This window comes from Melanotaenia boesemani, chromosome 3 (assembly GCF_017639745.1).
Source record: "Melanotaenia boesemani isolate fMelBoe1 chromosome 3, fMelBoe1.pri, whole genome shotgun sequence".
Lineage (NCBI taxonomy): Eukaryota > Metazoa > Chordata > Actinopteri > Atheriniformes > Melanotaeniidae > Melanotaenia > Melanotaenia boesemani.
In genome coordinates, this window is record NC_055684.1 from 24,640,062 (window position 1) to 24,754,894 (window position 114,833).

The 114,833-nt window shown below is 37.5% G+C and overlaps 2 protein-coding genes across 4 annotated transcripts; both read left to right on the forward strand.

Moving 5' to 3' along the window:
* The first annotated feature begins 5,760 nt into the window (after positions 1–5,760).
* On the forward strand, positions 5,761–40,929 carry slc6a11b (solute carrier family 6 member 11b). 3 transcript variants are annotated; one of them, XM_041979816.1, is made up of 15 exons: positions 5,765–6,039; positions 6,609–6,833; positions 7,324–7,458; positions 7,694–7,834; positions 7,996–8,077; positions 11,796–11,928; positions 14,630–14,764; positions 27,681–27,784; positions 28,085–28,209; positions 31,053–31,165; positions 32,114–32,251; positions 34,700–34,802; positions 35,293–35,393; positions 38,111–38,281; positions 40,081–40,929. In XM_041979816.1, exons 2-15 carry the CDS (start codon positions 6,623–6,625, stop codon positions 40,222–40,224), a joined length of 1,836 nt encoding a protein of 611 aa, XP_041835750.1. In that variant the 5' UTR covers positions 5,765–6,039; positions 6,609–6,622; the 3' UTR covers positions 40,225–40,929. The 3 variants fall into 3 exon arrangements, with proteins under 3 accessions (XP_041835751.1, XP_041835750.1, XP_041835749.1); XM_041979815.1 differs by having other exon boundaries at positions 5,766–6,039; positions 6,606–6,833; XM_041979817.1 differs by lacking the exons at positions 11,796–11,928; positions 14,630–14,764; positions 27,681–27,784; ... (5 more) ...; positions 38,111–38,281; positions 40,081–40,929 and having other exon boundaries at positions 5,761–6,039; positions 6,606–6,833; positions 7,996–8,081.
* A 58,428-nt stretch (positions 40,930–99,357) lies between these two features.
* Positions 99,358–113,958, forward strand: slc6a1b (solute carrier family 6 member 1b). Its single transcript, XM_041979818.1, has 15 exons — positions 99,358–99,746; positions 101,085–101,509; positions 101,806–101,937; positions 102,176–102,276; positions 102,776–102,885; positions 103,368–103,500; positions 104,259–104,393; positions 104,805–104,908; positions 105,350–105,474; positions 105,773–105,885; positions 106,148–106,279; positions 108,342–108,444; positions 108,655–108,755; positions 109,179–109,346; positions 111,355–113,958. Exons 2-15 carry the CDS (start codon positions 101,263–101,265, stop codon positions 111,466–111,468), a joined length of 1,818 nt encoding a protein of 605 aa, XP_041835752.1. The 5' UTR covers positions 99,358–99,746; positions 101,085–101,262; the 3' UTR covers positions 111,469–113,958.
* The last annotated feature ends 875 nt before the right edge of the window (positions 113,959–114,833 follow it).

A 114,833-nucleotide genomic window follows, 5' to 3' on the forward strand; every position in this document is an offset into this window, starting at 1 on the left:
GTCAGAGCAGGAGACATTCACCTCTGATCCATAACAAGACTGAAAATGAAAAAAGTACTGTAACATGTTGTAGACTCTTAATTAGAGATCAACTGGAGCTGCTAGTTAAAGTACTTGAAATTACACTAACTTTAGGTCTATTCAAACATGTAACAAAACAAAGTCACCATAAACACAATAACACCTAACACACACACACACACACACACACACACGGGCACACAACAATAAAATGTACTGGATTTAACCTGGACAACAAATAGATACAAGCCTCCTATTGGATAATTACTGCATGGGCGATTATCTTTTAGCTGGCAACAAATTATTTACCCCAACTGATGCAAAGAGTAGCTTCTCATTTCTTTACCAACCATGTCAAAAGACACATCCCTTGATTGTGTCTGTTTAAGAAGGGTCCAATCATTGACTAGCAACAATCAGAGAAAACGTCTAAGGAGACTGCAGAAACTACTAAAATTAGGTTAAGAACTGCACAATGCATTATTTAAAACTGGAAAGCTAGTGAGGAACCCTCTACGAATAAGGGTGATCAGCGATCACTTAAACATTTGGTAAGATAAAATCAAAGAAAAACAACAGTAGAGCTCAGGACTATGTTTAATAGTGAAAGTAAGAACATTTCCACGTGTACAATGTGAAGGAAACTCAAGGGTTTGGGACTGAACAGCCGTGTAGCCATAAGAAAACCACTAATTACTGAGGCTAACTGGAGAAAAAAGGCTTCAGCATAAAAATTGGACTGAAGGTCATATAGTATGGTTTTACCCTGTTCTAGAGTGATGGGTGCATCAGGGTAAGAAGAGAGGCAGATGAAGTGATGCACCCATCATGCCTAGTGCCTACTGTACAAGAGTGTGGATGCAGTGCTGTGATCTGGGATTGCTGCAGTTGGTCTGGTCCTTGTTGAGCAACATTATGTGCCCAAAGAATGAGGTCAGCTGATTCCCTGAAATTACAGAATGAGCAGGTTAATCTATCAATGGATTTTTTCTTCTCTGATAGCATGGTCATATTCCATGATGACAATGCTAGGATTCATCAGGCTCAAATTGTGAAGAGTAGTTCAGGGAGCATGAGACATCATTTTCACACATGGATTGGCCACCACAGAGTCCAGACTTTAACCTCATTGAGAATCTTTGGGATGTGCTACAGAAGGCTTGTGCAGTGTAGAAAACAATGCATCTGAGAAATCCTATAGCAATGACAAAGAAATTTTATAACAGTCAGGCTTGACTCCACTTAGACATAGGACATACCACAAATGCTTAACCCTGGTTTTTGTCTCTATACACTCTGCATAGAAGTGACCGTTAAATGCACCATTTGAACCCTCTTACACACATGCACTGGAAACTTTGATAAAAAAAGAGGCCATTTAAATGTAATAACGAAAAAATTTGGATCAAATATTTCTTTTTTGCTTCATTCAGCGTGATTCTGATACTACATCGAGGTTGAACGTGACAAGAAGAATGGTATGAAAGGAGTCTAGGTGCTGGTAGTGGGCTTGGAGGAAACAGACTTCTATTTAAGATCCACCTTGGGCAACTGCAAAAGTCAGAGTTTGTGAGGAGATTGGATGTGTAATGCATGGTCTGAATGGAGAAGTGTGATTAAAAAAGAACGGAAAATAGAATGATTGGCTGAGTGAGAGAGGAAGCAAGAAGACTATTGGACCAGAGCAGTGACATAATAATTAATGAGGAAGGTTTAACAGTGTGGAAAAGGAAAGAATGAAGTAGAAGAGGGAAGCACAAGTAGCGAAAAAGAAAACAAATTAGATGGTTTAGATTATCCTTACTTAACTTTCACCAAAGGGTCATTGTTATCTTTCCTGCATTGCTAAGGAAATGTAAAAATATAAAGACAAAAATGCAACACAAACAGTTTGCTCTTCTGTAACTGGACAGCTTTGTTCAGTAGTATCACTAACATAAGGCTTGGTAGGATTTCATATACTGTTGCTGAGAATCTGCAGTAGTCTTTGAAATGTTAATTTGGTTCAGGTTTTCCTTTCTGACAGACTATGGGTTGAACAGATAACACTTAATAAACATTTTCTGTTGTTTTAAACATTGGATGTTGAAATGCCAACATTTCATTAGGTTTGTTTCAATGCTTTGCACTGACTTTTAAGATCATGACTTCATCAATCTTGATTCATAATACTTATTATGAAAATCTGACAATTTTGTGATATTAATAAAATATTAGGTTTCATGTACATTTATTTTTTCCAGTATTCCAGTATTATTTTTTTAAAATATTTTCGAATTTGTTAGTATTTAATAATGTCATTCAGTTCTTATATCTTAAATTTTTGCCACTAACACTAATGTAGTTGCACTTAGATATTTCTTTTTTTTCACTAATGATGCGACACCTTCTAGCTAGTTCAGGCAAATAACTCGAGGTATTGTGCTGCATCTCATGTGATCTGCCTCAAATATTTAAACTGTATATGAAACATAATTTTAGGTGATTTTTGAAGTCGACTAGTCAGGTCTTTTAACTAACACTCATGATGTCATCAATAATAACATAACAAAACTTTATCTCCAAATGGAAACTGTAAAACGTGTATAAGATGTTATTTGTATATTGTGTGTTTCATAAACAGGTGTTTCTTACATTATTTTTTTTAACATTGTGTGGGTTCTAGTGTCCTTTATTGTTCTACAGGTAGATAAGAAAGCAGGTCAGGGAAACGGGGTTGCTTTAAGGACCGTCTGCTATGCTATGTGAGCTAAACACTGCAACCACAGGAACCTTCAGCAACAACAAAACCACTTATTTTCCATGTCTTTCTGTCTGGTCTTTTTGCTCCTACAGCAACATTTCTGAGGGTTTTGTAACCGAGCTGGTCCTGTCTGTTGCCGCCACTATCGGTGAAAACCCTGACAGAAGCAGCTGCTAAACTGAGCTGACACATAACTCCTCCAAACAAAACATCAACTTTTTAAAAATGCCGTCGACTTTGTGAGCCATTTCAACTAATTGATTAGTCATTAGTCGTGCAAGTAAATGGGTAAAACATACCCATTTAATCTGTGTGTTCTGTGTGGTAAAGCTGGGCACATACATAAAGATTATCAGGTTGTTTTTGTCCCAATTTTCCCTCTTCCTCAACAAAGGATGGCAAACGGCCGATTATTTTAAGTCTTATAAGATTTTCCTATAAGATTATCATTTGGTCTGAGGTGTGTTAAGAGCAAATTCTTTCTGACAATCGGGTCCAAAAAAAAAAAAAAGTATTAAAAATGTTCAATATTTACGACGAAAAATCTTTACCTGTGTGGGAAAGCAGGTGACTTGTGGATTGTGACGTGGAACGGAAAGTAGTCAATCCAGAGAGCGATGTGAATGGGGAGCAAGGAAGGATATAAAGTCCGTGTTCATGCTGTCTGCAGTCTGTTCCTTAGTTCGGGATTTTTCTGTTAACAATAGTCACAAGACCACCATCATTACTTTATTATGTATGTCCTCTGCCATGCTGGGTGTTGTTTTAAATTTATTGCCATGGTTGTCCTCTGTTTTCAGTGTTTATTCTTAATTTTTGTTAGATCATCTTTGATCAAGCAACATTTCTGGCTCAGAGGACTAGATTTTAGATTGGCTGCGGCTGCATCGTCATGTGTGCATTGTTCTGTGCTGAGATTATGGGAGCACACCACACACAGTACAATCACAACCGTTAAATGCCTGATTTTTTATCTTCATGTGTGGGGTCTCTAGCAGATTAAAAATCCCTTCAGATTTAGAAGATCCTCATGTGTGTACCAGCCTTAAGCTGCACGCTTCTTCCCTTGCTGTTTGCTTCATGTTTGCTGCCACTGTGGCTGCTACAACTGCCATGCTCATCATATTGTTTTGAGCCCCTCCACCACCCCATCATCCACCTGTAGGTTAAAGAGAACATATTGTTTAGCATTCACTCCAATATTTAATTGATTAAAATACTTGCATGTGCAAAGAGTGATGGGATCGGAGACTAACTGCTAAACAGTTGTCTAGGTAATTTTTATTAATTAGAGGTACTTCTGGATTGCTGTGTTTGAACTTTTCCCTTTTTCCCCCTATCTGTGCTCCAATGTCTGTTGATTCAGTGAAACAGGAGAACAGTGATTTTATCAACTTGTTTGCACTTTGACTCCCCACATTGGTGGGATTTTTTTCTTTTTTTTTTTTTTTTGACAAATGTTAACATTTTTACAAACCGGACAGCAAAGCGACTCTGTTGCTCCTGACACAAACAACCAATGAAACAACAATGTTATCCCACAGGAGTAAAGCAGCCAATCACTTTGCAGCATCTTGCTTGTTTTTGAGTCAGCAGGCCTGAAGGACAATGGTTGAGAAGACCTGTAACCATCTTGTCAACTGGACTGAAGTGAAAGGTTTTCTGTTTCAAACCCTCCTACCATTATGCTAGATGGTTAGAAGTTAATCTGTGGACTTTACTGTGAGTACAAACACTACACTGCAGTTGCATGCAGGTCTTAATCTGACACTTGAACATTAGTGTGTGAAGCAGCCTTGTACCTGCACACATTTTTTTCAGTTTCATTCATTCATTCTCAAGAATTCACCTTCTGATAATGTTGTGAGGAACGACAAGAAGAAAAGACTTGACTCTGACAGAAAAGCACAGTGAGTTCTTGCCAGCCACTTTGGGTGGCCATACTTTTTATGCAGGGCACTTCCTTAAAGCTTCTAATGATGAGTGACCCTTGCGTGAAGGGACTCTTAGAGACTAGGTCAGGCTTTTAGAGTCGGGGGAGTTCCTAGTGCTTGCGTCTATCACGCCTAGAAACCAGGCAATCAGCTTGTGTATGAACAAACCCCACAACCTCACCATTTAAGCCCACAGTGAAATAATTGTTTTTAAAGCAGCATGGGTTATTAAGACTTTATGACAGGCTGACCATTCATCATTAGCTGCTGACAACAGCGCGCCAATGTTTTTCACTGAGGAAATCTGTTTGGATGGTGTGTTCGGGTGCAAAGTGACTTTTTGCAGACAAAAAAAAAAAGCACAAGTTGGTATGCTGAGAGCCAAACGTCAGGAGCAACAGCACACACAAAGGATACCAGACTGTTGACATCTATCCATAAATCAAATGGGTCACTGCTTCTGGACTAGAGGAGGACTTCCCACAGGACTTGCACCAACACCTCAGGTAAAACACACAAATGTAAACACTCAGAGATATAATATATATTTTTTATATGTGTTCACATTCATATTTAATATGAGTGGCATACCACTAAGGGCAACAACACTATGTATATTTTTAATTAACTAACCAATAATGGTTCACTTAATGAAAACTGATAACCATAAACATATTTGAATTTATTGGACTGTGATGCAGAGTTGTAGCCTATGAGACATTCAGTCTGTTTTCGTTCTGTGAATTGAGGTGCAAATAAACCAAGGACTCTCCAATTCAAGACAAAAGTCTAATAACTTAATAAATACCAGTCACACAAGTGAAAGCTTCTGATTAGTTTCTGGACCGATGAAAATGAACAGCAACCTTTGCATGGATTTTACAGTAAGAAATGTTGGTTTACAATATTCTCTTTTTTTTTCTAACGACATGCCATCAACTGCTTTTACATGTTTTGCCTGTCTCCCCTCGCCACCCTGCTCCCCCTGTGCCGTGGTAACGCTGGTGTGAGAGCTACACTGGTTACCACATGGCTTTTATCCAAGTAGAGGCGCTTGAGAGTAGCCCGCTCGCAGAGTGGGAGCGCAGTCGCAGGTTCTCCACCGGCTGGTGCAGACTGTGTACCGTCACTCTGCCACGTCTGGGATCATCCATTATATAGACGCGAGACTTAACAAAACCATCTCATTCAGCCGCGGGTCCAGATTGTTTTCTTTTACTTCTTTTGTGCTCTCTTCACCCCCCCGATCAGGCTTAACCCTGCGTTTTTTGTAAAGGTGATTGTTGGCGCGCATCATCGCGGGAGCCAAAAAGAGGTTTGCCACTTTCCTATAGGAGACTGGTGAGTGTTGCGAGTTTGATTTCACTTTGCAGGTTCAGTTCTGTTTGACATTGAGGTGCACTTTCCTGACTCTTTTAGGCTGGCAACGTAAACCAAGTAAGACGGGGCAGAGTGGGAGATTTAGTTCCAATGTACATAAAAAAAAAAAGTTACGTCAGCTGCGCAAGCATATTAAAAGGAAGAGAGGGGCTATTTTTGAACAGTTGCAGTATAAAATGAGTTCGTAATGTTATTCTCTTCTATCTTAAATAACTGAATCATTTTAATGAGCTCTAATACAACTTTTGAGGTATTACACCTGGTTTTGTAATGATATTTCTTATTGAAATGAACAGATGTTTATCGGGCATTGCAGCTGTGTAATGAAAATTAAGTAGACTGCTTTCTCTTAATTCTAACCTTCACATGCATAGTTCTGCTTTATATATTAGATAGTTGTGCTTTTACATTCTTTGAACAGGCATTCAGATTCAGATGTCCCTGAAAGATGCATATTTTAGTAGAAGTTTGCTGCATCCTGTTAAAGGTTTGATGTAAATTTTGTCCATGTATTTCTAACCTCTCAGCAGGGTGCCCAAGCGTCATGACAGCTGAGAAGAGTGGGCCTGTTATAAACGGTAAACCAGAGGATGGCAGAGACCCGGAGGGATCTAGCTCCAGCCTAGACAATGGAGACTACAATGAGAGGGGCCACTGGAACAACAAGATTGAGTTTGTCCTCTCTGTGGCTGGAGAGATCATTGGGCTCGGCAACGTCTGGAGGTTTCCTTACCTCTGCTACAAGAATGGAGGAGGCAAGGTTTCCTTTATCACTGTAACTAGGATGAAAGAGAGAAGAAGATGGGGATGTTTTATTTCTCTTGGAAAAATGATCAGGATAAAGCCTGTCACCTGGCAGGTAGTGATTAGACAGGTACAATGAGAAACTGACAAGACAAGATGGGAAAAGAAGCAAATATAACCTATCACCTTTGAGAGGATGTATAAGTAAGACATAGTCATTATACACAATGATGTTAATAAAAGAGGCAGGTTACCTTATTAGACCCCATTAAGCTGCGCAGTGTGGCTCTGCCTCAATATCTGAAAGGTCATTCTGCTGTGTGAATGTGGCATCAACAGCATGCAATAAGTTCTTTCATTATAATTTTCTTCATTGGTTATTTATATTAAACTTCTCACATAGATCCATGTAAATAAAGGCATAGCCTGCAGTCATGTCTGACATGTATGTACTGGTCACACATTAATCTGCTGCATGTATTTTTGTTTGTGTGCATAAAGGTGCCTTCTTTGTTCCGTACGTCATCTTCTTCATCTGTTGCGGTATCCCCGTTTTTTTCCTGGAAACGGCCCTGGGTCAGTTTACCAGTGAGGGAGGCATCACCTGCTGGAGAAAAGTCTGCCCGCTATTTGAGGGTGAGAAAATGCTAACTTTATCCTTTTTTTTTTTTTTTTTTTGTAGGTTGCACTCTGGATTTTAATTAATAAAAGTGAAAGTAGGAACCTACAGAGATTAGGAAGACTGTTCTGACAAACAGTCACATGAAATACTGTGATATCTTCTTGTTGTTATGTTATGACTGCTAAGAACTTCTGCTATTAAAATTACAAGGAAAACTGTCATGTGTCTCATTCTTCTTTTCTTTTTCAGGTATTGGCTATGCAACTCAGGTGATTGAAGCACATCTCAACGTGTACTATATAGTGATCCTAGCCTGGGCCATTTTCTACCTCTTTAATTGCTTCACCACTGAGCTGCCATGGGCTGGCTGTGGACACTACTGGAATACAGGTAAGAGGTGGCAACAGGGTTAATTCATCTTATCACAACACATAAGTGTGTGCATACAGCCAAGAAAACAGAAAGTATCTGCTATGTAATGTTGTTAAAAGCTACACATTCACAAGATTCTGTTAAATGAATGGATCCTAATTATAACTGTGTGTTTACAGAAAACTGCATTGACTATTATGGAGAGAATGCTACCAACATTACAAACCCAAACGCAACTTCTCCTGTCATTGAGTTTTGGGAGTAAGTACTATTTTTTCCCACATCTTCTTCACATTCCTCATTTGTGTATACAACAGTACATTACAGAAAAAAATTAACATTTCATCTCATTGTTGGGTTTAAAATGTTAATGAAACTACAATTTGTCTTCTAATGCTGTGCTTTGTCAGATCTGAACACCTTCAATGAAACACATCCTAGTGACATATTACTGGAAGGCTTTGTTTTTGACAGCGGCCCCTTTTCTAACCGCACCCCCAATAATTAGTCAGCCCCTTTCATATTTGTGTGTCAGCAGGCCATGGTAGGCCGGCTGGCTCCCAGCTAGAGCCATGTGTGTGGCAGTGGATCAGGCCTTGTCAGTGTGTAATGCTGACCACACTTCCTGTCTCGCTGCCAGTAGCTGTGTTTACTCTGCTGGGTCAAATCTAATTTGCAACCCATTTATGGACTTTTTAAAGGCTAATTATTGAATTCAAAACACTTACATTTAGATTGTTATCTGTTTCAATGCTTATAAATAAAAACCTGAATAGTAAAACTGTAAAGAAAACTTAAATCAGAACCAGCAATGTGAACCTAACCTCAGAGAGGTTAGCCAAAGAGCCAAGCACCATGTTGTTAGTAAAAAATAGAAACTGACCAAGCTTAGTTAAGTCTATGCCAAAACAGACTGGATCATAGGCTGCTGTATATACAGCATAAGCAACTTTGGATCTGTATGGAATTCTGCATCTTTATTTATGTTTGTGCAAATTATTACATGCAAATATTGAATTTTTACACTTTCAAATACAAATCTGGTGTAATTGATAGTGTTACATGGCGACATTCCCAGATAATCACATATTTTCTACATTTGGAAATAATTAACACACATAGAGATTAAAGTGAAGAGTACATCGCTAATGGGATGGGACAAGAACTGTCCATGAAATGTGCAGTTTGATTGCATGTTTTAACCTAATTTTGAGTATCCTATTTTCTTACAGCACATTTAGACAAAGATGAACAGTATCTTATTTGTTTGCTTAGCTCTTCTTTCGGTCATGCTAAGCCTTTACAAACCATGTTATCATTTAACTTAGAAGCTTGCTAACAGAATAACTGAAAGCCAAATGCATACATGTTACTTCAGATTTTTTTGTAATATCTGAAAACCCACACAAGCATATTTATGCACACATCTTGGCCTTTTGGCTGAGCAGGGAGTGACAGGAGGGCTGTGTTGGACCAAACTTGTGGCCCTTCACCAAGAACATGTCATGATGATCAATGGCTGGTCAGAAGCCCTGGGGCTGAACTTGGTGGCAAAGATTTGGCAGTGCCAGGTGGCTCTGTGGCTCCGAGGGTTGCTTCTCATCCTCCATCAATACTGTTGCCTGGTTATACTTTAACAAACAGGAAGTGCAGTCCTCCATTCAACATCACTGACAAGATTTGATGTCATTATTGCTGATAACACTCCCTAATATCTTCCATCTATATCTTCAAGCAAGTGACAATAAGACATGTATTACAGGAACTGTGGAGAAGTGAGTCTGGACTGAACAAGTCTTCCCTACTGACTAGTTGGGTTTAGCCTGCATTTAGGTGTAGTGCCTTAATGTAAAAGACAGTCAACATGGTAATCATATTGCTTGTAATGTTAAAACAAGAGGGTTAGCAGCATTTGTATTTAGATGATGAGGCTGAGGAATCGATTTGGTTCTGTGTTTTGTTGTTGACACGTCTGATGGCTGTTTATTCCCAACATTATTCTGAAATTTTGGTTTTATTTATATTTATGTTGGTTTTATGCTGACACCAATGTTTTCCAAGATTCTCCCTGATTTACTCTAACTGGCTCTTTATTGTCAGAGGTAGCCAGTGCTGTTGTCCCACCACAACAAAGCAATGATGCTCAGTTGTAGCTTGAGGTTTTGGATAGTCTTCAGTTTGTTGATTTGTTGTCTGTCCTCCCGACCCACAGCCTATTAGTATATTACATCAGGATGGTTTCTTTACTTTTGTAGTTAATCTCACATGACTGAGCAACATAATGATCTGGTTGATTTCATTTTACCAACATTATGGAAAGTTTTATTAACATATAGTCATGAGAAAAAAGAGGCATAGTTTCTCTCAGTTCTAAAGTTTTACCCATCGGGATATGAAAAAAAGACTGGGTCTAACTGGGTCTTGGAATTAGGAAAATATAACCTCTTATGAACAACAACACAATATATATTATGATGTCATGTAAGGATAAACAAACTTACAATACAGAAGTGCTGTTTGAAAAAACGCTGCATTTTTCCGTAGCTGGTGGAACCACTTTAAACAGCGAGAACTTGAGCTTTTCTGGATGACATTAGTCTCACATCTCTGGAGAGAAATGTTGGCTCGAACACAGTTGCTTCCTTTTGTAGTGGTTTGCAGGCATTTATTTAAACACAGTTTAATCCCAGCATAGCATTTCAATCTGGTTTAGGTCTAGACTTTGATTGAGTCAATGCAGCACCTTCTGTTGTTCATTTGCTGTTGCGTTTGGGATCATTGTCTTGTTGACCCAGTTTTAGCAAAGTTTCTGTTGTCACATTTGACTAGATAAGACTTCGGTATACATAGGTGGTGTCATGTTTGACTCAATGACTGCAAGGTGTCCAGGTCCTGTGGCTGCAGGACAAGCTCAATTTATCATCCCTCCACCAGTTTGTATGACCTTTGCAAATTTAATCCGTGCTGCCAAGTTCATTTTAGAAAAAACAGGCTTTCTCCTGGCAACTTTTTTAGTGTTGTCCTAGTTGTAAATTGTCAAACTTTAGAATTTAACATTTTCATTGAGATCTTCCCAGTCTAAAATATAGCATTTGATTGTTTTTTTCCCTTCCTTCCATTTTCTATTATCAGATGAAACAGGAGAGAAATTATCAGGTAAAATTGTTCCAGGATACAGAAGTGATTTGGCAGTTTTGTTAGAGCATTTTTAGAGTACGATGCAGGAAAGTGCACAGGATTTCCAGTGGGCTGCTTTGTAGTGGAGGACCAGTAAAAGGCCTTTATAGCTAGTGCAGGGTGGCCAACGTCGGTCCTCAAGAGCCACAATCCTGCAGGTTTTCCATGCATCCCTGCACCAACACACCGGACTCAAATTAAATGGATCCTATAAGGATCTGCACAATGACTCATTAGTTTAAGTTAGGTGTGTCGGTGCAGGGATGCATGGAAAACCTGCAGGATTGTGGATCTCGAGGACCGACGTTGTCCACCCCTGAGCTAGTGTGAAACAGGAAGTTGTTTGCTTTCATAATATAATAGAAAGCTATTTCCAAGAAAAAAAGAGCTTATAAGCCAGTTGTGCTACTTATATTTTCAGTATATGACCAATGCTTTAGTAAATGTGAAATAGATAGATAGAGGTACAGTAGATAGCTATAATGAGACGTTATAGTGTGGTGTATTCTTAGAGATTCACCATCACATATTTCCAGGGAAAGTGGCGGACCAGCAGAAGAAATGACATTACTATTTATACTGCCAACTGCATGCATATATTTATTTTTCATCATTCTTCCCCCTCAGTGTAGTAACTTATTTAGCACAGCTAAATGCCTGGAGACTGCCTCCAGAAAGTCTGTGGAAGCTGCACTTTATGGGTTCAGTTCTGCTCCACACTTGGTTTTAAAGGTTTAGTGTTTAAAAGTAGTATTACTTAAATCAAATTGTGAATTAATAATTACCTGTGTTCTCAAATCAGACGCAGAGTGCTAAAGATTTCAGATGGTATTGAGCACATGGGGGGGATGCGCTGGGAGCTGGCCATGTGTCTGGCTCTGGCCTGGTTCATCTGCTACTTCTGCATCTGGAAGGGACCCAAATCAACTGGCAAGGTAAGGCCGGGTTTTGCATGTTTCATATCCTTAATGTCAAAATTCTGTGTGGGATAATGGAGGAATGTGTGATTTTGCAGTAGTGAGTGCTGGGGCAGTTTTAATTTTTGTCCTGGATTGGAGCAGTTAAAAGATAAAACACCTCCATTTTAGTCCTCAAAACAGCCCTCTCACAAGAAGCCTCATGAATTCTCTCCTGCAAACACAGAACAAAAGGGTGTCTGTACCACCTACTTTCTTCTTTCCTCCACTGTCCATTTTAATTCTTTCCTTGAACCTCCTCTGGCAGCCTTGAGGACAGTAAGGACTTTGCACCGTTCTTTGGCTCTTACGCTGCCTTAAAACCTCCTCACAGATTCAGTGAGCCAGAATGAGTAGAAAGATAGAGATAGAGTTAGGGGAAACAGAGAAAGGAGTAGAGGTGTGTGAGGAAAAATTAATGGGTTTGCATTCTACATGATGGGGAAAAAAACAACTAGGCGGCAATGCCTATATCTCCATGAAGTGCCTTTTGTTTGGTTGTGAAGTAAGAGGGAAGAATGCTTCTCCATGGCTGGGCTTTAGCAGCCAGTCCAAGATTGATTCCTGTATTCACTAGAGGAAAGGAGAGTGTTCATGAGGAGCATGCAGAGTATATCCTCGGCCTCCACCTCTGCTGCCTCTCTCCAGCTCTCTCCTGCTATGAGAAATTAACCACAGCTCGCTTGTTGCAAGAGAGAGATGCTTTCTTTTCTACAGCTTATTCAGCTCAGACTCCGCTAAGCTGTTTGCTTTTGTTGGCCCGGTTTCTCACATTCAAGCCCTCCTGTTAGATTTACGGTGAGGCAGGGGCAAGTTTGACCAGGAAATTTGTAGGGGCTTAAATGTTACCCGTGGTGAGTGGGAAGGAGCATGTGGAGCATCAAAAGTTCATGGAGAGATTGAATATTGTTCTTTTCATCTGCAGAGAGATAAAGCAAATACGGTTTAAGACGTGTAATCATTTTATTTGATAAATTAAAAGAGGTATCTGCTGGGCAGAAGAAAAGTTTTCCCACACTCTCCCTGTAGGCCTTGCTAGGATTAATAGGGCTTATAGTGGATAACCACATGCATGGTTACTGTTCAAACAAGGCTTTGATTAGGATTTTGTTCACCTTAAAACTTTTAAATCAGGCTTTTTAGGGTTAAAGATGTTCAGGATATTCATTCAAACAAAATGTCTTTTGTTTCTGAATGACTGAGTAAATCACAGCCCCATGCTGGTTAAGAGAATAGAACTTCTGTGGAGTTGGATTAAGAAGTTCACCGCATCAATACACACCCAGAAACATAAAAGGAGTAGCCATTCATGAAAATACTGCACTCAGTAGTACAGTGATGTGACAGTGGTGTGTACGGTAACTGTTTGTGCACTCTAATTTTTAAGTTGTGAATGGATCTGTGTGTGTGTGTGTGTCCATTTGTGTGTGCACACTCATGCAGATCTGTGCGTGCTTCAAAGAGAAGCACATTTTCCCACACTGCCAGCATCACTCCTCTAGGCTTCTCCTGTTAAAGAGATGGGGTCCAGAGGAGCTCTTTTCTTTTCAGGCTCCTGGCTAGGCTCTGTTCTGTCCTGTTCTGTCCTCAATTGGACTTTGACTGAGTGCCAGAAAGCCAGGGGATGTATGCTGCCCGCCTCTGCCTTCCAAGAGGCCAGAGTCTTTGTTCGAAGAGTCTTGAGATGTCGAGCACAGTTCTGTAAAACCTGAATGGTTTGATAAAAACAGAAGTGTTGGTTTGATGGTTAGGAAGTATTTGCCACTATATGCATGGGGCTCCTAGGTTTACATTTCACAGGAATTTATATCATTGTCATAAGCAGATAATGTGGAGCTTGTCACACTGGAGTCTTGTAAACCATGCAACAGATGTTGTGAAATATATACTTAGGTGCTATTGCTAAACAAAGAGTTTTACAGGTGAATGGATAGGGGGAGAGTAGTGGTTCTGATGACAGCAGATCATTTTCTTTTGATGCCGCACATTAGAAATTAGACGTTACTCCAAAATCTAGAAATAAATCAGTTTGCCTCCATTTGTGTTTGACTAATTTCAAGGATTGTCTTCATCACTTAAAAAAAAGTATCTGTACTAATATGTTAAAATGTGCACTCTGTAACTGAAGCTGATGTTGGCTTTACAATAAATATTACAAATGTTAACACTCATCTTGAATTTACTGCTGATTAAGAATCATCAGTTTTGACATATTTTACTGACACCTGACTAAGATATCAGTTTACTAGTCAGCTGCATCACAGTCCCAGTCTTTTATCCTCTACATATGTGTCGCCAGAACTCAGGAGTTGGGCCCAGTCAGCACCTATACTGCCATTACTGCATTAGTCTTTAGGCCTGGCACCATCATCTGTGATGGCTCCCATATCCTGAAAGAAAGGCTTTGGTGCTTCACAGATCATGGATGGTTTGATTACTGTCATGAACCCTCACATTTTTGTATCATATTTTGTAATTTTACAGATGGTTTTTATTAGTTTATTTATTTTATTTAAAGTGTTTGTTGGCAGGCCTTTTGCATTGCACATCAGTTTGAAAACATTTCAAGGCTTGAAATCAGGTTCTGTTGTGAAAATACAAAGATACGCACAAACAATGGCTCTGAACTACCTTCATTTTATCTGATCTGATTAAAACATGTGTATGTTTATGTTTGCAGGTTGTGTATGTGACGGCTACTTTTCCTTATGTCATGCTGTTGATCCTGCTGATCAGAGGAGTCACACTGCCTGGAGCTTTTGACGGCATCAGGTTCTACCTCTACCCTGATATTTCACGTCTCTCTGACCCTCAGGTAGGCTTTGAGTCATTGTACTTGTTTTCTGCTGGTAACTTAGTGAGCATGCAAAGTAAGCATGGGATGTGCCAAAATACAGAGAGATAATGCCACAGGAAGGGAAAGTAATAACTTCTCAAAGTGTTGGTTTTGACATTTAGTGCCATGTGGCGGTAACTGTTGCAGTGCTGCTGATTTTGCCTGCTGTGTGTTTAAATGAGTGTGAACGTTTTCCATTCTTAATAGCATTGAGCAGGAATATCTACATATACTGTGATGGTACGGAGTAAAAAAAAAAAAAGAATTAAATTAATTCAGGTGCTTTTATTCTCACTGGGGTTGGCTCTGTTGATACTGAGATTTCTTTTGGGAACATTTATACCAAGTACACTGTAGTAATATCATATGCGACATATGCATAATAGTTATTTAAATCCTGCGCTCAAATACAGACTATTCCATGTATTCTGTTTATTACACAGGTAATATAATAGATATAATGATATATAACTATATACCATAATGACACATATTTGAAGAACCCTTTTTCAATAATACACCCACATGAGTTAATGTCATATGGATGACATGAATTGACTTAAGTCAAATTAATCAATCAAATTAGGATGATTTTTTTGTTGCTTTATATACGTAAGATAGAAGGTAACAAAGTAAAGCAGGTGGCGCGACAAGCAAGAGATTACTGTAGACATACGTGGATGAACATATACCTCACCTCACACCCACCTGTTTGGGTCTGAATAGCTGCCAGGGTGACAGGTGGTGTTGTTGCTAGGGTAAATTGGAAAAAAATAAATAAATAAATAAACAAAAAAAAAAAAAAAAAAAAAAAAAAACATGAAATGAGACCCCTTTTTTTCTCTGTTTTCTTGATGCACCTATTACTTTTACTAGTGGTATAAATTGTGCAGAAAAAAAGCAGTTTGCCTTGTATTAAAAATATATTTCTTAGTTATTTTCATATAATAGGAAACATTTGGCTGGACGGATTCTTACATCTATTGGTAATGATGCTGTGGTGGATCAATATGAACTGACACTTTCTGCTGGTGACGAGCAGAACCTGCTGGGTCAAAAGATGATGATTTGGAGCTAATGGGGGGGTACATTAATGTATAATTTATACAGACAAAGGCAGACACATACACACACAAACTGAGACTTCTTGACCTCATCCAGAAACAGGCATGCAGCTTGGGTTGCTAAGCAACAGCGCACTAGGACATGTCAGTGGATGTGGTGTCATGACAACATGAATTGGGAAACATAAAGAGTTTGAGTAAAAAATACAGAAGGGATCAAAGCAGGTACAGGAACAGGTTGAGGAAAATGCATTTACTATAATGAAGTTTAACTTTAGTATTGTTCATAGATTCAAATTCACTACTGTTGCATCCATAATAGGGTTATCCTGGCTGGACAGTAGCTTTTGACATAAATTACAGTAAGAAGCAGCTGTTAAACTTGCTACAGTCTTTTTTAAACTATATTTTCTTTTTGAGAATGGAAATCTTGGAAGGTCTAGTAACAATAAATATAAGAGTAAGGGTTTAGTGAATGGTCGAATGAACACAGGTCAGCAGAGTTGACCCTTATACAGCAAACCAGCTTAAAAAAAACATAAACCACCAGCTGCATAGAAAATAGCACTTGAAGATCCCACAAAATTGACATCCAACAACCAGCTAAAGGTATGATTTCTGTGCACAAGAGAATTTAAAATTCCATTGCAGAAGGAAGCAGCAGACGTCAATACATTTTTTAATAAATATATATATGGAAGAAGATATAATAGATTAAATAAAAATAAAGAACAAACACTACTGAATGGAAATTAAATATCTGAATACAACTAGAGTAGTTCTGACCGACTTAAGTGTGTATAGTGAGTTTTGACTGCTTTAAAAACAGTTCCCAGCTTTGTTATATATCATTTTATTTTCTTTATGTCATTAAAAAAAGTGATATCAAATTAACAAACTGGGCTGATTCATTATAGGCAAGCCAGTTTTATTTGTATTGTTTTATCTGTACAATTCAACAATTATAGAGACATTGAAACATTAGAAAGTAACAAGCATAATTTAAAAAACAAAAGAAAAAGAAAAAAGAAAGAACATTAGATAAAACAGTTTTAAAAACATGAACAAGTTTAAAAATGCAAGCTTAAAAGAAACAGATGCAGATTTGGACTTCTAAATAAAAACTATTTAAATACAGCAGAGAACAAGTGGGTTTTTAACCTGGATTTAAATAAACTGAGTGTTATAGCTGATGTGAGGCTTTCTGGGAGTTTGTTCTAGACATGTGGAGCATAGAAGCTGAATGCAGCTTCTCCATGTCTGGTTCTGACTCTGGGAACTGATAAGAAACTGGATCCAGATGACCTGAGGGTTCTGGTAGGTTCATACTGGGTCAAGAGGTCACTGATGTATCTTGTTACTATACCATTTAGAGCTTTATAGACCAGCAACAGAACTTTAAAGTCTATTATCTGACGAACTGGCAGCCAGTGTAAAGACCTCAGAGCTGGACTGATGTGGTCTTAGTGAGGACTCGAGCAGCAGAGTTCTGAATAAACTGCAGGTGTCTAATTGATTTTTTTAGGTAGACCTGCAAAAACACTATTACAATAATCAAGCCAACTAAAGCATGGACTAGTTTTTCCAGGTCCTGCTGAGACATCAGATCTTTTACCCTTGATATATTCTTGGGTACAATAATTTTATTGAATTTTCAAATAACAAAACAAACAACAACAAAGCATAAAAAAACAAAACAAACAAACAAACAAACAAACAAAAAGACCAGGTCTAGACATCAATTATTTATGATAAAATATGATCTCCCTCTACATAGCAGCTCGGCACGTTCGTAAGGTAAATAATCAAACAGGGGCTGCCATAACTTGGAGAAAACATCACAATTACCTTTTATAATAGCGCTAAGGCGTTCCATTGGGAATACTTTGAATATTTCTCTATACCACTGCGTAACAGTGGGAGGCTGTTCCTGGATCCATTGAAATAGTACAAATCTCCTCACCATATGTAGAAGTTTACACATTAAAAGCATTTGAGCAGAAGACAAAGAAAGTCCCTCCACAGATGAACCCAGAACGAACAACATAGGGTTCAATAGGACTGACTGATGAAAGATCGAGCGGAGTTCTATAGCAACATTTTCACAGAATCTAACAATTAGAGGCCATTGCCAAATACAATGATAATAAGTCCCCACTTCCATATTACACTTTACACAGAGAGGAGAAATCTGGGGGTAAATTCTATTTTAAAATTCTGGAGTATGCTGCAGTGTATGTAATATTCTGTAATGACTTACAAGAAAACAACTTCTTAGCAGATGTAAAAGTTTTTGACCAGATTTCCGCACTAAGCTCAACTTCAAGATCAGCTTCCCACCAAACCCTGGCCTTATCTGTGGTTACAGAGTTCAATGACAGTAATTTCCCATAAAAAAAAGAAATAAATTTTTTCCCCGTAACCGTCCCTTCATTAAATTGAAGAAGACGTTCAATAGGACTCATGATGGGTTGTCCCATTGGGAATTTATGGGAGTTTACAAAATTTCTTATTTGTAAAATAAAAAATTATTACTTGGTAAGTTATTCTTAATTTGGATCTGATTTTAAGACATGAGGCTACCCTTTTCAAACAGATCACAAATAAATCCTATTCTTTTGGAATACTAGCCTTCAAAAATACTAATACCAATACCAGGGGGGAAAGCGCCATTCCAAATTAAGCGCCATTCCAAATTAAGGGCTGCAGAGTGCTAGGGAAGCCTCTTCTTCCTATATGGGCAGCAATATTGTGCCAAGTGTTAAGTGTGGACATCAAAATAAAATGATTTCTAACACCCAAAGGAAGATCGGCTAACTCAATCGATAAAAAACTAAGAAGTAATGAAAGACTGCAGCACCAAGAGTCTATCGGTGGCTCGCCTTGATGTAAGAAAGAATGTAACCATTCTAAAATTATCCATATATGGCAAGCCTAATAATAATAAAGAAGATTGGGAAGCGCCTGGCCTCCTTTGTCTACCGGTGACTGTAAGGTCCGTATCTTAAGCCTAGGTTTCTTCCCACGCCATATGAATTTAGAAAGGTATCCCTCAATCTCTAAAAAAGTCTTTTTTGTGATCCTGAGTGGCAACAACAACATAGGATATAATATTCTTGGTAATACATTCATTTTAATTAAACTTATTCTGCCCATCCAAGACATAGGGAGTTCACACCACTTATCATCATCATTCCTAACTGAGACTATAGTCATTTTAAAATTCAACTTGTATAGCTTTGTTGTATCCTCAGACACTCTGATACCCAGGTAAGTGAAACCTGTAGCTGACCACTTGAATGGGAAATTATCTTGAGCATCCCATCTCCCTCCATCGCCAAGCGGCAAAGCTTCAGATCTATCAAAATTTATTTTATATCCCGACAACAAGCCAAATTGATTAATAATGGATATCAGTTTGAGAATAGATATATCTGGGTCCGTGATAAATAGTAAAACGTTGTCTGCGTAAAGAGAGATTTTATGTTCAGTATCCAATAAGGTTACCCCAGAAATCCCTGGGTCAATTTTTATAGCTTCTGCCAATGGTTCTAAGGCCAGTGCAAACAATAGGGGAGAGAGGGGGCACCCCTGGCACGTCCCCCTACCCAGAAGAAAAACCTCTGACGCCGAACCATTTACCAGTATCCTAGCAGCTGGAGCCCTATACAGTAGTTTGATCCAATTAATAAATTCAGATCCCATACTACCCAGAACTTCAAACAGATGTCCCCATTTTACCCAGTCGAACACTTTTTCAGCATCCAGTGAGATTATAAGAGCCCTACAATTAGTATTTTGAGAAAACTGAATAACATTTATAAGTCGATGAATAGTAGAGTGGGAGTGTCTGCCCTTAACAAAGCCCGTCTGATCCGGTTTCAGCAAGACAGGAAGAACCTCCTCCAACAGCCAAGCCAAAATTTTTGAAAGAATCTTACAATCCACCCCCAGCAAAGTTATGGGTCTATAGGATGTGCATAAATCTTCTAGTTTATCTTTCTTCAATATCAAAGATATATGAGCAAGGATCAGGGTGGGCGGTAATATTCCCTTCTCAAAAGATTCCACATACATGTTCAGTAAGGGGCTTGCAACCTGTTTAGCCATCTTCTTTTAAAACTCCGGTCCAAACCCATCGGTTCCTGGAGCCTTTCCACTCTGTAGTGATTTAATTGCATCCATGACTTCCTGTATGCTGACCGGTCTGCACATATTGAATCGAGCCTCCTCCGACAATGTGGGAAGATTAATATTGTCAAAAAATAATTTCCTCACGTCCGCAGAACTTTGACACTCAGAGGAATATAGTTCAAAGAAGAACTCCTTCAATCTTTTCCTAATGAATGTAGACTCAAAACGTGAATTAGTAGTTGATCTGATGTGAATCTGGCTGCATCATTTTTTAAGCACAGAAACAGATGAAGAGCATTTAAGCTCACCCTCCAGTTCTGCAATACCTCGTTCAAGTTCTAACTGTGTAGCCAAATTACTCTTCTTTTTTGCTGTTGTGAAGGAGATAATAGAGCCCCTAAGAAACGCCTTCCACGTTTCCCATAAAATAGAAGCACTTGTCCCAGGTAAATCATTAGTGGAAAGAAAAAACTTCCACTGGTCTTCCAAATACCTCAAAAATACCAGATCACGGAGAAGAGTTGGATTTAACCTCCAGTGTCTAGATAAAGGATCATAGTAAGGTGGTAAAAATTCCAGTGATACCGATGAGTGATCCAAAAGGGCACACATATTAATCAAAAAACCTCGAATTCTGTCAAGGACAGATCTGGAAACAAATTTATAATCAATTCTAGAGAAAGGAAAATGGGGATGAGAAAAAAAAGTAAAATCTTTCACACCTGGATTACATATCCTCCAGGCATCAAAAAGGCCCAGGGTGGAGCATAACTCCTAAGTAGCCCCAACCAGCTTCGAAGGTGACTGAGATTTTGGTGGATTATAATCATTCTCTAGGGCCAGACCACAGTTAAAGTCGCCACTGACTAATACATGATTCGGGCACACGAAGGCAATCCTTGCCGTTAACCTAGAATAGAATGCACTATCAAAAGTATTTGGTGCATAAACACTTCCTAAAAGTATTCTTTCACCATATAATAAGCCAGTAACCAAAATAAATCGCCCATCTAGGTCCTTTATCACATTGTCCAGAGTGAATGGTAAATTTTTATGAATCAGTATCGCCACACCTTTGCTTTTAGAATTAAAAGAAGAAAAATAAATTTGTCCCACCTGATCTTGTTTAGGTTTTAAATGTTCAGAGTCTGTTAAGTGAGTTTCTTCCAGTAGTCTAATCTGCACCTTATCTTATTTTACGCCCCTTAATGACATGATTAATCCCCTTGACATTAAGTGTTAAATTTTTGTACTTAGACTTCCTGTTGATCATTGTGCTAAAGATGGTAACACCGGATAAACAGTAGAAGATAAACAAAATAATAAACTTACTTTACCATTTTTCAGCCTATCGTCTAAACCATCTGTGCTAACAAAAGTAAAACCATCCCTAACTGGTAACAACAAAACCCTTTCACACATTACCCTTGATATATTTTAAGGTAATAGTAGGCTGACTTTGTGATTCCCTTAATGTGTTTTTTAAAGTTTAGGTCTGCGTCCATCACTACACCCAGATTTCTGGCCTGGTTGGTGTTTTTTTTTTTTTGGAATATACTGAACAGCCAATCAAATCCCAATGTTCCCAATGGTCCATGCCAGCTAGAAGAGTTTAGGCTTTTACATACCATCCTTGGAGACAACCAAACTGTCAGACTGTTTTTTGCACTGACAAAGTGATTTATTTTGAGTAGCTATATTCTTTTGAAGCATGCAGTATAGCTTAGATTCAACTTGCATTCAAAAACATAATCAATATATTCTTACTCTTAACTTTTCATATGCAGACCCAAAGCCCTTAGTTTTTCATTAAAAGGATACCCCCTTTTTTAACCCACATCACTGGGATTAGGATTCTAACAGATACAAATCTGAATTAGAGCACAACGTTTTTTTCTTTACATGTTGAAAAGAGAAGGTGAGACTCCTTATTGTGTTGATGTATCTGTACATATTATAATATATGTAATATATTATATAACATTACACTTGTAATACAACAAATTACAAGTGAAATGCAGCATACAGATCAGCAGAAATGAATAAATATATTAGATAAATATAAATAAATAAATTTACTAGAACATGCTCTTGTGCACAGTGACAATAAATGCTCTGGAATATTTGCTGACATGTTTCACCTGCTGATGATCTGGAGATTGTACTTGGGTTCTGGGTGGAAAATCTCCCCCTATAAGTCTGGAGCCAATGTTTCGGACATTATTTTGTGTTCTTACATGAAAATTTCTTGAATTTTTTTTTTAACTCGAGTCCATGTCTTACACCTGACACCCTCGAGTCCTGACCTGGCCACCGTACAGTATGTGGCAAGCTTGAGGTGAAAAAGTAATTAAATTAATAAATTAATTGTAAACAAAATAAGGTGTAAATTAATTTATAAAACAAAAAAAAAAAGAAAGAAAGAAAGAAAGAAAGAAAGCATTATCATACCAATTTGAAAATATCAGCATTAAAAAAAAAAAAAAAAAAAAAAAAAAAACCTCAAGCTTCAGATTTTGTAATTTCCTCTATTTACGCTGTGTAGCTTTGACACCTGATTTACACTCTTCATGGTGACAGCCGGTTCACATGTTGGAATGGTATAACAGTGAAAACATGGAAACTTTGCTAACTCACAATTAAAATTCAGTCTCAGATAGTGTAGAGTGAGGTTAAGCCAGTCTGTTTCACACAGCTTGGTGGCAAGAAGACATGTTAGTCCCCACTGACAAGTAAACCACCACAAATGTCCAATTAATCAAGAGACATAATTAAAATGTATTACTTTAATATGAGACTACATTGTATTTACTTTTTAGCCTTATAAATATACTTCTTTGATATATTTTTAAACAGTTTACCATAGTGTATAGGTATCACATCATATTTTTTATATTTTATTTAATTTGAGTGTCATGTTTAAATTTGATAAAGAAATACAGTGATGAAGATAGATGGTGATTGAGAAAAAAGAAACCAAAGAAATACACAGTGGCACAGGGAGAAGGGAAAAAAAGAGTAACAAAGAAGGGCATCTGTTTTTTAGAGGACATTACATCTGACATCAATGTTAAATTAGCTTCCTCTGGGACAATCAGGGCTCTGTTCTGTTCAATAGATGGTGTAAAGTGTGTTTGGTTGGGTGTTGCCCTCTCTTTTTTATACCCCTGAACTTCATCATGCCTTTCTTCCTTTTCTTCTTTCTCCTGTGTCTCTTTTTCTGGCAATCTCCCTCCTCCTCACCCTCTACCCTACCCTTTGCAATACCCCTCCTCTTTACACTTCTCACACTCTTGTACACACTTGCTTTCTTTCCAGACACTAAAACAGGAAATGTGTGTTTGCTTATTTACTCCAGCTTTTCCTTAAATCAAAGTTATATTCTCACTTTTCTAGTTGGGCTTTGGTTCAACTTTAGAGCCCCTTACCTCACCATCTTCTCTGCGGCTATTACATTAGAGACAGTAATTTAACATAATATTATTCGTCAACTAAAAGCAAACAAAAAACAGAAGAAGGCATCAAACAGTTATTTTAAGAGTTGAGTTATTAGAGCATTCAGCCAGTTTGTGATTTACCTGATGCTTGTAATACATGACAGACGATACCCAACTTGGTAGAAGACCATAACCTTGAGAAAGTAACGTTGGTGCTCCACTAACTTATAAGAATTAGTATGTACCCTTTCTATAAATACTAGTTCAACATCTGGTCTTAGGCAAAGTGCCTTTATTCTAATCTAGTTTGTAGCTGTAGCATAAGTAAGATGTTGCTTATTTATATTGTCTTGAACATCTATGCAGTGACTAAGAAAAAGGTGTTGTTATTTTGCTTGAACAAGGCTTTATTTCCATTTCTGAGGCAATGCCTCATTCAGATTACAGTTTGCCTGGAAAATGCTCTCTAAATGTGTCCCTTCATCTAGCATCAACCATAATAAACTCAATTCACCTCCCTTAAATATTCTGTATATCATATGAAGGGTTCCAACAACCTTCTGACGGTTAAGAGCTGAGCGTGGATCCATGGATGCCCTGGCATGGTTCTGTATCTCACATACTGTCATTTTATTCCTCTGCCACATGGTAACAGTTTTAAAAATATTGCAACAACCTAAAATGTATAAATGCATTTCTGCCTGTGCAGCCTTTTAAAAGCCTTTGGTGTTGAGGTCTATGCAGAAAGATTTGTTTTGTGCAATGCATTTTTTTTTCGTGCCCATGAATCAACTATTTGGCTGAAAATTAAATGAAAAATGTGACTCATTTGTCATTTATTATACTGAAAATAACTGAAAATACACACTAACCACTTAATGACTTAGTGTTGACTGTGTTATCATGAGACACCGAAACACATTAAAACACACTGTACAAGAAGGAGCTTAGCCTTCAGTTATATGTTGTGTTGAAGTTTGTTAGAATAGCAAATTCTTCATTAACAATAAATCTGACTGAGTAAAAAGAAAACACTATCCTGCATGCATGTTCTTTATGTTATGTTCTTAAAAGGTCTGCCCACTCCACGGATCCCTGTTTTGCTTTCCTGTCCATCACCTTTTAATACCTCCCACTCTCTGTACTATAGCAGGTACATACAGTTCTCTATTACAAATGGTAAGTCTAAGTGACATTGATAGCAGGAAAGAAATTAGCTGACAGCTGCTGATAAGTGATAAATCATTAAGACATTTTAACTGGTGTTTATCAATACATAGATTTTGTTTAAATAGTGAACAATAAAACTGAAAAAAAAATTGTTGCACGCTTGCAGCAATGTGTGTGTTTAAGTAAATGAGGCTAACATTGACTGCACTACTTATGTGTTTAAATAATTCCCGCAGTAATTATTGAGTAAGGATGAACTTACAGTCAGTGATGTGTTGCAATGAGTGATAATTTACCTAAGCCAATTGCTTAGTCTCACGATTGTAAATCCAAAACCTATGGATCTCATTCATAAAACAGAGGGACGTGAGGGGCAAGGAGAGTGGTACATTTTGCTTTCACACAGTAAAAAAGTTTCCTGGAGCCACAGTCTCAACATAACCAAACACAAACCGGCCAAATTAGGCACAACATCAACAAGTGATTTTCTCTGAGCCTGGGCCTTTAAGTTTCCCCTGTGCTGTGCGGCCATCAGCCGAGGTTGAACTAAAGGGAACATTAATGAACATTAGGAGAGAAAGGTCTGTTCTTCCACAGAAACAGTCCTGTGTTTGTGAGGTCACAGAAGTTACCGTGGTTACTCCCAGGAGGGAGCAAAGACCTTGCGTTTGTTAATTGTTTTTCTGTGGGGAAATGAGATTAGTGGCTGAATGGTGATGTGAAAGAGTTTTCAAAGAGCCATGCTGCATTAAGTTTGAATTCGCTAGCACCCCATGCTATCCTGTGGGCCCTGGGTTATGGTGTTGCTCTGCAAACTACCATCACAATCCTGATTTTAACACTCAGGAAAGTATGTTACATGTTTTCATCTTTGCGTGGTACATTGACCAAATATTATGTCATAGACCTGAACAAAATCACCTGCAGGGATGCAGGAAGAGACACAAGCACTGCATTTTAACTTTTAATATGTATTTGTCTTCTTTGAAGATTTCTTTATTGTAGAAGATTGATTCTAGTGGAAGTTTTTTGGTGTGGTAAAAGATATTTTAAAATGCTATTCATCTTTGCTGCTTTTTAAAATAACACAAACAAAAAGCATTTAGGATATTCATGAGCTTTTGTTGGTTTTCTCGTGAAATCAATTGATCAACTTTATTTATAAAGCACATTTCAAACAAATGAAATATAATTAAAGTGTCTTAAAGGAAATGAAGGAAAGTTGAATATTGTGTTTGGTTTGAGTTTAAGGGGCCATAGGGACCTTATACACCGAGTGGACAATTACCTAATGGGCACAACTGGACTGTCAGTTGACATTTGTCTTGTAACACTGGTGTTGGCGTTGCTGTTGCTAGGCTCTATTGTTGTTTTTCAGCTCATTCAAGGTGTATGATCAACAACACATTTGTTGCTGTGAGACTGTGCTCTGATTGGCTTTCAGTATAGCAAATCATCAGTTTCACTCCACTCCGATTGCCTGGGTGACTGTGTGCAGCACACTGAAAGATGGTGTGCACCCAAAACTTTGAAAGTATGTACACCTAGAAACATTCAGATGTATGTATATATGTGTGTACTTGTGTGCATCTTTCCTTGGTACATGCCAGCTGACTTGGAATTGAGCACATTCTTCACAGCCCACCTGCCTGCCTTGTCTCCTCCCAATAATCAGTATGTAAATGAGTTTAAATCCTTAGCATGCTTTCACCAGAAACATAAAAAATAGAAAAACTTCAAGGATAAAGGATAAAATAGCTTGTTGAGGTATAGGTGGGTGGAGCTTTCCATGCCTTGTGTTTGTTTATTAATTATTGTGTTTAAAGGTGTTATAATTTACTTATATGCAATATTTTGTAGAAGCACAGTGCAGTAATCTGTGTTTGGTACGATTCCTGCGTTTTTATGTTTAGTGATATTGCACTGTTATTGTTGACAATGTGTAGTTAATGTGACTTTAGTATTGAGTAAAGGGTATAAATGCAAACTTGTGATGATTAAGTGAAAACAATTCTGCTTGCCTGCATTAGCTGCTTTGTTTCTTTAATGTTATCTTAAATAAAGCTTGCCAGAATTATTATTTAATGGTATTTCAGAAGAAGAAAAAGAAGAAATGCTGCACATTAGAAGAGAGTGGAGGTAACTGGTGGAAGCCCAGAGATACTGGAGCCTTACATGAGGAGTGCTTGGCCTCCATAATCTGGGAAACTTCACTTTCTGACATTGTACCAACACATTTCAGAAAATGTGCTGGTAAGGGACACCAGTCTAACCACATACTGACCAGTGCTGTGCTGTAGACATTTTCATATGGCTTTCTTCAGATTTGTGCTTTTACGCAGTGTTGTTTTGGTTTTCACTATGCATTTTGGTCAGAGTTGCATCACTTTACAATCAACATACAAATGGACGTGAGCTAAGACATAGAAATTTCTAAACACCTACTGATAGAGATAAGAAACGACACTGAGGCATGGTTTGTTGGTTGATATTTGTGTGTGAAACACACATAAAAAGCTATTAAATGGAATATCTTAAGGTATGTAGAGCAGGGGTGCCAAACTCCGGTCCTCAAGCATCTGATTAAAATCAAATGGATTCAACACCTTCCTGTCAGCTTCTTCACAATGACCCATTAATTTCAGTCAGACCTGTTGGAGGAGGGAAACAACAAAAACCTGCCGGATAGTGATCCTCGAGGATTTAAGTATGCAACGATCCTTGTGTTGGAAATTACTACATGACCTTTATTTCTCCATGTATTTTTTGTAGGAATGAACCATTAAATGTCACTAGTTCCTCCATGAAAGGTCAAATTGTAAAAATATCTTTGAATGAAAACTCCATTGAGAAATGTGTATGAGTTTTATTGACTCGATAGGTGCTTACTCGGCTGTAACACATGAAAGGTTTCTTTGAAAGGCTGTGTAGTGGAGGACAGTCACCCTGTATAACTAAAGCCATGTCAGTAGTTTACTGAAACACACATGCAGTGTTTAGAAATTTCTACGTCTTAGCTCGCGTCCATTTGTATGTTAATTTAGCCTTCCTCTTTACATTTGCTTTATCTTTATATCTGTTAAACACTAGGTATGGGTGGATGCAGGAACCCAAATCTTCTTCTCCTATGCCATCTGCCTGGGTTGTCTCACTGCTCTTGGAAGTTACAATGCCTATGACAACAACTGCTACAGGTAAGAATGGGCATGCAACAGTAGTAGATGACATGGGAAATCAATAGAAATGACAAGGCCATTTGTTTTTTGCTTGAATTTATTATCAATCTTTTTAAATATAAAAGCCAAATGTAAGTAAAATTCTACTGGTGAAGGTTGATTAAAAGGGTCATCTTTGTTTCATTACATTGTACAACATTTCTATGTATGAGATTGAATGAGGCAGAAGGTTTTTGTGTTTCTTATAATTTGAAGTCCAGTGACCACTCTGACAATAGGTGAGATGTTCTTCCTTTTTCTTTTTGTGTTGCTCCACAGGGACTGCATCATGCTGTGTTGTTTAAACAGTGGTACCAGTTTTGTGGCAGGTTTTGCCATCTTCTCTGTACTGGGCTTCATGGCCTATGAACAAAATGTCCCCATCGAGGCTGTGGCAGAATCTGGTAAATAAAGTGCTTTTACTTCATAGTTTCCATCAACTTTCAGAGTTCTGATTTGACTGTGCTATCTTGCAGGCTGCAGATGCAATAGACTAGAAAACTAGTTTTTTGTGTCTCATCCTTCATATTGTGCTAAAATGGATGGAGTTGGCCAGTTATATAACTCCACACTCCTCACCTAGGCTCTTAGACCTCTACATTATGATTTATTCAAATCTATATGAATGATTTAGTGAATGTGACAGAGCAAGAGATTTGAGATATTTGTCTTATGGTGCAGTGAGGATGGAGCCTGAAACTTCAGATAATGTGTTTTTATAAGAGGACAATCCCCAAAATTAGTTTTCATATTCACATTTACATTGCCTTTTCTTTTGACCCAGTCAGCCTGTTTGCACAGTTCATTTTGTGAAAAATCTTCTTTTAAACTTCTTTAACCTTTTGGCATTCCTGTGGGTCGCAGGCAGGATGCTTTGAGTATTCATGCAAGATTACAGGACTACCCGGAGGTTAACATGCATTTTACCCCTCCAATATACACACAATTATCCATGTTGTTAAAATACTTTACAGGTTTAGTAAATACTAGTAATACCTGTGCTGTATATATGGGCATGTATGTAGGCTTCACATGCCCATAGCATACTGTCTTAGAGCTGATCTGGCCTCTTTATCTTTTAAGTTGTTACAGATTGTGGCAAAGCATCTGTATATTCTCACTGCTGGACAGAAACCTTGCACCTTTCATTATTTTTAATTTAATTTTTTGTTAAATTAGTTCCCTTGGTTACCCTTTCAGCTAATGTCGTTCCACAGATAACCCAATGAAAAGTATTATCAACAGTTAACCTAATTTAGTTAAGTAAAGGCCAGTTATGTAAATAGTTACCATAACTAGCATTTTTATTGAAAGCATTTTTTACATTTTCTTTAATTTAAAACAAAAACCACATTTACATTTCTGCTTACTCTTGTCAGTGGGGAGCAGTATGCAGGTATAATTTTTGGTTGAGATTTATGGGACAAGCAAATATGCACTCATCTTCATTTAGCTGTGCCATTTGAGGCCTTGAAACAAGAGTTCTGCACAAATAATTGCCCTTACGTCTTTGTGGATGTGAATGCCTTTATATTAAAGCTGAGACTGTGCTCAAGGCTTTGCCTTGTTAGAGATAAAACAATGCTGTAATGAAAGCATGTCAGCCAGAGCTGATGAGAGCATCCTCTACCAATTCCACTGTTCTGTTTGCTCTTTCTTTGCCAGTTTTTAACATCTCCACCAAGCTCAACTGGCCCTTATAAGGGTTGAAAAAAGCTCATATTGTAAAAAAGAAGAGATAAAACAGAACAGTGGGGTTCATTTTAACACCCTCTCAAAGTTTAGTACCTAAAGTTCACAAAAGATGACAAAAAGTGTATTTTAGTGCAAACATTAATTATTTTGTTGTTGAAGGTGTTCGATAATTAGGACGGAAACAGGTAAAAACATTTCGCCTCTGTTTTATTGCAATTTACTCATAGGCATAGTAACAAACACAACATTTTTGTCCCTGAGAATACATTCTCTGAGGTCCCTACATGTCCCTGGGCACAAAAAATCTTCATTATTGTGGAACAATTCTTATTATAATTATTTACTTTGGATATGTCTTTTGAGGATTTTATTTTTATGGAATATTTTATGGAAACACTAAACTCATACGCGCTCTAAAGTTTGACCTAAGCCTAGGAGCTATTGTGGTTGACATTGTAAAAATGCATTAGTGTTGCAATAATGGCTTAAAAATTCAGAGAAGCCAACTTTATTTTGGTGATTATCAACTAGCAAGAACTTGAGTCCAGGTAACTTTATTTTTGGTTATGTCTAGCTTCAAATATCATCTTTTAAAGAGTTATTTTGCAATTGATCTATTTAAGTATAGAACCACCAGCAAAATGTTGACTTTATTTACTGTTAGGTGTTGGGCAAGCTGAATTCAGAGACATTTCATGATATAGTTTAAAATAAGAGCTATTAGAAGCTTTGAATATGAATGAAAACAGTAAAGCTGAGGGATGGCAAATAAAATAGCTTCTGGAAATATGAAGAGATATTTAGCGTTTAGTGGGCACTAAAGAATAAGATGATGATTCATAATATTTTTTATTGCCATCGGTCATCATTTTTACAATGTGCATGAACAGTTGTTAATACAGTATAAGAAATAAAAGACATCACACATAAGTAGCCAAAATAAAAAAGCATTTGAAAGACAGCAGCAGTGTCTTTCCCTTCATTCTTTGCTATCTGTTACAGAGTGTTGTGCTGTAGTAGAAAGTTGTGGATATTGCTCATTACTTTGCTATTGTGTTCTGCAAGAAGTCTAGTAATAGTAAAAGGCAGGTCTGCAGTCTTTCTCATTCAAAGCTCCATATGATTGGAATCATCTGCCTGCATCTTTGTAGTCAATAACATCCTATGGCCACTTTAAAACCTTACTTAATACTTACCTTAAACAGTCTGTCGGTGTTTGTAACGCTGTTTTCCTTTCCGTATGTGTTAAGTTGCATTTGTGTAAATTGTAAGTGACCTAAACTTCTGTTTTTTGTGACATGAAAATAGGGGCTTGAGAAGAGGGTTGTGTAAGTGTGACTATTCAATGACTGTCCTGATAAAGTGTTAGACGTATTGTGTGTTGTCTTTGTATTATGTATGGTGTTGTATTGCATGCCTGTTGTATTATATGTGTAATATTGTTATGTCTGTGTTTTTTGTTTTAATGATCCTCCCTTGCAAACGAGATGCTCCATCTCAAGGGGCTTTTACATTAATAAAAACTGAAATTGAAATCTTTTTTGTCTCACAGGTCCTGGTCTTGCATTCATTGCATATCCCAAAGCTGTAACTATGATGCCTCTGTCTCCACTTTGGGCTTGTCTCTTCTTTATGATGCTGATCTTCCTCGGCTTGGACAGTCAGGTTAGTTACAGAGCTGGGAGGATGCTCCACACAGAGTTTCTATCAACTTTCACAGATTTTCAGACCGATAACTGAAATGATGTCAATAGGTATCACTACCTTCAAAATCCTGCCAACTAAACCACCAATCTTGCAACTGGATGATGAGCATTCTCATCAAACAATAACTGAAGAAATTAACAACAGCTTAACAAAGATCAATGAACAGGTCTCGTGCTTGCAAACATGGCTTGATGTGTGCACATCGCCAAATCATCACTGATAGTTAAAGGATTGTAACAAGCTTCCTTAATAAATGCACATTTTCCTAATTTATAAATTCTTGTTTCATTAGTTGAGTCATAAAATGTTATTTCTTAGTTCAGAGTTTTGATATAGACTTGAGGAGAATGTCAGCTGCCATTATTTCGGAATGACAGTAATGGGATTTAGTGAACCTTTACTATCACTATACAGCAAAATTTAAAGTTCCCCCTGATGACGGAATTTTTTATATACATCTTGGTCCAAATTGACAATGTGATCAAGTAATTGTTTTTCAAGTTACACATAACTGTGAATGCAACTGATTGTTTTTACAAGGAAAATAATGTATGGAAATTAATTCTTAGTCATATATTTGTGAAAAAAAAAAAAAAAAAAAAAAAAAATCAGGGTTTTATACTTTTTAGAAAGTCTGTGTGTACTGCAGATACATAATTTGTGTCATTAAATTTCCCTGATAAAGATCCCCTCAGATTTGAAGTACTTCTAAAAAATTATTTTATCATTTTAAAAAGAAAACAAGGCTCTACATTTGGGAAAAAAATTAGAATTTCTTAAAGTTGCATATATTTAGCATATTTTTTAATACTTGACACACCATACAGTGTTTGTGATGATTTATAATTTGATAAAAATACTTTTAAATGTATTCATTTGTTTATTTATGAATGTATTTTTGGTCAGTTTGTGTGTGTGGAGAGTTTAGTGACAGCTGTGGTGGACATGTACCCAGAGACCTTCAGAAGAGGCTACCGCAGGGAGCTGCTGATTCTTGGCATGTCTGTGGTCTCCTTCTTCATAGGACTCATCATGTGTATGGAGGTAAAAGTTATCACTACAAGTTTAGTTGTGTGCATTTCAAAAGATATAGTGTCTTTCTCCAGCCTGCATGTAAACTATCTAAATAAACATGATGAACAGTTTCTAGTTATAAAAATTATATTTGATACATTTTACTGCTACAACCCTCATATTTTATACCACTCTTGAATTTAAGCCTCATTACCATTTTTTGTGTTTTACATCAGAATTAATAATGAATAAATCTATATTTTTATCTAGGTACTATGCCAGTGTCATTATTGCCATCATCATCACCACGGTCTTTGTCGTCACCATGACGTTAATCATCCACTTCTTCTTCATTTTCATTGTTTTCATCATTACCACATCACTCTGAGATGAATCCAGACAGGTACATTGTATTAATCAGGCTTTGTAACTGACAACTGACTGACTAAAAATAAGTGGATGTTGTGATTTTGTGATGGATATTTTCACAACTCCAAGATGTCAGCTATTTGACATTTTGTTTCCAGTACTTAAAGTCTGTAGTCAAGGGCAACAGCAGCATCCCTGCTGGGCTTTTAGGACCTTTTACCCTTATTTTTCATTAGTAGAGGAGAACCAAGTTACTTACACTGTCAAGATTGTCTTCCATCAACTAAAAGCTTTTCATGCCACTATATGTGCTTCACTCCATCCACTCCCACTGTAAATGTACTGTATAGTTCTCTAGTGTCCATAATGGCTAGAATTTAACACAGTGCTGTAGTACTGTACACTCTCTGTGTTTTCTCTGTTATAAAGCTGCACTTGCCAGTGGCTGGATCTTTATTTTTATCAACCACTGCCTCTACTCTAGACATTTTACTCCCTTTAGCTGCCACACAGTCATCATGACTTAACAGTAACAAGCAACCTGGAAAATATTTTAACATAAGTCAACAGATTTCAGGGAGGGAAGATCAATACTTTGCTTGATTATAGATACAGAAGATATTTTGATGATGTTCAAAGTAGTTGCAATCTTTGATGTAGCCCTACTGTCGGATTCATGCAAGGTCTTATCTATCATGCTAGAGAAGCGAGACCCCATGTAAACGTATGGAAGAACCATTTAACATTATATTGGAACTCCAAAAGCTAACTTGAATTTGATGGCAGCAGCAGTTTTAAAAATGTTGGGACAGCACCCTGTTTACTACTGTGTAGCATCCTTAGTTCTTTCAACCGTAGTTTATAAACATCTGGGAACTGACTTTTTGGAATAGGAACATTGTCCAAATCTTGCCTGATATAGAATTTTGACTACTGAACAGTTCTGGGTTTTCTTTGTTGTGTTTTGCATTTCCATGATTTGCTAAATGTTTTCAGCTGGTGCCTGAAAGGCACAGTGAGCTGTGTTCACAGACAATTTCTGGAAGAGTCCCTGAGCCCATGCAGGGATCTTTTTCTATGACAGAATGATAGATTCTCTTATTCTGTTGATGATATTATATATTGGAGAGTATGAAATATTAAATTTCTTTGTAATTTAACATTGAATATACATTTTAGATGTAAGTTATTTGCAGACTGCTGGATTTGAGTCTTTCTTTATATCTGAGTGACTCTGCCTCCCTGAGGTGCCCTTTTTACACCTATTGCATTATTTTATAGACCTGTTGCCATTTAACTTCAGTCGGCGAAACATACTCCTACAGCTATTTATTGTTACATCTTACCTTTTTCAGCCTTTTTTTTTGGTTCCTTCCCAACCTTTTTAGATGTTCTGCTGCCATAAAAGTCTAAATCAGCTTATATTTTTCATGACATTTGATATCTATGCTCTATTGTGAATATCTCTTAGTGATACTGACAAATCAATGCTTTGTTTTTTCATTACATTTTACATGGCCTAACACATTATTTGAGAAGCCTTAGCGACAAGTAAATGTTTGCAGCAGCTGTTGGTTGTAGCTTCAATTAAAGTATTTCCCAAATAGTTAACCTATATCTTTAATGTTTCTACCTGGAAAACCTTTGATCAGCACTAATACAAGCAAGTGATGATAATATCACATTTTTGAACGATAGATCTAACAGACCTTAGATACTGCTGATGCTGGAAGTTAATCATGTAATGGATTATTTTAAAACAGGGGAAGTTAAAGTCCTGTTTAATTTTATGAATAAAAGGAAAGGAATAAAAAATAAAAATCACAGCAGAATGAATAGATACTCTATTAAAATTACTGTCAGTAGTGATAACTTAAATATCCTGTGGCAAAAGCTGTTTTTTTTTTTTATTGAAAAATAAAAAATAAAATACTCAATGTAAATCAATAATATGTTTTTTTTTCAGTGTTTTTGTTCACTATATTAGTCTTTGACATGAAACCCTTGGTATGCATTAGAAAGCTCACCTGATAAACTTCATATTTTCCTTCCAAATGATTCTCATACATTTGCTGTAACAGGGAACTGACACCTGTCTTATCCCATTAGGGAGGAATGTACGTCTTTCAACTGTTTGATGCGTATGCTGCCAGCGGGATGTGTTTGCTCTTTGTGGCCATATTTGAGTCCATATGTATCGGTTGGGTGTACGGTAAGATGCTAGTTTTACCTTGAAAATGTTAAAAATGAAACAGAACTCAGACTTGTCATTCTGTCAGTGTCTTTCGTCAGCTGATCGGCTGTCTACATTCAAACTCAGCAAACAGACAACTGTATTAGTTTTATGGAACTTGTGTATTGTTTTATCCTGCTTGCATCCTCTTTGCTGGAATAATATTTCTTTTCTGCCCTCTGCTGGAGAATGGCCACAAACACATGAGCCATTCATTTATCAATGTGCAAGGCATATGAAGGATACATGAATGTTGTTGTTGGCCTAATTAGCAGTTATGTCAACATATACAATTAGCTGGACTATTCTAGCATGAAACATTACAAAATGCCTTTTCACCCTTGATACTTGATTCTGTTCACATCCAGTCAGTAGCATTACTTAAACTGGCATAAATTGTCAACATACATCAATCATATCATTATTTTGATGATAGGTGCAACAACTTTTGACTCTCTTTCCCTTTCAGGTAGTGACAGATTCTACCTAAATATTGAGGATATGATTGGCTACAAACCCATCTTCTTCATCAAATGGTGTTGGATGATCCTAACCCCAGGCATCTGTGCTGTGAGTCCACAGTCAATACAGAAATATCAACAAACAACATTTAGAGTAACACAGCAGTAAGAGACAGATCCAGGCAGAAGATCTAGATTTGTTTACTGGACGGATTATTCAATATGGGTTTTGGGCTCAAACTGAGGGAAAATATTAGTTATGGCTCATTCTAAAGATAATATATTGTGTACGCTATATTGCAACTTGAATTATGTGCGGCGCAGCAACTCTATAATACCTATTAGTCTCTGAAGCAAAGTTTCTGTGATGTCGCCATGCTAGAAAACATAATGTCTGCATGTCCTTTAGCGAAAATCCAAGTCTTTGATTCACCAGATATGTGACTTCACTGACTGTGTCTTCAGTCACAGTTGCTGAAGTCACATGTCTTCAGTGACATGAAAAAAACAAAACAAACAAAAAAAAACTGATGCATTTTACATTTTCTTTTAGCTGATTGTGTTAACTTTAGGCAAGGCAGTTTATTTGTATAGCACATTTCATGTACAGGACAATTCAAAGTGCTTTACATAAAACAAAAGCATTACAGATATTTAGAAATAGTAAAAGGCATAAACACATAATCACAATAAAATAATAAATTACATTAAAATGAATAAAAGCAAGATAAGTTAAAAAAAGTTAACATGCAGATTTCATGCATAGGCGCATGAGAAAAGAAATGTTTTGAACCTGGATTTAAAAATGTCTACATTTGGTGAAAGTTTAATCTCCACTGGCAGTTTGTTCCACTTGTTTGCAGCATAACAGCTGAATGCTGCTTCTCCATGTTTAGTCTGGACTCTGGTCTGGACTAGTTGACCAGAGACTTTGGATCTAAGAGCGCTGCTAGGTTTATATTCTCTGAACATATCACAGATGTATTCTGGGCCTAAACCATTTTGGGATTTGTAAACAATCAGAAGGGTTTTAAAATCTATTCTGTGACTGACTGGAAGCCAGTGTAAAGATTTCAAAACTGGTGTGATGTGTTCAGATCTCTTAGTTCTGGTTAAAACTCTAGCAGCAGCGTTCTGGATGAGCTGCAGATGTTTAATGCTCTTTTTAGGAAGTCCTGTTAAAAGACCATTACAGTAATCCAGTCTACTGGAGATGAATGCATGGATGAGTTTCTCTTGGTCTTTCTGGGAGACTAAACTTTTAGTCTGTTTGTAAGAACATTATAGTGCTTTACACAAACAACTATGACTTTAATGGCTCATTGGAGTTAACATAAAGCAACAAACCCTTTAGATTTCATCAATAGTGTTGCTTAAAGGGATTATAAACAATCTTGGACAGTATAGTGCATTTATTCAGCAGCAGCAAATGAAAAAAAAAAAAAAAAAGAAGGTACTGCTTTCTAATTGACTAACGAGTTTCTCTATCACAGATAAAACAGGACAAAGTGGGCACAGACTGTGTCCCTCTCCGTCAGTTATAAGCATAGTAGGTACTTTATTAAGTAGAGGAAATGTTAGAAATCTACTTACTCGGAAAGAAAGGCTAGTGCGTTTTCATGCACACCCGTGCATGTTTGTTTTTATTTACACTTGGCTAGATCGATTCTGGACAACAGAAGGATTATGAGTAGGAAATACGAGCCACATAAGGGAGACAAGCTGTTTGCTGTTTGTAAGAACATTATACTGCTATACAGTCACACAATAAGCAGGTTTTTGCTGCTTTATGAATGTTCGAGATAACGTGAATTAGAACTGCTACAGTGCAAAGACAATGGACACCGATCAGCCACTGTCACATACTTTAATGCAATGTCATTAACTTCCCTCACAAAATATTAGTTAATACATTTTTACCCACAAATTGTTAAAGTGTAATTGGCAGCATTTACTCTTTTTAATCGGTGTGATCGTGGTAATCTTTTTAAAAAATATTTAATAATTAAATAAATATAAGAGCTTAACTAGAAGAACAATTTTTTCCCAGTAAAATGTAAAATTTAATTTTCCTGGTTCACCTTCTTTTCCGAATATGATCACTTCTGGCATCAAACAAACAAACAAATAAATAAATAAACAGTTAAATTACTGTATTTAGAGTTAAAAAAAAAAAAAAAAAGATTGTTTGTGATCCAATAAACAATTAGTGATTGATGCCACAATTCAAGATATAGTTCTGTTGTCAGTCCCAGTTATCAGTCCACCATGTCAAATGTTTTATCCTTTTCAACTTGAAACATATCTGGAAAATTAAACTCAGTCATCGCACTCGTTGCAGAAACTGCATTAAACTGATTAACAAAGCAAATTTATGTTTATGAATTAATACTTTAAAACTATGCATATTTACAGGGTAGCAGCTTGTTTTTTAAAATTTTGCTTGACCCTAAAACAAACCTGCTTTTCTGTCTGTTTTAGTTGAAACTTGAACCATATTTAACTAAATGAACTTTATTATATGACTTGACACTAATAACAAAAAATATTTGCGGTAACAGATAAGAGAAGAAGACGTGGATGTCTTTACAATGAAATTTATTTAGTGAGTTAACGGTAAACTTTTGAAGCTGCTTCCTGCTGGTTGTTACATAAAATACAGGTTTAAGGCACTTCTGTGTGTGTGGGTTTCATTTGTCAAACTGGGAGACTACATCCATAATTTTAAACTGAATTATTGAGAAAACATATGATGTCAGTTATATTCATCAAAAACTAATCACATAAAAATGATATGTGCAAAATAAATTTGTCTCTTTGTTTCAGGGAATTTTCCTGTTCTTCTTGATTAAATACAAACCTCTGAAATACAACAACGTGTACACCTACCCTGACTGGGGCTATGGTATCGGCTGGTTCATGGCCATGTCCTCGATGGTGTGTATCCCACTGGGGATTATCTGGATGATCTGGAAGACTCCAGGCACCTTTTCTGAGGTAAAACCACACAAGACAAATACTGTCATAATTAGATTTTCAGAATTATCCATAAACATTGACAAAACAAAGGAATTATTACTTACTCTGTGTTAGGACGCTTTTCCACAAGTGGCCTTAGACACTGTATTTGTATTGAAGTAATGATAATACCTGTAATAATAATAATGATTTCACATGTTTTGGTACTCTAACGGTTAAATTGTTAGTGCCTAATAAACAATCTTTTTGGCTTCCTGCATTTCCCTTCCCCTTTTCCCAAACCTTAGTCAGTCTTTTGTGAAGTAACAATTGTTGCCTGCCTCATGGCTTCTTCCCTGTTTGCGACCAGTTTGCACTCTACCTCAGTATTTACCAAATTTAGGTTTGAAGTCTTGATAGCAAAGAAATAGCTTTTCTGTGAACGTGATCCATTCGTGCTCCTCTTTTCTTGTTTAAAACATAATTGGAAAGTGCCAGACATGGTATTAACTGCTGTGCAAGGGGCAGCTCTTTTGGTGGTGGACAAATCCCTTGGAGATTTTCCTGTGATACTTTGCATTGAATAAGTCTGAAGATAAAGCAGTTGCAAAGTCTCCATGTGAAATTTTCAGAGAATTTGTGATGCAGATGTTTGATCTCCTGCTATTGCTTGAAGGACGATCAAATAATCAAAATTACTTTTCCTATATGAGATGATCAGTAGAGGTCTCAGAGGTTCATCAGACCTAAAGTACAATGATAAAAAGAGGGATTAAATCAGCTAAGCGAGGTCATGTCTGCAATTAATTCAACACTGCTGGTTGTATTCCATTGTAGTTTCATTGATATAATTTTTAGAACAATGTGTTGTAAATGTTTTATATAGTTTTGTGGATACAGTACATTAAATTAATATTATGGTTAGTGTGAAATTTATCTCCCAATAGTGTCTCTGAATGCCTAAACAACCTTCTCAATGCTACTCTGATTACTCAGACATACTTGAAGTAACTCCACTTACGGTGACATTATTTGCTCCTTTTTAACAAGCTAACAGAGTTTAAATTAGGTCTTGATTAAATGTCTGTGACATGTTTGGGTCAAAATAACACACACACTGCAGAAGCTTCTTTTCCATTAAGTTGCAAGTCCATTCAAGCATACTATTTTAGGGGCATGGAGTGACCCATTCGACTTCATTCGACCCCTCTCTTCCTCAAAACCTGCCTATTTTGAAATCTGTACTAAATATATTTTGAAACATGTTACAGCTACCTACCTACCTACCTACCTACCTACCTACCTACCTACCTACCTACCTACCTATCTATCTATCTATCTATCTATCTATCTATCTATCTATCTATCTATCTACCTACCTACCTACCTACCTACCTACCTACCTACCTACCTACCTATCTATCTATCTATCTATCTATCTATCTATCTATCTATCTATCTATCTATCTATCTATCTATCTATCTATCTATCCATTCTCTACTGCATATTCAAGATCAGGTTGTGGAGGCAGTAGCCTAAACAGGGACTTCCCTTTCTTAAAACTTTGTTACATGTCATGGTAAGTCAAATTGTCCAAATCCTTAACCAAAAAAAGCCACCACAGACCAAATGGATAGCAGCAGAGCTATTCTAAAGGATCACAAAAGAAATAAAGGACCTAACGATCAGACAGGTTACTGATGCATCATCATTTAAAATCAAAGTTAGGTAAAGACACAAATGGAAACTGCATCAGTTAGTAAAGTAGCTGAATCCATAAATATTAGCCATCAGAGAAGGAGCAGTTACACAATCTTCTTCTCTTTGCTGTCTGCAGAGAATAAAGAAGTTGACCACTCCCAGCCGGGACCTGAAAATGAGAGGGAAAAATGCTGCACTGAGTCCATATGCTGCCAATGACGCAAAACTTAAAGTCGATGGCAAAATATCCACCATTTCAGAGAAGGAGACGCATTTCTAACTGACGGCCTGACTGAATGACCAAGCTGCTTGTTGTCTTGAAAGAATCCAACAAATGGAAACCACAACAACATTATCAGCCACTACACTGAAGAGGAAAAAATTCCCTTCATGCTATTTTTGTTTTGTAAAAAGAAAAAAAAGGGGGGGAAGGGGGAAATCACATGATTGACTAGTTTGCTTTTGTTTTGCACAAACTTTAAATAACACATTTGTTGTTTTCAATTAACATTGTAACTAAGCAGCTTATTTCATCTTTTATAACCATTAATATTTGAAGATGTGTTTGATGACATGCAGTAAATGGTAAAACTTGTCCTGGTGATGGTCACACTGTCTGTGCCTATAAAACAAGGTACTTTAAAAACAATACCAGCGTGTTGTGTTGTGCAAGGCTTACACTGTACATTTATTGGCAAAATGCTGTGCCTCTGTTTTAGGTAAGACAATATATTTTGGCTTACCTTTGGCTACCCCACTCACCCCCATCCCACCAAAAAGACGTGCAGCTTGGGGGCCATTCTACATAGTTCTGTTTGCTAAGGAAGGATGCTGCAGAATGTCTTATACCGAGGTGATAGGATGGCTCTGAATACCCCTGCTAGTAAAATCTTAGAGAATTTTACCACTGAAATCTCAGATACTATCTGAACCAGCTGTGACTGAGTGCTGTTGAACTTTTATACATCTCTTTAGGTCAGCATGACGAAAAGATATGCTTACTAGATTTAAATTAGCTCCGGTAGGATATAGATCGTCATATTCTTTAAAAAATTTGGGTCATTTTGGGGGTTTTGAGATTAATGTGGCCCCACCAATTCTTTACAGCTAAATTGAAAATTTAATAATAGAAAGTTGGAGATTTAAACAATGTAAAAGTTAACCCCCCACACACTTAAAGAAATATTTCATTTTGCAGTTTGTAGCTACACATCTTCCCACAGCTACAAATAGATGTGTGTTGCTCACAGGCTGAGACTAAAACACACCTCTTTCTCCTCTAGCCGCTCTCCTTTAAGTCATGGATATGTCATTTCACAGTAATTATGCTGAGCCTAACGCAGGCTGACAGACGTGCCTCCAACCCTGCATTTTTTATTTCCTGCTCCGCCTGTAGAGGAGAAGATGGACGCACATCAGATGAGCATTTCAAACCTCATCTGTCTTCTTATCCTCATTCTTTTCATTCTTTTCCTTCATCTGTTACTCCTTTTTTCTCACTGTCCTTCCCTATCAGCCCTAACCTCTGCCTCCTTCAGTGTTTTCTTCTTTTATCCATTCTTTTCATTGTATGATTGGCTTGATTTTTAAAGTTTTCATATAAAACCTTAATACTTTTCATTTTATCACACATTTATGCCTCAGCAATAGTCCTGCTATTGACTTCCATTTCTGTGACCTCTCATTTGACAGCGAAAAAAATCCCAGGATTCATTTTGCTGTCTGAGCCACTGCAGGGCTTAAAGCACCGTTTCTGTCATCGACATAACATGGTTGAAGACAATGAGCTGGATTCATTGTCCAGATTGTTCCCCCCTTACCATCAGCACTCAAATTACTCCCCACTCTCCCTTGCTCTGTCCAACTCTTTCACTTCCCTTCTTTTCTTTCCCATGTTTCCTGATGAAAATGTAATCAGAGGAGAGCATCTGAGGGAATTAGACATTTTATTACAGTCTTTCAGGAGGAGGCAAAGAAAGCAGGTGAAGAAAGGAGCAGGTGAGTGGAAGAAGTGTGTGACTGAGTAGGAAATGAGAGAATTTGCGGAAGTATTTAGAGATTGAAGCTCCTCCTGTATGAGCTGAAGAGGATGAGCTAAACATCCTCTTTAACAAGTTACTGGTCCCTCTGGTGTGGGTGTATTTTGACATTATCACCTCCTCACTGATGTTTGTGCAAGTTTATAGCTGTGTGCACTTAAAGTTATAGCCTGCTGTTTAACACCGATCACGTTGATGTATATTTTTACATCTCTTTGTAGAAATCTGTGGTCTATTTCTTGAAAGAAAGCTGTTTTAAAAAATTGCTGTAATAAAAAAGAATACGTTATTTGTTTTTACTTTTGATATCTTCAAAAGATGCTGTTATAGAAATATAATTAAGTGTTTTACTGTTCTGTACTGTTCTACACACATTTTGGTATTCACAGGACACATGAACTGTCTGCTTACTCATTTTTAAGAATAAATATTGTGAAAGAAAATGGAGTTTAGACTGGTCTTTTTATTCAAGTTAATCTAATTCTAAGAATCTCTTCCACTGCCTCTCTTTGTTTTAGTATGTTAGTATTACATATTTATAGCTTTTTTCTATCCATCCATTGTCTTTATCCACTTATTCCAGTGCAGGGTCTTGAGGGGCTGGAGCCTGTCCTAAAAATCTTTAGAATGTACATGTTGGTATAAGTTAAATTATGTTGGGTGTTAAGAAAATGTCCCTGTGTTTATAGTATCTGCGCCATGTTGTAGGTTTGGTTAAAACACTGCAGATGTCTTTTATATAAGAAATGTCTTAGAGGAAAGAAAACTACGAACAGAGAACTCAGGGAAAGCAGTCCTCCACAAAACCATCAAAACCCTCTCTTGCGATTAAAAATCAGCCTCCTGCTAGCTGTGTTACACACAGTGGTTGTGTCCGTAGTTGTCATTAACTACCCCTCTCTTCCACTGGATCGGCATCCCCAAAAACCACATCTAAGGCTTTCAAGAGTGTAACACCAGAGCTCACTACATCTTGATACATCAGGTTTTTGTCTTGTTTAGCGTGTGCCTACAGTCAGAGTGATGTCATGTGATCTGCTGACATAATCTGCAAGCTCGAAGATGATCTCCACACTGCCAGGTTTTCCTGACCTCAGCATTAACTCATAAAACCAGAAAAAAAAACCTTTAATGAGGCCATCCCTTATGAGAACATCTTCAGACTTGACACTACACTCACTTAGATTCCCACCAACTCTGAGAGTGAAATAGATTTGAGAAGGATTTGAAGAGATAAGGGAAGAACAGACAGATAGACAGACTGAGATTCCTTGAGGTGATAAATTGTGTGCTTGAGGGCTTTTATATCAGCATAGTACAGATTTGGTAAAATTCCTTATCAAAGCAACATGTCTGTGAACTTTCTTATGTGCATGGTGAGTATGCTGTGTGTGAGGCTGCAGTTACGCACACATAGTTTGTTTGTGCACACATAGCATAGTTCCTTTTAAATGTAGGTGGCACCAACGTGGCACATGACATAGAGTAAATCTTTTGACTCTTGTGTCCCATTGTGTCCCCGGCTGCTTGAAAACTTCACTGTTTATTGAGCTAACTAAAGTTTCTTGACCCTACAGCAAAGCCATTCAGACAGCTGTGTGAATTTTAAACGGTCTCTCTAAACTGAAAATCATGCTCTCTCAAGTGATGTAAAATTACATTTTGCTTTGGCTTTTTTTCTCCTTGGAGATAAGCTTTTATCAAATCCAAAACTAAAAGGCACATACTGTACACAAAAGTATAATTCTGTTTGGGGGAAAAATGCTTTTCCTCTGATGGTAAGGAAATATGTTATGCTAACCCTTCCAAAATTTTCTGGAAGCTACAGCAAGAAAACAGCCCAACAGAAAGATAAGGAGATTAGGGAAATATGTAGCCTGCTGCAAAACTGATTCTAGGACTTGGAATTAAAGTGTTGATTTAGTCTTTGTCACTGGATTGAGTGATTAAGGTGTGAAAGAAACCAGTGATTTGAAATCAGAAGCAGCACTGTTTGCTTACTATAACCATAGACATATAATTTCCATTAAAGTATCCAAGCTGATAAAAGTGTTATGGCTCATACATAGCAAGTAATCAACTTAAACAGGCATCAGGCTCAAATAAATTGGTGTCATGTTGTTAGTTAGTTGTCAGTTAAGTGAAAACAGGTCAGTACAGAGCACCTTAGAGAGGCAGAGTCTCTCAGATGTAAAGCTATTCAAAGGTTCGGGAATCTGCAAAAGAAAAACTGTGTCTACAGATTGTAGAACAATTTAAGAATAATGTTCCTCAATGTGAGGCTTATTCCACCATCTACAGTAAATAATGCCATCAAAGGCTTAATAGAATCTGGAAGCATCTCTCTGTGCAAATGACTTTCAAAAATCTGTGTTGTACGCCTGTGCGCTTCAGACAATCAGATGAGATTGTGTTAAACATAAATGAATCTTGGAAAACACTGCGTGGACTCAAAAAACTTCAAGAAACTACTGTCTGTGAACACAAGTAACGGTACACAAATGCAGATTAAACCTCTATAGTGCACACAAAAAGAGATACGTCATCATGATCCAGAAACACTGCTGTCTTCTTTGGGCCAAAGCTCATTTGAAATGGACTGAGGCAAAGTAAAAAATGTCTGCCGTGAGATGAAGTTAAATGTGAAATTTTGCTTTGGAAATTTTATTTATTTACCTTACAGTAATAAAATAAGATACAAGAGAATAAAATACATAACATAAGGCAATGAAGGCTGACAACAGGTTCTGGCCTGGGAGGGCAAAATTTGTGCTTTCAGAGCAGCATATGCTCCTATCTAGAAACCCCCCTTTCTTTTCTTCAGGGAAAGCCTTACATATTTCAGCAAGACACTGCTCAGCTACATACTGCATCTAATAAAACAGCATGGCTTCACAGTAGAAGATTCCAGGTACTGGACTGGCCTGTCTGGATGTTTGATTTTCCAGACTGTGAAATCAAACATCCACTCTGTACACAGAAAAGTACAACAAAGACCCAGGGCTGTTGACTAGCATGACTAAGACAAGCATGGGAAAACATTCCTCTACCAAAAGTCTAACAACTGATCTGTAACGATAAAGGAACATGGCAAACATTACAGTGACATATTAAGAATAAAAGAGATTAAAAAGAAAAAAATGAAAACAAACTAAAAAGAAAAAGAAGACATAAACAGAGCAAGTTAAATTAGAGAGAAGCATGTAAACAAACAGACAAAAAATACATACATAAGGTAAACAGACATCAACAGGAAATAGGTCATCATCATTATCTGCATCATCATCACCATCAGCACCAACATATCACCATATGCAAAAACAGTGTAAGACGAAAAAAACAAAACTCTACCTTAATTAAAAGCAGCATCAAATAAAAAAAAGTTTTAAGGCCCTTATTAAAAAAAGCAAACAAAAAACAAAGGTTTGGAGCATGTTAACTATGATACAGTAATAACAAAGATGCAAACAGAGATACAGAAGTGATAGAGGCTGAACGGGAAAAACGAAACACACAACAGTGGACTGAAGAATCTGGGAGAAAGATTTTAACAAAGATGTGGCATTATTGCTTTCATTATTATTAGAGTGGGCAGATTAGTTGAGTCAGGCAGTGTTCTGGAGCTGTGCTTCGGGACAAAACCAACACAGAAACACAATGTGCCATAGCCAAAAGACAGCCTCGCCTTAAGATCATATCAGCCTAGATTCTTACTCTGATCTTTGGATGAGAAGCAAAAATAAATGTACACGGAATTCACATTACTCTAAAAACATAGATGGCACATTTAACATTAAACCACATCACTTTATTACCTGCTAGTATATTTCTTATTTCCATATGTCTTGTATGTTCTTGACACTCAGCTGCTACTGTGTAGCAATCTCACATAAGTCTCTGTATTGTTTGTGGCTTTAATCTCATGTAAATGATATCATGTTCTGCTGATAATTACCCAGAGGCAGAAGACAAAAGTAAGCAAATAATTATCAGATAGAAGAAAGATGAAGAGAACTAGAGGACTAAAAGGAGGGAAAGAATGGCTAAAAAGCAAATTGAGGAGACAGAGAGGAACAGATAAAATCACAAACATTTCTATCTACAGCTCTTATATGGTGAAGATATTTGAGTAGGGAGTTCTGTAGAACATAATGTAGGTAAAAGAAAGTGAGTGTTAATCAATGCAGCTAATATCAACCACGTTTGAGGCCTGTCCATGCATCTGACTCATTTATATTCAATTTAAATAAAAATCAGTACAATAGTGAGATCACAGACTTAATATTATCTTCTCACAAAATGAGATTCCACTAAGAATGGTCTTTAAAATGATAAAAAGAAGTTAATAAAACATGTTTTTATCAGATTTCTTTTACTTTTAGAGCTCACAGCTTAAATATCAGCCAGCAGTCAGAGTATTGCTTCTCTTCTCTAAAAAAGTATTAATCTGCACAAAACATTATAGGACATGAGGCTTAAGTTATTCCATAAATTTCAGCAGGGGGCAGCAAATTCCAAACTACCTCGACTCAAGAACTTTCACCAGCTGAAAGTATCTGCATTTTATTCTCTGCTCAATATTACATACTTGTGTGTTCAAGCCGTACATGTGTGGGTGTTTCTGTATCATCATTACTAAATTAATGGTTTGCATTCACACAGTAATTGATATAACCTTTTTGGTTCATTTGCTGATTGAGGACAACCTTTATTCTCCTTGAATGAATATGGGCACATTAATGGTAAATAATGAAATTGCCAATATATGCTGTGTTCTGAATGGGTTTATGCATGCAGGGCATTTTGATAACGCATACAGCCCAGTGAGAGCTGGAATCATGACCTCTCAGGGTTCCATGGGATAATCTTGCCAAAAAAAAATGAGCGATAAAGTGAGCTGGATGGAATGTGGATAACCATTAGTATATAAGAAAAAAAGAAAAAGAAAAGATGAGAAGGATTGGGAGAGGAAATGGAGAGGAAGGGGGTATGAGTAAAAGTAATCTTGTGTGTAATGAAAGTAAGCAACACATAAAAACAGGCTCTTGTATCTAGTGTTGAGGGTTGAAACCAGAGAGCTGGACAGGAAACTCTGAGGTTGAAATGGGTAACTGTGTTCATTTTTCTCTGTGTGAAAATGTCCAACACGTGCAAAAACTAGCTGATTGGAATAAATGCCTTTTGTTGTTGTATTTATTGACTATACCAAAAGAATTTAGACTTTAAATCAGTGAGTACACCTAGCTTTTATTTTACAGACATGTGATGAATTTGGATTCTGTACATATAAACTTTATTATTTCTCCTTTTTTATATATAGTAAAATTTTCATTTGCATTTGTGGATGAAGCAGCAGATTTTGTTCAGATTTTAAGGAAGCATTGTAATTGTTTCCACAAAAGAATTATAGTGCTCCCTGCATTAAAAATATTTATTTTCGATGGTTGACAGTTGTCTAAAGTAGTTTTTCCACATTCTTTTAATCATTAAGCAATATTATGTAAAGTAAATGAACAAATCCCCTAATTCTTTGAAGTTTTACATTTGGAAACTTTATCTGTGAAGTCCATTGTATAAGATATTGTGGCGTCTAGCAGTACAAACAACACCTCACCGTTTCCATTCAAGCCTGCAGAAACACTAGTAGTCCCTGCTGTGCTGCTGTAATAACCAGGTGATGCAACACCGTAGAAGTGAGGTAAAAGGTTAATATGCTGCACATTTTTTTTTAATATAAATTGCACATTTCACTTTAATAAAATAACAATCAATATCAATAATGTTTTTACATTTGAAATGCAGAGTAGCATAGTTCTCTGATATAAGTACTGACCTTATGAGGACTAAAGTCTGTACCTAATGAGGCAAAGCATCATTTCTGAGCTCCTGCTTAAGATTAACATTAAACGTAGCAATGAAATCATGTTAAAGGTTAGGGTTCAGCTTAAGCTTATATTATAGCAATGTCCTAAAATAGATATGTCTCAAAACTTATATGTGTATATGCGTTTAAACTACATAATCTACATTTGCATTCAGAGCTCCAGATACACTACACTACAGTATTTCATTGTTTGCTCCAGTGTGTTTTGGGGAAAGCTGCAAATGATGGACACTGACTAACATGAGTAAGGATGTCAAATAGGAACATACAGTAGGACCTTCTTTGAGTTTTCAGTTCATGGGTCAAAAGAGAAAACACCTAATGATACCCAAGGCATCTTTGTCCCACCGTCCCTCTTCTCTGGCCACTTAATGAGTGGAAAATTCTCACAGGCTATATGCATTACTCACAGTTTATTATCATCACTTTAATTGAAAAGGAAGGTGTACATTAATTAACCAAAGGGTCATCAACAGGTTTGGTGTTCCTGACTGCCTGTTTTTCATGATAACTTTCAAACCAAAAAGTGTCAAGAAATTAATATTTTGAATCAACAATTTATTTTTATATTTGTTTTTTTTTTTTTACATCTTAAAATCAACGCCTTTGCAGGTTGATCAATAACAAAAGCAGGGTCAAGAATTCACACTGGCCAAAAGACTTGTGTAAAAAGCTCAAACTCTGTGCTATGTGTGAATGTTGGAAGGAGGGAATGGATGCTGGTCAGAGGAAGCATGACTCTGGGCACAGAATCTGCTTTTTTCATGCCAGGTTTAGACTTGCTTATAGTAAATTTAATATTATTTGCAACTGCAAAGCTTTCAGGCACCATCAACAAATTTGTCTTGGATGTTTCACTGCAGTCAGTTGGGGGAAGGGGGTCTATTTGCTAGTTTATGTGTGTGTTTATATTGAATTACACCGAGGTGTTTAAAGAGCACAAACAATGACATTCACACAAATACAATGTGACATGAGTGGGCGATTATAATTTATTTGCTTTACATTGCTGTGTGTCTGTGATCTTATGGCCATGTGTGTTTTAAAGAATATACACACACAAAGATGAGTCTATGTGCCTAATTCGTGTGTATTTGCTTAGCTGACTCAATGAGTGGTCTTTGCCCATTGGGTAGGCCCTGTGCTGTGTGATTCGGCAGTAATAGGTTTTGGCAGCTGTGTAATTTCTGTTTATTTCTCCCTGACCTTGGAAAAGTCTTCTGTAATGCAGGTGTCATTGGTAACACGCAAACACACACACACACACACACACACACACACACACACACACACACACACACACACACACACACACACACACACACACAAACCAAAGAGAAAGTAGAAACAACAATGCTGTGTACACAGTTTCTTACACACCAAACATAGTGTTGAAAGCATGCAACCACCAGGTCACACGTATAAATTAACCAGCTAACATTCACAAATCACCCCATATGATCCTCCATGATCACACACACACACACACACACACACACACACACACACACACACACACACACACACACACACACACACACATAGAGTTAGTAGGTCAAGTCACCATTCAGGGACCAGCCAATGACAGTGTTCCCAATTTCACTGTTGAGTAATGTGGTGCAACGGGTCACTGATTAGTTGGGACACCAGCTCTGTAGTACTTAAAAACATAATTTGTTACCGTTAGCCTGGTGTCTTAAATGTTGTACACAAAAACATGAAATTTCACCTCTAGCTGCACTAAACTGAAACCCTGTTTTATAATAGAACGTATTGCAGTGAAGCACAAACTAGTATTTGTTTTCTTTTTTTTGTGCACTCTTTAAAAGATATGAAAGTTTTTTTTAATTTAAACTTGTTTTTTTAAGCTGATGATGAATTTAATTTTAAATGAATGAGAGTCACTAAAGAAATAAAGTAAGAATGGAAGGGAGAGGTGAGTTTTAAAGTGTAGTCTGTTCTAAAATATGTTGATAATTTGACTTTAATATTTAAAATAATGAGGGTGTACATTTCTTTTATAACATCTTACCAGCATAGAAAGATGTTGCAGTGTCACTTTAAATGCTATGAAGTTTTGATGATTTGACATGTTGCATAACTTTTATACCAAATCCTTTACTGCTAAATTGTACTTTCCTTCTTTCTTTCCACCAAAACATTCAATACTGTCTCACCACAATCATAACACCTCTCACTGCTGATGTCAGTGTATGTCAAAAAAAAATCTGATCAATACCAACAAGAGAAGACAACAACCAAAAAAAACAAAACAAAACAAAACAAAAAAAGAATAAAGACTGCAATGTGCCCCGTTCATAAAACTTCTACCCAATTTTTATTTATGCTGTAATATTCATTTCAATTACCAGCTTAATAATGTAAGAAACCTGAAACATTTTCATTGTTCATACATGTGCACAGCATTTAATGACATGGATGGGACACCAAAATACAGACATGGATTTATTTAGCATGTTTCAGATCTAGCCAAAGGTTGATGAAGTTCAAAATTGTAGATCTGGACCTCTATTGCTCTGGTGCTCAAGGCTTGCTCCAGTGCTGCCATGATTAGTGTCTCTGTGCTGTCCCCCCTCAAGTCCAGCCTCTCTAGCCATTGGTAGGACTTGTTCATATCCGCCACTTCAGCTATCTGTCGGTGATGCATCCCATGCAGGGATTTTTCCTCCCATGATGATTCCTCCAACTCTTTCTCCAGTTTCCATTGCCTGAAACATTCACTAAGTGCTTCATCCCCTGGGGCCATCTTTGTAATGTATTTGTGGAGATTGGGTGCTTCTTGGACAGTGGCTTTGATGCCCCACCCTCTCTGTACTTAGCGTATAACCTCTGGACACTGGATTTGGGGTGAAACCCTCAATGCATGGTGAGCAGCGACCGCGTTTTAATGTCTGTGGTCTGAACTTCCTCCTTAGGCCAGCTTATTATCCCAGCAGGGTATCTGATCACTGGCAGCATAGCTGTTAATTGCCCTGATCGTGTTCTTGTCATTGAGCTGACTTCTCAGAACTTCCTTTACTCTTTGCAGATATTTTGCTGTTGCTGCTTTTCTTCGTGGTTGCCATTGACCTGTGGTTTTCCAAAGTACTTGTAGCTCTTCTCAACATCTGCCTTCTGGAATCGCAATGCTTTCAAATAGCAACGTCACTTTCAAACATTGTCATACATCACCGTCCTCATTCTTCCATGCATTTTTTGCGTTGCCATAGTTGTTAAGTCAATTCCTTGACTAGTAAGCAGTGCTAGGTTCAGAGTTCACAATTTCTATAGTTGTTGTCCTCATCTTCATTCTTCTTCTGCCTTTTTGTTCGCAGAACCTCTTCTTCTCTAGTTTGTTTTTTCACTGGTCGTATGTCAGCTATTCTGCTCAGCACTGCTCCTGCAATTTCCAGTGGTATCGCTCCATCCTCTGCGTCAAGCAATGGATAGCTAATCTCCCTGAAAATAGACCAAATTATGCATGTAACCAATGCAGAAGATGGATGAAACTTTCCATCTGTTACGGACGCCGATTATTGCTGACACCTGAGGCTCGTCGCTCATGCAAATGCCCACCCCTGATTCCCTGTTTAGAGTGGCTAGAGCAGTCACACCTTCGTCTCCTCCCCTTTGTTTGGCTCATCACTCGTCCATTGACAACTCCAGCCACCGTCCACCAGGAAATAAAGGACTGCTGCTGTGATCATTCGGGAGGGTGAAGCTATTTGACCTCAGCTTGGCAGACTTGTGGTGGCTAACGATTGTGTGTTGAGCCAGTCCTTGTATTTGTTCTGTATAATAAACACCCATTTACTTATTTTACCATCTGTCCACCATTTATTTTGTTACACCCTTTCATACCCCCATCCTGGGTCGTAACACCATCTGTCTGCATATCTGTCTTCTGCATCAAACATAATATATAGGTATACAGGGTAAATCCTGGACAGGTCACCAGTCCATTTCAGGGCCTACTACATAGAGAGACAAACAATCACTCACCCTCACATTCACTCCTCGGGAGAATTTAGTGACCAGTTATCTTACCTAACATTTTATATGTATATATATATATATATATATATATATATATTTATTTATATGTGTGTGTGAGTGTGTGTGTGTGTGTGTGTTTTACAACCCTTTCAAAACAACCCCACCTCCTCTGCCAACATCCACACTGACCACGTGCCTGGAGGAGATAAGATAGAGGCATGGACAAAGAAAAACTTCCTTCAGCTGAACACTCCAAAAACAGAAGCCATTCTGTTTGGCACTGCACACCAGCTCCGCTCCTCCACCATCACCAACATCACCTATTCAGGCAAAAACATCTCCCTTTCAATATCTGCCTACAACTTGGATGTTAAAATGGACCCTCACCTTACTTCTGACACCCACATCAAACACCTCTGTAAAACCCAATTCTTTCACCTTAAGAACATTGCCAAACTCCATCCAACACTCACCCTGGTAGATGCAGAGAAGCTCATTGATGCCTTTGTCTCCTCCAGGCTAGATTACTGTAATGCACTCCTCATCGGGATCCCTGGCAAGAGTATTCAGAGACTGCAATACATCCAGAACAGCGCTGCCAGGATCCTGATGAGGGTGTGCAAGGAAAACCATTGATCCCCCATTCTGAAAACGCTTCACTGGCTCCTTGTCCCTCTCAGGATACAGTACAAGGTCTCCTTCCTCACCCACCAGTGTATTCATGGATATGCCCCTCCTTCTAGAACTCCTCACCACTCACACCTCCACACGCACGCTCCATTCTACAACCCCAAACATCATCCAAGTTCACAGAACCAAGGTCCGCAGCATAGGCGATTGGGCCTGTTCAGTTGCTGCCCCAAGACTGTGGAGCACCCTACCAAACCACCTGAGAGGCCCACAGCCTTTAGATGTTTTTAAGCGAAACTTGAAAGCCTTCCTTTTTTTAAAAAAAAGCCTTCTGCTAAATAACATTTCATAGCCTCTTTTTTTCCCCTGTTATCTGTAGCACTTTGAGATTTCCTGTACTATAAAGCACAATAGAAATAAAATTTATATATATATATATATATATATATATATATATATATACACTACCGTTCAAAAGTTTGGGGTCACTTCCCTATTGAATCCCATGGCAAAGTGACCCCAAACTTTTGAAAGGTAGTGTATATATATATATATATATATATATATGGATTTGACCAATATATACAAGAGTTTTGAGTATGGTTGAATTTATGTTTCAGAAAAACATGTGCTAATCTAACCTCATATTTTTACAAGTGGATTCTGCTTGCATTTTTACAACCTATTGATAAGTAACTTTAAGCATGACAAATTTTCCACTCACCATTCTTTACTGCTTTAATGCTTTTTTTATAGTTATGTTTAATTTGCTAACCCCATAAGGAACATAAACGAGCTCAAACTGTGAACTGAAAGCTTTCAGCCCCTAGAGTTAATGATTCTTTCAACAAGCACACATTGAGTGGAATCTTTATCACCTAAAAACTCAGTTTTGTTCAACAGTCCTCTGTGTCGTTTATGTGCATATGTTTTCTGATTTCTGAATTGTCTGGAATAAATAAAAGAAGCTGCAAAATTTCTAATGAGATCATCAGGTAAATGTATTTTTGACTGGTCAGCATCCACAAGCAAAACAGTAAAATTTTCCAAATCTTTTAAATAACAAAAGATTATTTAACTCATAACTATATCAACATATTATTATGTCTTATCCACAAGACAATATAAATATGTTTCTCAGGTTTAGCATAAAAATAGAAAAGACTCCGACGGACCATGGGACTACAGGTTGTAGCTCTGAAATGGATAATGTTATCCTGTGAGTATAACATTATCCATTTCAGAGCTGTATTGTTTCAGTGCTTTTGCATCTAATGAAAGAACTATTTTTCACTGTGAGTTACATCTGAACAGCAACCTTAAGAAATGCAGCAAAAAGTGAAGCTATGATCACAATGTTGACAATTTGAAAAATTCAAGACAAATACAAACAGGATAGATGAATGTAAAATGTCCAAACATTTTTGGGGATTCCAACAAAGTGGAAAATGTCACGATTTTGGACTGGACGTTCTGGAGATCCCTGTCTGGATCAGAGTGACCAACCGCTGTTAACTCTGTAGTTCTCATTACTTTTCATCAGTTGCTGACAGTTCTCTGGAGGAGATACCTGATCAGGATCCCATCACTGCTGCTGGTACGTTATTTCATTGCCGAGTAATGCTACTACGACCGTTAGGTTTCTCAGTTCTGTTATCTACATCCACAGAAGAGCCAACTGCCAAAGACCAGACAAAACTATCCAGAGACTTCCCTGAGCACAATAAATTCTTATTCATCCAATCCTAATTTCTCTGATCTTTTGTGGGTACTATTACAGAGATTCTAGGAGAATTATCAAATTTTATTTATAGAGCACTTTTCATGCAAAAAGCAACACAAAGTGCTTTTCATAATAAAAACAAATTATGCATATTGAAAACATAAAAGCCTTCACACACCAGAGTATTAAAACAGAAAATTGAAACACACCTCATAGTAGTCCCTCTCACACACAATTTAACACATAGAAACAAATCGCATATACACTCCACCCACCCCATACCCATACCCCATTCTGAACAAACATGAACTCTGATCGCTAGTTACTCTCTTAACTGAATGTAAATATAAAAATAGCAACAGAATGAAAACATCTGGCTGGATACTGCTGTGAGGAAACGGTATCTTGGGGATCCAGTCACACTAGAAGCCAGCCCACCCATGACCACAGGATTCCACGACAGGAACCACCCAGGTCAGGGAAGGCTGAGGTCCACATCACAGCCACAGGGCTGCAGTGCAGGACCCCCAGCCACCCAGACAAGGGCAGTCACCATGGCAACAACAGAGTTAAAAAGTAAAAACAAGATTAAATAAATTTATAAAGAATAAGAACTGATAAGAGTGAGAAGAATAAAAAATACAGATGTTAAGGAAATTCATAAAATAAAATAAAGTAGTTTATAAGAACTGTGTCACATAGAATAGGTGGTATTTAAAATAAAGATAAAAATATATTAGTAAAAAAGTGAAAATCCAAACAAAACACATAAAATTCAGCTATAAGCTAAGCTAAAAAGAAAGGTCTTGAGTCTGTTTTTAAAAACAGCAGCAGTCTCTGCAGCCCTGAGGTTCTCTGGCACGCTGTTCCACAGTCGAGGCCCGTAGTGGTAGAACGAGGCTTCACCATAAGTTTTGGTTCTAACTTTGAGAACAACTAAGAGGCCGGTACCACAGGATTATGCCTGCTGAAGCTTAGCAGTTGATGTGTTCTTCAGCTGCTATCATTACCACCCATAAGAGTGGTATTTCAGGAACAGAGAAACTGCAGCTGTCAGCCACAACCTCCAACTCAGAAGCAGAGTTGTGCTAGTTATTGAAAAAAAGTAACTAGTTACAGTTACTAGTTACTTTATTCAAAAAGTAACTCAGTTACTTTGTTGATTACTTTCACCAAAAAGTAATGCGTTACTGTTAAAAAGTTAGGCCAGCAGATTATTTGAAAAAATAAATAAATAGAAATTAAACATAATATAACAGCTGCTCAAAAAATAAATCCATGCTGCATGTTGAGCCCTTCAATGCATTTCTCTCCTACTCTTTATTATATATATATTTTATTTACATATTTCCTTAGTTATTCATTCATTCATTCCTAGTCTCATTCATTCATAGGCATTGTCACTGTCTCTCTGTCAAGTGAAGTTGTACATTTGTGTGAGTGTGTGTGTGTATGTGTGGGGAGACCAAGCAGCAGTAAACTGTGAAGCCTATGCAGAAGTGCAAAAAATTGCAGTTCACCCCTCATCTGCTAGGGGCTGGCTCCAAAACAGAGCAAATCCCCATAGACTCCCATGTTAAAAAGCCCAACTTCACAGAAATAAACATGTTTAAAGCCTGGAACAAAAAAACATTTTAGGATTATTAGGTCAAGTTTACCTTCATGACAACTGTGAGGGGGGTGAAGTTTTATCTAACTCATCCATTTGGATGTTATTTAATCTTGAAATTCGGCATAACTAGGGGTGTGTCCTTTTGATTGACAGATATCCAATATCCGCGGCAAGAAGGGAGAGTGCAGCACGACCGAGGTTTTTAGCCGGCTAACAGCGCGCCTTAGCTTTAGCCCACCTCCCTCCGTTAGCTGGTTAGCTACCATTGGCTCTGGGTTAGCTCAGTTAGCTCTTAGCTACAGGCAGCATGGAGTTTGATGGGTGTCAATCACTTCACAGTCCTCCTCTCAGCTCCACCTCTTTGCCAATTTTTGGATTTTCCGGGAATAACGACAGGCATGATGCTGCCAAGATGGCGACGGTGGGAACCGCCCAACGAGCTTCACTTTTGCTCTTCAAAAACCTATGGGCTCTGTCCATCTCATGGAGACTGTTGCATTCATGTTTCCTGTTCCACATCAAGGGGTTATCAAGTCAAAGTCAGCTTCATTGTCAATTCTGCAGTTGTACAGGACTAACAGAGAATTGAAATTAGGGTTTTCTCAAACCCTAGACGGCATGAAATACAGGAATGAAATCCAATAAATAAATTTAATTTAGGAAGTGCTATCACTACGTAAATAAAACAAAAATATATAGACAAGGCAAATTACAGTCAGTGCAATACGTTTGTGGTCATGTGCAAAAAAAAAGAACACTTAGTTAGCTTATAGTTTGGTTAAAGTGATTAAAGTGGCCGTGTGCTTGTTCCTGAGGGTCTCAACCTGAGGGTTTAAAAAGTGTTGATGTTCAGTGTCAGATGAAGTGTCAGAGTTCAGTGTGTTTGTGTGTGTGTGTGTGAAAGGGGGCAGAGCAGGGAGAGAGTTCAGCATTCTGACAGCCTGATGGACAAAGATATCCCTCAGTCTGCTGGTCCTGGTTCACAGGCTCTTTCCTGATGGCAGCAGGCTGAAGAAGCTGTGTGACGGGTGGGTGTGGGAGAGAGGCATCGACAATCTTCTCTGCTGCTCTCACGATATATTGGAGGGTCTTCCGGCAGGACGTGGACCAGGCACCGTACCACACGGTGATACCGCTGGTCAGGACTCTTTCGATGGTGCCTCTGTAGAAGGTGCACATGATGAGGGCTGGGGCTCACGCTTTCCTCAGTTTACGGAGGAAATAGAGACACCGGTTGGCTTTCTTGGTCAGTGATGTGGTGTTAATGGTCTAGGAGAGGTCGTCTATGACATGCTCACCCAGGAACTTGGTGCTTTTCAATCTCTCCACTGTAGCCCCATTGATGGCCAGAGGTGCGTGCTGAGTCTAGAACCTGCTTCGTCTTCTCCGTGTTCAGAGAAAGATTGTTTAGTTCACACCACGAGGCCAGGCAGTTCACCTCGCTTTCTTATTTCTTTATGGACAGCTATGAAAGAATTGAGAGGGCTTCGCAAAGGGAGCAAATAAAGACCAGGTGAGCAACTACACTTAAGAAATCAAGGGTAAAAAAAAAAAAAAAAACGCAACCCAGCTGACAATATTTACTAGCGACTTTACTGAAAAATAAGCCCAACAAGCGGACTTTGCAAAACTGTCCATGTCGTGCTGCATCACTGCTGTAAACAGAAAGAAGCCAAAATGTATTAATTTAGCAAGTAACAATGTAAGTCGCTTTGGAGAAGTGTCTGCTAAATGACTGTAGAATAGAATGTAGAATAGAACGAAGAAACACACACAGTAATTCTACTTCTACACAGTCGAACATACATTATACATACTTAGGTATCCAGGTTAAGTTGATACATCTGTCTTTATCTCAAATGAAATACCAAATTCTGTGTGGTCTAAGGTGTACTTGCACTATTAGTTTTGTTGATTGAGGGGGCCGTGTTTCAGTTGGTGCAGGTTAGGATTACTGTATATACAATGCATATAAACATATTAATAAGTTTTGTGTGAGTGTGTATGACAAGGGTGAATAACAAACAAGTAAAATGCTTTGCAGAACTTAGACAAGGTTGAAAAAGTGCTAGAAATTTGGACCGTTTATCACTTACCATCACATACTTAGGAAAAGACAGACAGAAAACCAAACCAAAACACAATATCAAGTTTAATTGAATTTATTAAATTTATTTAAAAAATAGTAAAGATTTGTTTTTCATTCACATTTTTGCCATTATTATTTTGACTTTATTGAAGCATTTTCTAACCATCCTCAAAAATTGAAGTTGCACATAAAAGTTTTTTTTAACATGATACCAACATTTGTGTTAACCCCGAAGTTTCTTTTGTCTGATTATAAAAGTAAAAATTGAAAGATTTTAGACTCAAAATGTGACAGTGCTCAAGTCATTATAAAACTGCTGTAGATATATATTACCTGTTTTTCAAAAGGCAGAGCTGAATTTTCAGGCTTTAGCTCACATTAGAGCCCCTGTTCACTTGGACATGTCAGGTCCTGCACTTGTAGTGTATTCTTGTGGGTATTCTGTTTAATTAATTTAAATCGAATGACTGAGCAAGGTTGAAGGGAACACACACGCGCACACACAAAGCCCACTTTGGTGTGACTGCAAAAGGACAAGTTTAGTCTTGGACTTTGTCATTTGTTGTTTCTAAGAATCACTTGACCTCTGAGCCTTTTCACTGCAGTGTTTCACCTGTCGGGCTTGTGGGGGTCAAGTGATGAAGGGTAGTGCAAAAAGAAGCAATGTGGTGGGGAAAAAGAGATGTTATCTGTCCAAAAGCACTTCTGGCTATTCTAAAATGAAACTCCTCATCTTGGTTGTGACCTCCTGCTTCTTTTGTAAAGCACACTTAATTGAGGTTAACAGTCTAATTTGACCGCTGAATTTCGCTGCCTCCTTTTGAATGTTCTTATCTACAACTCCAGTAAGATTTGTCATGTGAATTAAATCCATTCCATAGTGAGTGAACATCAACAGGAGGAAAGGCGAATGGTGCAGAAAAATAAAAATGAACCATGAACTTCATTAGAGTTATTAAAAGGAAGTGCTAAGCTTATGCCCTCTTATATCTTCACATAACAACTCAGCATTTAAGGTTATTTTTCCACAGTAAACATCCATATCATTAACTATTTGTGAGCTTAACCCCATTCACACAAGCCTCTGACCCTTCCTTTCATTGCCTTCCCTCCAAAGAGGTCATATTAAACCACACGTAGAGGACAGTCAAATAGCAGCCTGAATCACTATGACTGGAATAGCAACACATCTGGAGTAACACAACACAGGAACACTAGTGTGCCCACACGCTTCGCCTAAAAGGTCACCATATAAACTCAGTAGAGAGAGAGGAAGAAAAAAAAGATCTGTTCCTTTGATGACATCCATCTGTAGATTTGGCTTGAACTGTGCGTGAGTGTGTAATGATGGGCTTTTTGTGACCAGCAGTTAAACTAATTTATCATGCTGTAACTGAGACTTCGGAACAAAGAACTGGAACACTGAATTAAAAGTATACATACTAAGTCACAATCATAACAATTATTTATTATATAAGCTTTTTAGGTAATTTCATGTCATGGAGGTTGTAAGTACATCTTTACAGGTATCAAATGTTTTAGTTTGTACTCATAAGTTTCCAAAAATGAGGGATATATTTTCTTAAAAGATTTCATTCTCACAAATTTTATTGACAATATTTACACTGCGTCAGGGAATAAAATTTAGCAGTTTTGATGACCTTCTGTTTTTTTTTTTTCGCCTATCCTTACAAGCATAGCAAGTTTTATACTGAGCCTGTTCAAATTTGCCAACAGCTGCTTGCTGGATACCTTTTCCTCAGGCAATATTGATTCCCAGGCAGTTTCTCCTGCTGGTTTTAGTGATAACCTGATTTTCCCTCATATGCCTTCAGGAGGTTGACCTAATTTATTCCAAGTAATGCATTATAACAGCTATACAGCTGCAATTGAGTTGTCATGAGCATCTAAGTGCTAGCGATTCAATAGATTGGACCATCAGTTTTTATTTAAATACCTATAAAAAAAAATATATATATTCACATACTTTTTGAATGTTAATCAGCATTTACGTCTTATTGCTAAAATGCTTTATAAGGATGTAACTTCCCACTTAAACATGATATGAAACAGGATGTGATTTTAATTTAATCTGATCTGATGCAAATGGAATTTGGAATCAAAGCATTTGTTATTCCTTGTGTTATTTGTGATTACTAAATCAACCCAATTTTATCCGTTAAACACACCAGCGGCAAAGCTGATAATGTGCTGCTCTGGATACATGAATGAGTTCTCAGACTGAGGGAAGTTCTTTATTTTCTATAATGCAATTCCAGTCTTTGTACTACAGTTCTGCTGTCAGTCAGTATCATTTATTCGCCTCTCTTAGCCTTTCTGTTTATTGTCCTGTTCCTACCCTCTCCTGTTCCCTGCTTAAGCTGTCTCTGGATTATGTTATATGTACTTTCAATAATGTGTATTATCTATACGCAGACATATACAACTCCGTTTCACCTTAGAGAAAAATAAGTTTTCTGAACTAACTAGACTGTATTGACTCAATAAAACGCTGAATGGCTGACAACTTCCTTCAGCTAAAAGCAAAACCGAAGTCTCAACCATAGCGTCAGATAACACAGTAGATGAGATCAAGCTGAATCTTGGGCCTTAGTCATCCATGGTTTGCTCAAACCTGAGAAACTTATGGGTGCCTTGACAAATCGCTGTCTTTTACATCTCATATTAAATCACTGGCAAAATCCTGCTCCCGCAATATCAGCAAACAGAGGGGCATGGCTTCCTTTGCTGATATAGAAATGGTTATCCACGCCTTCTTCTCATGCTGTATTGTACTGTAACGCCTTATTTTTATCACTTAACAAATCTGTTCTTCACCATTTACAGTGGATGCTGCTGCTAGGCTACTCAATAGGACAAACAAAATTTCCCACATCACCCTTCTGCTCTGCTCCCTACACAGGCTTCCTTTGACTCACAGGATCAGTTCAAAATACTCATCATCACATATAGTAGAGATGTGAGGTTCATTAATGAATCGATTCTTTTTAACGGCTCTTTTAAATGAACAGAAGAATAATTCACACCAACTAAGAATATATTGGTGGGGTGTATTCTGATCCAAATCTTAGCTTTTAATAGTCACCATTGAAAAAACAACAACAACAACAAAAAAGTCAGTCTTTTGAATGGCTCTGAAAGGAACGGCTCTTCAAGATCCAGCTCCACTTAAAGAGCCAAAAATCCCATCTCTAACATGTAGAGCCTACATGGACAAGCACCCACTTATTTCACTGATCTCATTTGCATATACCACCACATGTTCACTTAGGTACGGTAACCTAAACCCGCAGTCCTGTTTGAAGACTGGTGGGGACAGAGCTTTTGCCCTTAAACTGGAACATCCCCCGGAACAAAGAAAAAGGGAACGAAGCGTTTGGCAATCTGATAAGACTTTTCTAGTTATAGAAAAAAAATATTTGTATTACAGCTGGCTAAAGTTATCTTCTACAGACCTAAATGACAGAAACAAAAGAGCTTTAATTTGTCAAACACATGGTCCGAAGCACATTTAGCACTTGTTTAAAGGATGAGCTTCATTGGGTTCCATTTTTGGATTTGCATGCTGGGACATGTCTGGTAAATGAACTTATGTTAATTATGTTAAGCAAATTAAAGACTCGTACTTGTATGGGAAACTTTAAAGATTATTTTGAAGAGCTGTTAAGCCTGTCTTTTGGGGGATTAAACATTAAAAAGAAACTGGGCAGTTTGTGATTGAAACTTTCTGTCCAACCAGCATCTGTGAAGACTTAAAATAGGATGTGAAGAAAGGAAAGCAAAATGGTGCAATCTGTTTAGAAGACAGAGTAAAATTGGATAGCCTGAAAATGGACAGCCTCCCATGGCTAAGTCCAGCAGCCATATAACTGTAATCCAAACATTACTACCACAGTGATTTATCACTGTATTTATTTGTGAAGTTCTCTAAGGTGACAACTGATTTTTGTTGGACAAATTCCTGCCACATTCTTTCAGCCAGCAACGACGCTTGTAGATGTGAATTATTTTGTTATTCAGTATTTAAAAAGCTAATTTTATGGTTGCTGTGTCCAAATGAACCAGTATGTTACTTGATACACAACAAATAAAACCATCTTAACCTTCGTTCCTTCACCAGGGATGGAACTTATCCTGAGATTCAGATTTAAATTCGAAATGTCTCAAATCTCAGCAAAAAAAAATGTGTCTGATCTGTCTTTGTGCTTCGAAGGAAGCAGACTAATTTTACACTTTATTCTTGTCCCTTCCTTTAGCTGCCTCTCTCTGATTTGATGTCTTGTTTTCTTCTACTTTCCTTTCCCTCTGCTGGCTCTTCATCCTTCCTTCTTTTCACCAACTCTCAACTACTTTGCTGTTTTTTCTCTTTGTTTCTCTAAGCTGCTTTTTGTCGGATGCTGTGGTGACTCACTTGGTTGGTTCATTAGTTGTCTCCTGTCATGTCACAACTCACCTATCATCATTAAATTGAAATGATGAAGGATATTAGTCATTTTAACAATGCCCCAGCAGCATACTTTAATAAAATAAGCATGACATCTCACGTTCACCTCTTCACTTCCCATTATCTCATTGGCTTTCACATACTATAAACCATATGAAATGGGAATGAGGTCTGGGAATCCACAAACGATCTTATAGCACATTACCCAAATCCCATATACCTCATGGTGTGTCACCACGGATAGGCTATTAACATATAATGATGTGCTTTGCAATAACAAGTAGAGTATTTGGTTTACTGTGCCATGAGTGGCTACACAGAAATAACATAAGGGGGTGAGGAGGGGAGGCTAATTCAGTGCTATAATTCGATGCCCAAGGCGATCTCATCCGTTTTGTTCTTGTACTGTATGTATGAAGAGCCTCTCCTCTTTTGTGAGTGCAATATGGTGGAAAGCTATTTTAGACTGTGGACTCAGTGCATCACATTCTTTTAGATTTACTCTGTGCTCATCGTCGAATAGACAGGATATTCTTTCTGCTTAACTTTGCAGCACACTATCAGCTGTCACTTCTTGTTTGTGTTGTTATGGGATGTTATACATTCATGGGGTGATATATGTTAGGTTTACTTGTTCATTTTTCATTCAGTTAAAATTAGCATCTGCAACTGCTGATTCATCCCTATTCGCCTACACGTGATGTCTGATTTGCTGACTCTTTATTCTTTAGTCACGTAACCCTTTTGTGACTCTTCAGGAACTGATCAGAAAACTGTATCCTGACCAAGTGTTAAACCTAAACTTTTAAAAATAAAGCATCTGTCTTTAACCCTTTCATGTCATATGTATCATATTTGATAGTTTGAGACCTTTTGGTCTCAAAAGTAGTAGACAATCTGATACTTGTCTTCTGCTCCCTGGTGGATGCTTTTTGCACTACAACAATTTTGACATCACACGGAATAAAAGGCTCCATTTAAAGGGCAAGCTTTTCGTTAAAGGGACAAATAAAGAGTTCAGATTTCAACAGTTATACTTTTCTCCCCATTTTTTCTTGGGTCGGGCTTTTAAGGGTTAAGCCAGGCATGCACACTTCGCCAGGTAAACAAATCACTACAAAATTCTCAATTGGATCCTCTTGTTTGTCTTTGTTACTACACCACTTAAAATGAGTTAAGGCCTTATTTCAGTGGTCTTTGTAACATTTTAATGAAGGATACTTTCTGACTAAAGCTCAAAAGAGACTTTGGTTTTCGATGCAGCAAAATTAAAACCCTGACTGTTATGATGGCTGTAGTTGATTACTTGACTCATGTATGCAAATTGTATTGTGAACGTGCCAAGATGTGATTGGGGTAAAGCCAGACCAAAAATTTGGGAGCATTCTTTTTGTCATTGTTGTTTGCATTTATAAATGATTGCTGTAGCAAGCAAGCAATCATACATAAATGTGTGATTGCTTATGCTGTAATCATTAAATCAGGTGGGTCCATTCCATCTTGAGAAAGCATTAAAAACAAGGAGAGTTTCACAAGCTGTGGACGTATCCTGATGATTTTCAGGTGTATTTCAAGCAAAGCTGTTTCTTGGTATATGTGGACTTTGCAAATGCACCAATAGCGATTCAGAAGGAAGTAGATCCAAAGGTAGTATATACTTGAGAAGCACTTTTATAAACTGGAATATAACTTTTGGACATAAAACAACAAAGGTAAGATGTATTTTATGATTTTTGTGGTTTAAATTGTGCTTCCTTTGGGTAGCAATGTCAGGCTGAAGGTTTAAGTTGGGTTTCTTCTGGTATTATTTTGTATACTACATGTTAAGATTGGTGCTTCTTAGAATTTATACAGATTCAGCTCCAGTTCTCCAGATGCAATCCAAGTGCCACCTCAGTGTGTTTAGCTAACCTGGTAGAGCAGGTGCTATACCCAGCACAGGCTTCAGTTCTGCAGAATAGTCCTAGTTCTTCGCTGTATGTCACCCCCCTGTCAATAAAGCCCACTATACCCACAAAATAATTTTTAAAAAGTACCAAAATTACTTGTATTTCACGATAAAGTATGGGTGAAATGAACCTGAATAGAAAAAAACATAGCAGAGAACCATCACACATAGCATTCACTAACTTAGTGTAATAGTGTGTAGTAGCATCTCAGCTGTTTATTGGATATTTTGTGATGCTGTTTGAAAATAATTAAAGTTTGATTTTCTTATTGTTAACTGTTACATATGCAATTTCTGTTCTCACAGTTTTCGTTTCACCACAGGGTTTTTTATGATATAGCAGAATAATCAATACTAGGGCCTGATATAGAATGCTTCCTTTATTGTCATTATGTGCAGTCCTTATGTGGTGTTTTTCAAAGGGACATGAGTGGTCATGTTGCATTTCATCAACTTTTTTATTATTGAACTGAGTTAAATGTCACATTTTCTGGCAGAGGAGGTTTGATATAAACAATGGGAAAAACAGTATCATGTCATACTTTTGTCAGCACTGATTGCACAATGACTTAAAAATTGTTTCACACATACTGAGACATGTAGCATCCATATTTATTTCTTTAAAGACATTGTGGGGGATGGTAGGGGAACTGGATAATTGATAGGGGTACACTGGCTCAAAAAAGGTTGAGAATCACTTTTTTAACTGACTTTTGAGTTGCTTTCGAGTTGCAAAAGATATAATTGAAACACTGAAATAGAGGGGTTTCAGGGGAACCACTGTCTATAGTGTCTATAGTAAGGGGATGTGATGCGAAAATTAGGCAGTGAAAAAGAATCCCTGATAGCCTTTGTGTTGATATCCATACTGCATGTATTTGTACATACTAGTAACACCAAGGGGTGAGTGAAAAAAGCAGAGGATAATGAAGGAACAGTTCTTACCAGCACAAACATTTTCACATACAGGCAATAAATGGTCGGAAAGTTTGCTGCTACAAACGCACATTGTTTCACTAACTGATGCTATAAAGATTTCATTGGGAGTGGGGAGGGGCTTGATTCAGTATCTCCACAAGGAATCCAAAGTGAATAATGCTAACATTTATGTTCATACATGCCACCTCAGATAATGGCTCTATTGTGATAACATGTTTATCTTTGAGCATGCAGGAATATCATAGGGAAAAAAAGACTGGGTATGCAAAGGCCATAAATTGTTATTTAGTAAGTGGATTTTTTTTTCTTGTGCATTTGTCAACATAACTGAATATAATAAAGAGGATCTTCTTGCAATAAAATACAGACTGTATGTCCTTCTGATGAACAGTCTCTGTCCAGAGCTGTTAATGCTAAAGGGTGAATTCAACACACTTTTTAATGTCAAACTTCAAGTATAGACTTGTGTGGTATTCAGCTAGGACAGCTGCCATCTTCTTCCTCTTATGGCCCCTTGATGAGAACCATTACTCCAGGACTAATGATTCAAGATGACACAATCATCTTTGGCCAACTACAGTCTTTACGTTACCATCTCTTACTATTTTTGACATTGCCTGCTCTTTCTCCCTCAGTCCGTTTATTGGATTTTTACTATTTCTCATCTCTTCAGTCTGCCCTCTTTCTTTAATTTCTATTTCCTCTGCCTTCCTCCTTGTGCTATGAGTAAAGCCTGCCCGTTAGAGCCTGGTAGGCAGATCTGTCAGTAGTGTTCATGGTGACCTTTCAGTGAAGGCATGCAATAGTTAAGCCAGCAGCAGTGCCTAGTTGTTGATTATTTTAACTTGAACTTCCCTCTCCAACCATTCCCCTTGCTCTATATATTTCTGTTTATTGTTCTCCTGGTATTCTTGTCCATAGCCAATTTCTTTTTGTCCTTTGGGTCTTTTCTTTTCATTCATCATTTCTGCTAAAAATCTATTTCTCTCAAGTAGCTTTCCATTTTGTTTTTTATAGAAACTCTGCTTTACTCTGTGCCACTATTTTACCTCTGTCATCTGTTTTTCTTTTCTTCAGCTGGAAATCGTTCCTGTCAATACGCTCCCTTTCAACACTTGATTCATTCTGATGTTCTTACTTTTCCAAACCATCTATTACACCTGAGAGCCACAGAGAGTGAATGTGTGAAGATAATTCACACTGAGACAGAAATTACTTCCTTTATTCGGCGACCCTTTTAAAGATGCACATTTTCAAAGATCAGATAAAAAAGAAAAACTATTTTTGAAAATGTGCTGCCAAGCATTATGTCATTAGATCCTCTTTATCCTGAAGGGTCGAACCAGAGACTGTTCAGTGTCATACATAATGGACAGACACTGAACTAGTGAAGTGGAACATGGCACATGGTGATTGTTTTCCTCATTTATTTTTACAAAAGCTGGTTTTATAGCTCATAAATTTTCAAGCAGGTAGAAAATAGACACACAAGCATTGCAATCCACATTTACTTTACAAATTAGTTCTATTTAGATATATTTCATTAAAATAAATACAGTGGAAGTATTCTCAGCTGACGTATTTCTACTGTTGAATCATTAAAGGGGTACAGTCTCTTTCTTGTCTGGACTATGATGCTTTATGTGGTTTGACACAATTCAGTGCCTTCGACATCATTTCTGGTTGCTTCAAAATGCTTCTGTTACATTAATTACCTGGAAAAAGAGGTTTGATCACATCACCCCAGTGCTTGCCTTCCATCATTGGCTTCCTGATAGATTTTCTGTATCGATTCTAAAATGTTACTGCTCACCTTTAAAGCCTTTAATGGTCCTGCTGCTAAATACATCTGACTTATTGACCTTTTGTGCCTTTCCAACCACTAAGATGTGTAGATGAAGCACTGCTAATTATTAGGTTATAGTTTGTGACAAAATAAAATCTGGCTTTTGCAGTTTGAGACCCCAACTCTACACTGATAATGAGTGTGGCAACATTGTGGGGTCTCAAATCAGAGACCACCTTTTTGAACTATTGCTAAGTTGGGCTGGCACTAGAGCCATTTTAGAGCTGCTTGAACATTATAATGTTCTGAGAATTACCTACTTTCCCACAGCTTAAGAGCTTTCACAGTGCTATGTCATAACATCACTTTAATGTTTTGTAGATCAGCACAGAGAAACAGTTTATCTTCAGAGATTATTTCCCCTGCAAATCAATATTTGAATATCACCATTCCAGTTTAAAATGTATATTTTAAACAAAACAGCTGGTGTTTGTGAATGCTCTTTACAATACTTATTACTGTGTCTTGATGCTAAGAAATGTCCATGAATGTTACTGCAAACAATGCACATACTTTTATGATCAAAATCTATAAATGCTAGCTAGCAATTTTAAAACAGCAGTCACAGTTTATAAATGGGGCCACTAACACTGTTTATAATGCTTTTTTTTTAGCTTAAAATGGGGATTGTAAATGCATGTTTATGTGTTTCCACTTGTTGACACTGAAATAATAAAGATGAAAATGAGAGGAAGGCTAAGTTCATGTGCCTAAACTGCAACTTTGACTTGAAAAAAAAAAAAAAAGAAGAAGAAAAAGAGTTATTGTTCTTACTTAAAGGTCCCATATTATACACTTTATTCCCAATCTGAGACCATTCATTAATATCTAAATGAAATATTTCCGCCATGGTATGGACAAATCGACCCTCAGTTTGAGTGCAGCGGCTTCTCTTCACCTCCCTCTTTTTAGCAGCTTCAGAAATGTGCCGTTTATGGTGGGCGGAACCCTGGTGGAGCAGCTCAGCTGTTGGCTCCGCCCATCGCATCGCCCGTCATGAGGTGATTGACAGGTTAATATATTTTCAAGCTATCAGACTAATAAGGCCGAAACGATAAAATAACTGCCAGCTCTTACCTCTCCAGCTGTGTCACGGACAGTTGGTATTGAACCTGGCTTCAGCTTCAAACGATTGGCGAAGCCTGCTTTCCATGCCCCCATGTTGTGGAAACAGTCCTCTTTGAAATGCTGGCCACAGACATGCAAAACCTTTGGAAGTTTTCCGGGTACATTTCCTCCAAAAATAAAATTAATCCACTCAGTCCTCGTGGGTTCAGTGGATGGAAGTAAAAAAACGTTTTCGTGTTCATTTATGCAGCCACAAACAGAACAGTGCTTCTGTCGCTTAGCCATGTCCGCTAACGAGGGTTGCCGAAGAGGGAAAAACACTGGGCGCTAGGTGATTTTTAGAGGGCGGGCTTTGAGAGCCGGTAGACGGGTCCATCGCTCTGTGGGGAGTGGTTATTGTCCCTTATGACGTCATAACGTACACGCTTTCAAACAAGCTCATTTCAGCGCTTACTTCCCTAGAGGTGGAGCAGGGGGGAGAGAGAGCGCCTGAAAGAGTTTCACACTTACGGGTCTCCTACACATGCGGGGGGACCAGTATGACTGTTCCAAAACCATTAAAAAGTGAATTTTGCATAATATGGGACCTTTAAATCAAGCAGAGATACTGGACTAGATTTTAAAACAGCTTTAAAAATATTTTAGTTGATCTCCTTTTTGATGGATAACTTTCCCTTCATAAATTCTCATCACAAGGGAGCAGGGTTTAACTAGCAGGTGTGTGTGTTTCTATTAATTTTTAAGCTGAATTATTCATTCAAAAGTCTTTTTTAAACCATTCTGAATGACAACACAGAGAAAAAGGCTGTTCTTCGTGGGTTCTGCTGCCTGTTAATTTACTGTTCAACCCTTTCATTTTAACTTATCAAAGTGTTCATACTTAGCAGCCCTTTTCCCAAATGGCTCCAGCCCTATAGCCATAAAAAAGAGGTACTCATTAACTCTGCTGTCATTTCCCTTTTGGCAATACATCCATACCAAGCAGAGGCAGCTCCACACCATATATAAACACACTACAAGTCAGCATCGTGTTATCAGCTGAGAAGAGTTGCACTATGGTAACAATATAAGCTGCATCAGGCAAACCAGACAATACAGTGGCTCACATGCAGCCAACTACTGCAGAGTGGCATTACAGGGAAATCTAGTTTTCTCAGTTAAATATCCATTGGATTGTCCATGTGTTTGTGTTTAAGGTTGTAGGTATTACTTTTTCAACTGCCACTGACTGTAGCATTTGATTTTTTATGGTTTGAATATTTTTTAACAAATGGTAACTTTAATCATGTGAGTCCCAAGTGTATTTTTTTTCATCACAGACAACAAAAAATTTAATCTACTACAGCCAGGGGTTAAATTGGGCTGCAACTGTCTGAGGCTGAGACCCGTCACATGAGCTGGTCACATAAACTGGTCACATAAACTGGTGTTTCATTATATGGGTCTTGAAAATGTTACCTTATTTTGTTACAACTGCTTGTTAAGTTCCAGGGTTCAGTGCTGTAATCTATCAGAATATATTACACTTTATCTGTCTGTGCCCCCTTTACAAGCCTTTTGATTCTTCAGGCAAGGTTAAGTCTGTCCCATATAAGATCTCCTTCAGCGGGTGGCTCAGCCAAAAAAAATAGCCGCTGGAACATTTTCACTTGTCATTGTCAGTCTACATCAGAAGCTAACCAAACAGGAAACTATACTAAGAGCCATGTCACAACACATCTGCTCCTTATACTTAATGTCTACTTAGAAGCTTCAGTATGATGAAATGACTGCCTTTTCTCTAGGACAGCTTAAAGACACCACAGCAAAGGGAAATGGATCACTGACATTAACAGATGTCTTGTAATTGTCTTTTGGAACTGAAGTGGATAAGAAAAGCATCTTTTTGCCAGAGGGCTACAATGAGCCTTCATACAAAATGACGTCATTCAGGATTCTTCTGTTGTTCCAGATGAACAGTCAGAAAATATATGTATTCCTTTAAGTGTGTTAAGATTGTGTCACTGGTCAGTTACTTTTTGAAAAGTATGATTATTCTGTTTTGTTTTCTTTTTAATTAAGTTCTAATTTCATCAATTTGGTTCATGCAACTGCACAACTGCAACCCATCATGACTTAAGACCATTTGAATAAGTTTTGCTAAAACCTAAACAGTGTTTGAAAACAATCTGGAATTCCTTTTGAAAAACTTGATAACATTCCCAAAACCTTATATGTCTCAGCATCTAATGGAGATAAAAATGTACAATTTAACAGCTTAAACCACTGTTTTTTTTTAGATAAGTAATTATTTGAAACATAAAGACATTTTAAAATGCCATCATTACTAAACTTGTTTGAACTTTTGGCAGATTTTTACACTTAATAAAAGCTGATTTAGCATCTGTCTTGTTTCTGGTCTCTTCTCTGAGCTCTTTCCAATCAGTAAAAGTCAGTCCGATGCTCCGGGAAAGAAACTGTTGTTTCTCAGCCTTAGGATGCTGTGGGGCAACAGCAGCTCCAGGAATGTACATAATAAATGTCAGTGCACCATCAAAAAGAGTCAGAAGTAAAGAGTTTTAAGGTCCAAAAGTTATATTGTTTAACTTTGAAGAAGCTCTACTAAACTTCGGTAGATTTTCTCAGCAAAGCGCTCCCCAATGACATCCAATTTGGCATCCATCTTGCATCCTGCCTGTACTCTAAGCTCTCCGGTTAAAGTCAGTCAAATGTTGGTGCTGTTAGGATTAGTCCTATGTTGGAAAAGGTAAAGATATTGTTAAATTGAATGATGTGTCAAAGTAATGAGCTAGAAACATCCAAGTCTATACTGCTGGCTCCTCATTTTTCAACATGTGAGGAGAAGGTGTAAATATTGTAAATGTAATGGTTGGGACATAAAATAATCCATCTTTTCTAATGTGATACTTCCACACAAATTTGCTACATTTTGCCTTCATAGGTTAATCAAGAAAACAACAACAACAACAAACCAACTAAACTCCATGTAACCGACTGCAGTCCAAAGTCAGCTTGAACATTAAAAACTGTATTTAAAAATAAAAACAAAGAAAACAAAACAACATTTTTTTAAGTCACGGATTTCTTGAAATGTGTAAAGCATTTTTTTTTAAATGTCTCTTGAGCAATTTATGCTCTGAGTTTTTAAATTTCTCTTATTATTTTTTATGAATTTCTAAATTCCAAAGACCAAAACCTTGAAATAAAACAGGAAGAACAACTTCAAAGAAACAAGTCACACCAATAATACCTTCATCTGCCTGTGATCTCTCTTTGCCATCTATCACGTGTAATAGCCAACAGGCATCAGTTCAATAACTGATTATCTAAAATCCAATTTCTAGCTTCTGTTAGATCACTCCCCTTTCTCTTTTTCTTTCCACTTACCTTGACAGTAAGAGCACTTTTCACATTTGTTAGCCATGCCAACATTGTATCTAAATTATATTTTCCATCTTGTTGCATCACTGCATGTTTTTTATTTGTTTTTTTGTCTTTAGTGTTGTTCTTTTTTTCAAAGTTTGATCTGCTGATGGATGGTTGAGATTGCATGTTTCATCTTAATAGATACCCTTACATGGTCATCATGAGACTGTCTTAAGTCTGTCCTCTAATTGTCACATGTGTTGACAGTTCCAATTGTCTCAAGAAGAACAGTGATTTTCTCTTGTGAAGCTACAATTCCACGTCCAAGATGCAAAGATTGTAATCTTTCCTGAGATAACCAATACCCACATGCATATCCTTTTTAGACATAATGGCTTAAAAGGCACAAGTGGTTGGTTTCAAAGTTTAAGGCATGACCTGAGAGTCGATATTTTAACCAAGGGGTCTTGTTGTCTTATTGAAGGCAGTGTTAAGGTGAGTGCAATTACCCATCTCAAACTGGTGGAGCTGTTACAAGATGAGGTTGAAAAGAGAATTTGAATGTGAACGTGCTCCTTTATCTTTATAACAATGATAAACGATCAGAGCACTTACCTAAAACTTCCTGCCTCCCTCAGCTTCCCTGAGCCCAGCTCTGATCTCAGCAGCAGTTTTCTATAAATGCTAACTTTATAAAACAACTTCATCAGAATGTGATTCTTTTTTTCATTAAAATGTTATTAAGCTGATTTTGATATCACCAGGGACATTTTACGTACTTGGTGTTTTACTGGACCAAATTACTAGATGTCTCTGTTTTCCCTCTGCTGTTCAACTTACCTGGATGCTAAATAAAGACTAAAATGTAAACACACATTATATATATTGACAAGGAAAAACAAAACTACTTCACATTTTATCATAGATCTGCAGCACATCTCTGTTTTACAGTGAAAGCATGAAAGCACAGAATACCAAGATGCCACCCAAAAAGAGTGTTTATTGGCTTAAGTCCATAAATACCTAAATGTGGTGTCAGTAACCCGATAAACATGAAAAAACCAAGGAAACCAAACAATTTAATGGAAGTTATTATAAAAATAAAACATTGTTATAGAGTTATTTAATAATTTTTTCATTATTTGGTTATTTTGTCATTAAAAGGAAAAGGATTGTATGTGAAGTATGTGACCAGTCAGTAATCTGGAAAATTAGTGGATTTGAATATTCGTAAAAAAAAAAAAATAAATAAATAAACTGGGGAAAAACTAAGGACAGAAGTTTAAAATCCCTCAATGATCTGCTTCATAAAAGGCTTTGCTATCTGTTAATTTACTATTATTTTCCTGAGTGGGTGTCCATTATGAGACCAATAACTGGTGGATTGGCACCAATCATCCATGTGGCAATCCATTCATATGTTACCATAGAAACGGCCTGGGTGAATAGGGGATAAGTGGGAGAGCATGAAAAGATTGCTGACACCTGCTCTCCTTCCTTTCCTATCACACACATACTGTAAAGTTCCTCACAAAAATTTGTGCATTATGTAAATGGTCTCACACACACACACCTACACACACACACACACACACACACATACACACAAAATCTGAGAGTACATTATAAGACTTGATAACAGGATGTAAAGCAATGTGAAAAGTAAGATTTTGTTGGAGTCTTTGTCCTTTTAATCCCTTCTCTAGTGCAAAATAGTGAATAATCAGAGGACATTTCAGTAATTTAACTTTGTTTTAATGTATTCAATGAAGAAAAGAAAAAAAAAAAGAAAAAAAAACAAGCTGAGTCTGTTTGCAATTTAATGATATGAAGTTATGTTAAACATTGTAATCCTTATAGTTTTTGTACAGAATCTGAATTAATTGAAAATTAAGTTTCTGCTAGTCTACTGTTCATTACAGTCTGTATTGTTCTGTGGCTGCAAAGACAACAAATCTCAAGGTTAAAGGAGTTAAAACAAAAAATTAAAGAAGGCATCTTTCATATAAAATGGGAACATTTATTCCCATCTTTATCTTTTGATCCCATACAATAAAGGCACAGTTATTATTAGGGCTATCACAATAGAATAATCTACATCAGGGGTGCCCAAACTTTTTGCATCCATGGGCGGGCCAAACACAATGATTTTAGTTGTGAAACACAAATATATATAAACTGTGGTTCTTTTAATTATTGTTAATGCATGAAAATGCATTCTTGTCCTCACTGCAAATAACACACCACAAACATTAATATGGCAAAATAACAATAAAGGCATAGTTAGAAGGAAAACAAACAAAAATTGCAGACACTAAATTGTAACCAAATATAGTGCAAAATGTCATCAACAAAAAGAAAAACACTGCATGTTCACCAAATCCAATTGCTAACACTAGAGAGGTGACTGACTAGGTGAATATGTCATTGAGATGTGAGCCAATATTTCAAGTCTGACATACTTAAATAGTTTTGATATCTAGGTGGTGGGCCAGATGTAATGAGCTGGCGTGCCAAATTTGGCCCACGGGCCCTACTTTGGGCACCCCTGATCTACATTGACTCAATGGTAATCCACAAATCATCTATAAGATGTGCTGAACAGATAACAGCTAGAACTGAAGGTCCCATCTTCTAGGCAGTAAGTCCAGGGGTGACAGAGGTTTTTTGGTTGCTGCTTCAAAGTTTTAGAACAGTTTGCCATTTCACATTAGAGCTGCCCAGTTTGTTTCTGGTTTTAGTCCTTGCTCAAGACCCACTTCTTTGCAATGGTTTTCGAACATTGTTGAGCTTGACATTTGCTTGGTTTTCCTATTTTATGTAATTTCCTTTTTCTATTTTTCTTTTTTTTCTTTTTTCATTGTTTATTGTATAACTGTGAAATGTTGTAGTTGTTTTATTGTTCAGCACTTTGGGCAACTGGGGTTTCAGTAAATATGCTATATAAATAAATGTGAACTTGAACTGTTTACATTAGCTTCTAACTCATGAAAACAGTTCCAGCTGTGTAATGTAGTTCTAATAGTTGATGATAAAAAAAAAAAAATATTGATCTCCAAAAGTGTTTTGTGTGACCATGTTTAAGTCAGACTGTATTTCCTCGATCATTCTAACATAGTATTCAAACAATGTTTTGTTTGAATGTTGTGTTTGACTGAAAGATAGACAACTGGAGATATTTATTGTTAACTGACCTTCTCTTGGGTAAACATATGTCCAATGGTCAGTAAATGCAGCATGTAATGTATTTCTATATGTTGTTCTAAATCATCTATACCATGTTCTAGATCATACTTCAGAATTCATGTAGCATCATCTCACCAGTCGTCTCCTGGGTGAAAATTTCTGTCATAAAACCACCAGATGGACGACTGAAGTTAAACAACCAACATAGATGAAGAAACTGATAAAAGGGATGACCTCGCTAAAACCACATCTTTCCTTTTATCATTGAAGTGTAAGTGTTAGAATAGATCATTTTACAAGTTTTTCTTTACTTTTCTTTACATTAGATGATCACTTTAGTTGTAATAATCAGTTCGATTTTACGTAAAATCTAGATCTAAAAAACATGCAAGTCATGTGACCAGTAATAAAATCTGAAAATGGTTCATAAATGCAGGTTTGGTCCCAACGTCTCCCTGACCCACTTTTTCCTCTACTTGTTAAACACTAAATGACATTAGAGCCCACACAATATTAAAAATATAACAATGTAAGAGATACTTGTTTGTGGAATACACACAATATACAAATAACATGTCATACATGTTTTAAAGTTTCCATTTCCATTTTAAATTCTATAACATAATGACACTAAAAGTAAGTACATTTGTTTTATCTATTTTTCTTGTCATTAGGTCAGAAAGTATAGGCTTCTAGTTTGTAAAACTAAAAATAGTAATAAAAATGTAGTTATTCAATAATTTAAATGGAAATTGCAAAACGTGTGAGATGTTATCTGTATATTGTGTGTGTTCCATACATGAATCTGTTTTATTTTTAACATCCTATGGGCTTTATTGTTCTTTACTGTTAAGCAGGTACCTGAGAAAGTGGGAAAACTCAGACATAAAAAAAGCTGCAAAACTTTCTTGCTTCCACCTCCAAACCGACCTCAGGAAGTGGAGGCAATGTGATTATGAAATGTCTGATCCTCAGCATTGCAGAGGTTTATAATGAGATTTCCTTAGCACCTGCATAGGTTATGACTATATTTGGCTGTGCTAACCAACTGCAGCTGTAACAGACTGCCATATGCTAAGAGTCAGCGAAGTTTAGGCTCCATATATTGGCCAGGGTTATAGGTTTCTTGTAGGGGTCCATACAAAGCATCTTATGTTTCCATATACAAAGCTCATGAATGGTTCAAGATGTCAACTTAGGAATGTTCTTTGAAAACCCTATATAAGGAAGGCTGATACAACCAGCCAGGGGGATTTCTACAATTTGCTGAAAGGCCTCACAGATTGCTGCAGATCTGTTTAAGATGTCACTTTTGTAATAAACCTTTTTTTATTATTCATCAAACTGGCATCCGGAACTTTTTTTTTTTTATTAACTCAAAACTATTTTTGCCACATCATCTGTTTCAAGTAATTCACATCAAAACATCATCACAAACCAGAAAGAAGGTCATCTCAATAACTCCTGGGTGATGCTGCAGCTGGCTTCAGGCTTAGCTCCCTTCACTTTACCCAACTCTGCGGTAACTAGAAGAGCTGTGTGGTGTTTATTGCAAAACCATTAGAAGAAGGCTACCTGAAAAGATAGTTTCTCTCAGCTAACTTTGTCTGCTCCGCAATCCCCCGCTCTGACTCAGACCTACTATGCGTGTCAAACCAGCTGACATGATATGCATCTCTCTAATCCCCCCTCCCCCCCAGCTCAACCTTAAAGTGTCCATGCTGTTCTTTTAACACAGCGCTGTAAACAGCACCAAGTCTCTGCACATTGACACATACACTAAATCTTGCAATCATTTTTTTTAATCAATGTAATCTGGCCAGGTATTATTGGTGGCTGGCCAATTTTGGCCCATGGGCCACCAGTTGCTGACCGCTGAACTACAACAAAGAAATCCTAAGAAGGCAGTTGTCTGGGACACCATAATATATATTTTTTATTCAGTTGCACATATAACACTGCTCAGGTGAACACATATTTGGCTTTCTGTTAAACAGCCTACAACTCAAGGCATTGGTAAACAGAGAGGTACGCTTATTATCAACCAGCTGTGTGGTAGGGAAGCACAAGAAAACTTACTGACCATCCTGTCAGAATATTATTTAATCTACACGTAGTTAATGTCATCAAGCAGCATCTTTTGCTTTACATATCACAGAAAAATTTTTAAACTTAGTGTGACCTTAAAATATATATCACCTTTCAATATACTAAATGGAGCAAAGCTGCACCGAGCTTTGAGCTTTCCCTGGATGACGAAGTGGAGTATAAACGGTGTGTGATTGGTTAATTACAAAACCAATTATGCTGAACTAACGTACAGCAGAAATCTGAGTACTAAACCCTTTGTCCATTGAGCCTAACAAGGCATGAAGTAAAAACTGCCATTAGACTGACATGGTCATATCTGATTGGATATATCCTTTAAGATTGTTACAATATTCCAAGTGATTTACATCCATTTATATGAACCCAAAAATGTTTAAACATCTAATGTCTGTTTTTATTTTAAAGCTAAACCAATGCAGCAGAAGCAATGAATACATTTCATAACATTTGCAGAATACATAATATTAGTATGCATCCCTTGCAGATTCAGTGATCTTCTGAATCGGAACATATTATTGTCATGTTATAACTGCATAAAGAAGGCATTCTAATTTCTCCTTTACGGAAGCGTGGAGCTGTCACCCAAATAAAAAAAAATCGGACCTTATCACGTTATAACGTGATACTTTATTGTAATAACGTGAAACGTATCACGTTATAACGTGATACTTTATTGTAATAACGTGAAATGTATCACGTTATAACGTGATAAGTTTATTGTAATAACGTGAAACGTATCACGTTATAACGTGATACTTTATTGTAATAACATGAAACGTATCACGTTATAACGTGATAAGTTTATTGTAAAAACGTGAAACCTATCACGTTAAAACGTGATAAGTTTATTATAAGAACATAGCCTGTACTGTATGCAGATGTTGTTACGACCTATATTGGAGCAAAATACATTTTATGGAAAATATACTCATCAAGCAGAAACATTTCAGTTCTTTTTGACAATGATTAATTGTTCTACTTTGGTTTATTGTTGTAAAGAAATGTGGGACAGTTATGAGAAACACGTAGGTCACCTGCCTGCGCACAGTGAGACGGTGCGTGCCTGTGTGTCTGAATTGCCACAGAGCAGGCTTCCCCAACTTGGGACCTCTTAAACCAGTGTCCTGCAGGTTTCCAGAGAAATTCCTAATTTACTACATGGGATTAAGTTTTACTTCATTGGAGAGATTTGATGAAGCTTGGAGGACACTTGTTGACGTTGCACCTTTTAAGTAGACAGGACCACGTCTTTGTGTCGGCAACTTATTTCTCCCAGTCCCAGCGGTGCATATAGCCTTTATAATTTTCATTTTTATTGTCAGGAGACAACATATTATTAACTGAAAGCAGCGCACACACTCTATTGCCACTCAGACACATGCACGCACCGTCTCACTGCATGCAGGCAGGTGACGCACCATGCTGCTTATAACGGTCTTGTGTACAATAATAAACCAAGTCCGCACCAGCCTCTTAACAACCCATTATTTGAGTCAGGTGTGCTGCAGTATGGACATACTGAAAACGTGCAGGACACTGGCTCAAGAGGTCCCAGGTTGGGGATGCCTGCTCTGTGGCAATTCAGACACACAGGCACGCACTGTCTCACTGTGCGCAGGCAGGTGACCTACGTGTTTCTCATAACTGTCCCACATTTCTTTACAACAATAAACCAGAGTAGAACAATTAATCATTGTCAAAAAGAACTGAAAAGTTTCTGCTTGATGAGTATATTTTCCGTAAAATGTATTTTGCTCCAATATAGGTCGTAACAACATCTGCATACAGTACAGGCTATGTTCTTATAATAAACTTATCACGTTTTAACGTGATAGGTTTCACGTTTTTACAATAAACTTATCACGTTATAACGTGATACGTTTCACGTTATTACAATAAACTTATCACGTTATAACGTGATAAGGTCCGATTTTTTTTTATTTGGGTGACAGCTCCACGCTTCTGTACTCCTTCAACCTTACTCTTGGGAAGGTATTGTGAAAGGTTGTCCTTGAACTGTCAGATATATATGGCAGCCAAGATAGACTGATGTCCAGAAAAAAAAGAAAAACGAAAAAATTTACATAGAACCTAAGTTTGTCTTACCTATGTTTGTCTGAGCTAACTGCAACAACTCTTATTAAATTAATTAATAAAACTGAAAAACAATGCAACTATAGATATGCAACCATATATAACATTTTGAGATCCTGTATTCAATATTCATAAGCAGAATGTAAATGTTTTTTGAACGTGAATAATACACAAAAAAGTATTTTTTGTGTAAATAATCCTTACACAAACATATATGAAAGACTGCTTTTCTTGCATTCTTTATCATATAAAACGTGTTTTACCAAGTTGATATTTCCTACAGTATTTTTCACAGAATCTTACAAAAGAAATTCTATCATTTTTATTGCTTGTGTCAAATGGAATTAGATGACATTCGGTGAAGAATGGTATAGTTTAAAATCAAAGTCAGTATCCCCATATCTTTTCATAAATTAGATTAAAAAACTGTTGACCTCAATTTATGACATTTAATTCTTAAATCATTCAGATGCCTGCAGTGTCATGTTGCCATACTTTTTATTTGATGCTGTCATAACTGCAAGGGGAAAAATAATCACATTCACTACAATATTTTTTATAAAAAAATGCCTTTTTTATATAAAATGATGAATTTATTAACTTGGTTTATTGGACCAATTATCAACATGCTTAAAGGACTGTCAGACTGTTTGGATTGCATACAGCAGCAATCATGAACCATGAAAGCCTACAGGCTCTAAGCTGGAAAACAACATAAAGCACTTTATGAAGCAAACCAAATTTAAATTAACCCCCTGGAACCTCAGCTGAGGACCCATAATAGGGAATCTATAAAACTTAATGAGGCTTTTACAGTTGCAGCCCACAGAAGTTGAAAGAATATTATTGCAGAGAGATAAATTGACTGCAGCCTTTTTCTTTTCTATTTTTATTTTTTGTCTTACATATTAGAATTCCTGTACAACAAATGCTTGATTTGCTCCTCTGGCCTAGAACTCAAAATCTGCCTTAGCTCTTGCCTCATTGATCAAACATCAGCATGATCTTTTCTTGCAAATCAGTAGCTTAAATCGCTTTTTGGTTTGGATATTACTGACCGAAACGTCACAGCATTGGCGACTTCCAGTTACAAAGCCAAGTTTATAGTACATGTTAGTTAATGATTAATGCTGCCTAACAGGTTTATCCCCATTTTGCTTTTAAGTGACCTTTAAATAAGACCCCTGCCCTCAAAGTGATCCAGAAGGATGTGACTAACCAAGCCAAAAGTCTACTGTCATGTTGCCTAGCAACATATCCATGCAATTTTTATGTATCAGAGCAGGGTTTTGCTTTATAACTGCTGTTTGATTTCATGTAATTAAACCTCAGTTTTCTTCACAAAATGTTTTTACTGTAAGCCCAAAAGTCTTTCCAAATTTGACAAAGTTGATTGGTGCCATTCAGATCTGATGGCTTATTTCAAATTACTGCAAATGGCATGGTCATTTTCTGAACTTTGGGCAAGAAAATGGCAAAAGCTAAAGGAGATTCCACAACAACATCCATCCACACTCCCAACACATTCCGTTTTCCCGATGCTAATATCGGCGAGCCATGTGTTGAGGGTGCAGGTGGCAGCAGATGCAGATTCTCTGAAAGCCATTAAGTCTAAATATCAGTCCTGACTCCCGGATGGCATTCTGTCTGCCTCAATTACTGTGAGTAGGGGCGGCAAAAAACAGGTTGGGAAACAGTGTTGAAAACCCACAAATAGTGGAACAGAAACAGCTTTTTTCTACTCATTGCATAGTACATTTATGTGTATATACACACACGGACACGTCCACACCTATATACAATTAAGCATTCATACACACACGCACGCACGCACGCAACCACACACACACACACACACACACACATATATACATACACACACACACACACACACACACACATATATATATATATATATATATATATATATATATATATATATATAATGTTAATTAAAAATTATATATATATATGTGTGTGTATATATATATATATATATAGAGAGAGAGAGAGAGAGCTGTCAAGTGATTACAATTTTTAATTAGATTGATCACAGTTTACAAATTAACTGATCATGATTAATCATGATTAATCACCATTTGTGACAATGCTTGAAATATACCTGTTTTTAGTGTATTGTATCAACAGAAAGAGCCAATACTAACTTGAGTTTTTCTTTGCTTTTTTAAATTAGATGCTCACTTTAGTTGTAATAATCAGTTAAACATTACATAAAATCAAGACTTTATAAAATATATCTAATTTGTGCCAACGTTTTCCTGGTCAGAGCCAGTGCCTGGCCCCCCATTAAAAACCTATGTAGACACGCCCCTGCATAGCTAAAGTATTAATCCTTTCTACCACCTGTCAGCTACTTTGTTAGAGAGGAAAGCTCCCATGATTTGTATCTGTTACACAGGGCAGGGCATGACAGTATCTCATAATCTGCCCTCTCCCCTCCCTGATGGACATTTACACCTCCCGCTGCCTCAGCAGAGCCAGAAACATCACAAATGACAGCTCCCACCCTGGCTCTGATCTGTTTGCCCTGCTGCCCTCTGGGAGGTGCTACAGGTGCATCAGGACTAAAACAAACAGACTCAAAAACAGTTTCAATAACTGCCCTAAACTCCTGTAGGACTTCAAATGTGAAATACTCTGGACACTAACGACATATGTGCAATACATTCTGTCATGTGAAATATACAACATATCATGATAAGTGCAACAAATACTCTGAATGTGCAATATATTTTCTGACTACATCATACTTATATCTGCAAATAACTCCAGTGTGCACATCTGTTTATTTCTGTAAATATTTTATACCTTAGATCTTTTATTTATTTATTTATCTTCTATACTGCTCTCTTTGCACTGACATAGGGGATGGCTTAATCTCATTGTATATGTGTATAATGACAATAAAAGGCATTCTATTCTATTCTATTCTATTCTATTCTATTATTTCTCTCACAATATTCATGGCCCCTAAATAATCAGCCCTGTGTCTCCAAAATCTGCACAGCACCTACGATTTAGAAAAGACGTCTCCTTGCTTCCTTTTGCTGTTTTACTCTCACTCACTACATATCTCAACCTGATCTATCTTCATAGCTGTGTGCACAACTATCTGATGACTAGTAGATTTTACAGCTGTCACTAGCAAACCTCATCAATACTGAAAAGTATTAATGCAGTGAAGCAGAGTCCACATCACTGCAGATGCTCCACTGATCCTGCTCATCATCCTGTCATCCTGCTCCATCCTTCCCTCACTTGTGAACAAAACCCCAAGATACTTGAACTACTCCACTTGGGGCAGGACCTCATTCCCGTCCTGGAGAAAACACTACACCCGTTTCTGGGTGAGGACCATGGTCTCTGATTTGGAAGTGCTGATTCTCATCCCATCTGCTTCACACTTGGCTGCAAATTGCTCCAGTGAGAGTTGAAGATCATGGTCCGATCAAGACAACAGAAGCACATCATCCGAAAAAAGCAGAGACCCAATCCTGAGGCCACCAAACCAAATCTCCTCAACATATCGGCTCACCTAGAAATTCTATCTATAAAAGCTATGAACAGAATCGGTAACAAAGGGCAGCCTTGGCAGAGTCCAACCCTCACTGGAAACATATCTGATTTACTGTGGACTAAGTTCTAGTACCAGTTGTACAGGCACTAGACAGGGGGGTCCGGCACTCCATACCGAAGCACCCCTCCACATGAGTCCCTGGGGGACACAGTTGAATGCTTTCTCCAAGTCCACAAAGCACATATAGACTGATTGAGTGAACTGCCATGCCCCCTCCAAGACCCCGAAGTTCATATTAATGACAAATGCACAACTGGAAACCCTAATCTCTGCTTAAATCTTTTTTAGATCTTATTATATATATATATGTATATATATGTATATATATATATATATATATATATATATATATATATATATATATAGAGAGAGAGAGAGAGAGAGAGAGAGAGAGAGAGAGAGAGAGAAAATAGATTCTGCAGTTACAATGAATATATTATCAAGAATTGTTCAAGTGCAGCTTTGTCCTCTAGAACTTTGCTAATTTATTTGTACAGCTGTAAAACATGCAACTTAATCTTTATGCAAAACAGTGTGCAAAATTCCTTGAAAGTGTCGACATACTTGAAGGAATTTAATACTTAGAAACAACATATAAATAAAAAAAATGAACATCTCAAATTGAATGTACATCCTAATCCATTATTAGTCAAAGAAATATTTAGTTTTGTTGGCTGAAACATATGTATTATAGTTTACATTTAGAACATAATAACTAATTTTTTCACCAATGTAATTATTGGTGCCTTCTCTAGTAATTAAAATGAGATAGATAAGGCAGTGGCCTTTCTGTGTGGAGTTTGCATGTTGTCCCCATGTATGCATGGGTTCTCTCCGGGTACCCCAACTTCATCCCACTGTCCAAAGACATGCTTGTTAGGTTAATTGATGACCCTAAAATTCTCCCTTAGGAGTGAGTGTGAGTGTGTGGTTGTTTGTCCCTATGTGTTGTTCCTGCGATGGACTAGTGACCTGTCCAGGGTGTACCCTGCCTCCAGCTTAGGCTCCAGCTTACCTGCGACCCGTAATGGACTAAGCGGTACAGAAAATGAATGAATGAATGTTTCTACTGTCTACATCAAAAGGGGATGATAAATTCTGGAGAAAGCTTTTTGAATATTGGAACACATTCTGTAACCTGGTTTCTCTAATGTTTTCTGTAATGCCTTTAGTTATACTGAAAAAAACAATAATAATAAAATAGGAACAATGCATCTAAATATATTAATAACAAGCTTTCTAAACACAATCAGTTGTAATATCTTATACTATCATCTGCTTTCTGAACATGACTGGAATGAAATGTTGAACCTTTAAGAACATTTACTGTTCGGTCAAAGTTCAGATCAGCTGAACCTTTGCCACATACGATGGTGGGAAATCGAGTTAAAAATTGAGACAACACAACACTTTCCTAATAAGAAGAAAATATTTTGGTTTAAGTAATAAATGAGTGTTTATTGGCAACAGAGTTCATACAAATTACTTACTATTATAGGTAATTGTTGCATAAACATGGCGTCGATGTACACACATTTTTACTAAAGTAACATTTTTGTCAGTACGAACCAGAAGACTTTACATGATCACACATTTTGGGCTACAGACTGATGAATAGAAGCATCCGTGTTGCCAACTTCACTGTAAGAAAAGTAGCTATTGGCTGTCATAAAAGTAGTTAAAGTTGCTAAATGACGTCATGATCTAATTTGCATAATTGACCTGGTACATTTAATTGGACGCTGCATCGGAGAGGGATATTGTCGTGGGAGAGCGGAAAGTGAAGAAAAGACACCCTAAATATGTTTAGAACTGAAAAAAAGACTTTATTCTGGCAATATTTTTTTTGTTTTTGGCTTATTTTTCACAAAGTCTAGTTTGTTTTTTTATTAAGCGTCTACATTATGTTCCAGTAATTTTAACATTTTAACTTTTTTTTTTCCCCACACTCTTCATTAATAGGCATTCATATCTGACAGTGAGCCAGGGTGGATCAGCCAGGGCAGCTTTACACATTTCATTTTCAGTCTGGTCATGGAGCAGAGATGATGATCTTCTGCTCTGACAGCTGCTGGATTGCAGCTGTGTGAGAAACTCTTGTGAGTACTTTTGTACAGGGGACAGGGCATGCAGCAATACTGCTGCTCACTGAAAAGAGTAATGATTTGCGCTTTCACGTCAGGCCCCAAAAGTCTCCTAAAACACCTGGAAAAGTTGCTAGATTTGTCGCTATTGTTTTGTTGAAAACTCGCTAAATATAGCAACAAAGTCACTAAGTTGGCAACACTAAGACGAATGTTTTATTATTTAATAAATTCTTAAAAGAAAACATAAAACAGCAATATATCACAGTGTGCCTTGATACGTAAACCAGTGTTTCCCTTACACTGACCCAGCCGTGGCTATGTTGTTAGCACCACGCCTTTAAAATGCCAAGAATTAAATTGTTTCACATGGACAATGTCAAAATTTCTTAATTGAACCTGTATTGCTGCCTCCAGAAGTGCAAGACTGATAGACTACTTTGCTGTGAGACATCTGCTCTGCACATAAACTGCATGCAGAGTGCAGCGACAGGGAGAGTGATGGGGCCTAGTTAAACTTCATTAGTTAAGCCCATAGGCAAGCCAACTTTGACAAGCTTATTACGTGTAGAGTCTGGAGAGAGGAAAGGTAGCTGCTGAAAAGATGCTTTATATTTTACAAGTTTAATAGACATTCCATAGAAGATATCGATAAAGTTCAGTAAACGCGATAATTGGTCGTAACACTACTGTAGTGTAATGTGTAAGTTGACACTGGTTAGCTTAAAAAATGTAGACTATTAAAGAAACTTCATATATACTTATCTTGTTATGTAGTTTTATTCATATGTTCTATGTGAAATGAATCTATTTTGTTTCAGTATCTTTAATTTTGTGGGACTCTGGATTCAGTATTTTCCACTCTGTGATGTATGCGAAGGGGAGTCAACACTCCAGGTCTGTTTTTGTAATAAGCCACTAAACAGCTGCAGTACAAAACTAGATGGAACCAACAATAAAAGACAATGAAATAAAATAAAGTGCAAACAGCCAAAATGCAAATTGTTTCACTGACACATTTAACCTAATATATGTACATATTGGTAAATCATAATTTGTTGTTGTTTATGGTTTGATTGGTCTGTCTTAAAAATAACAAAACACAAAACACAAACATTGGCACCAGTTACAGGAAAAGTGATATTCTGAACTGGTATGTGCTATAATTGATGTGTTATTTAAAAAAAAATCTACTCCACACCAGTCAACCATGGATTTTTACTGTATTTTGTAGGGGAAAGACTGTAAACCTATACACTAAAAGCTACAATGAAATTTAAAAATGGCAACCGCCCACTCAGAATGCAGACTGAATGAATTTAGACTAATCCAATTTCTCCAAGGTACAGTTAAACAAGTATGTTAATATAATTTAAATACCATTTAAATGGCTTAATTCATTTGTAATGGATTTTACTAGAGTGTGAATAAAAGCATACTAGTGATGAAAGCATTGTGGCATATTAATCTTGTTTAGATAGTTTTGCAAATATTTGTGTAGCATTAGAGAGCTTTGGTCAAAACTGAATCATGCACAATCCTGAATCAGAAGATCTTGGTCAGTATGGAAAATACAGGAAAAAAAGTATTAAAATACAGTAATTTTTTGGATTTAGCTTGACTTCAATTTCTTTACAGACAGTTTCAGCTGCATTTCATTAATTTAAACAGTGGTTTTCAAAGTGGGGACCGCTGCCCCCTCGGGGGCAACATAGCAGCAAAAGCATAAATGCCATAACAAATGGCAAGTCAGAACTCCGACACCGACGACTCTGCTGCTACCATGCTGGACAGGACAAGTAAAAAAAAAAAAATGGATGGATGGATGGATAGATGCTGGTATGTGTATTCATTATTGTTTATAAAATTTGTTCTTACTTTTTTCATTTCAAGACTTTTATGAACGCCACAATCTTTGTAAAGATTTCATAAGTAGGAGTTAAGATCAAATTTGCTTTTAAGAAAGTAACTGAATGAGGCCAAACATTATTCTGAAGTACAACTTAAAAAGACATTTTAAAAGATTTGCCAGATTATATTCCTGAATCAGGAAGAGAAAAAAAAATCAAAAGGGAATGTGAGGGAATTGCATATTTCTCATTCTATAGTGCATTATGACATCAAACAGTTCAAACAGTTTGGAAGAATTTTGTTGCACAAAGGAATGGTAATGCAAGCCCAAGCTTGACACCTGTGATCTTTGATTATTTAAACAATACTGCATGAACAACTGCCACCAGTTAACAGCTAATACAACCACATCGGCAAGGGATCACTAAGAGGAATCTTTGTAAACCACTACCTTACAGATTTACACCTACAAATGCCACTTAGCACTTAAATGTGCTAAAGCTTTTAAGTTAACCTTTTTCAGAAGCAGCATTGACGTCTTTGGGCTCATATGCATATGGAATGGACCATCACACATTGGAAATGTCATTATAATCAGACTAAATCTTTATTCCAGATTTATGTAGGATGAAATAGATATCACATACTCTGGACTAAAGATAAGAAGGGCCACCAAGACTAATTCTAGCATAAATAAATGTTCATGTTGTAATGATTGGGTTTCTTTTCTTTATTTTTTCTTTATTCTTTGATTCATTCATAAACCATGTTTGGTCATGGGTAAATGTCTTAAAGATCCCATATTATGCAAAATTCACTTTCTAAAAGTTTTCTAACATTCATATGTGTCCTCATAGCCTGTTAGACCCAAAATGAGAAAATTCTGTCTCCTCTCTCTCTTGCTTGCTCCACTTTTTAGCGAATGTGTCCTCAAACGGATGAGTCTGATTTCCCTTTGCGACCTCACAAAAGGAACTATCCACTGCCCCCGGTAGTGGATACTGTCACTGAGTGGATTTCAAGCTGTTTCTTAGAGATGCCCATCTCTCATCAGGACTTTCTATCTTTTCTAACACCTCTCCATATCTAGTCACTGCTCTATCAGGCCATAGTCAGAAAGTGCCAAAGCAGCCTAAATGGTCTTAATATGTTTGGTATCATACAGGGACAGCACTGGGTGCATGATTATAACATATCATTAAACCACGTCAGACACATATTTAAAGATCTGTGTAACCTGGTTATCAAAGTGCCACAAATTATGGGAGTACCAAGTGTGACATGGGTATTTAAGATAACTTCACCATCAGCACTCAATACTGCCTTCAAAAAGGTAAATGGTTATATAAACAAATGTTTATATAACGTATTTCTAGACATATGTTGAACAATCAAAGCACTTTTACATTACATATTAGTGATGCGCGGGCCGCCCCCTAACCCGCGGGTCCCGCGGGTAACCCGCTGTTCGGGTTGGGGCGGGTCAAAGAATTTTCGCTTCACTGCGGGGCGGGTTGGTGTGGTGTACTATTCTGAAATATCTAGTTCTATCTATTAATTTTATTTTTTGTCAAACTGAAAATAAAGACCTTAATCAGTGTCTACATTTTGTTACTATAATATGTGAGACAAAATATTTATCAGTTATTTAAACACAGGTCACGTTTTGTAACGTAATGTCCACATAGGCGCGTAGTAGGCTACGCAGGCTACGTGCAGAAAGCGCCAAGCAGACAAGCAACAAAAGATGGAAGAAGTGTTGAATAATATTCGTTCGGGAGTTTACGTCCTTAAAAAGAAGAAGGAGGGTCAAATGGCTAAATCACAGGTTTGGGACAGGTTCAACGAGGTAATCAGTGCAGACAACAGCAGCAGCATTGTCTATGTCCTTTATAACACTTAAACGCTTTTAAACACTTTATTTATTTGCCTATTTATGTTTATAGGCTTAACGTTCAAATGAAAATACATTTTGTGTTGCCAGTTTCCAGTGCCAATTTAGGAGACCATATGCACCTTTCTCAGACTAAAAAAAAGCATTCGTCAATATCATGTGTTTTAATGGGGCGGGTCGGGGCGGGTCGGCTCGGGTCGGGTTAAAAAAATAGAAGCGGAGGTGCGGGGCGGTTTGGTGCGGTCCATTTTTTTTAAAAGAGCGAGACCCGCGGGTCGGAAAAAACCTCGACCCGCGCATCACTATTACATATCACATTCACACAGCACTTCTATTGATATACACTGCTCAAAAAAATAAAGGGAACACTAAAATAACACATCCTAGAATGAATAAAATATTTTTATTAAACACTTTGTTCTTTACATAGTTGAATGTGCTAACAACAAAATCACACAAAAATTATCAATGGAAATCAAATTTATTAACCCATGAATGTCTGGATTTGGAGTCACACTCAAAATTTAAGTGGAAAAACACACTACATGTTGTTTCTTGGTTTATTAGATTCTGATTATGGTTTGGGTTTCTGGGTTGTCATGTCCAGTTCTGTTTTCCTGTTTTCCCTCATGTGCTCTGGTTTCTGTTCCTAGCTCGTTACTCCACCTGATTTAATTCCTCATTCACGTCACCTGTGCCTAATTACTCCCTCTGTCTATAAATCCCGATGGTTTTCAGTTTTGACTTGTCAGATCCTTGTGTGTGTGGTTCATGCACCTGTACTGTGTGTTTCCTGCTCCCGAGTTCGAGTTAATAAACTCATTTGCCTGCACCGACCTGCCTTGACTGCCTGCAAGTGTGTCCGCACCTCTGACAACATACGCGTAACACTACAGGCTGATCCAGCTTTGTTGTAATGTCCTTAAAACAAGTCAAAATGAGGCTCAGTAGTGTGTGTGGTCTCCATGTGCCTGTATGACCTGCCTACAACACCTGGGCATGCTCCTGATGAGATGGTGGATGGTCTCCTGAGGGACCACCTCCCAGACCTGGACTGAAGCATCAACCAACTCCTGGACATTCTGTGGTGGATGGAGCGAGACATGATATCCCAGATGTGCTCAATTGGATTCAGGTCTGGGGAACGGGCGGGGCAGTCCATAGCATCAATGCCTTCGTCTTGCAGGAAATGCTGACACACTCCAACCACATGAGGTCTAGCTTTGTCTTGCATTAGGAGGGACCCAGGGCCAACCGCACCAGCATATGGTTCACAAGCAGCAGAACGTTCTCCACGGCGTCTCCAGACTCTGTCACGTCTGTCTTATGTGCTCAGTGTAAACCTGCTTTCATCTGTGAAGAGCACAGGGTGCCAGTGGCGAAGTTGCCAATCTTGGTGTTCTCTGGCAAATGCCAAACATCCTGCATGGTGTTGGGCTATAAGCACAACCCCCACCTGTGGACGTCGGACCCAAATACCAACCTCATGGAGTCTGTTTCTGACCGTTTGAGCAGACACATGCACATTTGTGGCCTGCTGAAGGTCATTTTGCAGGGCGCTAACAGTGCTCCTCCTGTTCCTCCTTGCACAAAGGCAGAGGTAGCAGTCCTGCTGCGGGGTTGTTGCCCTCCTACGGCCTCCTCCACGTCTCCTGATGTACTGGTCTGTCTCCTGGATACTACGCTGACAGACACAGCAAACCTTCTTGCCACAGCTCGCATTGATGTGCCATCCTGGGTGATCTGCACTACCTGAGACACTTGTGTGGGTTGTAGACTCCGTCTCATGCTACCACTGGAGAGAAAGCACCGCCAGCATTCAAAACTGACCAAAACATCAGCCAGAAAGCACAGGAACTGAAAAGTGGTCTGTGGTCACCCCCTGCAGAACCACTCCTCTATTGGGGATGTCTTGCTAATTGCCTATAATTTCTACCTGTGGTCTATTCCATTTGCACAACAGCATGTGAAATTGATTGTCAATCAGTGTTGCTTCCTAAGTGGACTGTTTGATTTCACAGAAGTGTGATTTTCTTGGAGTTACATTACGTTGTTTAAGTGTTCCCTGTATTTTTTTGAGCAGTGAATATACTAGGTGCTTTTCATCTATCACACACACACTGTTAAAACCCTATAGACACACCGGGAGGCAACGTGAGGTGCAGTGTCTTGCCCAAGGATACTTCTGCATGTAGTCAGGGAATGCCTGAAATGTTACCAGAGGTGGGGTTTGGCCCAATATACGCATTTTCTTCTTTTGATCTTGAGATTTATCACATGGTTGTTACCTGATGTTGATAATGTTAGATTATGTTGCTGCAACACAACACAATTGATCTGAAAAGCTATTCCATTACCAATCAGTGCACGGTCTGGGATCCTTTAGGAGCATGTTGGCTGTTCCAGGTGCATGCTTGAAGACCATAGGGAACCGAATGCTCGACCTAAAATCTCCTTGGTTATATAATGACTTCAACAAGAAATGCCACAAAGTGACAGATTTTCTACTTAAGCAATTTTTAAAAATCTTTTTCAATATATAAACTCTGTTATTTATTATTTATTATTATTATTTCATCTTTTGCGCTTTTACCTTTTTGATCTTACCATTAGTCTGCAGTGAATTTTAATTTTATATACAGGCTGTGCAGAATTATTAGGCAAGTTGTATTTTTTAAGGATTAATTTTATTATAGAGCAACAACTATGTTCGCAATGAACACAAAAGACTCAAAAATATCAAAGATGAATATTTTTGGAAGTTGGAGTGGGGCTTTTTTAGTTTTAGTATCTTAGGGGGATATTTCTGTGTGTGCAGGTGACTATTACTGTGCATAATTATTAGGCAACTTAACAAAAACCAAATATATACCCATTTCACTTACTTATTTTCACCAGGGAAACCAATATAACAACTCAAAATTTACAAATATACATTTCTGGCATTCAAAAACAAATCAGTGACCAATATAACCACCTTTCTAATTTTATCTTTGATGCCTTGAGTTTGTTTTAAGTTTAGCTAATTCTTAATTCCTAAGGTGCAAAGTCTTAGTGTCATCTTAACAGTCATCTATAGTTTTATTTCTTTATATTTCTCCTGCTTGTGAAGTCAGACATGACTGTTTTTATTGTGAGTTTATCCTAAAACACCTTGTGTCACTGGTTTTTATGAGCACAATACAAATTAACTTTATTATTTCTCTTTTTGGTTTGCAGTCATCTGTTATTCTGGGAGTATCCTCCAAACACTTTTTGTGTTAAGTGAACATTTTGACCTTCACCTTTCTTTTGTGGCCCAAACAGTTCTCAAAGTTGTTGCTATACTGAGGGATAAACTTGCTCGGCTGGAACAATTTATCTTTGCATTTCCTCTACAAGCTCTTCAGCGACTTCTAAATTCCTCACTAACTATTAGAAGAGAGTAAGGAAGGCATGGAGGTAGGCCAATATTTGTTTTACTTTGCTGCTGTGTTTCTACCCTCCCTTTTATAAAAACTCACCCAGGGTTCCTTTTGTGTATCACCTGGCAACAGACACATCACTTTGTCTCCATCTTTTCAGTGCAACCGGAAACATTGTGCCGAAGCTCTTCTGGAGAGGCCCAGCAGCATTCTACCTGACTGTCTTACCAATGAAGAGCCAGAATACATTCTGTTGGCCTGAAGCGTTACACATAACTGGACCTGACAACTGGTCCCTCCCTCTCTGCATCACCCAAAAAGAACAGCTTTTTAGGATTTAGAGGCAAATCTTCAGTGCAGGGTTCCTGTTTTGTCTGCTTTCCTAGATTCCCTTACTTCTTGGTCCACATCTTTTACCAGCCATGGCTAAGTTAAAAAGTCCTCCAGCTTAATAACATCATAAAACTGTACTGTACTGCAATGACACTGAACATGAACATTTTTTTTCAGGCTTCCAGTGTGCCTTGTGATGAAGTTGTAAAGAGCTTCCAAACAAATAGTAATGATTAAAAAACTAGTTGAAACACATTTTTCTATGGGTTCCCTGATTTCTATATTTTATTTACTTTTTACTTATATCAGAGTATCATCATTGGTCTCATGGTTTACTATAATGCTCAGTTATAAACCTTTTTTTTACCTTCACATTCATTTTTTTACTTCTTTCTTTTTTTATGTTTTAGCTTTTACCCACAACAGCAGCCCTCTGTGCAAATTGTGCAAATGTGCAGAGAGGTGTCTATACTCTTCTCAGTTTTTAACATTTTGAGCTTTATTCATTTTAAAGAAAAACATATCAGTGCCATTTACACATTCCCATGTAACCCCTGCTGCTTTACCTGAGGGAGTAGACATGATAATGAAATTATCATTAGTTACAGAAGAGGAGCATATTTTCAATAAAACTTAACCAACATGTCTAACGTTGGCAACAAAATGGCAAGGATAGAAGTAAAGCTCCTTCCTTCACCATTTTAGGAGAAAAAATAACTTTCATCACATCAGAGGCGGTTGAACACTGGGTTGTCATGATGTTGACTTTAAGTGGGTATTTTAGCAAGGTAATTCCTATGCATCCTGCAGATGGAGGATGCACACACTACTGAACCTCATGCTAAATTGGCTTGAGGAATTTCTACAGAAGTTGGGTCAGCCTTTCCACTTCTATTTTGAGTATGATTCTGAATCCAGACCTCCATGGATTAATGATTTTGATTTCCAGTTGTGGGCTTTAACAGGGTGTCACTGACATGCATTTATCTTTTTGCCCTCACACCACAGAATATCAGAAGAACCACTTGTGAGCTTTTAAACTTAGGCTAAATTAAATACACTGCATTTATTTTATTCTAATTGTCAGTTTCTATCCCTGTGCTGGACTAGCAACCCATCCAGGGTGTATACTATGCCTCTTATGTGGTAGTACCTGGGATAGCCTACCATCTAACACAACATACTTTGCCATCTTTTTACTTTGCATTCATTTTCATTTGCAGTTTTCTACTTGGCTCTCACACCCAAACATTTAGGGTTAGGACTTAAAGGCATGTTTTTGGCTAAAAAAATAAAAATGTTTATGGCTTAAAATGAAATATTCATGAATTGCAGTACAGCATAATCTGAACCTCCTTTACACCGGGTGTGTGTGCAGCACGTTACGGCTGCACCGTGGCTGTTTTAGTCAGTGGTTTGGTTTTTCTACCAGGTGCACCGCAGCACGTATCAGAAGCGTCCCAGAAGCGCTCCACTAAATTTACACACCGAGTCTATTTTTGATGCACCACGCACCCAGAACGCATCAATTTCTGCAGTTCAGACATGGACAAACAGGAAATCAGACACGGGATTTTTCAAAATAAAAGCCTCCATGAGCTGCTGAACCATAAAAATATTACATGTTTAACCAGTCAGGGGGGTCTCAATGTTTTTTTTTTGTTTGTTTTTTTTGTTTGTTTTTTTTGTCATCACAGAATACAAGACAGAAGTGGAGAATCATAAGATCGTGATCTCACGGATCCTGCTAGGTGGACTGCACTTGAGGGTGCTCCACACCTGACATGCTCCCAGTATAGATTCCCGCACCGTGGAAGTCGGAACAAAACCATGGCGCAGCCGTAACATGGCGCACATGCACTCAGTGTAAAGGAGGGGTCAGGTGAATGCTTTTACACAAAAAAATCTAATATCATGACCTTATTATTGTTTTGAACCACAGCTTGTGATAGACAAAATAAATATTTAAAAATTTCTGTAACTCAGATCTGGCATTTTTAAGGCTAAATTTTGCAGGCTAACATGCTAGGCTAACATATTGCAAATGATAAATAGAGCAACTGAGCTTTGTCAACTGAAACATAGCTGAAGACCCTTTTATTCTTGTCATAGTTGTATTCATCTGCATGTTTTCTTTATAATTTTAATAAAATTGAATGGGCCTGAATTATAACATACATCTATCAGATTTTCATTGTCATCATCTGCATCACCACTTTGTTTTTCTCACATGAATGGTAATTTGCTCTACCGCTCCAGAGCATTGCTTTTGTCCCCTGTGCCTGAGCAGTGAAACTGAGAGGAGGCCAGCTGTCTGCTGTGTGTTTGCCTGTACGCTATTCTCTATTACTACCACCTCCTTCTGTAATTACAAGCTCCACTGCACACAAGCTCACCATCAGGTGGGACCAGTGCCACAAGCACAGCACCACCAGCTCTCTCGTCAATGTGGCATTTTCAGTCCCCCCCGTGTGACAGCTGCAGGCAAAGGGGTGGCTTTTACCACATCAGAGGTGCCACAGCCTGCAGGCCAATCAGCCAGTTGGGATTAAAAACTCAAAATTTTGTTCTGTATCATTAGAACGTTAGCTCACCCCTCATTGGTTCACCATCTGGGCATTATTTTCTCTCCTCTCAGAACTACATTTTTTTTCACTGTGTCAGCACTGCACAGCCTACAGCATGGGGGATGGAGATAAAAACAATGAAAGATGGAGGAGAAAGATTTGGGCAGATGAGTACAGAGGCACAGGCAATGGAAAGAAGGGAGAGAATAGCCTAGTGTCATGATAAATTGGGAAAAAATGTATTAAATGAAAATCATTTTATTCATGCTAATTGACACAGCTTGTGCACATTTTTTTTTAAACATATATTTTGATAGAGGTTTCTTTTGTCCCTGCTCTGGGTTTTTAATAGATGAAAGACAGAAGTTGTAACTGGTAGAAACTAGTTGAAAGTTTATAACAAGAAGTATACTTTACTGATATTGAGGCAGCCATGATGTTTTCCTAACCCTAACGAAGTATTTGTAATACCTAAACCTAAACAAGTAGGTCATCCATTATGACAGCCTGTAAACTTCAATTCCGTAATAAATGTTAAATATCTGAAAAGAACAGCCACAAACCATATCTTATTCCACTTTCTATTAAATAACTTGCAGGTCTATTCATATATAACCTTTATTATTGCCATGAAATGCACTAAAATGATCTTATGGGCAGCTGTTGAGTGTCATTTGTCTGGGTCCTCTGCCTTTGTTACTTAAATTAAACCCACCAGTAGAAGTAGTTACATCTTCAATCTCAAAATTTAAACTTGTCATGATTTGAGGAAGTAGAGGACCCAAATACAGGATGAAAAGGCAGGAGGCAGACGGGTGCAGAAATAAAGGCTTTAATTAAGAGTCAATTACAAGGCTGAACAGAGGAGACACGATTTGGAAACACGACGAATGATCTGACAAACAGTAACAGAAACCAAGGGGTATATGTATATATATACACTACCGTTCAAAAGTTTGGGGTCACTGTGCCATGGGATTCAATAGGGAAGTGACCCCAAACTTTTGAACGGTAGTATATATATATATATATATATATATATATATATATATATATATATATATATATATAATGTTGAGGATAAATAAGGAAGAGCAGGTGAAGCGGTTGAGCAAATCAAACCAGGTGTACTAACGAACAGGAAGCAGAACAGATTACAACAGGGAATGAACTACAAAACAAGGCAAGAAACCAGAACCCATTGGGGTCAATGACTGTAAAACTAAGCCTAAACCCTAAAACACACAGATCATGACAAAAATACTCAAATATAATTACAGAACCCCACACTTTCGTCAGAATGATGTAGCCTTTATTCACCGACTGGCATTTAATCCATTGAAATTCTGTCCTCTCTTCCTAAATAAACTGTAAATATTGCTGAATTGTACGTATCACAAACCAAATCCTTCATACTCACCTCTTCAACAGCTCTCTCTCTCTCTCTCTCTCTCTCTCTCTCTCCCTGTGTCAGTCTGAGACAGAAGTAATGACGTGATAATTATTTACATGTTTTCTCATGATCTGTAGGTTTTTGTTCCGTTGCTATCTATGTAGTTTGCTGGTATTTTGTCATTTTTTTAGTTCTGTCTTGTTTCCTGTTTTATTTTGAAGAGTTTATTCCTTGTGTATTCTGTCTGCTTCACTTCTTGTTCCACATGTTGTCATTAATTATCATACTTGCTTCTCGTTTCATAATCATTGCCTCTGTATATGTGCTCCAGGTGTTCCTTGCTTCATTGCCAGTTCAATGTGTGTGTTAGTTGTAAGTTAGTCCAGTCTATTTTGTAGTCCTTGTTCTTCCAGTTTTAGTGATCCAGTTTTCATAGTTTGATCTTGTGCTAGTTTAGAGTTTTCTGTTTAAATAAACCTTCATTTAATCTTCATCTGTCACCATGAGTCCTGCATTTGGGTCCTTCCACCTTGTGTCCTGCTTTCAATCCATGAAACGTTTTACTTTTGCATTGATAACATCAATCACACTTCTGTGAACTCAAACGGTCCACTTAGGAAGCAACACTGATTGACAATCAATTTCACATGCTGTTATGCAAATGGAATAGACAACAGGTGGAAATTATAGGCAATTAGCAAGACATCCCCAATAAAGGAGTGGTTCTGCAGGGGGTGACCACAGACCACTTCTCAGTTCCTGCTTTCTGGCTGATGTTTTGGTCACTTTTGAATGCTGGCGGTGCTTTCACTCTAGTGGTAGCATGAGACGAAGTCTACAACCCACACAAGTGGCTCAAGTAGTGCAGCTCGTCCAGGATGGCACATCAATGCGAGCTGTGGCAAGAAGGTTTGCTGTGTCTGTCAGCGTAGTGTCCAGAACATGGAGGTGCTACCAGGAGACAGGCCAGTACATTAGGAGACATGGAGGAGGCCGTAGGAGGGCAACAACCCCGCAGCAGGAATGCTACCTCCGTCTTTATGCAAGAAGGAACAGGAGGAGCACTGTTAGGACCCTGCAAAATGACCTTCAGCAGCCCACAAATGTGCATGTGTCTGCTCAAACGGTCAGAAACAGACTCTATGAGGATGGTATGAGGGCCCGACGTCCACAGGTGGGGGTTGTGCTTACAGCCCAACACCGTGCAGGATGTTTGGCATTTGCCAGAGAACACCAAGATTGGCAGCTTCATCACTGGCGCCCTGTGCTCTTCACAGATGAAAGCAGGTTTACATTGAGCACATGTGACAGACGTGACAGAGTCTGGAGACACTGTGAAGAATGTTCTGCTGCCTGCAACATCCTCCAGCATGACCAGTTTGGCAGTGAGTCAGCAATGGTGTGGGGTGGCCTTTTTTTTGGGGGGGGCGCACAGCCCTCCATGTGCTCGCCAGAGGTAACCTGACTACTATTAGGTACTGAGATGAGATCCTCAGACCCCTTTTGAACCATATGCTGGTGCGGTTGGCCCTGGGTTCCTCCTAATGTAAGACATTGCTAGAGCTCATGTGGCTGGAGTGTGTCAGCAGTTCCTGCAAGATGAAGGCATTGGTGCTATGGACTGCCCTGCCTGTTCCCCAGACCTGAATCCAATTGAGCACATCTGGGACATCATGTCTCTCTCCATCCACCAACACCACGTTGCACCACAGACTGTCCAGGAGTTGGTGGATGCTTTAGTCCAGATCTGGGAGGAGATCCCTCAGGAGACAATCTACCTCCTCATCAGGAGCATGCCCAGGTGTTGTAGGGAGGTCATACAGGCATGTGGAGGCCACACACACTACTGAGCATCATTTTAAGTTGTTTTAATGACATTACATCAAAGTTGGATCAGCCTGTAGTGTGTTTTTCCTCTTTAATTTTGAGTGTTAATCCAAATCTAGACCTCCATGGGTTAATACATTTGATTTCCGTTGATAATTTTTGTGTGATTTTGTTGTCAGCACATTCAACTATGTAAAGAACAAAGTGTTAAAATAAGAATATTTAATTCATCCAGATTTAGGATGTGTTATTTTAGTGTTCCCTTTATTTTTTTGAGCAGGTATTTTCAGAGATAACCCAAGACTAACATAACTCAATATTATGCTGAGATTTTAACTTAACAAGTCTTTTATTTGTAAAATGGGGAGTGCCTACTTTATTAAAAATAACCCAATTTTTGCTGTTAATGAGGTGGAGTTCTTTCATCTGCTAAAATATATGTACATACATTGTACTTACAGTGGAGTACTTCTCTTTCACTACTCCTATGTAAATAAGATGTATGCACATATATATTGACATGCTATAATGGTACATTGCAAACTCTGCACCACTCCAAAGTCACTGTCTTTACTCTTATTTAATACCACCTGTTAGTGCGTAACTCCTATCATAAAATTAAGCCCTGGGGGCAGCCTGCCCATTGTATTGTAAACTAAATATATTTTGGGAATCAAAAAGGTGCTGGAGATTCTTTTTTTTTTTTTTTTTTTTTTTTTTTTTTTTTGGTTATCATGAAGTGAAATGAAGATCAGGGATCACCTGTCGAGATTCAGCCACTGCAACAAAGTTAGTCCTTGTAAATCTGACACCCCCAAAGCCTGATGTAAAACCTTCTTAAAATTTATGTTGGTGTAACTTATTTTAAAGACTCAAACTTTTAACTCTTAAACCATGAGAGAGTCTAATCTCCCACTGAGACCTGAATATTTTATCTTGGTGTGGGAGTTAAAGTTGGCATTAAGACTGTTCATTTGGGATGTTCCACAAGGGTATTTCATTTTGGAAGACAGCGGGCTAAGAAGATTATAAGCCCAGTTTTCAATTTATCTCACGCACACTGACTCCTTTTATTGGCTGGGACCCTGTTATCATGTTTTGCCAGCAGCAGCACAGCCACTGGCATCTTCCTTTGTAGCCACTATACTTTGGATTGGCTGTAATTGAAGCAACTTCATTTTTGCCCAGAATGTGACCTTTTTCTATTATTTTTTCTTTTTCCTATGAATAGCTTAAAATTTCAATGGATGGAAGTTTGGGGACTAAACAATGTTATTCAAGTCTGTGGTTGAGTTATTGATGGGAAATTTGGGTTCTAGTTAACCTTAGAGATGGCTGTAGGCAAACAAAATTGTTAAGCAAACCGTTAAACTCTATAATATGCATCAACTGGCCCTTGAGTGAGTCAGAAAGGAGGAGAGAGGGTGGGACAGAGAGATGGATATAAAACCTTGAGACAAGAGGATGCTCCTCTCTCAAACCCGCTGCCATCTCAGTGGTGGAAATGTTGGAGTTGGGGTGGGTCGACTTTGAGGTGACATTGACGCTATGTAGATGGGAGTGAGGATCCTGCGCTCCATGTTACGTCCCTGCTCGCTTCAACTCAGACAGCGGCAGCTCCTTTCCCCGTCTTCTCTCCCCTCCTCTCTTTCAGCACCACTCCTTTAAGGACAGCACCTCACTCTCAAAGACGCATTTGTCCACCATCTTCCCCCTTTCAGGATCATATATCTGCTCACTGTCGTCGGATGAAAAGTTTTCACATTGGTTTTAGTCCCGCAAGTGAAAGGAAGTAACTTCTCTTAAAGTGGAATTTTTTCCCCCGTCTGGGAAACAGTCAAAGAAGCCAATTTTACTGTAAGTATTCTTAACTACATATTGCATTTGACACAAGCTGGAAGACATTTGAGTTGAGGGAAATTTTCCTAACACGCGAGGACTATTTAGGGAATTGCCATGTGCAGATGCGCTTAATTTGTTACAAGTGTACTTCACTTTAGGTCGACGAGGACTCATCTCATGGGGGTCATTAGCATTTTTCTAAAGTCCTGCAGCCACATTGATTCTAATTAATGAAATGTAATTATTATTATTTTTTAAATCTCTTAAAAAATAAAAAAGAAATGCGCGCATATTTATTTCTTTCACCTCTGAAGAAAGGTTTGTTCCTTAAATGCAAATCATCATCTTAATTTATATTAACTTGATGTTATAACATTATTTTTCATATAACAGACATGTTTTATAAATATTTAAAGCATTTCTGTTCCTGTGACGCTTCACCACTCTCCTCTCAAATACGCACCAAATGGGTATAGGGAGCGAACAGAGCGCGCCGTGTTTCATCCTCACATATTTCTAGGAACGTTATTTTCCATTATCAGAATAATCTAAAAAATGTCTTTTTCAAATTCAAAAAATTAACTTTGGAAAACTTGGAAAATCGTAACCTGCATAAAAGTGTAGTTTCCAAAAAACAAATTTTCAGTTTACATGTATTGATTAAATTAATTAGACAGTGTCAAATAACAATTCATTTTTATATTTATATGCGATCGATAACAGATTAAAATATCCGAGTGAGCTGCAAATTGCGGATTTACTTCCCTCTCCAGGTGATTCATTAGATATGATCATTGCGTCTGACTCCTGAATGTGTTTAATTGCTCTGCTCTTGTAACAGAGCAGTGGGAAGTGGGCCATTGAATTTAGAGCACAGTGAATCAAGGACAAGAGCAGGCTCTAAATTTCTGCTGACATGGATTCACTTCAGTACATAAAAAGTGATTTTTACTGCATGAGAAGTCTTTATTTGATCCTTGTGGATCATGGGGCTTTTTTTTTTTCTTTCACCTTTGAAGAAATGCCATGTTATTTAAAACGTGTAAAAAAATAAAATAAATAAATATATAAATAAAATAGAAAAAGTATTATGTGTGTGTGTGTGTGCAGCTGATATTTAAAAAAATCTTTCAGAAAAAGTTAGCATTTAGTAAAAAATAATATTTTTAAATAACTGTTTTGTATTAAATATAGCTTATATCTAAAACCAAACAGCCTTTTTTATTCATACAATTTTTACACTTTAGAAAATACCAAATATCCGTCAGTTTTCTTTTAGAACAAACAACGATATATATAGATCTTCTTAATGTTGTCTGTAAAATATTAATCCTGACGTATCTGTGTTTTCAGGGTCGCTGGATCGTTCCACCTCTTCTGGTTCTTATCACTCAGAACACCAAGTACTCATCTTCTTTCGGCTATTCTCTGGGGAGTAGTGGTACGGGACGGATAAGCTATTGTCTATCTAGACCGGAGTCGAAACCCATAATTCTCCACTGGTCAGGACTATCCAACATACACCTTGACTATGGCTACGAACGGGACCAAAGCCTCGGACGGACACGTCTTGACAGAGACGGCGAATGACGCGCCCAGTACCACGCCAAATGACAAACCCAAAACCTTGGTGGTGAAGGTGCAGAAGACGAAAAAGGAGATACCAGAGAGAGAAACGTGGAGTGGAAAATTTGACTTTCTTCTCTCGTGTGTCGGATACGCAATCGGACTCGGAAATGTCTGGAGGTTTCCTTACTTATGTGGAAAAAACGGAGGAGGTAATCAGGAATCCTTGGCAATTCCCATTTTTTCCACACATCAAAAGGAATGCAAAGGTTTTGACATCAAAACCCGACAATTTGTTCCCGGATAATTTTAACTTTAAGATATCTTAAGAACATTCCCCCACATCAGTCGTGCGTAATTGCGCACAAGCAAATATATGCGCAGTGATCTGGGGTGCAATCTGAAACCAAATACAACCTCAACCAAATAACTTACTGGATTATATTATATATTATTGGTATGTAGTTTATCGTCATTTACACGCCTTTGCTTCTCACCTCTCATCCAGGGGCCTTCTTGATTCCCTACTTTTTGACGCTCATATTTGCTGGCATGCCCCTGTTCTTTCTTGAGACGGCTCTTGGTCAGTACACTTCTATTGGAGGTCTTGGAGTATGGAAGCTGGCTCCTATGTTCAAAGGTAAAACTTATTTTAACATTGTCATTAAGTCCCTAAGTTTTTCGAGCTGGCTGTTTTTAAAAGCCAGGTGGAAACAAATTCAAACTAGGATGGAAATGGTAGAGGGACACGTGCAGGCTATGGGACCCTTGTCATTTATAAGCCACCCATGCTGTGTATGAATAGAACCCTTGTGTACTGTTTTTGTTTATTTTCAGTATAAATTTAACCTCACACCTGTATTCTCTGGTTGTTTCAGGTGTGGGTCTGGCTGCTGCTGTTCTGTCCTTTTGGCTCAATATCTATTACATTGTAATCATTTCCTGGGCTCTTTACTATCTTTACAACTCCTTCACTCCTGTGAGTATTACATATTTAAAATTCACTCTGTTCCCACCCGACCCCCACCCTTCATCACTTCCAAAAGAAGGAAATTAGGGGAATACATAAATAAATAAACAACAGGTTGAACCTTTATACTATCAGAGGTCAATTTTTTTTTTTTTTTTTTTTTTTTTTATGCAAAGGCATTTGTCTTTTTTATGTATCTTTACTTAGTAATTTATTTTAATCATGTGGCATGCTGTTTGCCAGCATCTCTTATATAAGGATACAAAGCCCTTAATAGAGTATGACTTTTATTACTTCCTTTCCCACATAATTAGCCCCTTACACAAGGTATTGATAAATGCATTCTGCGATGAAGCATTCACCCTTCTGAGAAAAGCATGAAATCTCAATGTCCCAAATGAGCATCATGGTCTTGGCTGCTTGACAGCCAGAGAGAATGGGACCTGGCAATGGGAGAGTGGTCCAAGTAAAAAGAGCTGTCTCTCTCTGTCTTTTCTTTCATTTTCAGCAACTGCCATGGCAAACTTGTGGCAATGTCTGGAACACAGATCGCTGCTACACCAACTACAGCATTCAGGACACCAAAAACCTCACCAGCGCTGTAGTGGAGTTCTGGGAGTAAGCTGGATGTCTGAATCTCTTTATATCACACAGATACTGCTATGCTGTACGATCATTAAGTCTGAGAAGGTCATTTCCCCCCTAGTGTGCACAATGAGGGGTCAGATCAGGGGTCAGATTCTGATACGTAATTTTCATGTGATAATCCCAATCCTTTAAAAGCCACCCACCCTAGGGCGCCATGCAAAGACAGAAAAAGATATGTGCACATGCAATAGATCACCAAAAACAAACTCTAAAAAAATAAAACTGATGGTTAAGAAAAAAAAGCATGTAGTCATGCAAACAGGGGTGACTTCCCTTGACTTTGGTGCCACTGAAAAGCTTTAGGGGGTGCGAAAAGAAAGCCACTGATAGTGTCTTTGTGAATATCCAGACATGTGTGTGGATATTTGTGTGTGCACCCATGCATGCTGCATGTATGAGATCCAGCATGCCCTTGTGCGTTGTAGTAAGACCACTTTACTCCTTCCCTGCAGACGTAACATGCACCAGCTGACCGATGGTCTGGAGAAGCCCGGGGAGGTCAGGATCCCACTGGCTATCACACTCGCCATCGCTTGGGTGCTCGTTTATTTCTGTATCTGGAAGGGGGTCAGCTGGACTGGCAAAGTGAGTAAATGAATAGCACAGAGACATGAACAAAACAATGGAAAAGAATTTGTTGTGAATTAAAGACTTGAAATTCTCCGCTGCAGGCTATAGGACTGGCATAGTGACACTTAGGGTTTTACTCCTAATACAGTGATTATATAACTTTTCTCACTCACCAGTTGTCATAAGTTGATTTTTTTTAGGCTCTTATTCATAAAAAATAAATTAAACCTTTTGGTAAAGAAACATATTGTATGTAGTTTCATGAGGTTTACTATAATAGTGAGTATATACAGTTTCCTCAATGGAAAACTGCCTATACTCCCAATATATGCTGAGCAACAAAATAATAGAAAACTTTTTTTCTTTTTAGTCTGTTCTCCTTTGAGTACTTTCTCATTTTCTTGTATGGAAATAAAACCAAGCCTCCCCTGGTTCATTTCTCATTCAGTAGATTTTATGTTGAATGGCATGAACAGCACTGACTTTGATAGCATAGGTGCAAAACTAATTCAGATAAGGAATAGTGCACAGAGAGTGTGCTGAACACACTCATTCTGGGGTTATCTTATCTCTGGGGAATGGCTGACTAGGGCACTGTGCTTTGGGGATGCTGCCACAGTAACACAGTAAGGTAACAAGTTTAAGAATTAAGCAATTTATTTCTTTCTTTTTCCAGAAAACACATTTTAAAAGCAACAATTCACACCATTTACTGTCATGGCTTAAATAGATAATATTGTTTTTTTCTAACAACAAAATTTGGTCTTTCATAGGTGGTGTACTTCTCAGCTACATACCCTTACTTTATGCTCTTCATCCTGTTTTGTCGTGGCATCTCTCTACCTGGTGCTTTAGATGGAATTCTCTTCTATATCACACCAGACTTTGTGAAACTTAAGGAGTCTGAGGTAAGCTCTCTTTCACGTTGTTCTCAAGAACACATACAGCTAATTCTTAACAGCAACAAAACAAGTGGTTATAGAGGATAATCTGAGCCCCAACTGGGATGTATTTAGGGTTTTGTGAGGCAAAGTTGCACAAACTGTTGATGGGATACAGTCCCAAAAAGATTTGTTATTGTACTAAGATCATGGCATTTCATTTTTTTCTATTCCTGTCATTTGATCAAATCTTTACAACAGACACTATACATTCATGCACATGCCTCCAAAAATCCAAATCCAAAACAGCATCACATAGGCAGTAAAACTAAATAATGCAGGCCATTTTAACAAACCTGAACAATTAAGCCTAAAATTTACACAAACTGCATGTTTGTACCCAACTACTTAGACATATTTTCTCATCTTTGTCTGCAGGTGTGGCTCGATGCTGCCACTCAGATCTTCTTTTCCTATGGGCTGGGATTAGGCTCTCTGATTGCTCTTGGCAGCTACAATACTTTCAATAACAATGTCTACAGGTAGGTGATTAAAATATGTTGTATTTTAGGCTCATTTCAGTCATGACAATATCGCATCTGTACCTCCAATTTTGGGACAATTTAACTCTCCACTTGTATCTGCTTTTGCATTATTAAAGCACTACTTTGATTTTTACACTCACACTAAAGATATATACATTTCTTGTCGCATGTCACATTGAAAATGAAATACTGGCCAACAGCACAGTTATGTGTATATGGGCTTTTGGCAACTGCAAAATTGCTAGAACTCGCTGCCATTTTAATAGACCAGGTCAGTAAAAATGTATTCAGCTGCTGTGCTACTGCAGGATGCAAAATGGCTTTCCACCTCTGCCTTCCCCTCCCCCGCCCCACGGCTCTCTACAATGTGTGACGGGTTGATAAGGAATTGATACAGGCGTGACAATGACTGCCTCGTGCTTTGTCTCTCCCCTACAGAGATTCTGTCATTGTCTGCTGCATCAACTCCTTCACCAGCATGTTCGCTGGCTTTGTCATCTTCTCCATCGTGGGATTCATGGCCAATGTAACAAAGAGACCCATCGCTGATGTGGCAGCCTCAGGTAATTGCAGTATCATTGAAACTCGACAGCGACATCACGCACAAGCAGAGATATTACGAGTACAGCAACTAAGAAAAAAATTGCATTCCATTTTCTTTCAAGGGCAGTTTAGTCTTAAATTTTTTTGCAACTTTCTCTGTTATTATGTATTAAAGTGTTTGTACTGATTATACACATAGCTCAGTTTAAATCAGCATAACATTTTTTTTTTTTTTTTTTTAGGTGGTATCTACATAGGTTTTGTTTATAATACTTTATTACTCTATGCTAGAAGTAAGTGTAATTTGTCTCATATCAGGACCTGGCTTGGCATTTTTGGCGTATCCTGAGGCCGTCACCCAGCTGCCCATCTCTCCTCTCTGGGCAATACTCTTTTTCTCCATGCTGCTGATGCTGGGAATTGACAGTCAGGTGACGATAACCCAATTAAAATGGTCTGCTTTTTGGACCATAGCAATGGAATAAAATGATTTTCTAAGATGCGCCTAAGAAAGTCATATCACAATTCTGTTGTTTCTGATTGGAGAACCTTTCACTAGAAGACTAAAACAATGTACTTTTATCTTTAAGGAGTCATGCTTTGCCAGTACCTTTTCATGTACTAAATGTTTGCAATGAGTGAGACAGCAATTTCTTAAATAACAGTTTTGAAATGGCTCTGTGATCTATGCAGTTTTGTACTGTGGAAGGCTTCATCACTGCACTGGTTGATGAATTTCCTCGGGTCCTTCGAAACCACAGAGAGATCTTCATTGCTATTGTCTGCCTTATTTCCTATATCATTGGCCTGTCCAACATCACACAGGTAATATTATGATAATGCATCAACTCTCTGAGTTAGTACTGACTACTTATTTCTGGAGAAATAACAGCAATTTCATAGTCGTGCCAAAATTAAATTCTTGTTTTGATACATTTTTATATGATTTTATTTTTGTCACTAGATGATATTATTGTCCATAGACTTGTAATAGTTTACGTAAAAGAAAGCAGTGTTTTGACCTCAAAGGTTGACCTATTAACCTGGAGGACTGCTAACTCAGCTTGCCAAATGGCCCTCATATGGAGTCAATAGAGCATCCAAGTAAAAACGGTTCCAAGGTCACTTTCCCCAGACTGACATTTTTAGCCAAAGTAGCTAAATAAAAGAATTTAGAGGACAGAAACTTAGCATGACCTGCTATTTGTCCAAATGTACAATAAAATTAAATATGTCAGTCCCTGTGGGCCTTATTTACACATTTTGATAAGGTAGCCAGTCAAGAGTAAAAAAAAAAAGTTTTTTCAAACCAATGGTGGTGGGAAGTTGTTTGAAGAACCTGGTCACACTTTTAACTTCTTGGATAGGATATCACCACATGCAGTTATACTTTGTAAAATATAGTAACATCCTATACCCCCGCCACCCCTCCAACATCTTAGTGAGGACTTTGTTGCAGGTTTAATGTGGATACATGTGCCAATGTTGGTGGAACATTTGCACAGTAACACACCAAGAGATTTCTCTTGATATAGAATAATTATGGAAAACAGCTGAGCTATCATCTTTTCCACCCACTGAGGAAAAACATGTTAAATTTATCTGATCTCAAAAGGCCATTTTTTTGTATCTTTATGTTGTTCCTCAAATACCATTTTGTTTGCACCATCACAAAATAACTTCTGTTGATGAGAATGAAGTAAATGAAAGTCTGTGTGGTGGGCAAATTTAATCACACTTCAGAAATGACGTCTTTGCTTTACTCATATAAGGCTCCAAAATATCAGCTTTGCACAGAAAGGATTGACTGATTTAATTTGCTGAGCATGTTTAGTTTTTTTCTTTTTTTTTTTCTTATGTTGCAGAAAGAAAATAGTATAGTCTAAATTGAACAAACATCCTCTCTTATAGGATTAAAATTAGGACAGGTCTATATGTTTGGTGCTTTGAATTTGGAATTTACAGGTGGAACTTTAGTCACATGATCATTTTATGTATTCTATATACTCTCTCTCTCTGTGGGTGGGTGGGTGGATGGATGGATGGATGGATGGATGGATGGATGGATAGATAGATAGATAGATAGATAGATAGATAGATAGATAGATAGATAGATAGATAGATAGATAGATAGATAGATAGATAGATAGATAGATAGATAGATAGATAGATAGATCTACAGAGATTTTGTTGAGTTGGAAGCTTGTTATTGTTTTTTCATAACACTGTAAAAGTATGGCTGTTTCCAGACAAGAGTTTTATGATTGTATTTTTTAAAATTAATTTATGATCAGTTAGTTGGAGCAATCGTGAAACATTAAAAGCAACATCCCAATGATTAAAAAAACAAAAAGTCCAAAAAAGTAGCAGAAGATGCTTGTCCATCTGTTCAATTGGGAGCTGAACTTGATAAAGTCCCAACAGACTACAACTGTGTTTCCACTATGAAAGAGCCTGCATTTTTCCTCTATTGTTGCCACAACTGATAGCCACCATGCTACATATACAACAAAAAGGCATTCATCCTTATTGCTGTTAAGAGGAGTATAAAATATATTAAATTTCACAGAGCAGAACTGCAACAGGTCCTGCTGAACTAGTTTCCAGATTTACTGGATAGGCATCCGACTGCAGCATGTGGCATGACTGGTCTGTCAGTGTTTTAAGTTCACTGTTGTATGCACCACATGATTAAAGTGAACTTCCATAAGGAAGGGACTCATTTTCCTCATGCCTTGAAAATGTCACTACCTCATATAGTCATCAGTGCTTAAACTGTTAATACTGTTTTATTCTATTTGATCAGTTTAGTGCGTTCCTGAATATGCATAAAATGCCTCTTCTTTGTGTGTTTTAATTCATTTTTCCATGTTTGCATCACTTGCAGGGTGGACTTTATGTGTTTAAGCTATTTGACTACTACTCAGCTAGTGGAATGTCCCTGCTTTTCCTGGTTTTCTTTGAGTGCATCTCAATTTCATGGTTCTATGGTGAGCTCAGCACTACAAACTGTATTTATATCTAAAAACAGATACATGAAAGATTTCACTACTCTGCCTTTCTTGCTAACTTGTTGAGAAATTGAATCTAGGGGTTAAAAATTTAAATCTAGTAACCAACATCTCCAAATACATGCCATGCCATTGCCATACCCGACATGGCAAAAATATGTTTCTCATGCTTCTTGTTTTTGGTTGCAGGTGTAGACAAATTCTATGACAACATTGAAGAAATGGTTGGTTACAGGCCCTGTCTGTGGTGGAAGGCCTGCTGGGTTGTTTTCACCCCTCTCATCGTGGCTGTAAGCATTATCTGTGGCTAATATTAATGACACGGAGAGGAAAATGAATACACCATCAAGGTCTTTGTTAAGGTGTATGAGTTATCAAATTAAACCACTATATTAGTAAAACCCTTTTATACTTAAATCATACTATAGGTTTTGTGTTCCTCTTTAGTAAGACTTTATTTAATGTGTGCGTTTAGCACAGTATTGCTTTGTTTGTAGTACAAGCATTGTCCTTCAAAAATATCTCCTCTAAAGTTCTAATTTAAATATTTGATTCATTTGTGGGGAAGAATACCAGTTAACTGCTAAGGGAAGTGCTGCAAATGCAACAATGCAGTTTTCTTTTTAAAGATAAGCTGTTCTGCTTGCACTCAAAATGTCAATAAGCATAATGATGAATGTGCTGATATCTCCTCTTGTCTCCGTCTTGTTCAGGGAGTCTTCTTGTTCAGTGCAGTGCAGATGGTTCCCCTCACTATGGGTGATTATGTGTTTCCAACCTGGGGTCAGGGTGTTGGCTGGTTAATGGCCCTTTCCTCCATGATTCTCATCCCAGGTTACATGGGCTACATGTTCCTCACACTCAAAGGCACATACAAAGAGGTAACGTCATATAATCATGTGTGGATTAAGTATATTTTTTATTAGTATTTTTTAAAAATGATTATGATTTGGTCTGCATAGCAAAACTGATTTGAAGAAAGCAAATACTGCAAGATGATTGAAGATTATTTTTTTCTCTTTGCCAAATGTATGTTGGTATATAAATATCAGCAGAGTATGCAGGCAAGTACATTTAGTTATTTAAGAGCAAATGCATCACTGCACTCTCCTCTGAACATTTGACATCTTTTGCCTGGAAAGCTGCAGTCTGCAGGAAGGTGGGCTGTGTTGAGAGATTGAAGTGGATTACTAAACATATAATATATGTTAAATATTATATAAATATATATATATATATATATATATATATTTTTTTTTTAATGGTTTAATAACCAAACCATTATTTCTCACTGTGTAGAAGCATAGCTTGAGGATAATGCACAAGCCCAGAGGATTTTGCAGAAAGAAATCTGTTTGAACCTTATAGGAGAGCCTGGATGAACATTTCACCACAAAAGCAGTTTAAGAGTATAATAACCCAGAACCCGCAGCATTTAATTTTCACTTACATTTACAATATTTCTATTAGAAAAGGTGAAAACTTTGCAATTAAATTAGTAATTTAGGAACTTAAAGGCACTGGATACTGAAAAGGAAAATGCTGAGCTTGTTCTTGTGTGTTGAAACTGTACTGTGGCACCATGATTCAGTGGTTCTGTAATGAGCACAAACATAATAAATTGAAATGAAGAGTAGAAAAGGGATAAAAGGATTAGTGAAAGAGAATTTTAATTAGTTCCATGAAGCAATTTTTGATGGTTTTCTGCTGCAGCAGCGACTGTTTTTTTTTTTTTTTTTTTTTTTTTTTTTTTTTGCAAATTGCATGCATTTATATGCAGCAAAATAATACAATTCTTTTTCTTAACCTGACAATCTTAATCAGCTGTTGATTATATATTTGATGGCAAAAAATTTACATTTACAGCTTTTTGATTTCCACTCATCTACAGTGTGTTGCATGATATGCCTACATTTATAAAGCCCATGGTGACAGATATAGCCTTATAGCCATTGCTGACAGAGTAAATGGGCCATAATTGCAGGCACTGGAACAGCGGCTATCAGAGGCGAAATGCAGGTGTCGGATTCTGCAATACCAGCTGATGGCTGATTGTCTAATTGTAGCAATCAGTCAGTTGATTAGTGCTCTGCACCCAGGCAGACTCCAAGTTTCACAAATACTCCATATAAATGGCAGCTGGAGTGCCCCGGTCTAAAACTATTCATAGCTGAGAACACAATTTGACAAGTTTGGTTTTTGACTTTTGTGGAATTTGTTTGGCCCTTGGAGACTTCTCCTCTGCTATTAGGGGTGAAGTCTCCACAGCAACACCATGGGTCACATGCTCATGCAGGCAATAAGGTTCTTAATAAACACGCACCATCTACTAATGAGAGCAACTACATGTGAACTGTGAAAACAGTGTTTATTAGAATGATGGTGACAAAAAACAAGGATGATCCTTGCCAAGTAATTTTTATCTCAAATCCCAGACAAGTGATTTTATTGTTTAAACCCAACCAGGAAGGGACAAAGTGTTTGTGTAGCATTATGTTGTGTTGCCAACCAGCAAAATATGATTCATTAAGGTGACTGACATTGTAAAAAGTGGTGTTTAGTGTTTCTGTTATTGCCTAGACATAACCCAAAAGTTGTCATATATGGGTGTCAAACGCCCCCAAAATGCTGCATACAACCATCCACCCCTTCTTTCTACTTCAGAGGTACTTTGTCGCTTGTTAAACATTATGGGCCATATTTAAGGGTATGGACAACCTATTTGGTGATTTTGACTACGGAAGACTTTATACTCACAATTGGTAACTTGTGTGTTTATGAGTTTGATCACAAACCTTACAGCCTCTTACTAGTAATGTATGACAGTGTCTGCAATAGTAATTTTTTAAAGCTGTATGACAATAGTTGTTTCAATGATTCTCTTCCCAGCGTCTGCGAATGATGATCAAGCCTTTGGCACTGGTGAAGTCTCAGGAAAATGGTCCAGACCAGCAAATGGAAAACCAGAATCAGAGCCCTGCCAACGAGGAGGCATATATCTAAAGGATTCTGTCCGTCTTGCTGTTTTGATGGCCAGATCGGCTCTCCACGGTAATCGAGGTTGGGAACAACCACTAGACTTCCATGTCTGCTTTTATTCACCTACCTCCTGGGGACACGTGAAACCAACCTGATTACAGTTATTTTTAGGGGGTTTTCTGTTTGCTCATTTGTATGATACAGAATTATAAAACTTATAAAGAAAAACAAACTACCCAGCAAAGTCGTTGTGATGTTATGAATTTAATAATGCAAAAAAAGAGAGAAAAATAGCCTTTTTAGAAAAGGAAATGTTACTTAGGAAATTACTGTATATTCAATATGTATAATTTAAATCCGGAGGCCCGCATTGATTCAATAGTATTGTGCTTTGAAGATATTAACTAATCTACTAAAATCAAATTATTGTACAAAGATAAATATCTCTAAAATGTATTTTGTTTGTACATGAAAAAATACATTAAAATAAATGCAGAGTAGTAGGTTTAAAAAAAATTGATATGAACGTTTGTAAAGTAAAAAATTAAATATTGATCAATTTAAAGCAAAGGCAATATGGGAATGTGCAACAGGTAAGGCCAAATCCGTTTGTATGTATAGGCCTAAACCCTAGTTTAGCCAGACTATCAATCCTTTGCAGAATCCTCCACTTCACCTCAAATGTTTACCACCCATGTCTGGGGCTGCATCAGTAAAGCACAAGTACAGCGTGGAATTTTAAAGCGTCCATTTTCTTTTTTGGCATGACTGAAACCTGTGACAAAAGCAAAAATAACTTATATATAGGATAGCAAGAGACTGTTACAACTGTTTCTAAAGAACACTAACTTTGTATGTTGTCTGAATCTTTTTTGTAGAGTCATTTTTAGGTCATTTTCTATATGTGAGAGTGAGAAGGACCAAAATCATGCTGTAGTTTGAGCAGTTAGTGCAGGTATTCAACATGCTGACTATATATGGATTCAGTCAAGCACCCCTTTTTAAGCGGTAGAGCAATAGGGTAGAACAGCTTCCACCCACAAGCACAAGTTGAATCTGTGAACTACCATGTCTAATAAAAACAACAACAAAAAAAGGAAAAAAAAGAAAAAAAAAAAGATTTAGCCATTACAGAAATCCCACATTTGCACTGTGCCCTCTAAAATTATGTGTAAGAGTAATTAAAATTTGGGAAATGTAGATTTATGTGTGACTGGTGACCAGTACAGTGAAAAGAAACCACTGTGTCCAGCAATCCATAGTTAATTAAGATTAGTTTTTTTAAACCAGGACAGTGGCTGATGTGCTCCGTTGATAATAAAATGGATTTCTATGATAGCTACCACTATTCTGAGCAGACTTGTTTACTTGTGTATCTGTTTAGTAACCCACTCCTCAGGAACAAAGGTGGACGTGACCAAATTGTCTCAGAAACTACCCTGAAATAATGAAACAATAAAGACTGTATTTCAAAATGGAATTAGGAAATTCCTACTATATTTTTCCCCATAAATTCAACAGGTAACCAAACATAAATACACAAAAGGTATAAGGACTTAGTACGTGTACGCACTTTGGGACATTCAATAGCTGATCCAAATTGCTGCCTCTTTTCTGTGTGTCGTCTGCTCGGCTGGTGTTTGTCATCTGTTTAGGCCTTCCTTTATTTTTTTTAAACAAGCCATACTGTGTTCCTACTCTGTGGCAAGTGCAGATTTCCAGTAAAAGACTCAAAGAAGAGAAAGTTTGGTTCAGTTGGACAGCAAAGCTGGCAAAACACTGTTAATAGAACTGCAATACATATGAGCACAACTGAAACCATACCTTTCCTTAGGGTAAATGAAAACCTAATAATTCATATCAAGTTGCTCAGCAGGATAAAAATGCAGATGCTATAGATGCTGACTTTATGACAGACCACAGATATAACAACAAAGACGGATCAAGAGAATTTGCTTCTGTGGCAGCTACATGCAACAGGGATCAGGTTGAATCAGTTCCACTTATTCTTTTAGTGCCAATTTTTTAAAGATATATTAATCGAAATGTGCAATGACAAAAGGGTTCCACAGATTTTGTATAGTTACCATACTGCAGTTTCTCTCTTGAATGATGTTGTAAACTGGACTGTGTAATACATGTATCTGTGAATGTCCGTACAACCTGAGTTTTTCTTTTATTTTGTCTAAATGTTGAACAAAAAAAAGTGATATTATTTGCTGTTTTCCGCAATAATGCTATCTCAGAAACTAAGGCACATATCTCTCTCAGATGTAAAAATTATAATGACAATAACAGGTTAGAGTAATAATAAAGATGATATCAATAATAATGTAATAGAGATGTCTAGTCAGAGAATATTGTTTTGTATATTTCTAGCTGTTTCATGGGCCTAATGTAAAATATTCTATGTAAAATTATAATAAATGTCCTTAGATGGTGTTATATGAAAAAGCATGATTGCTATATATGTTATCTGAGAAAATAAATAAAGATCTATAGATTATAATGTCAGCATCACATCATTTCAATCCTGATTTTTTGGCATTTCCCATCCACTTTAACTCTTCAGAGGTTCTCTTTTACAAGCCAGAGTTTATAAGTTAAGTGACTTTTTACATGACAAAGCATGAAGATGATAATGGCCTACACACTAACAAACATGATGCATTACCATTTCACAGTTCACAACCATTGATTGTAAAACTACTATATTTTGGATAAGGGAGCAAGCATACACATTTTCTAGTGAGACTGGTTTAATAAGTCCCAGCATAAAAACAATAAAAATGCTATCCAAACGTGGTTTCTCCATAACCGATTGAGATGGTTACGCATGATACTAACCTGCTCAGTGTTATGCTAATGTATCTATTCATTACATTAGTGGAGATGAATATGCTGTCAGCTCCACCACAAGAGAAGCTGGAGGTAATATAACTGTGTTGACATAGCTGATAGTGTCTGACAAAATGGTTTTCTGCTGCCACAGTAATTTCCTTGTGACACCTGCACTGAAATCTATGCCAGCAAAGATGAGAGCTGTCCTGGCTGATGGCCAATGCCTCCCAGTAACAAAGCTCTATCCCTCTTGCCGCTGTGCAGCACTCAGCCCACATTTGTTGCAATCCAAATAATCAGAAACAGAAAAGATGAAAAAAAGTCACAATTCCTGACACTTGAGTAAGAGCAGCTTTATTTGGAATTCAGCTGTGTAAATAATAATTTATACTTAACAGCTTTTACAAAAAAAAAAAGATGCAGAAATATGGAACTCCAAAACTTGCATCGAAAATCAGGAGATGTGTAAATATGCAGACGTTATCTGACTTTTAATCAGATTATCTGCAAGTGTTGGCTAGGTTTCAATAGGTTCGATTTAATAGAAT

Coding starts and splice junctions, on each gene's coding strand:
- slc6a11b (XM_041979816.1), top strand. CDS start 6,623: ATGACAGCTGAGAAGAGTGGGCCTGTTATAAACGGTAAACCAGAGGAT. Junction 6,834..7,323: donor CTGCTACAAGAATGGAGGAG/GCAAGGTTTCCT, acceptor GTGTGCATAAAG/GTGCCTTCTTTGTTCCGTAC. Junction 31,166..32,113: donor TCCTCGGCTTGGACAGTCAG/GTTAGTTACAGA, acceptor ATTTTTGGTCAG/TTTGTGTGTGTGGAGAGTTT.
- slc6a1b (XM_041979818.1), top strand. CDS start 101,263: ATGGCTACGAACGGGACCAAAGCCTCGGACGGACACGTCTTGACAGAG. Junction 102,886..103,367: donor GCTGTAGTGGAGTTCTGGGA/GTAAGCTGGATG, acceptor CCTTCCCTGCAG/ACGTAACATGCACCAGCTGA. Junction 105,886..106,147: donor TGCTGGGAATTGACAGTCAG/GTGACGATAACC, acceptor TGATCTATGCAG/TTTTGTACTGTGGAAGGCTT.